We start from the raw sequence: 144,179 nt of genomic DNA, 5'->3' as shown, positions 1-144,179 counted from the left end.
CCCCTGCTCAACGCATCCTAAAGCATCCAAGGAGATGAGTCAAACCTCTTTCTGAATTCCCCGTCTGTTTGTTTACTTCATTTCTCCCCAGTGGAATCCCAAAGCCCCTTACAGGGTTTCCCCTTGACTCCATTTTGTCCTCGCCACAAAGGTGTGAAGTAGGTGAGGCTGAGATGGTGGGACTGGCTCAAGGCCACCCAGCAAACCTCCTGGGCCGAGCGGGGCTTCAAACCTGAGGGCCTTTTCGCACGGGGATCTTTGTTGCAAATTGTTTGCGGAATGAAAAATCGCCATTTAAAATAGTGGAATTCGTCGTTATGCATACCTGCCTTTGTAGTGGAATCAGTTGCGTTTTTTAGCGTTTCCCACAGGCTTCCGGTCTCGGCAGAAATCGCTAGAAAGGAAGCGCTATTGCCAAGCTCGTCCCGCCCCTGGCTGTCAAGCAGCCAATGGGCAGCCGTTAGCATGCTCCCAAACAGCCCCTTTCCCTTTAAGAAAGGTTTAAAAAAAAAAAAAACGACCCATAGCAACGAATCTAGGTAGATTCGTTGCTACGGAGAGACCCATCCAGCTGCCTAATGTGAGCTGTCGTTTGATTGTATGATCGTTTGCACGCTGCCTCGAGTGATAAAAAAAAATTCCCCCCCCCCTCACGGGCCCGATTTTCGGCTGAATTTATGTGTAAAAAATAAAGGGACTTTATTTCAGCAAACGGGCTTTTAAGTGTTTTGTGCTTAGTGACTAAAGGTGAAGGACTGAAGCCAGGGAAGCCTCTAAACAGAAAGAGGCTCGCCGGTGCGTTTATCCCCGCTCGCTCGGAGAAAAAAAAATGGCGATCGCTTCGCCGGAAGTTTGGAGGAGAGAGCCAGGGGGAGGGACTTTGAAGAACCAGCAAAAATGGTAACGCACAGGTCTTTAGCGCTACTGTTGCAGATTGGTTGCAGGAGTGTATCGCTATCCGGAGGGTGAATCCACTTTTCTGGATTCCCCTGAAAGCGCCACAACGAAGCGCTTTTTGTGGGTTGGTTTCAGGATTGTTGCAGATTGTCTAAGACGTCGTGGGTTATGGCAAATTAGTAGCGTTTCCAATTAGCAACCATTGTGCTATTTTGAAGCCGTGCGAAATGGCCCTGGGTTTCCCAGAACCGGCTCTAACCCCACCATCGCACTGGCTCTTGGAATATATCTGTGCTGGATAGGGATGGGCCCAAACTGAACTGCGAAGCAAAAGTCGCCATGGATTTGTGTGGTGGTTTGTGAACTTTTGTTTGCGGCTTGTGGAGAGGGGCTTGTGAGGGTCTACACCATCATGAACTTCTTCAGCCGTTCGTGTTGATTTGTGGAGGGAGCAGAAAGGAGGGGTTTAAAAGAGCTCCTGGTCCCCTTAAACCCCTCCTTTCTGCTCTATGCCAAACCCACAAAAACAGCTGAGCGACGGGGAGGCGTTTCAGCTGTTTTGTGCAGTCCCTTCAGATGGGGCTGGAGAAGGGAGCTCAATTCAGTCTCCCCAGCTGGCAGGAAGGAAGGAAGGGGTGAATGGCCTCCCAGAGGGCAAACTGCAAAAAGCCACAGACAGCAGAAGTGGAGTGCCCCCCAAGGGCACCATCTTCCCTGGCCGGCAGAAAGGAGGGGATGCAGTGCCTCCCAGGGGCATCTCCCCTTCTAGGGAGCCCTTCACCCCGTCCTTTCTGCCGGCCAGGGAAAGTCAGTGGGGCCGTGAAATGTCGTTTCAAGGCTGTCATTAGTGCTTGGCTTAGGATCCAAATGCTGAATTTTGCCCACGGGAAAAGGGATTTTTTCCTCAGACCACAGAAGTGGAAAAAATAATGTCAGGTGCCTAAACTTAGCCCCCCTTCCTATTTCTTTTTTTGGGGGGGGGGAAGGAACCTGGAGTAAATGAATTAACAGGTGAAACCTTTCCAAGGCTAGGAAACAGTCAGGAGTGAAATGAAGGAGGAAACCAATCAGCTAGCTTGTGAACGGGGCGTGTGGTGTTCACAGAGCCAGAGTTATGCACGAACTAAATAATGGTTTCAGGTTATGAGGACCCCCTGAATACACCCCCCCACACACACCCACCCACACCCACACACACACACACGTTACCCATCTTACTTGTGGAGCCAGGCATGCTTTAAGGATTTAAGGGCCCATTAAAGCGCTGTTAAAGGGCCTGCTTTAAAGGCCCGTAGCACCAGCACCAGCAGAGCACAACTGGCTCTGTTGTTTATGTGGCATAGCAGAGCACCCTTCATAGAATCCTAGAGTTGGAAGGGACCTCCTGGGTCATCTAGTCCAACCCCCTGCTCAGGCAGTGGCCTTCGTTTGCAGGGGCTCTGAGCTGGCTGGGACCCCCAGGGTCATCTAGTCCAACCCCTCTGCTGCCCAGTTTGCAGTCAGGAGGAGAAATGCAGGCCTCCCTCGTCCCCCGAGCGAAGTTCTGGAGGGCGTCACCCCAAGGGCCAGACATGACTCGGTGCTTGCACAGGGGATACCTTTTCCTTTAAGGGGGTGGTCAGAAGGGAATTAGGGTCTGGGCACGGAACTGGGGTCACCATGGGTGGGCAGGGAGTTGTGAGTTTCCTGCGTTCTGCAGGGGGTTGGACTAGATGACCCTGGAGGGACCTCCCAACTCCGTGGTCCTACCATCCCTGAAGCGCTGTGATTTTCAGCCGTTTCTGTGTCCCACTCTGCCTTTTTAGCCTTCCAAGAGCTTAACTAGATGACCCTGGAGGATCCTTCCCACTCCAGGATTCTACGATTCTTCAGCCAAGAAGGCCAAAAACCACACTCTATACGTCAGGTTAAACAATTTATACACCCTCTTCCTCCTAAACCCCCTTCCCCGGGATGCAGCCCGTAAATCTCCAGGGATTTCCCTGAAAATTGACAAGGCCTAGAAGAAAACACAAAGATGCTTTATAATAAGAACAAAACTTTATAATAAAATAGAACTATTTACAAAATTTACAAGTGGCCAAGAGCCGCCGGAGGCCCCTCCGCAGCCGGCGGCGTAGCCCCACCCAGCACCCCTGGGCCGCTTGCGGGGCAGCCCAGGCAATGCGGGGTGGGGCTGGTGGAGGGCCGGCTGCAGAGGGCTCCGGGCTCAGAATGATTTGCTCTATTTCTTCTTCCTCTTCCTCTTCTTCTCCTCCTCCTCCTCTTCTTCCTCCTCCTCCTCCTCTTCTTCTTCCTCCTCCTCTTCTTCTTCCTTCTTCCTCCTCCTCCTGTCCAAGCTCCTCGGAGGGGGCCACATGGGCAGGACGGGGGTCTGGGGGCTGAGCTGGACTTACCACAAATGTTATTCCACTAGATGACCCAGTGGATCTGTCTCCAGAGGCCCAGCTGGAGACGAACCCACTGGGAGTGGATCCGCGCTCCAGCGATAAGTCACTATCCTGTTGGAAAGGAGAGAAGAAAAAAAGCGTTAGACATTGTCCCTCTGACCCGTCAACCCCACTGTGCCCCTGGGGTCCGCCCAACATAAACCCCCTGGAAAACTTACCACACTCCAAAGTTCTTCATTTTCAATGTCTTCTAGCACCTGCAGGAAGAAATGGGGATGGGTGAATTTCCTGCCTGGGGGCAGCCTGAGGGCAAGATGCCAGGGAGGGAGGACAGGCACGGCTTCCCCTCCCCTCCCCTCCGCTGCCCTGCCTGCCCAGCCCCTTCCTGGCACCAAACGGCCCTTTCTATTCCCCCCTCCCCCCACCCCTCTCTACTATAGGCATAAAGGTCCTACTTACGAGATTCGCCTCCATCTTGACCAGTTTCCTGCCATGAAATGACGGTTGGGCCCTGGGCGCCCCATGGAAAGCCCCGTCCTGAGCCCGCATCACAATGGGTCCTGGAGCTTTCCTCTGCCGGAGAATCCGTCCCTCGGGGGGGGGGTCGCTCTGGTGACCCCAGAAGAGAAGGTGGGGGCCGAGTCAGGAAGGGACCCCAACAGCTTCGGAATTCAATGCCAGGACTCAAATGTAATGTTGGTGCCCCAGTTAAAGAAGGCCAATCAAGTCTTGGGCTGTATCTACAGAGGCATCTCATCAGAATCGCAACAGGTCATGGTCCCCCTGCATGTCGCATTGGGCAGACCCTCCTGGAGTCCTGGTGCAGTTCCGGAGGCCTCCCTTCAACAAGGATGTGGTCAAAACTGAGAAGGTGCAGAAGACAGAGATGAGGAAAAGCTGAGGGGAATCAGAGTCTAGTAGCACCTTTAAGTGCAAACTTAAATGGACTCCATGGACTCCAGGGAATGGTAGAGGACAGGAAGGCCTGGAGGATCATTGTCCATGGGGTCGCGATGGGTCGGACACGACTTCGCACATAACAACAACAACAACAAAGCACCTTTAAGACCAGCAAAGATTTATTCAAGGCGTGAGCTTTCGAGTGCAAGCACTCTTCCTCAGACTGTTTCGAGTGCTTGCACTCGAAAGCTCACACCTTTAATAAATCTTTGTTGGTCTTATAGCTGCTACTGGACTCTGGTTTTGTTGTGCTACATCAGACCAACACGGCTACCCATTTGAATCTGGACTTGGGAACGTTCAGCCTGGAGAAGAGGAGGTTGAGAGGGGACATGATAGCCCTCTTTAAGTAGTTGAAAGGTTGTCACTTAGAGGAGGGCAGGGAAAGGTTCCTGTTGGCAGCAGAGGAGAGGACCTGCAGGAATGGGTCCCAACCCTATTTCCATCTAGATATCAGGGTGGGTGGGTGGAATCCACAGTCAGAGTAGTTCAACAGTGGACTGGGCTGTCTAAGGAGGTGGTGAGCTCCCCCTCACTGGGGGTCTGGAAGCAGAGGCCGGACACTTATCCTGGATGCTTTAGGCTGGTCCTACATTCAAGCAGGGGGTTGGACTAGATGGCCTGGATGGCCCCTTGCAGCCTTGCATGTCCAGTGAAGGCACTGCCATCAGGAACTAGTTTGAGATGTCGATTCACCTGAACTAGGTGGGCATCACTATGCTCGAAATCCATGCTCCTCCCACGTCTTTTCCTGAGCCATACGTGTTCGTATCTTTATTTAGAAGGGGGTTCCTTTTTCTTTTCTTTTTTTAAGTATGAAATCAAATAGGTCAAAAGCTTCTCATCAGGATTAATAGAGGAGGGGTGTTTGAATTGTTAGAAGCAGGAAGTACAACTTTCGCTCGAGAGCTGACAAAAATACATCCTTTGGTTTCTCATTAGAAGGTCTGCATGACGTGTCCTCGGTCTTTGATTCTGATGTCTCCGTCAGACCGACCTCATTCTGACTGAGCTGTGATAATCTTTTAGAGTTCTTTCATCCCCCGTGAAAGGCAGCAGCGACTGGTCGAGCCTTCTGCTCTGTACAGGGATGGAAAGCACAGAGTGCCGTTCCCCGAAGAAGAAGCAGAAGAAGAAGAAGAAGAAGAAGAAGAAGAGGGTTTTTCCTCAGTGGGGACCCCGAGTGGCTTGCAACATTGTCTCTCCCATTTTATCCTCACAAGTTTGTGCTGAGGCCTGGGCTGGGGGTTCAAAACTGGGTCTCCTGGGTGACCGAGGGGCGTGAGGGGTGTCCATGGACAGTGCAGGACAAATTAGAATATTAATGGGATCATTTACAAATCTTGGGGGTGTTCAGGGTTGTGGTCAGTTCCGTATGGTTTTGCACGCCCCAGTTTGCAGCCTGCTAGGTGACCTTGGGCTAGTTACAGTCCTGTTAGAGCTGTTCTCACAGAGCAGTCCCATCAGAGCTCTCCCAACCTCACGTTCCTCAGAGGGTGTCTGTTGTGGGGAGAGGTGAAAAACCAACTCTGTTTCTTAATGTGTATGGCCGGACGCCCTTCTCTTCCTGAAGTTGCTTTTGTTCACCGTATTTTAAATGAATATGAATTGCACAAGCCGTCTTTGGACATTTTGCCAATAAGGAAGTGAAAGCCACATATTGGACTGACCGGGGTGTGGGGGAGATGCAAAGAAGGTTGATTATTAATTGCTAATGTTAAAAGCCATAACTTTGTAAAAGTAAAAGTTCTCGAAAAGGGTAGGGTAAACTCCAAGGGACAGAAAGGCATGCCAGAGATCATATGATTCCATCAGTATGAAAGATAAATTGCATATGTACGCAGGCAGGATTTGAACCCGGGTCATGCAGGAAAGGAAACGGAAAAAAACCCGCTTGGTTTTCCCGTTTGAAATTAGGCTTCCGTTACCATGTTACCATTGTAGAAAAGAAAAATATAATCAGGATAAAACTGTAGATAACAGCATAGGAGACTCCTGAGTAGTGAAACAGGGGAAGGCTTAATGGCTTGGGAAGCATCCTCCTTTCTCTTCTAATCCAATTTATTTTACACAGAAGCAGATAGACAAAGATCATAGAATAATAGAATCATAGAATCATAGAGTTGGAAGTACCCATAGAGGCCATCTAGTCCAACCCCCTGCTCAACGCATGATCAGCCCTAAGCATCCTAAAGCATCCAAGAAAAGTGTGTATCCAACCTTTGCTTGAAGACTGCCAGTGAGGGGGAGCTCACCACCTCCTTAGGCAGCCTATTCCACTGCTGAACTACTCTGACTATGAAAAAGTTTTTCCTGATCTCTAGCCTATATCGTTGTACTTGAAGTTTAAACCCATTACTGCGTGTCCTCTCCCCTGCAGCCAATGGGAACAGCATCCTGCCCTCCTCCAAGTGACAACCTTTCAAATACTTAAAGAGGGCTATCTTGTCCCCTCTCAACCTCCTTTTCTCCAGGCTGGACATTCCCAAGTCCCTCAACCCATCTTCATAGGGCTTGGTCCCTGTGTCTTCCTTCCTGCCATCTTTTTTTGGCCTTTAGCATGGCTGTTAGTAAGTGCATGTGATTCCTGGCAGACTTTGGGAAAGAAACCTGTAGCTTATTTCCACTTGATCATAATGGGAACATTCATTTGTCCTTTGGTATTAACTTTAATAGTCAAGACACTGGTGGGCAGTCCCTCAGCTTTTAACATAAAATTTTGGCCTTGGTTGCTTGGAACCTGCAGCCTTCAAGTCATTGCCACAGCTAATCAATTAGTACAGCCGGCTTACTGCCTTTAGGGCTGTCAGAATAGGCACAGGAGGATGATCGGCATGATCTAGGCCAGGGGTAGTCAAACGGCGGCCCTCCAGATGCCCATGGACTACAAGCGAATGCTGGCAGGGGCTCCTGGGAATTGTAGTCCATGGACATCTGGAGGGCCGCAGTTTGACTACCCCTGGCCCAGACAGTCCACCAGAATGCAGAAGACAGCGAAGGAGGGCAGACTTCACAGAACGCAGAAGAAGAGCCCGGCTTCAGGCTCGCTGTCAAACTAGACGGGGCCCAGCTGGGGCTGCTTTAAGGGAGGAAGATCGATTCCCCTGGTGCAGCCCATTGACCCCTTAGGCAAGGCAGAAACAGCTCCTCAGCAGGGGTGCAATCTATGCGAAAGCCCTCCCATCGGTCTGATCCCCTGCTCCTGACCCTCCCTCCCTACAGCAAAGCTCTGCCAGTTGAATCCCCGTTCTTTGACTCCAGCTTGGGGCTCCTGGATAACAACTCTGGTAAACGGACTGGTTTTGATTCCTGGCTCGGCTTTACTGGTATCTTGACCCCTGCTGGCTCCTTTGACTCTCTCTTTTCAGCCCTTCCTTGGATTTTGGTTTCCTCAGCAAGTGTTAAGACCCGGACTGGACTCTGACTCTTGTTTTCATAAATATATTTTGTGGTTAATCGCAATGTTTAAACACCTGGTGGAATCTCAGAGAAAAATGGCTAAGTCCCATGGAACATGATGTAGCTTGCTGTATGTATGTATGTACGTATGTATGTATGTATGTATGATTTATATCCCACCACTCCTAGCAAGCTGTCTCGCAGTGGGTCACACTAACCCTCCCCCAATAAAACATACAATATTATCCCATTAAAACACCCCTTTAAAAAAAACCCTATTGTGGCGACAGTCCCAAATCCCACAGAGAGGGTCAACTCGTGGGTCTACCAGATTCTAGATATTTCTTTCTTCTCTGCCTGGGGGTTTTCAGATCTTCCTAGGCTGGCCTCAACCGTAGACCTGGCGCAAGAGCGCCATCTTACAGGCCCAGCAGAATGCTGAAAACTCCTGCAGGGCCCTCATCTCATCTGGGAGCTCATTCCACCAGGTCGGGGTCAGGACCGGAAAAGCCCCAGCCCTGGTCGAGGCCCAGAATCACCAGCAGGTTACTACCCACAGAGTGCAAAGCCCTGCGGGGGGCATAGGGCAGTAGGCGGTCCCTCAGATATGGGGGTCCCAGACCACGAAGGGCCTTAAAGTTAAAAACCAAAGCCTTGAACCAGATCTGGGCTGCAACTGTTAGCCAATGCAGCTGTCTCAGAACTAGCTGAATACGGGCCCTCCAAGATGTTCCAGTGAGGACCTTCGCAGCCACGTTCTGCACCATTTGCAGTTTCCGGGTCAGGGACAAGGGCAGGCCTGCATAAAGCAAGTTACAGAAGTCAATTCTGGAAGTGACTGTCACGTGGATCACTGTGGTCAGGTGCTCAGGAGACAGGTAGGGCACTGGTAGCCTTGCCTGGCAAAGGTGTTCAAAAGCTTGGAGGGCTAATTTAGTGACCTGGTCCTCCATGGATAGTGAGGCATCAAGAGCCACTACCAAATGCCTACGGTGGTGTGCTGTGGTCAGTTGTGTCCCGGCTAGGGTGGGCAAATGCACCTCCTGACCTGCTTCCTTCCTACCCAACCACAGGACCTCCATCTTTGAGTTTCAGGCAACTCTGCTCTAGCCACATCCAGCTATGCTTCCAAAAATCTGGTGAATGGATATGGGGGGATCCCGGCCAGCCGTCCATGAGGAGATAGAGCTGGGTGGCCAGCCCAAAACTCCATACCAGTTGGGCCTGAGGGCGCATAAAGATGTTGAACAAAGTGGGGAAGAGCACCACCCCCTGTGGGAACCCACAAGGGAGTCAACGAGGGCGTGATAACGCACGACCCACTTTCACTCTCTGGGCCCGGTTTTGGAGAAAGGAGCACAGTCACTGAAGGGCTGTACCCCAAATCCCTGCCCTAGCAAGGTGGTGCGTCAACAGCTCATGATCAACCACATCAAATGTGGCTGACAGATTCTCACATTAGGAGGATAGTTGAACTGCCCCGATCCAGTTGGTGACAAAAATCATCCAACAGAGTGACCAACTCTGTCTCCATCCTGTGGCCAGCACAGAAGCCCAACTGGTATGGATTGAGCGCCAAAGTTTCCTCCAAAGATGCCATGAGCTGGTCCACAGCAGTCCTTTCAACCACCTTACCCAGAGACGCCAAATGCAAGGTTGTGAGTGTCCTGCATGGTGCAGGGGGTTGGACTAGATGACCCAGGAGGTCCCTTCCAATTCTGTTATTCTATGATTCTATGAAGTGGGTATCCTTTTAATACACATCCTGTTTGAATCCTGTTTCTGCACATTTCTTCTTTCTGTAATGTTTTCCTTCAAATTGTAAACTCTGCATGCTAATCAGAAAAACCTTTTCTTTTTTGTGTCACTGGTTGATCTCTGCTTATTGGTCAGTTTCAGACGGGGATTGCCTTTTGAAATTGTAAGGAGACATTCTTGAAGCTTCTTTCACTTCTGGCAATCCAGCTTGAAAAGTTCATGTTTACAAGAAATGGCTATACCATGTTTAAAAAAAAAAGTAAACTGAATTGGCATGGCCAAAAGGAAAAGATATAAACACCTACAGGTAGGTTTGAAACCACAGCATTCTGATGTTAATGCAAGCATTTTAGTAATACAGCCTAGATTGGAGTTTAAAGCATATAAACAGCATACAGATATTCCCTGATGGGTTTAAAAAATCCCCCCAAAACAGCAATGCAATGCCTCACTAGAATCATAAAACAAACAAACCCAGGAATCTGAGTGTACCGAGTTCCTTTACTTAAAAAAAAATGACAATAAGGGAGGAGATTGGGGGCGGGGGGAGACGGCAGCCCTTTTCAACACAAACATACATGCCCTACTATGTGATGCACAGGTTGGGAAAAGGAAGGGGGAAGAGGATCCAATATGAACAGCCTGTCTATACTGACACTGATGCTGAACCCTGATTCTTGCTAAACTTAAAGGGGGCTTAGAAAAAAATGAAATGTTTAAGCAGTACTGGAGTTTCGAAAAGACAAAAGTGGGAAAACCTTGTAATAAGATGGCAACCCAGAAATGAAAAAAGCTTTCTCTTTCCTTACAATTTCACAAGGAGCCCCCACCTGAAAGTGACCAATGAGCAGAGACTGGACCACAATGTCTGTGGGGCAGGCATGGAGGGGGAGAAAATCCGATGGAATTGTTCTGCGTGTGAATTTCCTTTGCCTTGGGAACCAAGAAAGGGGGGAAATGGGGCAATACAACTTTTAAAAAACCTAGGGCATGCAGCAAATGGAAAACAAATGGAGCCCTGAAGGGAATTAAATCCGTGCAGAAGCAAAAGGAAAGCCTAGCCAACTGGTGTTGACGTGCAGAAGGAAAGAATACACCCAAGAGAAATGCATGGTAAAAGCAGAGGGAAACACCAGTTCATAAAAGGTCTTGACCTCTTGCTAGAGCTTCTATAAATCGTAAGCCAGCTTCATGCTCTCTTTAAGTGTTTGAAAGGTTGTCCCTTGGAGGAGAGCAGGGAGTGGTTCCTGTTGGCAGCAGAGGAGAGGACCTGCAGTAATGGCTTTACACAATGTGTGGATGGGCATTGGCAATCAGGACAAAACTTTTCACAGAGCACTTCAGTAGTGGAATCTGCCCGCTAAGGAGGTGGGGAGCTCCCCCTCACTGGCGATCCTCAAGCACTGGCTGAACAGATATTTATTCTGGATGCTGTCACCAATCCCCGGGCCGCAGAATGGTACCGGGCCGTGAAACCCTTGGTACCGGGCCACGGGAGGGGAGGAAGGTGCCTCCCTCTCCCCCACACACACACACAGTGCGGCACTCGCTGCGCCAGGAGCGATCGGCCGACGAAGCGGCTGATTCGCTGAAGCCCAGGGGCCAGGGACGATCAATAAGTTGATGCCTGCAGAGCCCAAGGCCCTACAGGGCAGAAGATGGTCTCTCAGGTATGGGGTCCCAGACCGGGACGGGCCTTTAAGGTCAACGCCAAGACCTTGAACCTAATCCGGGCCCCAACTGGCAACCAATGCAGCTGCCTCAGCACAGGCTGGCTATGGGCCCTCTATGGTGTTCTTGTGAGGATCCTAGCAGCTGCATTATGCACCAGCTGCAATTTCTGGGTCAGAGACAAGGGCAGGCCCATGTAAAGCAAGTGACAGAAATCAGTTCTGGAGGTGACTGTCACATGGATCACCATGGCTAGATGTTCAGGGCACAGGCAGGGCACTAGAGAGCCGGTTTTGTGTAGTGTTAGGAGTGCCAACTTCTAATCTGGCAAGCCGGGTTTGATTCTGCACTCCCCCACATACAGCCAGCTGGGTGACCTTGGGCTCCCCACGGCACTGATAATGCTGTTCTGACTGAGCAGTGATATCAGGGCTCTCTCAGCCTCACCCACCTCATAGGGTGTCTGCTGTAGGAAGAGGAAAGGGAAGGCAACTGTAAGCCGCTTTGAGAATCCTTCGGGTAGAGAAAAGCGGCATATAAAAACTAACCTTTTCTTCTTCTTCTTCTTCTTCTTCTTCTTCTTCTTCTTCTTCTTCTTCTTCTTCTTCTTCTTCTTCTTCTTCTTCTTCTTCTTCTTCTTCTTCTTCTTCTTCTTCATGCCAGGACTGGTCAGTGGGGAAAGGAAACCAGGCTGACAAAGAACACAGTGGTTAGAGACAATCAAAATGGACACTGGCCAGAACATTCACAGCTAAAAGAAGCAGTGCAAGATCTGAAATCATGGCAGTAGTTGTGCCATGGGGTTGCCAAGAGTCGGACTCGACTGAATGGCTCACAACAACAACAACAACAACAACAACCACAGCAACAGCAACAACAACAGATTCTGATTTCAGCCCAAGGTTCTCCTAGCCCAGCATCTTGTGCCCTGGCCAAATGTTTCCAGGACTTCCAGGACTGCTCAGAAATATTCGGGCTCAGAGCAAGTGTCCTGTTGAGTTTGCATGATCAGTAGTTATGTTCCCCGTGAATTGGACTTACAGCTTTTGGAAGCCCTCTAACCTTAGCTGTGTTTTGAGGCAGTGAATCCTGTCAATTAATTATATGCTGTATGAAGTACTTTCTTTGACGATCCTGAATCTATAACAGAAGTGCACATGCCTGTCCTTTACCAACCTTTTTCTATACTAAAAGGCCTGACCTCAAAAACTTATGTCTTTCTTTGATCATTTTGAAACAAAATCAGAGTCCAGTGGCACCTTTCAGACCAACAAAGATTTGATCCTTTTGGTTAGCCTTTTCTGCACCTTTTCCAGGTCCGTATCCTTTCTGAGATTGGGAGACCAGAACTGTGCACAATATTCCAAAATGTACACAGAAGAGCACAGAAATGGTTATGCATTGTTTTTGAGGGGGGAGGGCATGGGACGAGGAGGAGAAAAGATGTTTTTTTATACCCTGCTTTCCACTACCCAAAAGAGTCTCAAAGCAGCTTACACTCGCCTTCTCTTCCTCTCCTCACAACAGCATTCTGTGAGGTAGGTGCAGCTGAGAGAGCTCTGAGAGAACTGGCCCAAGGTGTCTGTCTGTGGAGGAGGAGTGGGGAATCAAACCCAGCTCTCCAGATTAGAGGTCAGTGCTTTTAACCACCACACCTGCAATGCCTCTTATACGATACCAGAGAAGGCCCTGCCTTAGTTGTAACTACAATTATTGTTACGTTGTTCTAGGAGGGAAGAACTGGCGAAGAGAAAGACCCATGCATTTCCTTAACTGGCAGGCCAGATACAGCCTCCCGATCAGATTAGGCAGAAATTGCACCTATAGAGTTGGGTGGACCCAACCATTCAAGAAGCCATGCTCTAGCCCAGGGGTAGTCAAACTGCGGCCCTCCAGAGGTCCATGGACTACAATTCCCAGGAGCCCTTGCCAGCGAACGGTGTGGAAGTCATCAAGTCAGACTTGCAGGCAAAGTGGGAGGGCAAATTCACATATGGCATGATTAAAATGGTGAGCCGATTCCAGAGATAAATGGGGAAATCATGGTAATTTTGAGGAAAAAATACCTCCATCAAGTTCCTAATAAACAGATCTGTTATAAACAAGAAATCTCTTTATTGAAGAAAACGGCGAACAGAAGCAAGCATTTTCCTTGCTGAAACTGATAAGCTATACTACAAAAATGCTTTTGTACTGCTCTCGTAACCTCTCCCCCCCATTTCAAATCTTGGCATGTTCTTAAACATGTCGGGCTCTAAGTTTCCTAGACTCAGATTCCCAGGCAAAGCATGTGATAACTCCCAGATGCTACAGGCATTCCCAAGAGCACCGATCAGTCCAGCAAAATCAGTCTGGCAAAGTCAGAACAATAAAACACCTGCCAGCAGAGGAGTGGTGAAAAACCCATTACACAATTAGGACACAGGTAAACAACAGGTTGAGCCTCTTGTGGCGCAGAGTGGTAAGGCAGCAGACATGCAGTCTGAAGCTCTGCCCATGAGTCTGGGAGTTCAATCCCAGCAGCCGGCTCAAGGTTAACTCAGCCTTCCATCCTTCCGAGGTCGGTAAAATGAGGACCCAGCTTGCTGGGGGTAAACGGTAATGACTGGGGAAGGCACTGGCAAACCACCCCGTACTGAGTCTGCCATGAAAACGCTGGAGGGGTCACCCCAAGGGTCAGACATGACTCAGTGCTTGCACAGGGGATACCTTTACCTTTACCTTAAACAACAGGTTAAACAAACATCACTGAGCCAAAGCATAAAAACGTGGAACAGGTCAAAATTCATGAAACTGGTCAAGATCAAGGAAGCAGGTCCCCAAGGTCTTGATACTCCTCTTCCAAATGGGTAGATTTGATACTGTTGGGTGATGGCTTGTCCTTTCTTGTGTCTCACTGGAAGGTGAAAAAATCAAGAAGTCAAGGAACAATCCTTCCTGTTCAAACCCCAAACTCTGGAACTATTTATCAAGGAAGGCCTCCACTAGCCCTTTCAACAGGAGCGAGAGGGAAAGATTTTTGGTCGGCTTGCTAGAATAGTAGCAGGGCAGTGGCTTGTGAAGGATTTCTCGCGAAATCTTGCAGATGCCGAAAGAAAATTGCAACATACAAGTATTTTGTTCCATTTATATTGGCGTCCGCCATTTTCAACTTCAAGGGAAGCGGAAAATAAATAGACATTTTAAAGAGACTTGAAGGAAGGCCTTTCCTTACACAGGTTGCGTCGGGCTGGACAGGTAATCCATTGGACCTGACGGCAGAGGAAGAGACTGTGCGGGGGGAAAAGAAAGGCAGAGGAAAGAGGAAACAGCTGAGCTCAACCTTTTGCCAGCACGAGTTTGGAGGGCGAACGCTGGAGGACCATAGTGTGAACACCCATTTCCCCCCCTTAAAAAGTAGACCCATTGAACTTACGGGAGATGGACAAGATGGGTGCGGGACCCTTGTCTGAAATGCCCTGGCTGTGAGGGGAAGTGGGCACGTTATGCAATTAAACATTGTGCTAATCTTGCAGAGGAGCTTGGGGAAAGCGCGGAGGACTGCAACTTCTCTCTTCAATCTATCTCTTTCTCCCACCTTAAAGGCCCTTCCCAGCCTCTAACAGGCACAAAGCCGGCTTGCCCAATGTCTGCAGGTCGTGTTGTTTATCACCTCAGGTGAGAGAATTTCTCTTCAGCCCACCGTTGTCTGGCCCTGCGGGGTCCCGCTGAAGAAAGCTGAGGGGGACACAAAAGGGCTCCTTGTTATCTCTTCAGCAATATGCTGGAACTGTTAGGCTGTGCAGTGTAGCAAGGCCTCTTTCCAAATCATAGAATCAAAGAGTTGGAAGGAGCCATAGAGGCCATCTAGTCCAACCCCCTGCTCAACGTAGGTTCATAGAATCATAGAGTTGGAAGGGGCCATAGAGGCCATCTAGTCCAACCCCCTGCTCAATGCAGGATCATAGAATCATAGAATCATAGAGTTGGAAGGGCCCATAGAGGCCATCTAGTCCAACCCCCTGCTCAACGCATCCTAAAGCATCCAAGGAGATGAGTCAAACCTCTTTCTGAATTCCCCGTCTGTTTGTTTACTTCATTTCTCCCCAGTGGAATCCCAAAGCCCCTTACAGGGTTTCCCCTTGACTCCATTTTGTCCTCGCCACAAAGGTGTGAAGTAGGTGAGGCTGAGATGGTGGGACTGGCTCAAGGCCACCCAGCAAACCTCCGGGGCCGAGCGGGGCTTCAAACCTGAGGGCCTTTTCGCACGGGGATCTTTGTTGCAAATTGTTTGCGGAATGAAAAATCGCCATTTAAAATAGTGGAATTCGTCGTTATGCATACCTGCCTTTGTAGTGGAATCAGTTGCGTTTTTTAGCGTTTCCCACAGGCTTCCGGTCTCGGCAGAAATCGCTAGAAAGGAAGCGCTATTGCCAAGCTCGTCCCGCCCCTGGCTGTCAAGCAGCCAATGGGCAGCCGTTAGCATGCTCCCAAACAGCCCCTTTCCCTTTAAGAAAGGTTTAAAAAAAAAAAAAACGACCCATAGCAACGAATCTAGGTAGATTCGTTGCTACGGAGAGACCCATCCAGCTGCCTAATGTGAGCTGTCGTTTGATTGTATGATCGTTTGCACGCTGCCTCGAGTGATAAAAAAAAATCCCCCCCCCCTCTCACGGGCCCGATTTTCGGCTGAATTTATGTGTAAAAAATAAAGGGACTTTATTTCAGCAAACGGGCTTTTAAGTGTTTTGTGCTTAGTGACTAAAGGTGAAGGACTGAAGCCAGGGAAGCCTCTAAACAGAAAGAGGCTCGCCGGTGCGTTTATCCCCGCTCGCTCGGAGAAAAAAAAATGGCGATCGCTTCGCCGGAAGTTTGGAGGAGAGAGCCAGGGGGAGGGACTTTGAAGAACCAGCAAAAATGGTAACGCACAGGTCTTTAGCGCTACTGTTGCAGATTGGTTGCAGGAGTGTATCGCTATCCGGAGGGTGAATCCACTTTTCTGGATTCCCCTGAAAGCGCCACAACGAAGTGCTTTTTGTGGGTTGGTTTCAGGATTGTTGCAGATTGTCTAAGACGTCGTGGGTTATGGCAAATTAGTAGCGTTTCCAATTAGCAACCATTGTGCTATTTTGAAGCCGTGCGAAATGGCCCTGGGTTTCCCAGAACCGGCTCTAACCCCACCATCGCACTGGCTCTTGGAATATATCTGTGCTGGATAGGGATGGGCCCAAACTGAACTGCGAAGCAAAAGTCGCCATGGATTTGTGTGGTGGTTTGTGAACTTTTGTTTGCGGCTTGTGGAGAGGGGCTTGTGAGGGTCTACACCATCATGAACTTCTTCAGCCGTTCGTGTTGATTTGTGGAGGGAGCAGAAAGGAGGGGTTTAAAAGAGCTCCTGGTCCCCTTAAACCCCTCCTTTCTGCTCTATGCCAAACCCACAAAAACAGCTGAGCGACGGGGAGGCGTTTCAGCTGTTTTGTGCAGTCCCTTCAGATGGGGCTGGAGAAGGGAGCTCAATTCAGTCTCCCCAGCTGGCAGGAAGGAAGGAAGGGGTGAATGGCCTCCCAGAGGGCAAACTGCAAAAAGCCACAGACAGCAGAAGTGGAGTGCCCCCCAAGGGCACCATCTTCCCTGGCCGGCAGAAAGGAGGGGATGCAGTGCCTCCCAGGGGCATCTCCCCTTCTAGGGAGCCCTTCACCCCGTCCTTTCTGCCGGCCAGGGAAAGTCAGTGGGGCCGTGAAATGTCGTTTCAAGGCTGTCATTAGTGCTTGGCTTAGGATCCAAATGCTGAATTTTGCCCACGGGAAAAGGGATTTTTTCCTCAGACCACAGAAGTGGAAAAAATAATGTCAGGTGCCTAAACTTAGCCCCCCTTCCTATTTCTTTTTTTTTGGGGGGGGGAAGGAACCTGGAGTAAATGAATTAACAGGTGAAACCTTTCCAAGGCTAGGAAACAGTCAGGAGTGAAATGAAGGAGGAAACCAATCAGCTAGCTTGTGAACGGGGCGTGTGGTGTTCACAGAGCCAGAGTTATGCACGAACTAAATAATGGTTTCAGGTTATGAGGACCCCCTGAATACACCCCCCCACACACACCCACCCACACCCACACACACACACACGTTACCCATCTTACTTGTGGAGCCAGGCATGCTTTAAGGATTTAAGGGCCCATTAAAGCGCTGTTAAAGGGCCTGCTTTAAAGGCCCGTAGCACCAGCACCAGCAGAGCACAACTGGCTCTGTTGTTTATGTGGCATAGCAGAGCACCCTTCATAGAATCCTAGAGTTGGAAGGGACCTCCTGGGTCATCTAGTCCAACCCCCTGCTCAGGCAGTGGCCTTCGTTTGCAGGGGCTCTGAGCTGGCTGGGACCCCCAGGGTCATCTAGTCCAACCCCTCTGCTGCCCAGTTTGCAGTCAGGAGGAGAAATGCAGGCCTCCCTCGTCCCCCGAGCGAAGTTCTGGAGGGCGTCACCCCAAGGGCCAGACATGACTCGGTGCTTGCACAGGGGATACCTTTACTTTTAAGGGGGTGGTCAGAAGGGAATTAGGGTCTGGGCACGGAATTGGGGTCACCATGGGTGGGCAGGGAGTTGTGAGTTTCCTGCGTTCTGCAGGGGGTTGGACTAGATGACCCTGGAGGGACCTCCCAACTCCGTGGTCCTACCATCCCTGAAGCGCTGTGATTTTCAGCCGTTTCTGTGTCCCACTCTGCCTTTTTAGCCTTCCAAGAGCTTAACTAGATGACCCTGGAGGATCCTTCCCACTCCAGGATTCTACGATTCTTCAGCCAAGAAGGCCAAAAACCACACTCTATACGTCAGGTTAAACAATTTATACACCCTCTTCCTCCTAAACCCCCTTCCCCGGGATGCAGCCCGTAAATCTCCAGGGATTTCCCTGAAAATTGACAAGGCCTAGAAGAAAACACAAAGATGCTTTATAATAAGAACAAAACTTTATAATAAAATAGAACTATTTACAAAATTTACAAGTGGCCAAGAGCCGCCGGAGGCCCCTCCGCAGCCGGCGGCGTAGCCCCACCCAGCACCCCTGGGCCGCTTGCGGGGCAGCCCAGGCAATGCGGGGTGGGGCTGGTGGAGGGCCGGCTGCAGAGGGCTCCGGGCTCAGAATGATTTGCTCTATTTCTTCTTCCTCTTCCTCTTCTTCTCCTCCTCCTCCTCTTCTTCCTCCTCCTCCTCCTCTTCTTCTTCCTCCTCCTCTTCTTCTTCCTTCTTCCTCCTCCTCCTGTCCAAGCTCCTCGGAGGGGGCCACATGGGCAGGACGGGGGTCTGGGGGCTGAGCTGGACTTACCACAAATGTTATTCCACTAGATGACCCAGTGGATCTGTCTCCAGAGGCCCAGCTGGAGACGAACCCACTGGGAGTGGATCCGCGCTCCAGCGATAAGTCACTATCCTGTTGGAAAGGAGAGAAGAAAAAAAGCGTTAGACATTGTCCCTCTGACCCGTCAACCCCACTGTGCCCCTGGGGTCCGCCCAACATAAACCCCCTGGAAAACTTACCACACTCCAAAGTTCTTCATTTTCAATGTCTTCTAGCACCTGCAGGAAGAAATGGGGATGGGTGAATTTCCTGCCTGGGGGCAGCCTGAGGGCAAGATGCCAGGGAGGGAGGACAGGCACGGCTTCCCCTCCCCTCCCCTCCGCTGCCCTGCCTGCCCAGCCCCTTCCTGGCACCAAACGGCCCTTTCTATTCCCCCCTCCCCCCACCCCTCTCTACTATAGGCATAAAGGTCCTACTTACGAGATTCGCCTCCATCTTTTTTTTTTTTTTTTATAATGATTTTTTTTATTTTCATAAAGATAGAAATATAATCATCATTTGAGAATATACGACCCCACATTGACTCCACAGTGATATAAACTTTTGCCCAAAACTCTAAGAGCCATGAGTCTAAGAGCCATCCACATTTCCACTACATTAAAAAAAGGCCTGTTTAGATATACAAAAGAAAAGTTATTATTAATCAACTTACTTGTGAGATCGTAGACCTCACATTAACTGCTTGATACAATCTAAGAGCTATCCTAGCAGATATTTCTAGGTTTGAGTTAGATGCTTAACATTAGACATTTCTTATAGCACAGTATGAGTTTTGGCCCTGTATCAATACCCTGATGAAGGGAGAGGAAAGTAGGGCTTTGCCTTAAAGATGTACAAAGAAAAAAAATTACAAAAGGATTTCATAATTTCTCCTTATCCTTAATACAGATACATCTACAGACCATTTATACTTGACCCATTCTAAGAGCCATCCTGACAGGTATAAGTTGAGAGCTTTGCATTTTCTACAGATCAATATGAGCTTTGGCCCTATAACAATACACCAATAAAAAAAAGTAATAATAAGGGGGGAAAGCCCCATTTTATATTTCCAACGCTAACGATTATATTACCTATATGCCTACTAAGAAAAAGAAACAAGAGAGAAAAAAGGCACTGCTTCCCCTTTTTCATAAAAATAGCAATGTAGGATACAGTATATGTTGTTAATACAGAGAATAATAAGATTTCCAGGTTTAGATTAAATGCTTAACATTAAACATAGAACAATATAAGCTTTCAGTCTTCTATAGCTTCTCCTTATCCTTGGTTCTGATACATCTACAAAACAATTTATGCTTGACCCATTCTAAGAACCATCCTGACAGATATATTTTCAGATTTAAGTTGAAAGCTTAACATTAAACATTTTCTACAAGTCAGTGTAGGCTTTAGTCCTAGGACAATACCCTAATAGAAGAAAGAAAAAATAAGGGGGGGGAACCCCATTTTACATTTTCAGCACTAATGATTATATTACCTATATGCCTACAAAAGAAAAGAGACAAAAAAAAACAAGAGAGAAAGAGACACTGCTTCCCCTTTTTCATAAAAATGGAAATATAGAATACAGTATAACATTAAACATAAAACAATATGAGCTTTCGGTCTTCTTAAGGGGGTCTCATCTCGAGGCTTGCTACATCTTGTCGTTCCCGTAAAATTATATTCTGTCCCATTGGCCTTTGGCGTAGAAAGTGCAGTTGTACTCTTTCCCGCAGAATATGCATCGATAAATCTTGAGGCCGTTGCACCTCCTGGACTCCAGTATCAATACAATTTTCCCCCCAGAGAGATCCTTTAAATCGGTTACTTTCACTGCAGATCCATATTTCTTTTGATTGATTTTTGTACACTATTGCTTTGAGATGGCTGTATGTCTTTTTAAAAAGGGTGTCCTTATCTGGGCTGCAGAACTCCGGCATCCCATTTTCCGTCTCCAGAATTTCAGATTTCTCTTCTACTGTTGGTTTTCCACCTTGTTTAGAGCTGTCATCAGCCACTGTTATTGATCCATTATTCCTGTTAAAGACGTCTTCCTTGGCATCTTGGATCTCCTTGAAGATATGAATTTCAGATTTCCGTGGGGATCCCCTCTCATGATGGGGAGAAATAGATTTGCACTGCCTGTCTTGAATTTCAGATTTCTCTTCTGCTGTTGGTTTTCCACCTTGTTTAAAGCTGTCATCAGTCACTGTTATTGATCCATCATTCCTATTGAAGACTTCTTCTTTGCCATCTTGGATCTCCTTGGAGATATTTTTGATCAATCCATCTAAAAATACTTTGTAATCTTGGGTTTGTATCTCTATTAGATGAGCCAATCTTTTTAACATAGACATGATTTTGACTTTAAAAAAAACGGCCCCAAACAATTTTACAAGTGGCCAGTAGAGGTCCTCTGTTTTATCCTCTAATGTTCCGGCACAGGCATGTGACGTATTGAAGGCAGAGATTCTCGTGCTGGCACAGAGTTCTCGTGAGATTTTCCCATTCACAGCTTATCTTATCTTCGAAAACCAAAACAATTACAATAAGCGCTTTTGCCAATTAATTCGAGTTGATTTGAGTCCTTCTTCTGCTTGGTTAGGAGAATTAGCCTGCCTCTTAACGAGGTGGCTTCGGGCAGAGCAGAGTAAGAGGAGGGGGGAAACAAAGGGCTTTGATGCAGGAAAAGAGACGGAGAAAAAAAAAAAAAAAAGCGAGAGATACTTGCAGTAAATGATGTTTTGGAACTCAGCCGATGTCCTCCCCTCAGTTCAAAGCGTTCATTTGTGGTAAATCATCATGTAGGGTTGAAGCAGATACTTTAAGATTAAAGAAAGAAAAGAAAGTCCGAGGTAGAAAATGGCAGTCGTCCTCTGGACCTGGAACGCTGACAGCCTATAATCCAGGGAGATATACTCCCTAAAGGATTGGAGACGGCCCCAAGAACTTCCTGGGTAGAAAGGTGAGGTGGGGTTTGCGTACCCCTCCTCTTTTCTGCCAATTGCTTGCACAATTGACCCCTGTCAGGCTTCAGAGATAGCAGAGCAGATGCCCTGCCACCCTCTCAGGACGACATCTTTAGCCACACCCCCGAGATTCGCCTCCATCTTGACCAGTTTCCTGCCATGAAATGACGGTTGGGCCCTGGGCGCCCCATGGAAAGCCCCGTCCTGAGCCCGCATCACAATGGGTCCTGGAGCTTTCCTCTGCCGGAGAATCCGTCCCTCGGGGGGGGGGTCGCTCTGGTGACCCCAGAAGAGAAGGTGGGGGCCGAGTCAGGAAGGGACCCCAACAGCTTCGGAATTCAATGCCAGGACTCAAATGTAATGTTGGTGCCCCAGTTAAAGAAGGCCAATCAAGTCTTGGGCTGTATCTACAGAGGCATCTCATCAGAATCGCAACAGGTCATGGTCCCCCTGCATGTCGCATTGGGCAGACCCTCCTGGAGTCCTGGTGCAGTTCCGGAGGCCTCCCTTCAACAAGGATGTGGTCAAAACTGAGAAGGTGCAGAAGACAGAGATGAGGAAAAGCTGAGGGGAATCAGAGTCTAGTAGCACCTTTAAGTGCAAACTTAAATGGACTCCATGGACTCCAGGGAATGGTAGAGGACAGGAAGGCCTGGAGGATCATTGTCCATGGGGTCGCGATGGGTCGGACACGACTTCGCACATAACAACAACAACAACAAAGCACCTTTAAGACCAGCAAAGATTTATTCAAGGCGTGAGCTTTCGGGTGCAAGTACTCTTCCTCAGATTGTTGAAAGGTTGTCACTTGGAGGAGGGCAGGAAAAGGTTCCTGTTGGCAGCAGAGGAGAGGGCCTGCAGGAATGGGTCCCAACCCTATTTCCATCTAGATATCAGGGTGGGTGGGTGGGTGGAATCCACAGTCAGAGTAGTTCAACAGTGGACTGGGCTGCCTAAGGAGGTGGTGAGCTCCCCCTCACTGGTGGTCTGGAAGCAGAGGCCGGACACTTATCCTGGATGCTTTAGGCTGATCCTACATTCAAGCAGGGGGTTGGACTACATGGCCTGGATGGCCCCTTGCAGCCTTGCATGTCCAGTGAAGGCACTGCCATCAGGAACTTTTTTGAGATGTCGATTCACCTGAACTAGGTGGGCATCACTATGCTCGAAATCCATGCACCTCCCACGTCTTTTCCTGACCCATACGTGTTCGTATCATTCCCCGTGAAAGGCAGCAGCGACTGGTCGAGCCTTCTGCTCAGTACAAGGCTGGAAAGCACAGTGTGCCGTTCCCCGAAGAAGAAGAAGAAGAAGAGTTGGTTCTTCCAACGCCTGGCAGGCTACTGTTTTGACCTGAGCCGCCATAGTCAGCGAGGCATCCAAGATCACACCCAAATTCCTGGCTTGGGGCACAATGGTAAGTTGCATCCCAGCCAAGGGAGTTTTCTGCCACACTTGCTCTAGACATCTCACTTCCCTTTTCCTCTCCTGGAGCTCCCCGAAATACCAAGGAACACGTTTGAGTGTAGGGCAGAGAGGACATCTAGGGGTGATCTCGTCTATGGCAGCCGACAGGTGGGACTGCCAGCCCTCCACCAGTGCGGTCAACAAGTCACCAGGAGGCATCGGACCTGCAGAGAATTCTGGAAACCAATTGGATCCGTGAGTCTTTGTGGGCGAGCTAAAATCTGCCCCTCACCCAAACAGCAAAGGGGTAGTATGCCACAGGGCATAGTGGTCTGACCACGGTACGGCTGATGCCGCTTCCAGACCCACCTCTATCCCAGCACCAAAGATCAAATCGAGTGTGTGGCCGGCCTGATCGGTGGACCCATCAACAAATTGCGAGAGCCCCAGTGTCCCCATGGATGACACCAGGTCCGAATCAAGTCCTGGGGATGGTGCGTCCTCATGGACACTGAAGTCCCCCAAGACTAAAAGGCTGGGGTACTGCAAGGCCCAGGTGGCCACCACCTCCAGCAGGTTCAGCAGGGCATATGGTGGAGCATTGGGTGGGTGATACGCCAGCCTGATGGCCAAGTTCTCAACCAAGTCCCAACCAATGCTGACACACTCCACTCCACTGATGGCCGGCACCATAGGAGAAGGCCTCCTGGACTACGATGGTCACCCCTCCTCCCTGGCATGGATCCGAGACTGGTGCAGGACCGAGAACCCAGGCGGCGCCAGGTACGTTGCAGTGTTTTGTTTCACAGTGGCACATTCATGGATTATACTGGCCATGATTTGCATTAAGGCGCCTGTGCAGACTTGGAATTTTTTAGCACGGAGGAATTTGAATCGCAAAAGAACGGCATGGCCTAAATGCCTCAGCGCCTTTGGGAGCACAGCAGTTAGTCGCTTCTGACCACTGGCCGGGAACGGGAATGTAACAACTCTGATCCGACTCCCTGTGAAAGTCACAGGGCGTGCCCGTCTGCTGAATTGTGTGTCCTTTGTGTGTATGTGTGTGCGTGTGGAGGGTTGAAGATTAGTCACCACCGTCCTGACTGGGGCACATGAATTAACCAGCAATCGCGCTCAAACAAACACCGCAAAATGCTTCAGGGAGATTAAGGACAGCCAGGAAGAGGGAAGAAGAAATCTGCAAGGAGAGGGAGAACTGAGGGTTGTGTTTGGCAGAACTCCAGCCAACTTCAGTCCTGGGCTCCCTGGCTCTCTTTCAGGATCAGGAGACCGGCCAGGAATCGAGTGTCCCCGTGCCGTGTGCCTTCGGGAGACGCTCACGCAGAATGGGTTCCTGGGAGTGGGAGACGCTTAAGTGTCAGCACCTGCTGTTCTGCTAGCAACAGGACACCACCTGCGCCCTGCCCCTCACCTGTGCCAGCCCCGTCCTGGGAAAGGAACGGCCGCCGGAGGGCTCAGGATGCTTTCAGCTGCGCTTTTGTGGTCTCTTCAACGTTTCAGGCAGGGCCGTATCCACCTGTTCTCCGTCTCGTAAGACTCAGGGCCATTTCGCACGGCTTCAAAATAGCACAATGGTTGCTATTTGGAAACGCTACTAATTTGCCATAACCCACAACGTCGTAGACAATCTGCAACAATCCTGAAACCGACCCGCAAAAAGCGCTTCGTTGTATGATTGTATGATCGTTTGCACGCTGCCTCGAGTGATAAAAAAAAAATCCCCCCCCCCTCTCACGGGCCCGATTTTCGGCTGAATTTATTTGTAAAAAATAAAGGGACTTTATTTCAGCAAACGGGCTTTTCAGTGGTTTGTGCTTAGTGACTAAAGGTGAAGGACTGAAGCCAGGGAAGCCTCTAAACAGAAAGAGGCTCGCTGGTGCGTTTATCCCCGCTCGCTCGGAGAAAAAAAAATGCCGATCGCTTCGCCGGAAGTTTGGAGGAGAGAGCCAGGGGGAGGGACTTTGAAGAACCAGCAACAATGGTAACGCACAGGTCTTTAGCGCTACTGTTGCAGATTGGTTGCAGGAGTGTATCGCTATCCGGAGGGTGAATCCACTTTTCTGGATTCCCCTGAAAGCGCTACAACGAAGTGCTTTTTGCGGGTCGGTTTCAGGATTGTTGCAGATTGTCTACGACGTCGTGGGTTATGGCAAATTAGTAGCGTTTCCAAATAGCAACCATTGTGCTATTTTGAAGCCGTGCGAAATGGCCCTAAGTTTTGTCTTTTAAAGTCCTAATTGGCTTGGGGCCAGGGTCTCTGAACGACTGTCTTCTTCCAGGCTTTCCTGACCAGGATTAAGATTGCAGGGAGAGGCCCTCTGACTATCCCAAAAACCAAAGCTCGCCTTTTGTATACAGGAGAGAGGGCTTTTTCAGTGGCAGCCCCAGTATTATGGAACAACCTCAAGAAGGAGGTTCACCTGGCCACCTGTCAGCCTTCAGGAGACAGTGAAAGGCACATTTAGGACTGCATTTGATTTGGTTTTTACTTATTAGCAGCCTTAACTGGAGTTTTTAATGTGTGACCATTTACGTGTTTTTATAACTCTTTTATTTATATTTTGTTTTTTTTTAATATTGTAATTATATTGTAAGGTGCCTTAAGATCTGCAAGGGAGAAACTAATAAAATGTTTAAAATAAATTAATAATGGACGTGTACGTGTTAAAAAAGTAGCGTTTTAAAGAAATGGAAATTTAGTGGCTCCTTAAAAATCGATAAAGAATTCTCGTTAAGGCGTTTGGGTGTCAGAGCTCAGTTCAGCAGATAAAGAAAAGTCTTATTTAGCCCCAGGAGTGGTAATTTGGAGCAGAAGTCATCATTCTGAGAGTGGTGAGGTTTTATGTAGGTAGGATGCCCACAGGTGTTAGGTCTGACAGTGGTGCTCATGCTGTTGTGGAGTGGTTGAAGTGAAGGTGGTTGATTTCTGCTTGTGTGTGTATATAGACTCTGGTGCAGTTGGCAGAAAGAGAACAAACTGTCAAATTAGGCTTAATGTCCCGCAGGTGGTGACAGTAAAAACATAGTTGTGGAGACCAGACCATGAGACTGACCTGCCAGTTCCCCTGTTGTGTTGCCTTAAGCACAGCAATAAAATTTACTTGAATGGCTTGTTTGTTTATGCATATGCAGAGCGACTGTTAACAATCGAAGATTCCAGTTACTGTGGACGTGTGAGCCTAGTAAAACTGCAAGATTAATTCCCTGCAGCAAGACTGACAAGTAAATTGCTATGGCTAATGCAATAATCGCTTGAGGGGGTAAATTTTAAGTAGATGATGAAACCTGGCATCTTTATTCAGTTTGTCACTTAAGCAGAACAGGTCTTATGGAAGAAACTGTGGCAGTAATATTATATTTTGCTTCTCTCCCTGGTTCTTACTCATTGTACCATTCCATAAGACTATAATACTACTCGTTAGCTCTTTGCTCAAGCGTTGCCCCAACGTTACGTGTAGAAGTTTGCTGTTCCTGTTTATTTATTTTATTCATTTAATGATTTATGCCCTGCCCTTTGGGGACCCAAAGCAGCATATATTGTTCTCTTAATCATACAATCATAGAGTTGGATTCAGGATTATCTAGTCTCCAGGATTATCTAGTCTAACCCCCTGCACAATGCAGGAACTCACAACTATCTGCTCACCGACAGTGACCCCAATTTCATGCCCACCACCACCAAATATCTCCAGAATCCAGCCTAGCCTGGAGGAAATTCACCCACCATCCCACAGTGGCAATCAGCACTTCCCTGGGTATGCCAGGAAGGACCACAAGAGACAAACACTGGCACATCCCTTCCTGCCCACTCACAATCTGCCTAAGTTCATAAAATCAGCCTTTCTGTCAGATGACTCTCTAGCCTCCACTTAGAAACTTCCCAGGAAGGAGAACCCACCACCTCCCAAGGAAGCCTGGCTCTGCTTTCTGAGAAGGCAAAGCCTTGAAGAAACACCCCATCTGACCTTTGGGACCACAGGTTGACTACCCCTGCAGGAGAGCTTTCTCCCCTCCCTCAAGCCTTTCTGAGGCCTTTCCTGCTGGATCCCCCAGTTGGGGGAAATTCCAGTAGGGCTGCTGCTCAGGTTTTCCCCATACTTTTTCTGCCCTCCCTCCACAGATTGTAGGACGCAGGCCTTTAGATCAGCCTGGGCCACCTCCAACCTAAGATCATGTTGGCTTTTCTGTGGCTCGGAGGACCTGGCCAAGCGGTAGCTGTGACTGATCTTGCCCACAAGGATGCTAGAAATTTGGACATCAGGAATCTTTGAGCTGAAATGTTCTCTTCCTCCCCCGCCCCCCATGTCAGGCTTGGGTTTGGGAGCAGAGGAGCTCCTTTCAATCATAGTATCAATTGCAACAATCTCTGATAAAGAGGAAGGGGGCAAATCAGAAGATTCCTGGAGTGATTCTAGGACTTTCCAGCCAGAACATTTCCAGAAATTAGAAAAGGCGTGTTTTTTCCTTCACTTAACTTCCAGTTGGGTACAGCAGAAAAACCTAGATGATCGTCTTCAGCCAATTTTAATGCTAGAGGTTTTAGGACACCGTCCTCGGTGTGTCCATTCTGATTATGGGCTGAAGGCAGAATGTGCAGTTCCAGGCAACAGCGGTTTCTTGAAGGCATGAGAAAAAAACGTCTTCAGGTCCCTCCGCTAGAAGCTCCGGTAGTTGTCTTACATTCAGAAGCAGAGTTGCCTATGGATGTGAACAACAACGTTTAAGGATTCAGTGGATAACAACAACAACAACAACAACAACAATAATGAGACAGGGAATCCCATGAAAGCAGCCTTGCTGACAATCTGAGCCCCTGCCTTGCTCCTAAATTTCCCCAGGGCCATCATGGTTTGGGCTGACAACGTCCTTCAGGAGCCAGACATGGACACTTTGATGCTTAAGAGATCAATCCTAAAGTTTGGAAGGGGTGCAGAATTTGCTGCGGAGGCATCCTAAGAGACCATGCAGTTCGATGCCGTAGCACAGGCCATCAATACCGTGGTTAGAAGAAACCTATGGCTAAAGCACTGACAGGAAGATTGTCTGTTTCAGATTTATCTGTGTTAAATGACCCTCCCCCCACCAAGGGAGCAAAATTATTTTAGGAGCGCCTGCACCTTTGGCTACATGTCCAGATTCTATCCTGACAAACAGGATAGGAGCCAACGAAAGAAAGACCAAAACGCAAGCAGTTTTCCCACATCTGATGTAGTCTATGACCAACCAATGGGTACTCTCCATTACCCGGAAGGGACATAGGACAGAATTTCCTCCCCCACACCAGAGCCAGTTTAAGGATTTGCAGGGTCCTAGCAGAGCACTAAAAGAGCCTCTTGTGGCACAGAGTGTTAAGGCAGCAGACATGCAGTCTGAAGCTCTGCCCATGAGGCTGGGAGTTCAATCCCAGCAGCCGGCTCAAGGTTGACTCAGCCTTCCCTCCTTCCGAGGTCGGTAAAATGAGTACCCAGCAAGCTGGGGGGTAAACAGTCATGACTGGGGAAGGCACTGGCAAACCACCCCGTATTGAGTCTGCCATGAAAATGCTGGAGGGCGTCACCCCAAGGGTCAGACATGACTCGGTGCTTGCACAGGGGATACCTTTACCTTTACCTTAGCAGAGCACAACTGCAACAGGAGCATCCAGACTGGGGGTGGAGGTCTCCCCCCCCAGTGGAAAGAGGTTTCACTTCCAGTCTCCTTGAAGAGCTCCATCAGCCAAGCTCACTTTTTCCAAAGGCCCTTGTGAAGAGGGCATTAGAAGGAGCCAAGGGGGGGGGGCTCTGCCTCGACTGCTGCGGCCTCATTTGTGGTCCCGTGCAGGAGGGGGGAGGCAGGGGAGCCAATATGAAAGCAGCAGTGGGGGTGAGGCAGCATTGGACGAGAAAGGGACCAGGACTGGATGGAAGAGAAGGAAGCAAGTGTGTGTGTGCAATAATGCATTGATTTGTAGTTCACTACAAATTGTGAGCCGCTGCGAGCCGGTCTCCGAGAGTGGCGGTCATACAAATTGAATAAATACGTAATAATAATTATTAATAATAATGGTCTTGCTTGCCGGGTCTCTTGGCTCCACCTTCTTAGGACTGCACCTGCACAATGCAGCCACCTCCTTTACTGTAAGCAAGGGGCCCACAGCACATGCTAAATATGCTACGTAGATAAACCAACTCTGGCCCCACACACCCCCTTCTGTGTCTCCCCACTTCCCAAGGCAGAATAGAGACACTTTCTTCTCTGTGCACATCTAGTGTGTGTGTGGGGGGGGCCTTTAGAACAGCATTTCCCTTTGATTTATTCCATGCTACTTGTAATCCCAGTAAGATCCAGGGACTAGCAAACAATCCTAAATCAAAAAGAACTAAAGTGCAAAGTGCAGATTCTGTTTTGAATCAGTTCACTGCATTCTACAGTGTGTTCAGCAGGATGATCACATACTCCTTAGGTCTTTGAGATACTTACCTGTATATTCCACCTTCCAGACACTTCTCGTTTTGATTTTCAGGGCCAGCTTTTCCAGTAGAAGGCTGTGAGAATCTCCAAGGGTGTTTACCAAGGTCCTGTAAGTCACAATAGCCTACCTACAATAACCTGGAATCGTCCTGGACGATGTGTTCCACAGAGCCAAGGAGGTGAGCTGGGACATCAAGTCCCCTGTGCAGTCTTTTAGGCACACAGCTGCCTGGTCAGTGTGCTTTACCTTTACCTTTACCTTAAGCAACAGGTTAAACAGACATCACTGAGCCAAAGCATAAAAACGTGGAACAGGTCAAAATTCATGAAACTGGTCAAGATCAAGGAAGCAGGTACCCAAGGTCTTGATACTCCTCTTCCAAATGTGTAGATTTGATACTGTTGGGTGATGGCTTGTCCTTTCTTGTGTCTCACTGGAAGGTGAAATATCAAGAAGTCAAGGAACAATCCTTCCTGTTCAAACCCCAAACTCTGGAACTATTTATCAAGGAAGGCCCTTGCTAGCCCTTTCAACAGGAGCGAGAGGGAAAGATTTTTGGCCGGCTTGCTAAAATAGTAGCAGGGCAGTGGCTTGTGAAGGATTTCTCGCGAAATCTTGCAGATGCCGAAAGAAAATTGCAACATACAAGTATTTTGTTCCATTTATGTCGGCGTCCGCCATTTTCAACTTCAAGGGAAGCGGAAAATAAATAGACATTTCAAAGAGACTTGAAGGAAGGCCTTTCCTTACACAGGTTGCGTCGGGCTGGAAAGGTAATCCATTGGACCTGACGGCAGAGGAAGAGACTGTGCGGGGGGAAAAGAAAGGCAGAGGAAAGAGGAAACAGCTGAGCTCAACCTTTTGCCAGCACGAGTTTGGAGGGCGAACACTGGAGGACCATACTGTGAACACCTATTTCCCCCCCTTAAAAAGTAGACCCATCGAACTTACGGGAGATGGACAAGATGGGTGCGGGACCCTTGTCTGAAATGCCTTGGCTGTGAGGGGACGTGGGGCACGTTATGGAATTAAACATTGTCCTAATCTTGCAGAGGAGCTTGGGGAAAGCGGGGAGGGCTGCAACATCTCTCTTCAATTCATCTCTTTCTCCCACCTTGAAGGCCCTTCCCAGCCTCTAACAGGCACAAAGCCGGCTTGCCCAATGTCTGCAGGTCGTGTTGTTTATCGCCTCAGGTGAGAGAATTTCTCTTCAGCCCACCGTTGTCTGGCCCTGCGGGGTCCCGCTGCAGAAAGCTGAGGGGGTCACAAAAGGGCTCCTTGTTATCTCTTCAACAATACGCTGGAACTGTTCGGCTCTGCAGTGTAGCAAGGCCTCTTTTCCAAATCATAGAATCATAGAGTTGGAAGGGCCCATAGAGGCCATCTAGTCCAACCCCCTGCTCAACGCAGGATCAGCCCTAAGCATCCTAAAGCATCCAAGAAAAGTGTGTATCCAACGTTTGCTTGAAGACTGCCAGGGAGGGAGAGCTCACCACCTCCTTAGGCAGCCTATTCCACTGCTGAACTACTCTGACTGTGACAACTTTTTTCCTTATCTCTAGCCTATATCGTTGTACTTGAAGTTTAAACCCATTACTGCGTGTCCTCTCCTCTGCAGCCAGCAGAAACAGCATCCTGCCCTCCTCCAAGTGACAACCTTTCAAATACTTAAAGATGGCTATCATGTCCCCTCTCAACCTCCTTTTCTCCAGGCTGGACATTCCCAAGTCCCTCAACCTATCTTCATAGGGCTTGGTCCCTTGGCCCCAGATCATCCTCGTCGCTCTCCTCTGTACCCTTTCATTTTATCTATCCCAGCTGCTATAATGGTCCCCATCTCTGGGATTATAAAGTGGAGAAGGTTTCGGTTCGTCTGTCTGTCGATTTAGACGTTCCGCAGAGATCATAGAATGATAGAATCATGGAGTTGGAAGGGGCCATACAGGCCATCTAGTCATAGAATCATAGAGTTGGAAGGGGCCACAGAGGCCATCTAGTCCAACCCCCTGCTCAACGCAGGATCAGCCCTAAGCATCCTAAAGCATCCAAGGAGATGAGTCAAACCTCTTTCTGAATTCCCCGTCTGTTTGTTTACTTCATTTCTCCCCAGTGGAATCCCAAAGCCCCTTACAGGGTTTCCCATTGACTCCATTTTGTCCTCGCCACAAAGCTGTGAAGTAGGTGAGGCTGAGATGGTGGGACTGGCCCAAGGCCACCCAGCAAACCTCCGGGGCCGAGCGGGGCTTCAAACCTGGGTTTCCCAGAACCGGCTCTAACCCCACCATCGCACTGGCTCTTGGAATATATCTGTGCTGGATAGGGATGGGCCCAAACTGAACTGCGAAACAAAAGTCGCCATGGATTTGTGTGGTGGTTTGTGAACTTTTGTTTGCGGCTTGTGGAGAGAGGCTTGTGAGGGTCTACCACCATCATGAACTTCTTCAGCCGTTCGTGTTGATTTGTGGAGGGAGCAGAAAGGAGGGGTTTAAAGAGCTCCTGGTCCCCTTGAACCCCTCCTTTCCGTTCTATGCCAAACCCACAAAAACAGCTGAGCGATGGGGAGGCGTTGCAGCTGTTTTGTGCAGTCCCTTCAGATGGGGCTGGAGAAGGGAGCTCAATTTCGTCTCCCCAGCTGGCAGGAAGGAAGGAAGGGGTGAATGGCCTCCCAGAGGGCAAACTGCAAAAAGCCACAGACAGCAGAAGTGGAGTGCCCCCCAAGGGCACCATCTTCCCTGGCCGGCAGAAAGGAGGGGATGCAGTGCCTCCCAGGGGCATCTCCCCTTCTAGGGAGCCCTTCACCCCGTCCTTTCTGCCGGCCAGGGAAAGTCAGTGGGGCCGTGAAATGTCGTTTCAAGGCTGTCATTAGTGCTTGGCTTAGGATCCAAATGCTGAATTCTGCCCATGGGAAAAGGGATTTTTTCCTTAGACCACAGAAGTGGCAAAAATAATGTCAGGTGCCTAAACTTAGCCCCCCTTCCTATTTCTTTTTTTTTTGGGTGGGGAGGAACCTGGAGTAAATGAATTAACAGGTGAAACCTTTCCAAGGCTAGGAAAGAGTCAGGAGTGAAAGGAAGGAGGAAACCAAACAGCTAGTTTGTGAACGGGGCGTGTGATGTTCACAGAGCCATAGTTATGCACGAACTAAATAATGGTTTCAGGTTATGAGGACCCCCTGAATACAACCCCCCCCCCACACACACACACATACACGTTACCCATCTTACTTGTGGAGCCAGGCATGATTTAAGGACTTAAAGGCCCATTAAAGGGCTGTTAAAGGGCCTGCTTTAAAGGCCCGTAGCACCAGCACCAGCAGAGCACAACTGGCTCTGTTGTTTATGCGGCATAGCAGAGCACCCTTCATGGAATCCTAGAGTTGGAAGGGACCTCCTGGGTCATCTAGTCCAACCCCTGTACCATGCAGGACACTCACATCCCTCTCGCTCATCCCCTGTCACCTGCCACCCCCCTGAACCTTCACCGAATTGACCTCTCGGTCAGATGGAGGGATAGTTTGGAACTCTGGAAGCATCTGAGACCCTCACTTGGCAGAAAATATTTACTGGCATTCTCCTGAACTCTAAACAAAACAAAAAAAAGCAATGTTGTTTTTGAATTGGAGTATGCTCAGGGACTGCCATCCTCTCTGAGGACTGTAATTCCAGTTCCAGAGCATCAGTGTCTCTCCCAGGGAACCTTTCCCATGTGTCAGCTGCAGTTCAGAGGCCGCCCTCCTGCCTCCGCTGACACCAGCCGCTCTGAGCTGCCCACAGCCCACCCACCCCTGCCTTCAGCTTTGTCCTTGGGGTGGGGCTGGGTGGGGGCTCTGGCATTCTCTTCAAGGGTTTTCTTGTGGGGGAGGCTGTTTCTTTGGGGGTGGGTTACCTTGTCGCTTGGCAGGCCATGGTGGAGGCCGTCAAATGCAGCATATGCTGCCACTAGAGCACCCCCTCCCCTTTCCTCCTGCGGTGCTTTGCGCCAGTGTGCTTGAATGTAGGGAAATGGATAATAAAAAGTTAGCCGGGACCTGATTAGGGGTGGAGGGAAACTCGTGTTCTGCAGCTCCTGGGAGTCCGTAGATTTATCTGCCCCCGTTACAAAAGTGATTCTCTGGGATTCTTCTCGGAGCTGAAGCCAGGCTTCCCGGCAGGGCTGAGGCGAACGGGGAGAATAATCTTGCTGCATTTTGACACAACAGGCGTTAGGTTTGTGGATTTTCTGTGTGTGTGTGTCTTACATTCTCCAACGGGTCTTCACCTTAGCGTGTAGGGCTCGTTTCCCCATTTTCTGTTTAGGAACTAGAAACCTTCACCAGAAGTGGAAAGTAAGATTTTACTTTCCCAGGAACATACACGACGAAAGCAACAAATTAATTAGAAGTCTGTTTTGCCCTGGGTGCTCCCCTTTGGGTTATCTGACACTGTTTTCAGCAGGATCACAAGCGGATCCGCCAGATCCTACGAACCCTTTTGTATAGAACACTTATCAATGCAGCTCCGCCTCCAGTGAATAATAGAACAGTCTATTCCAGATGCCAGGGAAATTCCCAGCTTTTCTGTTACAACCCAGACATCAAACCCCAAAGGTGATGGCTTGAGATACGCCAAACTCCTCCATGGGGAACCCTTGTTAACAGAACTGTAATGGAAGACCTGGGCAGAGTCTGCACACGTAGGATAATGCACTTTCAAGCTGCTTTGGCAGCTGGATTTTCCTATGCGGAACAGGAAAATCTACTCCTAAAGTGCATTGAAAGTGCATTGTGTGTTGTGTGCAGACTCTACCCTGGATGCCCCTGCTTCTATCCCATTCAATGCCTGCGTGGCTGAGAACTGGAATGGAGGCGGCTGGACATGGGGACCATTGATACACAGAGAGGAAATTGCACATGGCCCATACCAAAGACAACAGCACAAAGAAACTTTATAAGAACCAAACAAACATTTATTGATAACTATGTACAAGTGGTTATTTACTATTAACAAACAACAAACTATTTACATAAAATACAAAAACGTGCCCGGAGTCTGCGAATGCCCCTCCGCAGCCGGCGGCGTAGCCCCACCCAGCACCCCTGGGCCGCTTGCGGGGCGGCCCAGGCAATGCGGGGCGGGGCTGGAGGAGGGCCGGCTGCAGAGGGCTCCGGGCTCAGAATGATTTCCTCTATTGCTTCTTCCTCTTCCTCTTCTTTCTCCTCCTCCTCCTCTTCCTTCTCCTCCTCCTCCTCTTCTTCTTCCTCCTCCTCCTGTCCAAGCTCCTCGGACTGTGCCTGCGGGCAAAAGAGAGGGGCACCAATCAGCCTGTGATAAAGGCCAGAGAGGGGGATTCAGGGAGGGGGCCTCACGGGCAGGACGGGGGTCTGGGGGCTGAGCTGGACTTACCACAAATGTTATTCCACTAGATGACCCAGTGGATCCGTCTCCAGAGGCCCAGCTGGAGACGAACCCACTGGGAGTGGATCCGCGCTCCAGCGATAAGTCACTATCCTGTTGGAAAGGAGAGAAGAAAAAAAGCGTTAGACATTGTCCCTCTGACCCGTCAACCCCACTGTGCCCCTGGGGTCCGCCCAACATAAACCCCCTGGAAAACTTACCACACTCCAAATGTCTTCTAGCACCTGCAGGAAGAAATGGGGATTGGTGAATTTCCTGCCTGGGGGCAGCCTAAGGGCAAGATGCCAGGGAGGGAGGACAGGCACGGCTTCCCCTCCCCTCCCCTCCGCTGCCCTGCCTGCCCAGCCCCTTCCTGGCACCAAACGGCCCTTTCTATTCCCCCCTCCCCCCACCCCTCTCAACTATAAGCATAAATTTAAGGTCCTACTTACAAGATCGGCTGCCATCTTGATAATCTTGGCATCAAATGACGGTTGGGCCCTGGGCGCCCAATGGAAAGCCCCGTTCTGAGCCCGCATCACAATGGGTCCTGGAGCTTTCCTCTGCCGGAGAATCCGTCCCTCGGGGGGGGGGGGGGGTCGCTCTGGTGACCCCAGAAGAGAAGGTGGGGGCCGAGTCAGGAAGGGACGCCAACAGCTTCGGAATTCAATGCCAGGACTCAAATGTAATGTTGGTGCCCCAGTTAAAGAAGGCCAATCAAGTCTTGGGCTGTATCTACAGAGGCATCTCATCAGAATCGCAACAGGTCATGGTCCCCCTGCATGTCGCATTGGGCAGACCCTCCTGGAGTCCTGGTGCAGTTCCGGAGGCCTCCCTTCAACAAGGATGTGGTCAAACCTGAGAAGGTGCAGAAGACAGAGATGAGGAAAAGCTGAGGGGAATCAGAGTCTAGTAGCACCTTTAAGACCAGCAAAGATTTATTCAAGGCGTGAGCTTTCGAGTGCAAGCACTCTTCCTCAGACTATTTCGAGTGCTTGCACTCGAAAGCTCACACCTTTAATAAATCTTTGCTGGTCTTATAGCTGCTACAGGACTCTGGTTTTGTTGTGCTACATCAGACCAACACGGCTACCCATTTGAATCTGGACTTGGGAACGTTCAGCCTGGAGAAGAGGAGGTTGAGAGGGGACATGATAGCCCTCTTTAAGTAGTTGAAAGGTTGTCACTTAGAGGAGGGCAGGGAAAGGTTCCTGTTGGCAGCAGAGGAGAGGACCTGCAGGAATGGGTCCCAACCCTATTTCCATCTAGATATCAGGGTGGGTGGGTGGAGTCCACAGTCAGAGTAGTTCAACAGTGGACTGGGCTGCCTAAGGAGGTGGTGAGATCCCCCTCACTGGTGGTCTGGAAGCAGAGGCCGGACACTTATCCTGGATGCTTTAGGCTGAACCTACATTCAAGCAGGGGGTTGGACTACATGGCCTGGATGGCCCCTTGCAGCCTGGCATGTCCAGTGAAGGCACTGCCATCAGGAACTAGTTTGAGATGTCGATTCACCTGAACCAGGTGGGCATCACTATGCTCGAAATCCATGCTCCTCCCACGTCTTTTCCTGAGCCATACGTGTTCGTATCTTTATTTAGAAGGGGGTTCCTTTTTCTTTTCTTTTTTTAAGTAGGAAATCAAATAGGTCAAAAGCTTCTCATCAGGATTAATAGAGGAGGGGCGTTTGAATTGTTAGAAGCAGGAAGTACAACTTTCGCTCGAGAGCTGACAAAAATACGTCCTTTGGTTTCTCATTAGAAGGTCTGCATGACGTGTCCTCCGTCTTTGATTTTGATGTCTCCGTCAGACCGACCTCACTCTGACTGAGCTGTGATAATCTTTTAGAGTTCTTTCATCCCCCGTGAAAGGCAGCAGCGACTGGTCGAGCCTTCTGCTCTGTACAGGGCTGGAAAGCACAGAGTGCCGTTCCCCGAAGAAGAAGCAGAAGAAGAAGAAGAAGAAGAAGAGGGTTTTTCCTCAGTGGGGACCCCGAGTGGCTTGCAACATTGTCTCCCCCATTTTATCCTCACAAGTTTGTGCTGAGGCCTGGGCTGGGGATTCAAAACTGGGTCTCCTGGGTGACCGAGGGGCGTGAGGGGTGTCCATGGACAGTGCAGGACAAATTAGAATATTAATGGGATCATTTACAAATCTTGGGGGTGTTCAGGGTTGTGGTCAGTTCCGTATGGTTTTGCACGCCCCAGTTTGCAGCCTGCTAGGTGACCTTGGGCTAGTTACAGTCCTGTTAGAGCTGTTCTCACAGAGCAGTCCCATTAGAGCTCTCTCAGCCTCCCCTCCCTCACAGGGTGTCTGTTGTGGGGAGAGGAAAGGGAAGGTGACTGTGAGCCGCTTTGAGGCTCCTTTGGGTAGTGAAAAGCGGGGTAGAAAAACCAACTCTGCTTCTTAATGTGTATGGCCGGACGCCCTTCTCTTCCTGAACTTGCTTTTGTTCACCGTATTTTAAATAAATATGAATTGCACAAGCCATCTTTGGACATTTTGCCAATAAGGAAGTGAAAGCCACATATTGGACTGACCGGGGTGTGGGGGAGATGCAAAGAAGGTTGATTATTAATTGCTAATGTTAAAAGCCATAACTTTGTAAAAGTAAAAGTTCTCGAAAAGGGTAGGGTGAAATCCAAGGGACAGAAAGGCATGCCAGAGATCATATGGTTCCATCAGTATGAAAGATAAATTGCATATGTACGCAGGCAGGATTTGAACCCGGGTCATGCAGGAAAGGAAAAGGAGAAAACCCGCTTTGTTTTGCTGTTTGAAACTAGACTTCCGTTACCATGTTACCATTGTAGAAAAGAAAAATATAATTAGGATAAAAATGTAGATAACAGCATAGGAGACCCCTGAGTAGTGAAACAGGGGAAGGCTTAATGGCTTGGGAATCATCCTCCTTTCTCTTCTTCTCCAATTTACTTTACACAGAAGCAGATACACAAAGATCATAGAATCATAGAATCATAGAGTTGGAAGGTGCCATAGAGGCCATCTAGTCCAACCCCCTGCTCAACGCAGGATCAGCCCTAAGCATCCTAAAGCATCCAAGAAAAGTGTCTCCAACCTTTGCTTGAAGACTGCCAGTGAGGGGGAGCTCACCACCTCCTTAGGCAGCCTATTCCACTGCTGAACTACTCTGACTGTGAAAACTTTTTCCTGATCTCTAGCCTATATAGTTGTACTTGTAGTTTAAACCCATTACTGCGTGTCCTCTCCTCTGCAGCCAGCAGAAACAGCATCCTGCCCTCCTCCAAGTGACAACCTTTCAAATACTTAAAGAGGGCTATCATGTCCCCTCTCACCCTCCTTTTCTCCAGGCTGGACATTCCCAAGTCCCTCAACCCATCTTCATAGGGCTTGGTCCCTGTGTCTTCCTTCCTGCCATCCTTTTTTGGCCTTTAGCATGGCTGTTAGTAAGTGCATGTGATTCCTGGCAGACTTTGGGAAAGTAACCTGCAGCATATTTCCAGTTGATCATAATGGGAACATTCATTTGTCCTTTGGTATTAACTTTAATAGGCAAGACACTGGTGGGCAGTCCCTCAGCTTTTAACATAATTTTGGACTTGGTTGCTTGGAACCTGTGGCTAATTGATCAGGTGCAGCTGATCAATTAGCACAGCCAGGCTTACTGCCTTTAGGGCTGTCAGAATAGGCACAGGAGGATGATCGGCATGATCTAGGCCAGGGGTAGTCAAACTGCGGCCCTCCAGATGCCCATGGACTACAATTCGAATGCTGGCAGGGTCTCATGGGAATTGTAGTCCATGGACATCTGGAGGGCCGCAGTTTGACTACCCCTGGCCCAGACAGTCCACCAGAATGCAGAAGACAGCGAAGGAGGGCAGACTTCACAGAACGCAGAAGAAGGGCCCGGCTTCAGGCTCGCTGTCAAACTAGACGGGGCCCAGCTGGGGCTGCTTTAAGGGAGGAAGATCGATTCCCCTGGTGCAGCCCATTGACCCCTTAGGCAAGGCAGAAACAGCTCCTCAGCATGGGTGCAATCTATGCGAAAGCCCTCCCATCGGTCTGATCCCCTGCTCCTGACCCTCCCTCCCTACAGCAAAGCTCTGCCAGTTGAATCCCCGTTTTTGGACTCCAGCTTGCAGCTCCTGGATAACAACTCTGGTAAACGGACTGGTTTTGATTCCTGGCTCGGCTTTACTGGTATCTTGACCCCTGCTGGCTCCTTTGACTCTCTCTTTTCAGCCCTTCCTTGGAATTTGGTTTCCTCAGCAAGCGTTAAGACCCGGACTGGACTGACTCTTGTTTTCATAAATATATTTTGTGGAATTGGTTAATCACAAGGTTTAAATACCTGGTGGAATCTCAGAGAAAAATGGCTAAGTCCCATGGAACATGATGTAGCTTGCTGTATGTATGTATGTATGTATGTATGTATGTATGTATGTATGTATGTATGTGTATGTATGTATCTATGTATGTATGATTTATATCCCACCACTCCTAGCAAGCTGGCTCGCAGTGGGTCACACTAACCCTCCCCCAATAAAACATACAATATTATCCCATTAAAACACCCCTTTAAAAAAACCCCTATTGTGGCGACAGTCCCAAATCCCACAGAGAGGGTCAACTCGTGGGTCTACCAAATTCTGGATATTTCTTTCTTCTCTGCCAGGGGGTTTTCAGATCTTCCTGGGCTGGCCTCAACCGTAGACCTGGCGCAAGAGCGCCATCTTACAGGCCCAGCAGAATGCTGAAAACTCCTGCAGGGCCCTCATCTCATCTGGGAGCTCATTCCACCAGGTCGGGGTCAGGACCGGAAAAGCCCCGGCCCTGGTCGAGGCCCAGAATCACCAGCAGGTTCCTACCCACAGAGTGCATAGCCCTGCGGGGGGCATAGGGCAACAGGCGGTCCCTCAGATATGGGGGTCCCAGACCACGAAGGGCCTTAAAGTAAAAAACCAAAGCCTGGAACCAGATCTGGGCTGCAACTGTTAGCCAATGCAGCTGTCTCAGAACTAGCTGAATACGGGCCCTCCAAGATGTTCCAGTGAGAACCTTCGCAGCCACATTCTGCACCATTTGCAGTTTCCGGGTCAGGGACAAGGGCAGGCCTGCATAAAGCAAGTTACAGAAGTCAATTCTGGAAGTGACTGTCACGTGGATCACTCTGGTCAGGTGCTCAGGAGACAGGTAGGGCACTGGTAGCCTTGCCTGGCAAAGGTGTTAAAAAGCCTGGAGGACTAACTTAGTGACCTGGTCCTCCATGGATAGTGAGGCATCAAGAGCCACTCCCAAACGCCTAGGCTGGTGTGCTGTGGTCAGTTGTGTCCCGGCTAGGGTGGGCCAATGCACCTCCTGACCTGCTTCCTTCCTACCCAACCACAGGACCTCCATCTTTGAGGGGTTGAGTTTCAGGCGACTCCGCTCTAGCCACATCCAGCTACGCTTCCAAAAATCTGGTGAATGGATATGGGGGGGGGGGGATCCCGGCCATCCATCCATGAGGAGATAGAGCTGGGTGGCCAGCCCCAAACTCCATACCAGTTGGGCGCATGAAGATGAGGGCGCATGAAGATGTTGAACAAAGTGGGGAAGAGCACCACCCCCTGTGGGACCCCACAAGGGAGTCGACGAGGGCCTGATAACTCACGCCCCACTTTCACTCTCTGGGCCCGGTTTTGGAGAAAGGAGCACAGTCACTGAAGGGCTGTACCCCAAATCCCTGCCCTAGCAAGGTGGTGCGTCAACAGCTCATGATCAACCACATCAAATGTGGCTGACAGATTCTCACATTACGAGGATAGCTGAACTGCCCCGATCCAGTTGGTGACAAAAATCATCCAACAGAGTGACCAGCTCTGTCTCCATCCCGTGGCCAGCACAGAAGCCCAACTGGGCCAAAGTTTCCTCCAAAGATGCCATGAGCTGGTCCACAGCAGCCCTTTCAACCACCTTACCCAGAAACGCCAAGTGCAAGGTTGTGAGTGTCCTGCATGGTGCAGGGGGCTGGACTAGATGACCCAGGAGATCCTTTCCAATTCTGTTATTCTATGATTCTATGAAGTGGGTATCCTTTTAATACACATCCTGTTTAATACACAAATGGAGCCCTGAACGGAATTAAATCTGTGCAGAAGCAAAAGGAAAGCCTAGCCAACTGGTGTTGACGTGCAGAAGGAAAGAATACACCCAAGAGAAATGCACGGTAAAAGCAGAGGGAAACACCAGTTCATGAAAGGTCTTGACTTCTTGCTAGAGCTTCTATAAATCTTAAGCCAGCTTCATGCTCTCTTTAAGTGTTTGAAAGGTTGTCCCTTTCAAAGAGCAGGGAGGAGAGCAGGGAGCGGTTCCTGTTGGCAGCAGAGGAGAGGACTCACAGTAATGGGTTTGCACGATGTGTGGATGGGCATTGGCTAGCTATCAGGACAAAACTTTTCTCAGAGCACTTCAGTAGTGGAATCTGCCGGCTAAGGAGGTGGGGAGCTCCCCCTCACTGGCGATCCTCAAGCACTGGCTGAACAGATATTTATTCTGGATGCTGTCACCAATCCCCGGTCTGCGGAATGGTACCGGGCCGTGAAACCCTTGGTACCGGGCCACTGGAGGGGAGGGAGGAGCCTCCCTCTCCCCCCCACACACACACAGTGCGGCACTCGCTGCGCCAGGAGCGATCGGCCGACGAAGCGGCTGATTGGCTGAAGCCCAGGGGCCAGGGACGATCAATAAGTTGATGCCTGCAGAGCCCAAGGCCCTACAGGGCAGAAGATGGTCTCTCAGGTATGGGGGTCCCAGACCGTGAGGGGCCTTTAAGGTCAACGCCAAGACCTTGAACCTAATCCGGGCCCCAACTGGCAACCAATGCAGCTGCCGCACATCAGGCTGGCTATGGGCCCTCTATGGTGTTCTTGTGAGGATCCTAGCAGCTGCATTATGCACCAGCTGCAATTTCTGGGTCAGAGACAAGGGCAGGCCGTGTAAAGCAAGTGACAGAAATCAGTTCTGGAGGTGACTGTCACGTGGATCTCCATGGCTAGATGTTCAGGGCACAGGTACGGCACTAGAGAGCCGGTTTGGTGTAGTGTTAGGAGTGCCAACTTCTAATCTGGCAAGCCGGGTTCGATTCCCCGCTCCCCCACATGCAGCCAGCTGGGTGACCTTGGGCTCCCCACGGCACTGATAATGCTGTTCTGACTGAGCAGTGATATCAGGGCTCTCTCAGCCTCACCTACCTCATAGGGTGTCTGTTGTGGGGAGAGGAAAGGGAAGGCGACTGTAAGCCGCTTTGAGAATCCTTCGGGTAGAGAAAAGCGGCATATAAAAACTAACTTCTTCTTCTTCTTCTTCTTCTTCTTCTTCTTCTTCTTCTTCTTCTTCTTCTTCTTCTTCTTCTTCTTCATGCCAGGACTGGTCAGTGGGGAAAGGAAACCAGGCCGACAAAGAACACAGTGGTTAGAGACAATCAAAATGGACACTGGCCAGAACATTCACCACTGAAAGAAGCAGTGCAAGATCTGAAGTCCTGGCAGTAGTTGTCCCATGGGGTCGCCAAGAGTTGGACTTGACTGAATGGCTCACAACAACAACAACAACAACAAGAGATTCTGATTTCAGCCCAGCATCTTGTGCCCTGGCCAAATGTTTCCAGGACTTCCAGGACTGCTCAGAAATATTCGGGCTCAGAGCAAGTGTCCTGTTGAGCTTGCATGATCAGTAGTTATGTTCCCCGTGAATTGGACTTACAGCTTTTTGAAGCCCTCTAACCTTAGCTGTGTTTTGAGGCAGTGAATCCTGTCAATTAATTATATGCTGTATGAAGTACTTTGACGATCCTGAATCTATAACAGAAGTGCACATGCCTGTCCTTTACCAACCTTTTTCTATAATAAAAGGCCTCACCTCAAACGCTTATGTCTTTCTTTGATCGTTTTGAAACAAAATCAGAGTCCAGTGGCACCTTTCAGGCCAACAAAGATTTGATCCTTTTGGTTAGCCTTTTCTGCACCTTTTCCAGGTCCGTATCCTTTCTGACATTGGAAGACCAGAACTGTGCACAATATTCCAAAATGTACACAGAAGAGCACAGGAATGGTTATGCGTTGTTTTTGAGGGGGGAGGGCATGGGACGAGGAGGGGAAAAGATGTTTTTTTATACCCTGCTTTCCACTACCCAAAAGAGTCTCAAAGCAGCTTACAATCGCCTTCTCTTCCTCTCCTCAGAACAGCATTCTGTGAGGTAGGTGCAGCTGAGAGAGCTCTGAGAGAACTGGCCCAAGGTGTCTGTCTGTGGAGGAGGAGTGGGGAATCAAACCCAGCTCTCCAGATTAGAGGTCACTGCTTTTAACCACCACACCTGCAATGCCTCTTATACGATAACAGAGAAGGCCCTGCCTTAGTTGTAACTACAATTATTGTTACGTTGTTCTAGGAGGGAAGAACTGGCGAAGAGAAAGACCCATGCATTTCCTTAACTGGCAGCCCAGATACAGCCTGCCGATCAGATTAGGCAGAAATTGCACCTATAGAGTTGGGTGGACCCAACCATTCAAGTAGCCATGCTCTAGCCCAGGGGTAGTCAAACTGCGGCCCTCCAGAGGTCCATGGACTACAATTCCCATGAGCCCCTGCCAGTGAACGGTGTGGAAGTAATCAAGTCAGACTTGCAGGCAAAGTGGGAGGGCAAATTCACATACGGCATGATTAAAATGGTGAGCCGATTCCAGAGATAAATGGGGGAAATCAGCAATTTGGATTTGTTTGTGTTCCCTTGAGATTGAATTGCATGGGAAGCATCCCGAGTTCAATAAATATCTCCATGTTTAAAGAATAATGGGAAACTAGAGACTCACTTCCCAAGAGCAGTTAGCTGAGACCTCGCCCTTCTGCCCCCTGCTGGTCCTCTCAAGCATGGAAGCCTCTTAGGGCATCAACTTCTTCAAAGTCAAGCATTTGGCTCTACAGTCCGATGGGCAGTAGGTTCAGGATTGACAAAAGGAAATACTACTTTACGCAGGGAGTGATTAAAATGTAGAACTGGCTGCCAGAGGGTACAGAGACGGCTGCAGGAATAACCATCTTTAAAGGGGATTTGATACATTTATGGAGGATAAGTCTGCCACGGTGACTGAGGGGAACATAAGGACAAAAGAAAGTCCGCATACAAGAAAACAGGGTTGCACTTACCTGTAACTGTTGTTCATCGAGTGGTCTTCTGTGCAGTCACACATGGGGGGGGGTTCTGCGGAATCGCAGGCCTGCCACGGAGAGGAACTCGCAAGCTTTTATACATATAAAATTCTAGAAGCTCCCAAGAGTGCTCACCCCTCCCCTACAGAGGGTGACTTTCCTGCCCAAAGTCACATGATGTGGGAGGGGTTAGCACTCTCCCCTCAGTTCTCCTTCCTGCCGCCGGAACAGGCAAGTCAATCCATTATCAGCGGCCCACAGCGGGGAAGGAGGGAGGGTTGTGTGACTGCACAGAAGACCACTCGATGAACAACAGTTACAGGTAAGTGCAACCCTGTTTTCATCTTCGTGGCTTCTGTGCAGTCCCACATGGGAGACTAGCAAGATCACGCACCCTGGAGGTGGGTGTGGGCTTACATAGCAGAAAATGGATTGAATCCACTCTACCCACAGAACCTCTCTCCAGGAGTTGACATCTATAACATAGTGGTGGACAAATGTGGATCATTGATCAGGTCACTCCACTGCGGATGTCTATTAGAGGCAATCCAGGCAAGAAGACTGCAGAAAAAAACTCTGAGCACATGTAATTCAGAGAGATACCAATAGGGCCATCTACTTCAGGCAAAGCTTGTCAGTTTATGGAAACATCATTCAACATGATAATATCTGTACTGAGGCCCGTCTACACATTCATGGATCAGTAAGGCAAGTAAGGATTTCTACATTGCCTGGATCAGCCCATTCCATTATTTATTTGTTTGGTTTTTTTAAAGGTAGGGCCCTGGGAACATATCCCATACACAGAGCCCTCTCTGCTTCAGAACCAGGTGTCAAGTCAGGAGTAACTTAGAAATCACTTGGGGAAGAAAAACCATGTTCGGTTTTAATACTACTCATCTCGATGAAATCTTAGAGAAGAGAGGGCCATCAGATAAGGTAGACGTTTCCTCCAACCTTCAGCCCGAATCCACGGCCATCCAAAAAGGATGTACTGTAATACATAAATCTGTCAATCAATGAATCAAAGAAAAGGGCAGATTCACAAATGCACTTTTAATGGGTGAGTTGCTAACATCTTGCTATCCTGATCTGGAAACATTTCCATCTACACCAACAGAACAAGTAGAGGAGGGTGTGTGGTTTACCACCTGCGCCCTCAAGACCCTAAATATTAACCACCAGCCAGGAATAGCAGACGAACTATCAGTTGGAATTGCCTGACCACTAGGTGATGGTGGAGGTCTCTATGCAGGAATTCTGGTTCTGTCAGACAGGCAATGAACCTGTATGCTTGCAGTAGGAAACACACTCCACTTGGTCTACAGGTTGCTTCAGAAATGCAGTGTACACTGTCCAGTTAGAACTTTCAAATACCATATCTAGAAACCCTGCAAGGGAAGAAGAAGGTTAATGAAGAATGGAAAGGTTTCCCCAGTGGGTTGTGAACCCGCTGATACCCCAGAGCACAACCTGCATTGATTCCAGCAGCAAATGAGTACCCTGTACTGCTTCTTGCAGCAAAAAAGGAACTATGTTTGGAGTGTCCATTATTGACACTCATATGTGACCGCAATCATTGCTTAATCTTCCCTATATCAATCCAATTCAGTATATGTGCTGAGGCTAGCACCAAAGCACACTGAGGTTTCCCATCATGTAGATGACAGAGACATGTTGTACAGAACCTGAGCACTGTAACATAATCTCAGGTATCCTGTTTCCACCATAGTAATTCATATAGGTTTATGCCATGGAGTCATCTGTAGGCAAACAGGACCTGCTGTTCTTGAATCCTGCACAACAAAGAATCAAAGACACATTAATAGCTCTGAATTTTGAGTCTTAATAATAGTCTAAATTGATGTTCTGACCCGGTACTCAGACAATAATAGTAGAACGCTTTCCACAGTAATATAACAAGGCATCTGTGAGGATTTCAAAGTCACAGTATCAAGGTATCCTCTACTAGAGATTCAATGTGATGAGTGTAAGATTATGATCTTAAAGATCCTGCTTCAAATCCCCACTCTGCCATGGAAATTTGCAGAGTGACTCTTTCTCAACGTATCCTACCTCACAGGGTCACTGTGAGGAGAAAGTGGAAGATCACTATATCAGAGCCCTCAGGAGAGTCAAGGAAATAGTGAGTTTCAACCAAAGGTGTTCCTTAAAGATTCTACTTTTTGGTTTTTGTTTTGTCTGTTTTTTTTCCCTCACCCCCCCCCCCACCAGGGGGTGGAAATCTGTTTTCCAGAGGGATAGCCTCAGTAGTCCTTTCAATGGAAAAACATTGTGGAATAGATCCATAAATGCCACATTTCAATAGGGAATGAGCACAGATGATGCAGACCCACAACCTGGACAGTATGCCCAAGGCTCACTGAAGACTGGATTCAAAATACAAAAGGGAACCTGCCTGACCATCCAGTCACTGAAATAGGGATACACATAGCAACTATATAGCCTGATGTGAGCCACTATAGTTGCAATATAAATTGGGAATAACCAAGTTGCAGACACTAGACCAAAAAGCAGCACATTATAAACATAATAAAAAGCATTATGTAGAAATGCAGGAATGGATGTAAGAAGCCAGTGCCCTTAAGAGTGATTATGGCAGACCATAAGCTTCTTGACCAATGAGGGAGACTCTTGTTCATGACATATGAACTCCTCCATCTCTCTGTACTTAGTATATCACCCAACATACAGGATAGCTGTTTCACCTACACTCTTTAGGACTATTATATACATAAAGGTAAAGGTATCCCCTGTGCAAGCACCGAGTCATGTCTGACCCCTGGGGTGATGCCCTCCAGTGTTCCCCCAGCAGACAACACAGGGTGGTTTGCCACTCCCTTCCCCAGTCATTACTGTTTTACCGCACAGCAAGCTGGGTACTCATTTTACCAACCTCGGAAGGATGGATACACACACTATATATATATATATCAGCATCTATATATATCTATTTACATTTATACACAAATACACAGGTATACAGCAACACTGTCTCTAAGGATGGCTGCCACTTCATCGATCAGGAATGGTGGATGCCAAACGGAGGCTACACCAAGTGCTCTGCATCATAAATATACAAATACAAAAACAAGATTATTATTATCATCACTGTTTCCCAAACATGGGAACAATAGGATAAGTTTCCAGAAAATATACAAAGGACCCCCAATGCTGGGGCTGCAGATTCCCTGGGGATTAATTAGAATTTCCATTCGTAGCATCCCCTTACCCTCTATTTTGAGGGGTGCACAGCTGCATTTGAGTGGGCGGGATTGGTTGGTAGATCTGATCAGGATAAAAGAAGATCCTGACTATGGGAACCTGCATGCTTACCATTGCCAATATTTTGGCTGTCAATATGAATTTCTTTATGTGCTCAAGCATCTCATATGTCTGAGCACTAAATGTTTACCATCAAAAGGAAAAACCCCCAGGTTTAGACCTTATTCAGGGAACCACGGGGAATGATTAGCCAAGAATGATGATGCATTACAATATAGGCTGGCATTACCGTATTGTGGCTTTTTGCCCCCTTTCCTGAAGCATTCAATTGCCAGTCTCCACATTTGAGTTGTACTGCCACTATGCCAGTGGATCCCCTATGCATCATAAAATATATTTTCCTTCCCTCAGTTTCAAAAAGCGGGGAGGGAGGAAGGTGACAAACAGATCTAATCATTGCTGGTTGTACATCCAAATGATGGAGGTGGCTCTAATTTAAAACAATCCAAAATAAGAACAGCCTTTCCTCCTGAGTCTAAACATCCTGTTTTTCTGCTAATGCAGGTGTGAATGCAAGTTTACTCAGGGCCTCTGTAGACAGAAGGCTATAATACCCTTGCTTTTATAAAAATCAGTTCTGAGATGATCTCAGATCCTTTGCCAGCAACTGTGTCAAAGATTCACTTGTGGTGGCAGCAGGTAATGGCATCTATATAGCCTAGGACCACATGTCCAATCTCTTTCCCAATCTTTCCTGGGTGTTGGGAAGGTGGGCAGAGCTTACTTGCAGAGCTGACGCTCAAAGTTGGGGACAGGGGGAGAGCACCATTGCCTGTCCCTTGGATTTCCCCACAGTCTGTGGTGACATTTGGCAGTGATGCTCAGTGGCACTGCTGGGCAACGATGATTGGTGCTGATGCTTGGCAGCAGCGCTTGGTGGCAATACTATGGAGGCAAGCATGCTCAGGGTCTCATTGTCAGAGAGCTGACAAACTGGTGAGTTGTGTGTCAACACAGCACCCCTTGGCACCAAATTATGACATTTATCATCACATGGAGTCATGACTTACGTGATCAAGGACTCTCAGTGCCAGGCAGCCCTTGGGAATCAGCCAGCAGCAGCAGATCTTGACATCAAGGAAATGGTGCCTGCTGGCATCAAGGAGACAAATCGCCTCTAAATGCGAACGATAAACAGGCCGATGCCGAACTTCTTCTGTCTCCTTCATCGGTGGGCTACGAGAGGCCCTAGAGAGGGCAGATTCCTCCTTCGATTAGGCACCACCGGAACTGGCACTGAGCTCACCTGCAGTGGCTGCTGGCCATAAATCAGCCACTGGGGCTCTCTCTCCTTCATCAGTGGGCTAGATGTGGCCCTAGACAGGGCAGATTCCTCCTTCGATTAGGCACCACTGGGACTGGCCCTGAGCACACCGACAGTGGCTGCTGGCCATAAATCCGCCGCTGGGGCTCTCCTTCTCCAGTGGGCAAGATGTGGCCCTAGACAGGGCAGATTCCTCCTTCGATTAGGCACCACTGGGACTGGCACTGAGCACACCGACAGTGGCTGCTGGCCATAAATCAGCCGCTGGGGCTCTCCTTCTCCAGTGGGCAAGATGTGGCCCTAGACAGGGCAGATTCCTCCTTCGATTAGGCACCACTGGGACTGGCACTGAGCACACCGACAGTGGCTGCTGGCCATAAATCAGCCGCTGGGGCTCTCCTTCTCCAGTGGGCAAGATGTGGCCCTAGACAGGGCAGATTCCTCCTTCGATTAGGCACCACTGGGACTGGCACTGAGCACACCGACAGTGGCTGCTGGCCATAAATCAGCCGCTGGGGCTCTCCTTCTCCAGTGGGCAAGATGTGGCCCTAGACAGGGCAGATTCCTCCTTCGATTAGGCACCACTGGGACTGGCACTGAGCACACCGACAGTGGCTGCTGGCCATAAATCAGCCGCTGGGGCTCTCCTTCTCCAGTGGGCAAGATGTGGCCCTAGACAGGGCAGATTCCTCCTTCGATTAGGCACCACCGGAACTGGCACTGAGCACACCGACAGTGGCTGCTGGCCATAAATCAGCTGCTGGGGCTCTCTCTCCTTCATCAGTGGGCTAGATGTGGCCCTAGAGAGGGCAGATTCCTCCTCCAATTAAGCACCACTGAGACTGGCCCTGAGCACACCGACAGTGGCTGCTGGCCATAAATCAGCCGCTGGGGCTCTCCTTCTCCAGTGGGCAAGATGTGGCCCTAGACAGGGCAGATTCCTCCTTCGATTAGGCACCACTGGGACTGGCACTGAGCACACCGACAGTGGCTGCTGGCCATAAATCAGCCGCTGGGGCTCTCCTTCTCCAGTGGGCAAGATGTGGCCCTAGACAGGGCAGATTCCTCCTTCGATTAGGCACCACTGGGACTGGCACTGAGCACACCGACAGTGGCTGCTGGCCATAAATCAGCCGCTGGGGCTCTCCTTCTCCAGTGGGCAAGATGTGGCCCTAGACAGGGCAGATTCCTCCTTCGATTAGGCACCACTGGGACTGGCCCTGAGCACACCGACAGTGGCTGCTAGCCATAAATCAGCCGCTGGGGCTCTCCTTCTTCAGTGGGCAAGATGTGGCCCTAGACAGGGCAGATTCCTCCTTCGATTAGGCACCACTGGGACTGGCACTGAGCACACCGACAGTGGCTGCTGGCCATAAATCAGCCACTGGGGCTCTCCTTCTCCAGTGGGCAAGATGTGGCCCTAGACAGGGCAGATTCCTCCTTCGATTAGGCACCACTGGGACTGGCACTGAGCACACCGACAGTGGCTGCTGGCCATAAATCAGCCGCTGGGGCTCTCCTTCTCCAGTGGGCAAGATGTGGCCCTAGACAGGGCAGATTCCTCCTTCGATTAGGCACCACTGGGACTGGCCCTGAGCACACCGACAGTGGCTGCTGGCCATAAATCAGCCGCTGGGGCTCTCCTTCACCAGTGGGCAAGATGTGGCCCTAGACAGGGCAGATTCCTCCTTCGATTAGGCACCACTGGGACTGGCTCTGAGCACACCGACAGTGGCTACTGGCCATAAATCAGCCGCTGGGGCTCTCCTTCTCCAGTGGGCAAGATGTGGCCCTAGACAGGGCAGATTCCTCCTTCGATTAGGCACCACTGGGACTGGCCCTGAGCACACTGACAGTGGCTGCTAGCCATAAATCAGCCGATGGGGCTCTCCTTCTCCAGTGGGCAAGATGTGGCCCTAGACAGGGCAGATTCCTCCTTCGATTAGGCACCACTGGGACTGGCACTGAGCACACCGACAGTGGCTGCTGGCCATAAATCAGCCACTGGGGCTCTCCTTCTCCAGTGGGCAAGATGTGGCCCTAGACAGGGCAGATTCCTCCTTCGATTAGGCACCACTGGGACTGGCACTGAGCACACCGACAGTGGCTGCTGGCCATAAATCAGCCGCTGGGGCTCTCCTTCTCCAGTGGGCAAGATGTGGCCCTAGACAGGGCAGATTCCTCCTTCGATTAGGCACCACTGGGACTGGCACTGAGCACACCGACAGTGGCTGCTAGCCATAAATCAGCCGCTGGGGCTCTCCTTCTCCAGTGGGCAAGATGTGGCCCTAGACAGGGCAGATTCCTCCTTCGATTAGGCACCACCGGAACTGGCACTGAGCACACCGACAGTGGCTGCTGGCCATAAATCAGCCGCCGGCGCTCTCTCTCCTTCATCAGTGGGCTAGATGTGGCCCTAGAGAGGGCAGATTCCTCCTCCAATTAAGCACCACTGAGACTGGCCCTGAGCACACCGACAGTGGCTGCTGGCCATAAATCAGCCGCTAGGGCTCTCCTTCACCAGTGGGCAAGATGTGGCCCTAGACAGGGCAGATTCCTCCTTCGATTAGGCACCACTGGGACTGGCCCTGAGCACACCTGAGGTGGCTGCTGGCCATAAATCAGCCGCCGGCGCTCTCTCTCCTCGCAGGTCTGAGGCGCTGAGGCCGTTTCTCAGAGAGCTTCCAGACAAACTGCTCTTCCTCCCCTCGATTTCTGGGGTGGTTTGGCAGCAAGGCTGAGGCATTGTCTTCTGTCAGAACAGAGGTGAAGGACTCAGCTTTTCATTTGGGGCTATTTCACCCCCCTTTATTCTCTCTCTTTCTCTCTCTCTCTTTTTTAAAATATTTATTTATTTTAATTACTTATTTAAACAAGGCCACAAATATTTAAAACAGTGGCCCATAATATAGGAATTCTGAGTCATTCGCCTTCCTTCTGAATCTGAGGTGAAATTTCTCTTCAGCTTGCTGAACAGTCCTCTCTCAGAGGCGGCAGAAAAAGAACTGAGGGGAGAGTGCTAACCCCTCCCACATCATGTGACTTTGGGCGGGAAAGTGACCCTCTGTAGGGGAGGGGGGAGCACTCTTGGGAGCTTCTGGAATTTTATATGTATAAAAGCTTGCGAGTTCCTCTCCGTGGCAGGCCTGCGATTCCGCAGAACCCATGTGGGACTGCACAGAAGCCACGAAGATGAAAAAAAACCTCTTACTGTCTTTTGAAGTGATCCTTAAAGAGTCTAGGAGTCAGAAAAGGGCCAGAGACACTGGATGCCTACTGACATGACATCACAAAGACCTCATCTGTGTTTAATTGAGAAGAAAAAAACCTCTTACTGTCTTTTGAGGCGATCCTTAAACAGTATAGGAGTCAGAAAAGGGCCAGAGACACTGGATGCCTACTGACATGACATCACAAAGACCTCATCTGTGTTTAATTGAGAAGAAAAAAACCTCTTACTGTCTTTTGAGGCGATCCTTAAACAGTCTAGGAATCAGAAAAGGGCCAGAGACACTGGATGCCTACTGACATGACATCACAAGGACCTCATCTGTGTTTAATTGAGAAGAAAAACCTCTTACTGTCTTTTGAAGCAATCCTTAAACAGTCTAGGAGTCAGAAAAGGGCCAGAGACACTGGATGCCTACTGACATGACATCACAAAGACCTCATCTGTGTTTAATTGAGAAAAAAAACCTCTTACTGTCTTTTGAAGCGATCCTTAAACAGTCTAGGAGTCAGAAAAGGGCCAGAGACACTGCATGCCTACTGACATGACATCACAAAGACCTCATCTGTGTTTAATTGAGAAAAAAAACCTCTTACTGTCTTTTGAAGCGATCCTTAAACAGTCTAGGAGTCAGAAAAGGGCCAGAGACACTGCATGCCTACTGACATGACATCACAAAGACCTCATCTGTGTTTAATTGAGAAAAAAAACCTCTTACTGCCTTTTGAAGCGATCCTTAAACAGTCTAGGAGTCAGAAAAGGGCCAGAGACACTGGATGCCTACTGACATGACATCACAAAGACCTCATCTGTGTTTAATTGAGAAAAAAAACCTCTTACTGTCTTTTGAAGCGATCCTTAAACAGTCTAGGAGTCAGAAAAGGGCCAGAGACACTGCATGCCTACTGACATGACATCACAAAGACCTCATCTGTGTTTAATTGAGAAAAAAACCTCTTACTGTCTTTTGAAGCGATCCTTAAACAGTCTAGGACTCAGAAAAGGGCCAGAGACACTGCATGCCTACTGAGATGACATCACAAAGACCTCATCTGTGTTTAATTGAGAAAAAAAACCTCTTACTGTCTTTTGAAGCGATCCTTAAACAGTCTAGGACTCAGAAAAGGGCCAGAGACACTGCATGCCTACTGACATGACATCACAAAGACCTCATCTGTGTTTAATTGAGAAAAAAAACCTCTTACTGTCTTTTGAAGCGATCCTTAAACAGTCTAGGAGTCAGAAAAGGGCCAGAGACACTGGATGCCTACTGACATGACATCACAAAGACCTCATCTGTGTTTAATTGAGAAAAAAAACCTCTTACTGTCTTTTGAAGCGATCCTTAAACAGTCTAGGAGTCAGAAAAGGGCCAGAGACACTGGATGCCTACTGACATGACATCACAAAGACCTCATCTGTGTTTAATTGAGAAAAAAACCTCTTACTGTCTTTTGAAGCGATCCTTAAACAGTCTAGGAGTCAGAAAAGGGCCAGAGACACTGGATGCCTACTGACATGACATCACAAAGACCTCATCTGTGTTTAATTGAGAAAAAAAACCTCTTACTGTCTTTTGAAGCGATCCTTAAACAGTCTAGGAGTCAGAAAAGGGCCAGAGACACTGGATGCCTACTGACATGACATCACAAAGACCTCATCTGTGTTTAATTGAGAAAAAAAACCTCTTACTGTCTTTTGAAGCGATCCTTAAACAGTCTAGGAGTCAGAAAAGGGCCAGAGACACTGGATGCCTACTGACATGACATCACAAAGACCTCATCAGTGTTTAATTGAGAAAAAAACCTCTTACTGTCTTTTGAAGCGATCCTTAAACAGTCTAGGAGTCAGAAAAGGGCCAGAGACACTGGATGCCTACTGACATGACATCACAAAGACCTCATCTGTGTTTAATTGAGAAAAAAAACCTCTTACTGTCTTTTGAAGCGATCCTTAAACAGTCTAGGAGTCAGAAAAGGGCCAGAGACACTGGATGCCTACTGACATGACATCACAAAGACCTCATCTGTGTTTAATTGAGAAAAAAACCTCTTACTGTCTTTTGAAGCGATCCTTAAACAGTCTAGGAGTCAGAAAAGGGCCAGAGACACTGGATGCCTACTGACATGACATCACAAAGACCTCATCTGTGTTTAATTGAGAAAAAAACCTCTTACTGTCTTTTGAAGCCATCCTTAAACAGTCTAGGAGTCAGAAAAGGGCCAGAGACACTGGATGCCTACTGACATGACATCACAAAGACCTCATCTGTGTTTAATTGAGAAAAAAAACCTCTTACTGTCTTTTGAAGCGATCCTTAAACAGTCTAGGAGTCAGAAAAGGGCCAGAGACACTGGATGCCTACTGACATGACATCACAAAGACCTCATCTGTGTTTAATTGAGAAAAAAAACCTCTTACTGTCTTTTTTTTTTTTATATATAATGATTTTTTTTATTTTCATAAAGATAGAAATATAATCATCATTTGAGAATATACGACCCCACATTGACTCCACAGTAATATAAACTTTTGCCCAAAACTCTAAGAGCCATGAGTCTAAGAGCCGTCCACATTTCCACTACATTTAAAAAAAAAAAAAAGGCCTGTTTAGATATACAAAAGAAAAGTTATTATTAGTCAACTTATTTGAGAGACCGTAGACCTCACATTAACTGCTTGATACAGTCTAAGAGCTATCCTAGCAGATATTTCTAGGTTTGAGTTAGATGCTTAACATTAAACATTTCTTATAGCACAATATGAGTTTTGGCCCTGTATCAATACCCTGATGAAAGGAGAGGAAAGTAGGGCTTTGCCTTAAAGATGTACAAAGAAAAAAAATTACAAAAGGATTTCATAATTTCTCCTTATCCTTAATACAGATACATCTACAAACCATTTATACTTGACCCATTCTAAGAGCCATCCTGACAGGTATAAGTTGAGAGCTTTGCATTTTCTACAGATCAATATGGGCTTTGGCCCTATAACAATACACCAATAAAAAAAAATAATAAGGGGGGAAAGCCCCATTTTATATTTCTAACGCTAACGATTATATTACCTATATGCCTACTAAGAAAAAGAAACAAGAGAGAAAAAAGGCACTGCTTCCCCTTTTTCATAAAAATAGCAATGTAGAATACAATATATGTTGTTAATACAGAGAATAATAAGATTTTCAGGTTTAGATTAAATGCTTAGCATTAAACATAAAACAATATAAGCTTTCAGTCTTCTATAGCTTCTCCTTATCCTTGGTTCTGATACATCTACAAAACAATTTATGCTTGACCCATTCTAAGAACCATCCTAACAGATATATTTTCAGATTTAAGTTGAAAGCTTAACATTAAACATTTTCTACAAGTCAGTGTAGGCTTTAGTCCTAGGACAATACACTAATAGAAGAAAGAAAAAATAAGAGGGGAGAACCCCATTTTACATTTTCAGCACTAATGATTATATTACCTATATGCCTACAAAAGAAAAGAGACAAAAAAACAAGAGAGAAAGAGACACTGCTTCCCCTTTTTCATAAAAATGGAAATATAGAATACAGTATAACATTAAACATAAAACAATATGAGCTTTCGGTCTTCTTAAGGGGGTCTCATCTCGAGGCTTGCTACATCTTGTCGTTCCCGTAAAATTATATTCTGTCCCATTGGCCTTTGGCGTAGAAAGTGCAGTTGTACTCTTTCCCGCAGAATATGCATCGATAAATCTTGAGGCCGTTGCACCTCCTGGACTCCAGTATCAATACAATTTTTTCCCCAGAGAGATCCTTTAAATCGGTTACTTTCACTGCAGATCCATATTTCTTTTGATTGATTTTTGTACACTGTTGCTTTGAGATGGCTGTATGTCTTTTTAAAAAGGGTGTCCTTATCTGGGCTGCAGAACTCCGGCATCCCATTTTCCGTCTCCAGAATTTCAGATTTCTCTTCTACTGTTGGTTTTCCACCTTGTTTAGAGCTGTCATCAGCCACTGTTATTGATCCATTATTCCTGTTAAAGACGTCTTCCTTGGCTTCTTGGATCTCCTTGAAGATATGAATTTCAGATTTCTCTTCTGCTGTTGGTTTTCCACCTTGTTTAAAGCTGTCATCAGTCACTGTTATTAATCCATCATTCCTATTGAAGACTTCTTCCTTGCCATCTTGGATCTCCTTGGAGATATTTTTGATCAATCCATCTAAGAATACTTTGTAATCTTGGGTTTGTATCTCTATTAGATGAGCCAATCTTTTTAACATAGACATGATTTTGACTTTAAAAAAAAACGGCCTCTTACTGTCTTTTGAAGCGATCCTTAAACAGTCTAGGAGTCAGAAAAGGGCCAGAGACACTGGATGCCTACTGACATGACATCACAAAGACCTCATCTGTGTTTAGTTGAGAAGAAAAAAACCTCTTACTGTCTTTTGAGGCGATCCTTAGACAGTCTAGGAGTCAGAAAAGGGCCAGAGACACTGGATGCCTACTGACATGACATCACAAAGACCTCACCTGTGTTTAGTTGAGAAGAAAAAAACCTCTTACTGTCTTTTGAGGCGATCCTTAAACAGTCTAGGAGTCAGAAAAGGGCCAGAGACACTGGATGCCTACTGACATGACATCACAAAGACCTCATCTGTGTTTAATTGAGAAAAAAAACCTCTTACTGTCTTTTGAAGCGATCCTTAAACAGACTAGGAGTCAGAAAAGGGCCAGAGACAGTGGATGCCTACTGACATGACATCACAAAGACCTCATCTGTGTTTAATTGAGAAAAAAACCTCTTACTCTCTTTTGAAGCGATCCTTAAACAGTCTAGGAGTCAGAAAAGGGCCAGAGACACTGGATGCCTACTGATATGACATCACAAAGACCTCACCTGTGTTTAGTTGAGAAGAAAAAAACCTCTTACTGTCTTTTGAGGCGATCCTTAAACAGTCTAGGAGTCAGAAAAGGGCCAGAGACACTGGATGCCTACTGACATGACATCACAAAGACCTCACCTGTGTTTAGTTGAGAAGAAAAAAACCTCTTACTGTCTTTTGAGGCGATCCTTAAACAGTCTAGGAGTCAGAAAAGGGCCAGAGACACTGGATGCCTACTGACATGACATCACAAAGACCTCATCTGTGTTTAATTGAGAAAAAAAACCTCTTACTGTCTTTTGAAGCGATCCTTAAACAGTCTAGGAGTCAGAAAAGGGCCAGAGACAGTGGATGCCTACTGACATGACATCACAAAGACCTCATCTGTGTTTAATTGAGAAAAAAACCTCTTACTCTCTTTTGAAGCGATCCTTAAACAGTCTAGGAGTCAGAAAAGGGCCAGAGACACTGGATGCCTACTGACATGACATCACAAAGACCTCACCTGTGTTTAGTTGACAAGAAAAAAACCTCTTACTCTCTTTTGAAGCGATCCTTAAACAGTCTAGGAGTCAGAAAAGGGCCAGAGACACTGGATGCCTACTGATATGACATCACAAAGACCTCATCTGTGTTTAATTGAGAAGAAAAAAACCTCTTACTGTCTTTTGAGGCGATCCTTAAACAGTCTAGGAGTCAGAAAAGGGCCAGAGACACTGGATGCCTACTGACATGACATCACAAAGACCTCACCTGTGTTTAATTGAGAAGAAAAAAACCTCTTACTGCCTTTTGGGGCGATCTTTAAAGAGACTAAAAGTCAGAAAAGGGCCAGAGACACTGGATACCTACTGAAATGACATCACAAAGACCTCATCTGAGTTTAATTGAGAAGAAAAAAACCTCTTACTGCCTTTTGGGGTGATCTTTAAATAGACTAAAAGTCAGAAAAGGGCCATAGACACTGGATACCTACTGACATGACATCACAAGGACCTCATCTGTGTTTAATTGAGAAGAAAAACCTCTTACTGTCTTTTGAAGCGATCCTTAAACAGTCTAGGAGTCAGAAAAGGGCCAGAGACACTGGATGACTACTGACATGACATCACAAAGACCTCATCTGTGTTTAATTGAGAAGAAAAACCTCTTAATGTATTTTGAAGCGATCCTTAAACAGTCTAGGAGTCAGAAAAGGGCCAGAGACACTGGATGCCTACTGACATGACATCACAAAGACCTCATCTGTGTTTAATTGAGAAAAAAAAACGTCTTACTGTTTTTTGGGACGATCTTTAATCAGACTAAAAGTCAGAAAAGGGCCAGAAACACTGGATACCTACTGACATGACATCACAAGGACCTCATCTGTGTTTAATTGAGAAGAAAAACCTCATACTGTCTTTTGAAGCGATCCTTAAACAGTCTAGGAGTCAGAAAAGGGCCAGAGACACTGGATGACTACTGACATGACATCACAAAGACCTCATCTGTGTTTAATTGAGAAGAAAAACCACTTACTGTCTTTTGAAGCGATCCTTAAACAGTCTAGGAGTCAGAAAAGGGCCAGAGACACTGGATGCCTACTGATATGACATCACAAAGACCTCATCTGTGTTTAATTGAGAAGAAAAAAACCTCTTACTGTCTTTTGAGGCGATCCTTAAACAGTCTAGGAGTCAGAAAAGGGCCAGAGACACTGGATACCTACTGACATGACATCACAAATACCTCATCTGTGTTTAATTGAGAAGAAAAAAACCTCTTACTGCCTTTTGGGGTGATCTTTAAATAGACTAAAAGTCAGAAAAGGGCCAGAGACACTGGATACCTACTGACATGACATCACAAGGACCTCATCTGTGTTTAATTGAGAAGAAAAACCTCATACTGTCTTTTGAAGCGATCCTTAAACAGTCTAGGAGTCAGAAAAGGGCCAGAGACACTGGATGACTACTGACATGACATCACAAAGACCTCATCTGTGTTTAATTGAGAAGAAAAACCTCTTAATGTCTTTTGAAGCGATCCTTAAACAGTCTAGGAGTCAGAAAAGGGCCAGAGACACTGGATGCCTACTGACATGACATCACAAAGACCTCATCTGTGTTTAATTGAGAAAAAAAACCCTCTTACTGTTTTTTGGGACGATCTTTAATCAGACTAAAAGTCAGAAAAGGGCCAGAAACACTGGATACCTACTGACATGACATCACAAGGACCTCATCTGTGTTTAATTGAGAAGAAAAACCTCATACTGTCTTTTGAAGCGATCCTTAAACAGTCTAGGAGTCAGAAAAGGGCCAGAGACACTGGATGACTACTGACATGACATCACAAAGACCTCATCTGTGTTTAATTGAGAAGAAAAACCACTTACTGTCTTTTGAAGCGATCCTTAAACAGTCTAGGAGTCAGAAAAGGGCCAGAGACACTGGATGCCTACTGATATGACATCACAAAGACCTCATCTGTGTTTAATTGAGAAGAAAAAAACCTCTTACTGTCTTTTGAGGCGATCCTTAAACAGTCTAGGAGTCAGAAAAGGGCCAGAGACACTGGATACCTACTGACATGACATCACAAATACCTCATCTGTGTTTAATTGAGAAGAAAAACCTCTTAATGTATTTTGAAGCGATCCTTAAACAGTCTAGGAGTCAGAAAAGGGCCAGAGACACTGGATGCCTACTGACATGACATCACAAAGACCTCATCTGTGTTTAATTGAGAAAAAAAAACCTCTTACTGTTTTTTGGGACGATCTTTAATCAGACTAAAAGTCAGAAAAGGGCCAGAAACACTGGATACCTACTGACATGACATCACAAGGACCTCATCTGTGTTTAATTGAGAAGAAAAACCTCATACTGTCTTTTGAAGAGATCCTTAAACAGTCTAGGAGTCAGAAAAGGGCCAGAGACACTGGATGACTACTGACATGACATCACAAAGACCTCATCTGTGTTTAATTGAGAAGAAAAACCACTTACTGTCTTTTGAAGCGATCCTTAAACAGTCTAGGAGTCAGAAAAGGGCCAGAGACACTGGATGCCTACTGATATGACATCACAAAGACCTCATCTGTGTTTAATTGAGAAGAAAAAAACCTCTTACTGTCTTTTAAGGCGATCCTTAAACAGTCTAGCAGTCAGAAAAGGGCCAGAGACACTGGATACCTACTGACATGACATCACAAATACCTCATCTGTGTTTAATTGAGAAGAAAAAAACCTCTTACTGCCTTTTGGGGTGATCTTTAAATAGACTAAAAGTCAGAAAAGGGCCAGAGACACTGGATACCTACTGACATGACATCACAAGGACCTCATCTGTGTTTAATTGAGAAGAAAAACCTCATACTGTCTTTTGAAGCGATCCTTAAACAGTCTAGGAGTCAGAAAAGGGCCAGAGACACTGGATGACTACTGACATGACATCACAAAGACCTCATCTGTGTTTAATTGAGAAGAAAAACCTCTTACTGTCTTTTGAAGCGATCCTTAAACAGTCTAGGAGTCAGAAAAGGGCCAGAGACACTGGATGCCTACTGACATGACATCACAAAGACCTCATCTGTGTTTAATTGAGAAAAAAAAACCTCTTACTGTCTTTTGGGGCGATCTTTAAACAGACTAAAAGTCAGAAAAGGGCCAGAAACACTGGATACCTACTGACATGACATCACAAGGACCTCATCTGTGTTTAATTGAGAAGAAAAACCTCATACTGTCTTTTGAAGCGATCCTTAAACAGTCTAGGTGTCAGAAATGGGCCAGAGACACTGGATGACTACTGACATGACATCACAAAGACCTCATCTGTGTTTAATTGAGAAGAAAAAAACCTCTTACTGCCTTTTGGGACGATCTTTAATCAGACTAAAAGTCAGAAAAGGGCCAGAAACACTGGATACCTACTGACATGACATCACAAGGACCTCATCTGTGTTTAATTGAGAAGAAAAACCTCATACTGTCTTTTGAAGAGATCCTTAAACAGTCTAGGAGTCAGAAAAGGGCCAGAGACACTGGATGACTACTGACATGACATCACAAAGACCTCATCTGTGTTTAATTGAGAAGAAAAACCACTTACTGTCTTTTGAAGCGATCCTTAAACAGTCTAGGAGTCAGAAAAGGGCCAGAGACACTGGATGCCTACTGATATGACATCACAAAGACCTCATCTGTGTTTAATTGAGAAGAAAAAAACCTCTTACTGTCTTTTGAGGCGATCCTTAAACAGTCTAGGAGTCAGAAAAGGGCCAGAGACACTGGATACCTACTGACATGACATCACAAATACCTCATCTGTGTTTAATTGAGAAGAAAAAAACCTCTTACTGCCTTTTGGGGTGATCTTTAAATAGACTAAAAGTCAGAAAAGGGCCAGAGACACTGGATACCTACTGACATGACATCACAAGGACCTCATCTGTGTTTAATTGAGAAGAAAAACCTCATACTGTCTTTTGAAGCGATCCTTAAACAGTCTAGGAGTCAGAAAAGGGCCAGAGACACTGGATGACTACTGACATGACATCACAAAGACCTCATCTGTGTTTAATTGAGAAGAAAAACCTCTTAATGTCTTTTGAAGCGATCCTTAAACAGTCTAGGAGTCAGAAAAGGGCCAGAGACACTGGATGCCTACTGACATGACATCACAAAGACCTCATCTGTGTTTAATTGAGAAAAAAAACCCTCTTACTGTTTTTTGGGACGATCTTTAATCAGACTAAAAGTCAGAAAAGGGCCAGAAACACTGGATACCTACTGACATGACATCACAAGGACCTCATCTGTGTTTAATTGAGAAGAAAAACCTCATACTGTCTTTTGAAGCGATCCTTAAACAGTCTAGGAGTCAGAAAAGGGCCAGAGACACTGGATGACTACTGACATGACATCACAAAGACCTCATCTGTGTTTAATTGAGAAGAAAAACCACTTACTGTCTTTTGAAGCGATCCTTAAACAGTCTAGGAGTCAGAAAAGGGCCAGAGACACTGGATGCCTACTGATATGACATCACAAAGACCTCATCTGTGTTTAATTGAGAAGAAAAAAACCTCTTACTGTCTTTTGAGGCGATCCTTAAACAGTCTAGGAGTCAGAAAAGGGCCAGAGACACTGGATACCTACTGACATGACATCACAAATACCTCATCTGTGTTTAATTGAGAAGAAAAACCTCTTAATGTATTTTGAAGCGATCCTTAAACAGTCTAGGAGTCAGAAAAGGGCCAGAGACACTGGATGCCTACTGACATGACATCACAAAGACCTCATCTGTGTTTAATTGAGAAAAAAAAACCTCTTACTGTTTTTTGGGACGATCTTTAATCAGACTAAAAGTCAGAAAAGGGCCAGAAACACTGGATACCTACTGACATGACATCACAAGGACCTCATCTGTGTTTAATTGAGAAGAAAAACCTCATACTGTCTTTTGAAGAGATCCTTAAACAGTCTAGGAGTCAGAAAAGGGCCAGAGACACTGGATGACTACTGACATGACATCACAAAGACCTCATCTGTGTTTAATTGAGAAGAAAAACCACTTACTGTCTTTTGAAGCGATCCTTAAACAGTCTAGGAGTCAGAAAAGGGCCAGAGACACTGGATGCCTACTGATATGACATCACAAAGACCTCATCTGTGTTTAATTGAGAAGAAAAAAACCTCTTACTGTCTTTTAAGGCGATCCTTAAACAGTCTAGCAGTCAGAAAAGGGCCAGAGACACTGGATACCTACTGACATGACATCACAAATACCTCATCTGTGTTTAATTGAGAAGAAAAAAACCTCTTACTGCCTTTTGGGGTGATCTTTAAATAGACTAAAAGTCAGAAAAGGGCCAGAGACACTGGATACCTACTGACATGACATCACAAGGACCTCATCTGTGTTTAATTGAGAAGAAAAACCTCATACTGTCTTTTGAAGCGATCCTTAAACAGTCTAGGAGTCAGAAAAGGGCCAGAGACACTGGATGACTACTGACATGACATCACAAAGACCTCATCTGTGTTTAATTGAGAAGAAAAACCTCTTACTGTCTTTTGAAGCGATCCTTAAACAGTCTAGGAGTCAGAAAAGGGCCAGAGACACTGGATGCCTACTGACATGACATCACAAAGACCTCATCTGTGTTTAATTGAGAAAAAAAAACCTCTTACTGTCTTTTGGGGCGATCTTTAAACAGACTAAAAGTCAGAAAAGGGCCAGAAACACTGGATACCTACTGACATGACATCACAAGGACCTCATCTGTGTTTAATTGAGAAGAAAAACCTCATACTGTCTTTTGAAGCGATCCTTAAACAGTCTAGGTGTCAGAAATGGGCCAGAGACACTGGATGACTACTGACATGACATCACAAAGACCTCATCTGTGTTTAATTGAGAAGAAAAAAACCTCTTACTGCCTTTTGGGACGATCTTTAATCAGACTAAAAGTCAGAAAAGGGCCAAAAACACTGGATACCTACTGACATGACATCACAAGGACCTCATCTGTGTTTAATTGAGAAGAAAAACCTCATACTGTCTTTTGAAGAGATCCTTAAACAGTCTAGGAGTCAGAAAAGGGCCAGAGACACTGGATGACTACTGACATGACATCACAAAGACCTCATCTGTGTTTAATTGAGAAGAAAAACCACTTACTGTCTTTTGAAGCGATCCTTAAACAGTCTAGGAGTCAGAAAAGGGCCAGAGACACTGGATGCCTACTGATATGACATCACAAAGACCTCATCTGTGTTTAATTGAGAAGAAAAAAACCTCTTACTGTCTTTTAAGGCGATCCTTAAACAGTCTAGGAGTCAGAAAAGGGCCAGAGACACTGGATACCTACTGACATGACATCACAAATACCTCATCTGTGTTTAATTGAGAAGAAAAAAACCTCTTACTGCCTTTTGGGGTGATCTTTAAATAGACTAAAAGTCAGAAAAGGGCCAGAGACACTGGATACCTACTGACATGACATCACAAGGACCTCATCTGTGTTTAATTGAGAAGAAAAACCTCATACTGTCTTTTGAAGCGATCCTTAAACAGTCTAGGAGTCAGAAAAGGGCCAGAGACACTGGATGACTACTGACATGACATCACAAAGACCTCATCTGTGTTTAATTGAGAAGAAAAACCTCTTACTGTCTTTTGAAGCGATCCTTAAACAGTCTAGGAGTCAGAAAAGGGCCAGAGACACTGGATGCCTACTGACATGACATCACAAAGACCTCATCTGTGTTTAATTGAGAAAAAAAAACCTCTTACTGTCTTTTGGGGCGATCTTTAAACAGACTAAAAGTCAGAAAAGGGCCAGAAACACTGGATACCTACTGACATGACATCACAAGGACCTCATCTGTGTTTAATTGAGAAGAAAAACCTCATACTGTCTTTTGAAGCGATCCTTAAACAGTCTAGGAGTCAGAAATGGGCCAGAGACACTGGATGACTACTGACATGACATCACAAAGACCTCATCTGTGTTTAATTGAGAAGAAAAAAACCTCTTACTGCCTTTTGGGGTGATGTTTAAATAGACTAAAAGTCAGAAAAGGGCCAGAGACACTGGATACCTACTGACATGACATCACAAGGACCTCATCTGTGTTTAATTGAGAAGAAAAACCTCATACTGTCTTTTGAAGCGATCCTTAAACAGTCTAGGAGTCTGAAAAGGGCCAGAGACACTGGATGCCTAATGACATCACAAAGACCTCATCTGTGTTTAAATGAGAAAAAAAAACCTCTTACTGTCTTTTGGGGCGATCTTTAAACAGACTAAAAGTCAGAAAAGGGCCAGAAACACTGGATACCTACTGACATGACATCACAAGGACCTCATCTGTGTTTAATTGAGAAGAAAAAAACCTCTTACTGCCTTTTGGGGCGATCTTTAAACAGACTAAAAGTCAGAAAAGGGCCAGAGACACTGGATACCTACTGACATGACATCACAAAGACCTCATCTGTGTTTAATTGAGAAGAAAAAAACCTCTTACTGCCTTTTGGGGCGATCTTTAAACAGACTAAAAGTCAGAAAAGGGCCAGAGAAACTAGATACCTACTGACATGACATCACAAAGACCTCATCTGTGTTTAATTGAGAAGAAAAAAACCTCTTACTGCTTTTTGGGGCGATCTTTAAATAGACTAAAAGTCAGAAAAGGGCCAGAGACACTGGATACCTACTGACATGACATCACAAAGACCTCATCTGTGTTTAATTGAGAAGAAAAAAACCTCTTACTGCCTTTTGGGGCGATCTTTAAACAGACTAAAAGTCAGAAAAGGGCCAGAGACACTGGATACCTACTGACATGACATCACAAGGACCTCATCTGTGTTTAATTGAGAAGAAAAACCTCATACTGTCTTTTGAAGCGAACCTTAAACAGTCTAGGAGTCAGAAAAGGGCCAGAGACACTGGATGACTACTGACATGACATCACAAAGACCTCATCTGTGTTTAATTGAGAAGAAAAACCTCTTACTGTCTTTTGAAGCGATCCTTAAACAGTCTAGGAGTCAGAAAAGGGCCAGAGACGCTGGATGCCTACTGAAATGACATCACAAAGACCTCATCTGTGTTTAATTGAGAAAAAAAACCTCTTACTGTCTTTTGAAGCGATCCTTAAACAGTCTAGGAGTCAGAAAAGGGCCAGAGACAGTGGATGCCTACTGACATGACATCACAAAGACCTCATCTGTGTTTAATTGAGAAAAAAACCTCTTACTCTCTTTTGAAGCCATCCTTAAACAGTCTAAGAGTCAGCAAAGGGCCAGAGACACTTGATGCCTACTGATATGACATCACAAAGACCTCATCTGTGTTTAATTGAGAAGAAAAAAACCTCTTACTGTCTTTTGAGGCGATCCTTAAACAGTCTAGGAGTCAGAAAAGGGCCAGAGACACTGGATGACTACTGACATGACATCACAAAGACCTCACCTGTGTTTAATTGAGAAGAAAAAAACCTCTTACTGCCTTTTGGGGCGATCTTTAAACAGACTAAAAGTCAGAAAAGGGCCAGAGACACTGGATACCTACTGACATGATATCACAAGGACCTCATCTGTGTTTAATTGAGAAGAAAAAACTCATACTGTCTTTTGAAGCGATCCTTAAACAGTCTAGGAGTCAGAAAAGGGCCAGAGACACTGGATGACTACTGACATGACATCACAAAGACCTCATCTGTGTTTAATTGAGAAGAAAAACCTCTTACTGTCTTTTGAAGCGATCCTTAAACAGTCTAGGAGTCAGAAAAGGGCCAGAGACACTGGATGCCTACTGACATGACATCACAAAGACCTCATCTGTGTTTAATTGAGAAAAAAAAACCTCTTACTGTCTTTTGGGGCGATCTTTAAACAGACTAAAAGTCAGAAAAGGGCCAGAAACACTGGATACCTACTGACATGACATCACAAGGACCTCATCTGTGTTTAATTGAGAAGAAATACTGTCTTTTGAAGCGATCCTTAAACTGTCTAGGAATCAGAAAAGGGCCAGAAACACTGGATACCTACTGACATGACATCACAAAGACCTCATCTGTGTTTAATTGAGAAGAAAAAAACCTCTTACTGCCTTTTGGGGTGATGTTTAAATAGACTAAAAGTCAGAAAAGGGCCAGAGACACTGGATACCTACTGACATGACATCACCAGGACCTCATCTGTGTTTAATTGAGAAGAAAAACCTCATACTGTCTTTTGAAGCGATCCTTAAACAGTCTAGGAGTCAGAAAAGGGCCAGAGACACTGGATGCCTACTGACATTACGTCACAAAGACCTCATCTGTGTTTAATTGAGAAAAAAAAACCTCTTACTGTCTTTTGGGGCGATCTTTAAACAGACTAAAAGACAGAAAAGGGCCAGAAACACTGGATACCTACTGACATGACATCACAAGGACCTCATCTGTGTTTAATTGAGAAGAAAAACCTCATACTGTCTTTTGAAGCGATCCTTAAACAGTCTAGGAGTCAGAAAAGGGCCAGAGACACTGGATGACTACTGACATGACATCACAAAGACCTCATCTGTGTTTAATTGAGAAGAAAAACCTCTTACTGTCTTTTGAAGCGATCCTTAAACAGTCTAGGAGTCAGAAAAGGGCAAGAGACGCTGGATGCCTACTGACATGACATCACAAAGACCTCATCTGTGTTTAATTGAGAAAAAAAACCTCTTACTGTCTTTTGAAGCGATCCTTAAACAGTCTAGGAGTCAGAAAAGGGCCAGAGACGCTGGATGCCTACTGACATGACATCACAAAGACCTCATCTGTGTTTAATTGAGAAAAAAAACCTCTTACAGCCTTTTGGGGTGATGTTTAAATAGACTAAAAGTCAGAAAAGGGCCAGAGACACTGGATAGCTACTGACATGACATCACAAGGACCTCATCTGTGTTTAATTGAGAAGAAAAACCTCATACTGTCTTTTGAAGCGATCCTTAAACAGTCTAGGAGTCAGAAAAGGGCCAGAGACACTGGATGCCTACTGACATGACGTCACAAAGACCTCATCTGTGTTTAATTGAGAAAAAAAAACCTCTTACTGTCTTTTGGGGCGATCTTTAAACAGACTAAAAGAGAGAAAAGGGCCAGAAACACTGGATACCTACTGACATGACATCACAAGGACCTCATCTGTGTTTAATTGAGAAGAAAAACCTCATACTGTCTTTTGAAGCGATCCTTAAACAGTCTAGGAGTCAGAAAAGGGCCAGAGACGCTGGATGACTACTGACATGACATCACAAAGACCTCATCTGTGTTTAATTGAGAAGAAAAACCTCTTACTGTCTTTTGAAGCGATCCTTAAACAGTCTAGGAGTCAGAAAAGGGCCAGAGACACTGGATGCCTACTGACATGACATCACAAAGACCTCACCTGTGTTTAATTGAGAAGAAAAAAACCTCTTACTGCCTTTTGGGGCGATCTTTAAACAGACTAAAAGTCAGAAAAGGGCCAGAGACACTGGATACCTACTGACATGATATCACAAGGACCTCATCTTTGTTTAATTGAGAAGAAAAACCTCATACTGTCTTTTGAAGCGATCCTTAAACAGTCTAGGAGTCAGAAAAGGGCCAGAGACACTGGATGACTACTGACATGACATCACAAAGACCTCATCTGTGTTTAATTGAGAAAAAAAACCTCTTACTGTCTTTTGAAGCGATCCTTAAACAGTCTAGGAGTCAGAAAAGGGCCAGAGACACTGGATGCCTACTGATATGACATCACAAAGACCTCATCTGTGTTTAATTGAGAAGAAAAAAACCTCTTACTGTCTTTGAGGCGATCCTTAAACACTCTAGGAGTCAGAAAAGGGCCAGAGACACTGGATGCCTACTGACATGACATCACAAAGACCTCACCTGTGTTTAATTGAGTAGAAAAAAACCTCTTACTGCCTTTTGGGGCGATCTTTAAACAGACTAAAAGTCAGAAAAGGGCCAGAGACACTGGATACCTACTGACATGATATCACAAGGACCTCATCTGTGTTTAATTGAGAAGAAAAACCTCATACTGTCTTTTGAAGCGATCCTTAAACAGTCTAGGAGTCAGAAAAGGGCCAGAGACACTGGATGCCTACTGACATGACATCAGAAAGACCTCATCTGTGTTTAATTGAGAAAAAAACCTCTTACTGTCTTTTGGGGCGATCTTTAAACAGACTAAAAGTCAGAAAAGGGCCAGAGACACTGGATACCTACTGACATGACATCACAAGGACCTCATCTGTGTTTAATTGAGAAGAAAAACCTCATACTGTCTTTTGAAGCGATCCTTAAGCAGTCTAGGAGTCAGAAAAGGGCCAGAGCCACTAGATGACTACTGACATGACATCACAAAGACCTCATCTGTGTTTAATTGAGAAGAAAAACCTCTTACTGTCTTTTGAAGCGATCCTTAAACACTCTAGGAGTCAGAAAAGGGCCAGAGACGCTGGATGCCTACTGACATGACATCACAAAGACCTCATCTGTGTTTAATTGAGAAAAAAACCTCTTACTGTCTTTTGAAGCGATCCTTAAACAGTCTAGGAGTCAGAAAAGGGCCAGAGACACTGGATGCCTACTGACATGACATCACAAAGACCTCACCTGTGTTTAATTGAGAAGAAAAAAACCTCTTACTGCCTTTTGGGGCGATCTTTAAACAGACTAAAAGTCAGAAAAGGGCCAGAGACACTGGATACCTACTGACATGATATCACAAGGACCTCATCTGTGTTTAATTGAGAAGAAAAACCTCATACTGTCTTTTGAAGCGATCCTTAAACAGTCTAGGAGTCAGAAAAGGGCCAGAGACACTGGATGACTACTGACATGACATCACAAAGACCTCATCTGTGTTTAATTGAGAAGAAAAACCTCTTACTGTCTTTTGAAGCGATCCTTAAACAGTCTAGGAGTCAGAAAAGGGCCAGAGACACTGGATGCCTACTGACATGACATCAGAAAGACCTCATCTGTGTTTAATTGAGAAAAAAACCTCTTACTGTCTTTTGGGGCGATCTTTAAACAGACTAAAAGTCAGAAAAGGGCCAGAGACACTGGATACCTACTGACATGACATCACAAGGACCTCATCTGTGTTTAATTGAGAAGAAAAACCTCATACTGTCTTTTGAAGCGATCCTTAAGCAGTCTAGGAGTCAGAAAAGGGCCAGAGCCACTAGATGACTACTGACATGACATCACAAAGACCTCATCTGTGTTTAATTGAGAAGAAAAACCTCTTACTGTCTTTTGAAGCGATCCTTAAACACTCTAGGAGTCAGAAAAGGGCCAGAGACGCTGGATGCCTACTGACATGACATCACAAAGACCTCATCTGTGTTTAATTGAGAAAAAAACCTCTTACTGTCTTTTGAAGCGATCCTTAAACAGTCTAGGAGTCAGAAAAGGGCCAGAGACACTGGATGATTACTGACATGACATCACAAAGACCTCATCTGTGTTTAATTGAGAAGAAAAAAACCTCTTACTGTCTTGTGAGGCGATCAATAAACAGTCTAGGAGTCAGAAAAGGGCCAGAGACACTGGATGCCTACTGACATGACATCACAAAGACCTCACCTGTGTTTAATTGAGAAGAAAAAAACCTCTTACTGCCTTTTGGGGCGATCTTTAAACAGACTAAAAGTCAGAAAAGGGCCAGAGACACTGGATACCTACTGACATGATATCACAAGGACCTCATCTGTGTTTAATTGAGAAGAAAAACCTCATACTGTCTTTTGAAGCGATCCTTAAACAGTCTAGGAGTCAGAAAAGGGCCAGAGACACTGGATGACTACTGACATGACATCACAAAGACCTGATCTGTGTTTAATTGAGAAGAAAAACCTCTTACTGTCTTTTGAAGCGATCCTTAAACAGTCTAGGAGTCAGAAAAGGGCCAGAGACACTGGATGCCTACTGACATGACATCACAAAGACCTCATCTGTGTTTAATTGAGAAAAAAAAACCTCTTACTGTCTTTTGGGGCGATCTTTAAACAGACTAAAAGTCAGAAAAGGGCCAGAAACACTGGATACCTACTGACATGACATCACAAGGACCTCATCTGTGTTTAATTGAGAAGAAAAACCTCATACTGTCTTTTGAAGCGATCCTTAAACTGTCTAGGAATCAGAAAAGGGCCAGAGACACTGGATGACTACTGACATGACATCACAAAGACCTCATCTGTGTTTAATTGAGAAGAAAAAAACCTCTTACTGCCTTTTGGGGTGATGTTTAAATAGACTAAAAGTCAGAAAAGGGCCAGAGACACTGGATACCTACTGACATGACATCACAAGGACCTCATCTGTGTTTAATTGAGAAGAAAAACCTCATACTGTCTTTTGAAGCGATCCTTAAACAGTCTAGGAGTCAGAAAAGGGCCAGAGACACTGGATGCCTACTGACATGACATCACAAAGACCTCATCTGTGTTTAATTGAGAAAAAAAAACCTCTTACTGTCTTTTGGGGCGATCTTTAAACAGACTAAAAGACAGAAAAGGGCCAGAAACACTGGATACCTACTGACATGACATCACAAGGACCTCATCTGTGTTTAATTGAGAAGAAAAACCTCATACTGTCTTTTGAAGCGATCCTTAAACAGTCTAGGAGTCAGAAAAGGGCCAGAGACACTGGATGACTACTGACATGACATCACAAAGACCTCATCTGTGTTTAATTGAGAAGAAAAACCTCTTACTGTCTTTTGAAGCGATCCTTAAACAGTCTAGGAGTCAGAAAAGGGCCAGAGACGCTGGATGCCTACTGACATGACATGACAAAGACCTCATCTGTGTTTAATTGAGAAAAAAAACCTCTTACTGTCTTTTGAAGCGATCCTTAAACAGTCTAGGAGTCAGAAAAGGGCCAGAGACACTGGATGACTACTGACATGACATCACAAAGACCTCATCTGTGTTTAATTGAGAAAAAAAACCTCTTACTGCCTTTTGGGGTGATGTTTAAATAGACTAAAAGTCAGAAAAGGGCCAGAGACACTGGATACCTACTGACATGACATCACAAGGACCTCATCTGTGTTTAATTGAGAAGAAAAACCTCATACTGTCTTTTGAAGCGAAACTTAAACAGTCTAGGAGTCAGAAAAGGGCCAGAGACACTGGATGCCTACTGACATGACGTCACAAAGACCTCATCTGTGTTTAATTGAGAAAAAAAAACCTCTTACTGTCTTTTGGGGCGATCTTTAAACAGACTAAAAGACAGAAAAGGGCCAGAAACACTGGATACCTACTGACATGACATCACAAGGACCTCATCTGTGTTTAATTGAGAAGAAAAACCTCATACTGTTTTTGAAGCGATCCTTAAACAGTCTAGGAGTCAGAAAAGGGCCAGAGACACTGGATGACTACTGACATGACATCACAAAGACCTCATCTGTGTTTAATTGAGAAGAAAAACCTCTTACTGTCTTTTGAAGCGATCCTTAAACAGTCTAGGAGTCAGAAAAGGGCCAGAGACGCTGGATGCCTACTGACATGACATCACAAAGACCTCATCTGTGTTTAATTGAGAAAAAAAACCTCTTACTGTCTTTTGAAGCGATCCTTAAACAGTCTAGGAGTCAGAAAAGGGCCAGAGACACTGGATGACTACTGACATGACATCACAAAGACCTCATCTGTGTTTAATTGAGAAGAAAAAAACCTCTTACTGTCTTGTGAGGCTATCCTTAAACAGTCTAGGAGTCAGAAAAGGGCCAGAGACACTGGATGCCTACTGACATGACATCACAAAGACCTCACCTGTGTTTAATTGAGAAGAAAAAAACCTCTTACTGCCTTTTGGGGCGATCTTTAAACAGACTAAAAGTCAGAAAAGGGCCAGAGACACTGGATACCTACTGACATGACATGACAAAGACCTCATCTGTGTTTAATTGAGAAAAAAAACCTCTTACTGTCTTTTGAAGCGATCCTTAAACAGTCTAGGAGTCAGAAAAGGGCCAGAGACGCTGGATGCCTACTGACATGACATGACAAAGACCTCATCTGTGTTTAATTGAGAAAAAAAACCTCTTACTGTCTTTTGAAGCGATCCTTAAACAGTCTAGGAGTCAGAAAAGGGCCAGAGACACTGGATGACTACTGACATGACATCACAAAGACCTCATCTGTGTTTAATTGAGAAAAAAAACCTCTTACTGCCTTTTGGGGTGATGTTTAAATAGACTAAAAGTCAGAAAAGGGCCAGAGACACTGGATACCTACTGACATGACATCACAAGGACCTCATCTGTGTTTAATTGAGAAGAAAAACCTCATACTGTCTTTTGAAGTGAAACTTAAACAGTCTAGGAGTCAGAAAAGGGCCAGAGACACTGGATGCCTACTGACATGACGTCACAAAGACCTCATCTGTGTTTAATTGAGAAAAAAAAACCTCTTACTGTCTTTTGGGGCGATCTTTAAACAGACTAAAAGACAGAAAAGGGCCAGAAACACTGGATACCTACTGACATGATATCACAAGGACCTCATCTGTGTTTAATTGAGAAGAAAAACCTCATACTGTCTTTTGAAGCGATCCTTAAACAGTCTAGGAGTCAGAAAAGGGCCAGAGACACTGGATGCCTACTGACATGACATCAGAAAGACCTCATCTGTGTTTAATTGAGAAAAAAACCTCTTACTGTCTTTTGGGGCGATCTTTAAACAGACTAAAAGTCAGAAAAGGGCCAGAGACACTGGATACCTACTGACATGACATCACAAGGACCTCATCTGTGTTTAATTGAGAAGAAAAACCTCATACTGTCTTTTGAAGCGATCCTTAAGCAGTCTAGGAGTCAGAAAAGGGCCAGAGCCACTAGATGACTACTGACATGACATCACAAAGACCTCATCTGTGTTTAATTGAGAAGAAAAACCTCTTACTGTCTTTTGAAGCGATCCTTAAACACTCTAGGAGTCAGAAAAGGGCCAGAGACGCTGGATGCCTACTGACATGACATCACAAAGACCTCATCTGTGTTTAATTGAGAAAAAAACCTCTTACTGTCTTTTGAAGCGATCCTTAAACAGTCTAGGAGTCAGAAAAGGGCCAGAGACACTGGATGCCTACTGACATGACATCACAAAGACCTCACCTGTGTTTAATTGAGAAGAAAAAAACCTCTTACTGCCTTTTGGGGCGATCTTTAAACAGACTAAAAGTCAGAAAAGGGCCAGAGACACTGGATACCTACTGACATGATATCACAAGGACCTCATCTGTGTTTAATTGAGAAGAAAAACCTCATACTGTCTTTTGAAGCGATCCTTAAACAGTCTAGGAGTCAGAAAAGGGCCAGAGACACTGGATGACTACTGACATGACATCACAAAGACCTCATCTGTGTTTAATTGAGAAGAAAAACCTCTTACTGTCTTTTGAAGCGATCCTTAAACAGTCTAGGAGTCAGAAAAGGGCCAGAGACACTGGATGCCTACTGACATGACATCAGAAAGACCTCATCTGTGTTTAATTGAGAAAAAAACCTCTTACTGTCTTTTGGGGCGATCTTTAAACAGACTAAAAGTCAGAAAAGGGCCAGAGACACTGGATACCTACTGACATGACATCACAAGGACCTCATCTGTGTTTAATTGAGAAGAAAAACCTCATACTGTCTTTTGAAGCGATCCTTAAGCAGTCTAGGAGTCAGAAAAGGGCCAGAGCCACTAGATGACTACTGACATGACATCACAAAGACCTCATCTGTGTTTAATTGAGAAGAAAAACCTCTTACTGTCTTTTGAAGCGATCCTTAAACACTCTAGGAGTCAGAAAAGGGCCAGAGACGCTGGATGCCTACTGACATGACATCACAAAGACCTCATCTGTGTTTAATTGAGAAAAAAACCTCTTACTGTCTTTTGAAGCGATCCTTAAACAGTCTAGGAGTCAGAAAAGGGCCAGAGACACTGGATGATTACTGACATGACATCACAAAGACCTCATCTGTGTTTAATTGAGAAGAAAAAAACCTCTTACTGTCTTGTGAGGCGATCAATAAACAGTCTAGGAGTCAGAAAAGGGCCAGAGACACTGGATGCCTACTGACATGACATCACAAAGACCTCACCTGTGTTTAATTGAGAAGAAAAAAACCTCTTACTGCCTTTTGGGGCGATCTTTAAACAGACTAAAAGTCAGAAAAGGGCCAGAGACACTGGATACCTACTGACATGATATCACAAGGACCTCATCTGTGTTTAATTGAGAAGAAAAACCTCATACTGTCTTTTGAAGCGATCCTTAAACAGTCTAGGAGTCAGAAAAGGGCCAGAGACACTGGATGACTACTGACATGACATCACAAAGACCTCATCTGTGTTTAATTGAGAAGAAAAACCTCTTACTGTCTTTTGAAGCGATCCTTAAACAGTCTAGGAGTCAGAAAAGGGCCAGAGACACTGGATGCCTACTGACATGACATCACAAAGACCTCATCTGTGTTTAATTGAGAAAAAAAAACCTCTTACTGTCTTTTGGGGCGATCTTTAAACAGACTAAAAGTCAGAAAAGGGCCAGAAACACTGGATACCTACTGACATGACATCACAAGGACCTCATCTGTGTTTAATTGAGAAGAAAAACTTCATACTGTCTTTTGAAGCGATCCTTAAACTGTCTAGGAATCAGAAAAGGGCCAGAGACACTGGATGACTACTGACATGACATCACAAAGACCTCATCTGTGTTTAATTGAGAAGAAAAAAACCTCTTACTGCCTTTTGGGGTGATGTTTAAATAGACTAAAAGTCAGAAAAGGGCCAGAGACACTGGATACCTACTGACATGACATCACAAGGACCTCATCTGTGTTTAATTGAGAAGAAAAACCTCATACTGTCTTTTGAAGCGATCCTTAAACAGTCTAGGAGTCAGAAAAGGGCCAGAGACACTGGATGCCTACTGACATGACGTCACAAAGACCTCATCTGTGTTTAATTGAGAAAAAAAAACCTCTTACTGTCTTTTGGGGCGATCTTTAAACAGACTAAAAGACAGAAAAGGGCCAGAAACACTGGATACCTACTGACATGACATCACAAGGACCTCATCTGTGTTTAATTGAGAAGAAAAACCTCATACTGTCTTTTGAAGCGATCCTTAAACAGTCTAGGAGTCAGAAAAGGGCCAGAGACACTGGATGACTACTGACATGACATCACAAAGACCTCATCTGTGTTTAATTGAGAAGAAAAACCTCTTACTGTCTTTTGAAGCGATCCTTAAACAGTCTAGGAGTCAGAAAAGGGCCAGAGACGCTGGATGCCTACTGACATGACATGACAAAGACCTCATCTGTGTTTAATTGAGAAAAAAAACCTCTTACTGTCTTTTGAAGCGATCCTTAAACAGTCTAGGAGTCAGAAAAGGGCCAGAGACACTGGATGACTACTGACATGACATCACAAAGACCTCATCTGTGTTTAATTGAGAAAAAAAACCTCTTACTGCCTTTTGGGGTGATGTTTAAATAGACTAAAAGTCAGAAAAGGGCCAGAGACACTGGATACCTACTGACATGACATCACAAGGACCTCATCTGTGTTTAATTGAGAAGAAAAACCTCATACTGTCTTTTGAAGCGAAACTTAAACAGTCTAGGAGTCAGAAAAGGGCCAGAGACACTGGATGCCTACTGACATGACGTCACAAAGACCTCATCTGTGTTTAATTGAGAAAAAAAAACCTCTTACTGTCTTTTGGGGCGATCTTTAAACAGACTAAAAGACAGAAAAGGGCCAGAAACACTGGATACCTACTGACATGACATCACAAGGACCTCATCTGTGTTTAATTGAGAAGAAAAACCTCATACTGTCTTTTGAAGCGATCCTTAAACAGTCTAGGAGTCAGAAAAGGGCCAGAGACACTGGATGACTACTGACATGACATCACAAAGACCTCATCTGTGTTTAATTGAGAAGAAAAACCTCTTACTGTCTTTTGAAGCGATCCTTAAACAGTCTAGGAGTCAGAAAAGGGCCAGAGACGCTGGATGCCTACTGACATGACATCACAAAGACCTCATCTGTGTTTAATTGAGAAAAAAAACCTCTTACTGTCTTTTGAAGCGATCCTTAAACAGTCTAGGAGTCAGAAAAGGGCCAGAGACACTGGATGACTACTGACATGACATCACAAAGACCTCATCTGTGTTTAATTGAGAAGAAAAAAACCTCTTACTGTCTTGTGAGGCGATCCTTAAACAGTCTAGGAGTCAGAAAAGGGCCAGAGACACTGGATGCCTACTGACATGACATCACAAAGACCTCACCTGTGTTTAATTGAGAAGAAAAAAACCTCTTACTGCCTTTTGGGGCGATCTTTAAACAGACTAAAAGTCAGAAAAGGGCCAGAGACACTGGATACCTACTGACATGACATGACAAAGACCTCATCTGTGTTTAATTGAGAAAAAAAACATCTTACTGTCTTTTGAAGCGATCCTTAAACAGTCTAGGAGTCAGAAAAGGGCCAGAGACGCTGGATGCCTACTGACATGACATGACAAAGACCTCATCTGTGTTTAATTGAGAAAAAAAACCTCTTACTGTCTTTTGAAGCGATCCTTAAACAGTCTAGGAGTCAGAAAAGGGCCAGAGACACTGGATGACTACTGACATGACATCACAAAGACCTCATCTGTGTTTAATTGAGAAAAAAAACCTCTTACTGCCTTTTGGGGTGATGTTTAAATAGACTAAAAGTCAGAAAAGGGCCAGAGACACTGGATACCTACTGACATGACATCACAAGGACCTCATCTGTGTTTAATTGAGAAGAAAAACCTCATACTGTCTTTTGAAGTGAAACTTAAACAGTCTAGGAGTCAGAAAAGGGCCAGAGACACTGGATGCCTACTGACATGACGTCACAAAGACCTCATCTGTGTTTAATTGAGAAAAAAAAAACTCTTACTGTCTTTTGGGGCGATCTTTAAACAGACTAAAAGACAGAAAAGGGCCAGAAACACTGGATACCTACTGACATGACATCACAAGGACCTCATCTGTGTTTAATTGAGAAGAAAAACCTCATACTGTCTTTTGAAGCGATCCTTAAACAGTCTAGGAGTCAGAAAAGGGCCAGAGACACTGGATGACTACTGACATGACATCACAAAGACCTCATCTGTGTTTAATTGAGAAGAAAAACCTCTTACTGTCTTTTGAAGCGATCCTTAAACAGTCTAGGAGTCAGAAAAGGGCCAGAGACGCTGGATGCCTACTGACATGACATCACAAAGACCTCATCTGTGTTTAATTGAGAAAAAAAACCTCTTACTGTCTTTTGAAGCGATCCTTAAACAGTCTAGGAGTCAGAAAAGGGCCAGAGACACTGGATGACTACTGACATGACATCACAAAGACCTCATCTGTGTTTAATTGAGAAGAAAAAAACCTCTTACTGTCTTGTGAGGCGATCCTTAAACAGTCTAGGAGTCAGAAAAGGGCCAGAGACACTGGATGCCTACTGACATGACATCACAAAGACCTCACCTGTGTTTAATTGAGAAGAAAAAAACCTCTTACTGCCTTTTGGGGCGATCTTTAAACAGACTAAAAGTCAGAAAAGGGCCAGAGACACTGGATACCTACTGACATGATATCACAAGGACCTCATCTGTGTTTAATTGAGAAGAAAAACCTCATACTGTCTTTTGAAGCGATCCTTAAACAGTCTAGGAGTCAGAAAAGGGCCAGAGACACTGGATGACTACTGACATGACATCACAAAGACCTCATCTGTGTTTAATTGAGAAGAAAAACCTCTTACTGTCTTTTGAAGCGATCCTTAAACAGTCTAGGAGTCAGAAAAGGGCCAGAGACACTGGATGCCTACTGACATGACATCACAAAGACCTCATCTGTGTTTAATTGAGAAAAAAAAACCTCTTACTGTCTTTTGGGGCGATCTTTAAACAGACTAAAAGTCAGAAAAGGGCCAGAAACACTGGATACCTACTGACATGACATCACAAGGACCTCATCTGTGTTTAATTGAGAAGAAAAACCTCATACTGTCTTTTGAAGCGATCCTTAAACTGTCTAGGAATCAGAAAAGGGCCAGAGACACTGGATGCCTACTGAAATGACATCACAAAGACCTCATCTGTGTTTAATTGAGAAGAAAAAAACCTCTTACTGCCTTTTGGGGTGATGTTTAAATAGACTAAAAGTCAGAAAAGGGCCAGAGACACTGGATACCTACTGACATGACATCACAAGGACCTCATCTGTGTTTAATTGAGAAGAAAAACCTCATACTGTCTTTTGAAGCGATCCTTAAACAGTCTAGGAGTCAGAAAAGGGCCAGAGACACTGGATGCCTACTGACATGACGTCACAAAGACCTCATCTGTGTTTAATTGAGAAAAAAAAACCTCTTACTGTCTTTTGGGGCGATCTTTAAACAGACTAAAAGACAGAAAAGGGCCAGAAACACTGGATACCTACTGACATGACATCACAAGGACCTCATCTGTGTTTAATTGAGAAGAAAAACCTCATACTGTCTTTTGAAGCGATCCTTAAACAGTCTAGGAGTCAGAAAAGGGCCAGAGACACTGGATGACTACTGACATGACATCACAAAGACCTCACCTGTGTTTAATTGAGAAGAAAAAAACCTCTTACTGCCTTTTGGGGCGATCTTTAAACAGACTAAAAGTCAGAAAAGGGCCAGAGACACTGGATGCCTACTGACATGATATCACAAGGACCTCATCTGTGTTTAATTGAGAAGAAAAACCTCATACTGTCTTTTGAAGCGATCCTTAAACAGTCTAGGAGTCAGAAAAGGGCCAGAGACACTGGATGACTACTGACATGACATCACAAAGACCTCATCTGTGTTTAATTGAGAAGAAAAACCTCTTACTGTCTTTTGAAGCGATCCTTAAACAGTCTAGGAGTCAGAAAAGGGCCAGAGACACTGGATGCCTACTGACATGACATCACAAAGACCTCATCTGTGTTTAATTGAGAAAAAAAAACCTCTTACTGTCTTTTGGGGCGATCTTTAAACAGACTAAAAGTCAGAAAAGGGCCAGAAACACTGGATACCTACTGACATGACATCACAAGGACCTCATCTGTGTTTAATTGAGAAGAAAAACCTCATACTGTCTTTTGAAGCGATCCTTAAACTGTCTAGGAATCAGAAAAGGGCCAGAGACACTGGATGACTACTGACATGACATCACAAAGACCTCATCTGTGTTTAATTGAGAAGAAAAAAACCTCTTACTGCCTTTTGGGGTGATGTTTAAATAGACTAAAAGTCAGAAAAGGGCCAGAGACACTGGATACCTACTGACATGACATCACAAGGACCTCATCTGTGTTTAATTGAGAAGAAAAACCTCATACTGTCTTTTGAAGCGATCCTTAAAAAGTCTAGGAGTCAGAAAAGGGCGAGAGACACTGGATGTCTACTGACATGACATCACAAAGACCTCATCTGGGTTTAATTGAGAAGAAAAACCTCTTACTGTCTTTTGAAGCGATCCTTAAACAGTCTAGGAGTCAGAAAAGGGCCAGAGACGCTGGATGCCTACTGACATGACATCACAAAGACCTCATCTGTGTTTAATTGAGAAAAAAAACCTCTTACTGTCTTTTGAAGCGATCCTTAAACAGTCTAGGAGTCAGAAAAGGGCCAGAGACACTGGATGACTACTGACATGACATCACAAAGACCTCATCTGTGTTTAATTGAGAAGAAAAAAACCTCTTACTGTCTTGTGAGGCGATCCTTAAACAGTCTAGGAGTCAGAAAAGGGCCAGAGACACTGGATGCCTACTGACATGACATCACAAAGACCTCACCTGTGTTTAATTGAGAAGAAAAAAACCTCTTACTGCCTTTTGGGGCGATCTTTAAACAGACTAAAAGTCAGAAAAGGGCCAGAGACACTGGATACCTACTGACATGATATCACAAGGACCTCATCTGTGTTTAATTGAGAAGAAAAACCTCATACTGTCTTTTGAAGCGATCCTTAAACAGTCTAGGAGTCAGAAAAGGGCCAGAGACACTGGATGACTACTGACATGACATCACAAAGACCTCATCTGTGTTTAATTGAGAAGAAAAACCTCTTACTGTCTTTTGAAGCGATCCTTAAACAGTCTAGGAGTCAGAAAAGGGCCAGAGACACTGGATGCCTACTGACATGACATCACAAAGACCTCATCTGTGTTTAATTGAGAAAAAAAAACCTCTTACTGTCTTTTGGGGCGATCTTTAAACAGACTAAAAGTCAGAAAAGGGCCAGAAACACTGGATACCTACTGACATGACATCACAAGGACCTCATCTGTGTTTAATTGAGAAGAAAAACCTCATACTGTCTTTTGAAGCGATCCTTAAACTGTCTAGGAATCAGAAAAGGGCCAGAGACACTGGATGCCTACTGAAATGACATCACAAAGACCTCATCTGTGTTTAATTGAGAAGAAAAAAACCTCTTACTGCCTTTTGGGGTGATGTTTAAATAGACTAAAAGTCAGAAAAGGGCCAGAGACACTGGATACCTACTGACATGACATCACAAGGACCTCATCTGTGTTTAATTGAGAAGAAAAACCTCATACTGTCTTTTGAAGCGATCCTTAAACAGTCTAGGAGTCAGAAAAGGGCCAGAGACACTGGATGCCTACTGACATGACGTCACAAAGACCTCATCTGTGTTTAATTGAGAAAAAAAAACCTCTTACTGTCTTTTGGGGCGATCTTTAAACAGACTAAAAGACAGAAAAGGGCCAGAAACACTGGATACCTACTGACATGACATCACAAGGACCTCATCTGTGTTTAATTGAGAAGAAAAACCTCATACTGTCTTTTGAAGCGATCCTTAAACAGTCTAGGAGTCAGAAAAGGGCCAGAGACACTGGATGACTACTGACATGACATCACAAAGACCTCACCTGTGTTCAATTGAGAAGAAAAAAACCTCTTACTGCCTTTTGGGGCGATCTTTAAACAGACTAAAAGTCAGAAAAGGGCCAGAGACACTGGATGCCTACTGACATGATATCACAAGGACCTCATCTGTGTTTAATTGAGAAGAAAAACCTCATACTGTCTTTTGAAGCGATCCTTAAACAGTCTAGGAGTCAGAAAAGGGCCAGAGACACTGGATGACTACTGACATGACATCACAAAGACCTCATCTGTGTTTAATTGAGAAGAAAAACCTCTTACTGTCTTTTGAAGCGATCCTTAAACAGTCTAGGAGTCAGAAAAGGGCCAGAGACACTGGATGCCTACTGACATGACATCACAAAGACCTCATCTGTGTTTAATTGAGAAAAAAAAACCTCTTACTGTCTTTTGGGGCGATCTTTAAACAGACTAAAAGTCAGAAAAGGGCCAGAAACACTGGATACCTACTGACATGACATCACAAGGACCTCATCTGTGTTTAATTGAGAAGAAAAACCTCATACTGTCTTTTGAAGTGATCCTTAAACTGTCTAGGAATCAGAAAAGGGCCAGAGACACTGGATGACTACTGACATGACATCACAAAGACCTCATCTGTGTTTAATTGAGAAGAAAAAAACCTCTTACTGCCTTTTGGGGTGATGTTTAAATAGACTAAAAGTCAGAAAAGGGCCAGAGACACTGGATACCTACTGACATGACATCACAAGGACCTCATCTGTGTTTAATTGAGAAGAAAAACCTCATACTGTCTTTTGAAGCGATCCTTAAAAAGTCTAGGACTCATAAAAGGGCCAGAGACACTGGATGCCTACTGACATGACGTCACAAAGACCTCATCTGTGTTTAATTGAGAAAAAAAAGCTCTTACAGTCTTTTGGGGCGATCTTTGAACAGACTAAAAGACAGAAAAGGGCCAGAAACACTGGATACCTACTGACATGACATCACAAGGACCTCATCTGTGTTTAATTGAGAAGAAAAACCTCATACTGTCTTTTGAAGCGATCCTTAAACAGTCTAGGAGTCAGAAAAGGGCCAGAGACACTGGATGACTACTGACATGACATCACAAAGACCTCATCTGTGTTTAATTGAGAAGAAAAACCTCTTACTGTCTTTTGAAGCGATCCTTAAACAGTCTAGGAGTCAGAAAAGGGCCAGAGACGCTGGATGCCTACTGACATGACATCACAAAGACCTCATCTGTGTTTAATTGAGAAAAAAAACCTCTTACTGTCTTTTGAAGCGATCCTTAAACAGTCTAGGAGTCAGAAAAGGGCCAGAGACGCTGGATGCCTACTGACATGACATCACAAAGACCTCATCTGTGTTTAATTGAGAAAAAAAACCTCTTACTGCCTTTTGGGGTGATGTTTAAATAGACTAAAAGTCAGAAAAGGGCCAGAGACACTGGATACCTACTGACATGACATCACAAGGACCTCATCTGTGTTTAATTGAGAAGAAAAACCTCATACTGTCTTTTGAAGCGAAACTTAAACAGTCTAGGAGTCAGAAAAGGGCCAGAGACACTGGATGCCTACTGACATGACGTCACAAAGACCTCATCTGTGTTTAATTGAGAAAAAAAAACCTCTTACTGTCTTTTGGGGCGATCTTTAAACAGACTAAAAGACAGAAAAGGGCCAGAAACACTGGATACCTACTGACATGACATCACAAGGACCTCATCTGTGTTTAATTGAGAAGAAAAACCTCATACTGTCTTTTGAAGCGATCCTTAAACAGTCTAGGAGTCAGAAAAGGGCCAGAGACACTGGATGACTACTGACATGACATCACAAAGACCTCATCTGTGTTTAATTGAGAAGAAAAACCTCTTACTGTCTTTTGAAGCGATCCTTAAACAGTCTAGGAGTCAGAAAAGGGCCAGAGACACTGGATGACTACTGACATGACATCACAAAGACCTCATCTGTGTTTAATTGAGAAGAAAAAAACCTCTTACTGTCTTGTGAGGCGATCCTTAAACAGTCTAGGAGTCAGAAAAGGGCCAGAGACACTGGATGACTACTGACATGACATCACAAAGACCACACCTGTGTTTAATTGAGAAGAAAAAAACCTCTTACTGCCTTTTGGGGCGATCTTTAAACAGACTAAAAGTCAGAAAAGGGCCAGAGACACTGGATACCTACTGACATGACATCACAAGGACCTCATCTGTGTTTAATTGAGAAGAAAAACCTCATACTGTCTTTTGAAGCGATCCTTAAACAGTCTAGGAGTCAGAAAAGGGCCAGAGACACTGGATGACTACTGACATGACATCACAAAGACCTCATCTGTGTTTAATTGAGAAGAAAAACCTCTTACTGTCTTTTGAAGCGATCCTTAAACAGTCTAGGAGTCAGAAAAGGGCCAGAAACACTGGATGCCTACTGACATGACATCACAAAGACCTCATCTGTGTTTAATTGAGAAAAAAAAACCTCTTACTGCCTTTTGGGGCGATCTTTAAACAGACTAAAAGTCAGAAAAGGGCCAGAGACACTGGATGCCTACTGACATGATATCACAAGGACCTCATCTGTGTTTAATTGAGAAGAAAAACCTCATACTGTCTTTTGAAGCGATCCTTAAACAGTCTAGGAGTCAGAAAAGGGCCAGAGACACTGGATGACTACTGACATGACATCACAAAGACCTCATCTGTGTTTAATTGAGAAGAAAAACCTCTTACTGTCTTTTGAAGCGATCCTTAAACAGTCTAGGAGTCAGAAAAGGGCCAGAGACACTGGATGCCTACTGACATGACATCACAAAGACCTCATCTGTGTTTAATTGAGAAAAAAAAACCTCTTACTGTCTTTTGGGGCGATCTTTAAACAGACTAAAAGTCAGAAAAGGGCCAGAAACACTGGATACCTACTGACATGACATCACAAGGACCTCATCTGTGTTTAATTGAGAAGAAAAACCTCATACTGTCTTTTGAAGTGATCCTTAAACTGTCTAGGAATCAGAAAAGGGCCAGAGACACTGGATGACTACTGACATGACATCACAAAGACCTCATCTGTGTTTAATTGAGAAGAAAAAAACCTCTTACTGCCTTTTGGGGTGATGTTTAAATAGACTAAAAGTCAGAAAAGGGCCAGAGACACTGGATACCTACTGACATGACATCACAAGGACCTCATCTGTGTTTAATTGAGAAGAAAAACCTCATACTGTCTTTTGAAGCGATCCTTAAAAAGTCTAGGACTCATAAAAGGGCCAGAGACACTGGATGCCTACTGACATGACGTCACAAAGACCTCATCTGTGTTTAATTGAGAAAAAAAAGCTCTTACAGTCTTTTGGGGCGATCTTTGAACAGACTAAAAGACAGAAAAGGGCCAGAAACACTGGATACCTACTGACATGACATCACAAGGACCTCATCTGTGTTTAATTGAGAAGAAAAACCTCATACTGTCTTTTGAAGCGATCCTTAAACAGTCTAGGAGTCAGAAAAGGGCCAGAGACACTGGATGACTACTGACATGACATCACAAAGACCTCATCTGTGTTTAATTGAGAAGAAAAACCTCTTACTGTCTTTTGAAGCGATCCTTAAACAGTCTAGGAGTCAGAAAAGGGCCAGAGACGCTGGATGCCTACTGACATGACATCACAAAGACCTCATCTGTGTTTAATTGAGAAAAAAAACCTCTTACTGTCTTTTGAAGCGATCCTTAAACAGTCTAGGAGTCAGAAAAGGGCCAGAGACGCTGGATGCCTACTGACATGACATCACAAAGACCTCATCTGTGTTTAATTGAGAAAAAAAACCTCTTACTGCCTTTTGGGGTGATGTTTAAATAGACTAAAAGTCAGAAAAGGGCCAGAGACACTGGATACCTACTGACATGACATCACAAGGACCTCATCTGTGTTTAATTGAGAAGAAAAACCTCATACTGTCTTTTGAAGCGAAACTTAAACAGTCTAGGAGTCAGAAAAGGGCCAGAGACACTGGATGCCTACTGACATGACGTCACAAAGACCTCATCTGTGTTTAATTGAGAAAAAAAAACCTCTTACTGTCTTTTGGGGCGATCTTTAAACAGACTAAAAGACAGAAAAGGGCCAGAAACACTGGATACCTACTGACATGACATCACAAGGACCTCATCTGTGTTTAATTGAGAAGAAAAACCTCATACTGTCTTTTGAAGCGATCCTTAAACAGTCTAGGAGTCAGAAAAGGGCCAGAGACACTGGATGACTACTGACATGACATCACAAAGACCTCATCTGTGTTTAATTGAGAAGAAAAACCTCTTACTGTCTTTTGAAGCGATCCTTAAACAGTCTAGGAGTCAGAAAAGGGCCAGAGACACTGGATGACTACTGACATGACATCACAAAGACCTCATCTGTGTTTAATTGAGAAGAAAAAAACCTCTTACTGTCTTGTGAGGCGATCCTTAAACAGTCTAGGAGTCAGAAAAGGGCCAGAGACACTGGATGACTACTGACATGACATCACAAAGACCACACCTGTGTTTAATTGAGAAGAAAAAAACCTCTTACTGCCTTTTGGGGCGATCTTTAAACAGACTAAAAGTCAGAAAAGGGCCAGAGACACTGGATACCTACTGACATGACATCACAAGGACCTCATCTGTGTTTAATTGAGAAGAAAAACCTCATACTGTCTTTTGAAGCGATCCTTAAACAGTCTAGGAGTCAGAAAAGGGCCAGAGACACTGGATGACTACTGACATGACATCACAAAGACCTCATCTGTGTTTAATTGAGAAGAAAAACCTCTTACTGTCTTTTGAAGCGATCCTTAAACAGTCTAGGAGTCAGAAAAGGGCCAGAAACACTGGATGCCTACTGACATGACATCACAAAGACCTCATCTGTGTTTAATTGAGAAAAAAAAACCTCTTACTGTCTTTTGGGGCGATCTTTAAACAGACTAAAAGACAGAAAAGGGCCAGAAACACTGGATACCTACTGACATGACATCACAAGGACCTCATCTGTGTTTAATTGAGAAGAAAAACCTCATACTGTCTTTTGAAGCGATCCTTAAACAGTCTAGGAGTCAGAAAAGGGCCAGAGACACTGGATGACTACTGACATGACATCACAAAGACCTCACCTGTGTTTAATTGAGAAGAAAAAAACCTCTTACTGCCTTTTGGGGCGATCTTTAAACAGACTAAAAGTCAGAAAAGGGCCAGAGACACTGGATACCTACTGACATGATATCACAAGGACCTCATCTGTGTTTAATTGAGAAGAAAAACCTCATACTGTCTTTTGAAGCGATCCTTAAACAGTCTAGGAGTCAGAAAAGGGCCAGAGACACTGGATGACTACTGACATGACATCACAAAGACCTCATCTGTGTTTAATTGAGAAGAAAAACCTCTTACTGTCTTTTGAAGCGATCCTTAAACAGTCTAGGAGTCAGAAAAGGGCCAGAGACACTGGATGCCTACTGACATGACATCACAAAGACCTCATCTGTGTTTAATTGAGAAAAAAAAACCTCTTACTGTCTTTTGGGGCGATCTTTAAACAGACTAAAAGTCAGAAAAGGGCCAGAAACACTGGATACCTACTGACATGACATCACAAGGACCTCATCTGTGTTTAATTGAGAAGAAAAACCTCATACTGTCTTTTGAAGCGATCCTTAAACTGTCTAGGAATCAGAAAAGGGCCAGAGACACTGGATGACTACTGACATGACATCACAAAGACCTCATCTGTGTTTAATTGAGAAGAAAAAAACCTCTTACTGCCTTTTGGGGTGATGTTTAAATAGACTAAAAGTCAGAAAAGGGCCAGAGACACTGGATACCTACTGACATGACATCACAAGGACCTCATCTGTGTTTAATTGAGAAGAAAAACCTCATACTGTCTTTTGAAGCGATCCTTAAAAAGTCTAGGAGTCAGAAAAGGGCCAGAGACACTGGATGCCTACTGACATGACGTCACAAAGACCTCATCTGTGTTTAATTGAGAAAAAAAACCTCTTACTGTCTTTTGGGGCGATCTTTAAACAGACTAAAAGACAGAAAAGGGCCAGAAACACTGGATACCTACTGACATGACATCACAAGGACCTCATCTGTGTTTAATTGAGAAGAAAAACCTCATACTGTCTTTTGAAGCGATCCTTAAACAGTCTAGGAGTCAGAAAAGGGCCAGAGACACTGGATGACTACTGACATGACATCACAAAGACCTCATCTGTGTTTAATTGAGAAGAAAAACCTCTTACTGTCTTTTGAAGCGATCCTTAAACAGTCTAGGAGTCAGAAAAGGGCCAGAGACGCTGGATGCCTACTGACATGACATCACAAAGACCTCATCTGTGTTTAATTGAGAAAAAAAACCTCTTACTGTCTTTTGAAGCGATCCTTAAACAGTCTAGGAGTCAGAAAAGGGCCAGAGACGCTGGATGCCTACTGACATGACATCACAAAGACCTCATCTGTGTTTAATTGAGAAAAAAAACCTCTTACTGCCTTTTGGGGTGATGTTTAAATAGACTAAAAGTCAGAAAAGGGCCAGAGACACTGGATACCTACTGACATGACATCACAAGGACCTCATCTGTGTTTAATTGAGAAGAAAAACCTCATACTGTCTTTTGAAGCGAAACTTAAACAGTCTAGGAGTCAGAAAAGGGCCAGAGACACTGGATGCCTACTGACATGACGTCCCAAAGACCTCATCTATGTTTTAATTGAGAAAAAAAAACCTCTTACTGTCTTTTGGGGCGATCTTTAAACAGACTAAAAGACAGAAAAGGGCCAGAAACACTGGATACCTACTGACATGACATCACAAGGACCTCATCTGTGTTTAATTGAGAAGAAAAACCTCATACTGTCTTTTGAAGCGATCCTTAAACAGTCTAGGAGTCAGAAAAGGGCCAGAGACACTGGATGACTACTGACATGACATCACAAAGACCTCATCTGTGTTTAATTGAGAAGAAAAACCTCTTACTGTCTTTTGAAGCGATCCTTAAACAGTCTAGGAGTCAGAAAAGGGCCAGAGACGCTGGATGCCTACTGACATGACATCACAAAGACCTCATCTGTGTTTAATTGAGAAAAAAAACCTCTTACTGTCTTTTGAAGCGATCCTTAAACAGTCTAGGAGTCAGAAAAGGGCCAGAGACACTGGATGACTACTGACATGACATCACAAAGACCTCATCTGTGTTTAATTGAGAAGAAAAAAACCTCTTACTGTCTTGTGAGGCGATCCTTAAACAGTCTAGGAGTCAGAAAAGGGCCAGAGACACTGGATGCCTACTGACATGACATCACAAAGACCTCACCTGTGTTTAATTGAGAAGAAAAAAACCTCTTACTGCCTTTTGGGGCGATCTTTAAACAGACTAAAAGTCAGAAAAGGGCCAGAGACACTGGATACCTACTGACATGATATCACAAGGACCTCATCTGTTTTTAATTGAGAAGAAAAACCTCATACTGTCTTTTGAAGCGATCCTTAAACAGTCTAGGAGTCAGAAAAGGGCCAGAGACACTGGATGACTACTGACATGACATCACAAAGACCTCATCTGTGTTTAATTGAGAAGAAAAACCTCTTACTGTCTTTTGAAGCGATCCTTAAACTGTCTAGGAGTCAGAAAAGGGCCAGAAACACTGGATGCCTACTGACATGACATCACAAAGACCTCATCTGTGTTTAATTGAGAAAAAAAAACCTCTTACTGTCTTTTGGGGTGATCTTTAAACAGACTAAAAGTCAGAAAAGGGCCAGAAACACTGGATACCTACTGACATGACATCACAAGGACCTCATCTGTGTTTAATTGAGAAGAAAAACCACATACTGTCTTTTGAAGCGATCCTTAAACTGTCTAGGAATCAGAAAAGGGCCAGAGACACTGGATGCCTACTGACATGACATCACAAAGACCTCATCTGTGTTTAATTGAGAAGAAAAAAACCTCTTACTGCCTTTTGGGGTGATGTTTAAATAGACTTCAAGTCAGAAAAGGGCCAGAGACACTGGATACCTACTGACATGACATCACAAGGACCTCATCTGTGTTTAATTGAGAAGAAAAACCTCATACTGTCTTTTGAAGCGATCCTTAAACAGTCTAGGAGTCAGAAAAGGGCCAGAGACACTGGATGCCTACTGACATGACGTCACAAAGACCTCATCTGTGTTTAATTGAGAAAAAAAAACCTCTTACTGTCTTTTGGGGCGATCTTTAAACAGACTAAAAGACAGAAAAGGGCCAGAAACACTGGATACCTACTGACATGACATCACAAGGACCTCATCTGTGTTTAATTGAGAAGAAAAACCTCATACTGTCTTTTGAAGCGATCCTTAAACAGTCTAGGAGTCAGAAAAGGGCCAGAGACACTGGATGACTACTGACATGACATCACAAAGACCTCACCTGTGTTTAATTGAGAAGAAAAAAACCTCTTACTGCCTTTTGGGGCGATCTTTAAACAGACTAAAAGTCAGAAAAGGGCCAGAGACACTGGATACCTACTGACATGATATCACAAGGACCTCATCTGTGTTTAATTGAGAAGAAAAACCTCATACTGTCTTTTGAAGCGATCCTTAAACAGTCTAGGAGTCAGAAAAGGGCCAGAGACACTGGATGACTACTGACATGACATCACAAAGACCTCATCTGTGTTTAATTGAGAAGAAAAACCTCTTACTGTCTTTTGAAGCGATCCTTAAACAGTCTAGGAGTCAGAAAAGGGCCAGAGACACTGGATGCCTACTGACATGACATCACAAAGACCTCATCTGTGTTTAATTGAGAAAAAAAAACCTCTTACTGTCTTTTGGGGCGATCTTTAAACAGACTAAAAGTCAGAAAAGGGCCAGAAACACTGGATACCTACTGACATGACATCACAAGGACCTCATCTGTGTTTAATTGAGAAGAAAAACCTCATACTGTCTTTTGAAGCGATCCTTAAACTGTCTAGGAATCAGAAAAGGGCCAGAGACACTGGATGACTACTGACATGACATCACAAAGACCTCATCTGTGTTTAATTGAGAAGAAAAAAACCTCTTACTGCCTTTTGGGGTGATGTTTAAATAGACTAAAAGTCAGAAAAGGGCCAGAGACACTGGATACCTACTGACATGACATCACAAGGACCTCATCTGTGTTTAATTGAGAAGAAAAACCTCATACTGTCTTTTGAAGCGATCCTTAAAAAGTCTAGGAGTCAGAAAAGGGCCAGAGACACTGGATGCCTACTGACATGACGTCACAAAGACCTCATCTGTGTTTAATTGAGAAAAAAAACCTCTTACTGTCTTTTGGGGCGATCTTTAAACAGACTAAAAGACAGAAAAGGGCCAGAAACACTGGATACCTACTGACATGACATCACAAGGACCTCATCTGTGTTTAATTTTAATGTGTTTAATTACTGAGCCTTCGGGGAGGGCGGTATATAAATCTAAATAAATAAAAAAATAAAATAAATAAATAATTGAGAAGAAAAACCTCATACTGTCTTTTGAAGCGATCCTTAAACAGTCTAGGAGTCAGAAAAGGGCCAGAGACACTGGATGCCTACTGACATGACATCACAAAGACCTCATCTGTGTTTAATTGAGAAGAAAAAAACCTCTTACTGCCTTTTGGGGTGATGTTTAAATAGACTTCAAGTCAGAAAAGGGCCAGAGACACTGGATACCTACTGACATGACATCACAAGGACCTCATCTGTGTTTAATTGAGAAGAAAAACCTCATACTGTCTTTTGAAGCGATCCTTAAACAGTCTAGGAGTCAGAAAAGGGCCAGAGACACTGGATGCCTACTGACATGACGTCACAAAGACCTCATCTGTGTTTAATTGAGAAAAAAAAACCTCTTACTGTCTTTTGGGGCGATCTTTAAACAGACTAAAAGACAGAAAAGGGCCAGAAACACTGGATACCTACTGACATGACATCACAAGGACCTCATCTGTGTTTAATTGAGAAGAAAAACCTCATACTGTCTTTTGAAGCGATCCTTAAACAGTCTAGGAGTCAGAAAAGGGCCAGAGACACTGGATGACTACTGACATGACATCACAAAGACCTCACCTGTGTTTAATTGAGAAGAAAAAAACCTCTTACTGCCTTTTGGGGCGATCTTTAAACAGACTAAAAGTCAGAAAAGGGCCAGAGACACTGGATACCTACTGACATGATATCACAAGGACCTCATCTGTGTTTAATTGAGAAGAAAAACCTCATACTGTCTTTTGAAGCGATCCTTAAACAGTCTAGGAGTCAGAAAAGGGCCAGAGACACTGGATGACTACTGACATGACATCACAAAGACCTCATCTGTGTTTAATTGAGAAGAAAAACCTCTTACTGTCTTTTGAAGCGATCCTTAAACAGTCTAGGAGTCAGAAAAGGGCCAGAGACACTGGATGCCTACTGACATGACATCACAAAGACCTCATCTGTGTTTAATTGAGAAAAAAAAACCTCTTACTGTCTTTTGGGGCGATCTTTAAACAGACTAAAAGTCAGAAAAGGGCCAGAAACACTGGATACCTACTGACATGACATCACAAGGACCTCATCTGTGTTTAATTGAGAAGAAAAACCTCATACTGTCTTTTGAAGCGATCCTTAAACTGTCTAGGAATCAGAAAAGGGCCAGAGACACTGGATGACTACTGACATGACGTCACAAAGACCTCATCTGTGTTTAATTGAGAAGAAAAAAACCTCTTACTGCCTTTTGGGGTGATGTTTAAATAGACTAAAAGTCAGAAAAGGGCCAGAGACACTGGATACCTACTGACATGACATCACAAGGACCTCATCTGTGTTTAATTGAGAAGAAAAACCTCATACTGTCTTTTGAAGCGATCCTTAAAAAGTCTAGGAGTCAGAAAAGGGCCAGAGACACTGGATGCCTACTGACATGACGTCACAAAGACCTCATCTGTGTTTAATTGAGAAAAAAAACCTCTTACTGTCTTTTGGGGCGATCTTTAAACAGACTAAAAGACAGAAAAGGGCCAGAAACACTGGATACCTACTGACATGACATCACAAGGACCTCATCTGTGTTTAATTGAGAAGAAAAACCTCATACTGTCTTTTGAAGCGATCCTTAAACAGTCTAGGAGTCAGAAAAGGGCCAGAGACACTGGATGACTACTGACATGACATCACAAAGACCTCATCTGTGTTTAATTGAGAAGAAAAACCTCTTACTGTCTTTTGAAGCGATCCTTAAACAGTCTAGGAGTCAGAAAAGGGCCAGAGACGCTGGATGCCTACTGACATGACATCACAAAGACCTCATCTGTGTTTAATTGAGAAAAAAAACCTCTTACTGTCTTTTGAAGCGATCCTTAAACAGTCTAGGAGTCAGAAAAGGGCCAGAGACGCTGGATGCCTACTGACATGACATCACAAAGACCTCATCTGTGTTTAATTGAGAAAAAAAACCTCTTACTGCCTTTTGGGGTGATGTTTAAATAGACTAAAAGTCAGAAAAGGGCCAGAGACACTGGATACCTACTGACATGACATCACAAGGACCTCATCTGTGTTTAATTGAGAAGAAAAACCTCATACTGTCTTTTGAAGCGAAACTTAAACAGTCTAGGAGTCAGAAAAGGGCCAGAGACACTGGATGCCTACTGACATGACGTCCCAAAGACCTCATCTATGTTTTAATTGAGAAAAAAAAACCTCTTACTGTCTTTTGGGGCGATCTTTAAACAGACTAAAAGACAGAAAAGGGCCAGAAACACTGGATACCTACTGACATGACATCACAAGGACCTCATCTGTGTTTAATTGAGAAGAAAAACCTCATACTGTCTTTTGAAGCGATCCTTAAACAGTCTAGGAGTCAGAAAAGGGCCAGAGACACTGGATGACTACTGACATGACATCACAAAGACCTCATCTGTGTTTAATTGAGAAGAAAAACCTCTTACTGTCTTTTGAAGCGATCCTTAAACAGTCTAGGAGTCAGAAAAGGGCCAGAGACGCTGGATGCCTACTGACATGACATCACAAAGACCTCATCTGTGTTTAATTGAGAAAAAAAACCTCTTACTGTCTTTTGAAGCGATCCTTAAACAGTCTAGGAGTCAGAAAAGGGCCAGAGACACTGGATGACTACTGACATGACATCACAAAGACCTCATCTGTGTTTAATTGAGAAGAAAAAAACCTCTTACTGTCTTGTGAGGCGATCCTTAAACAGTCTAGGAGTCAGAAAAGGGCCAGAGACACTGGATGCCTACTGACATGACATCACAAAGACCTCACCTGTGTTTAATTGAGAAGAAAAAAACCTCTTACTGCCTTTTGGGGCGATCTTTAAACAGACTAAAAGTCAGAAAAGGGCCAGAGACACTGGATACCTACTGACATGATATCACAAGGACCTCATCTGTGTTTAATTGAGAAGAAAAACCTCATACTGTCTTTTGAAGCGATCCTTAAACAGTCTAGGAGTCAGAAAAGGGCCAGAGACACTGGATGACTACTGACATGACATCACAAAGACCTCATCTGTGTTTAATTGAGAAGAAAAACCTCTTACTGTCTTTTGAAGCGATCCTTAAACAGTCTAGGAGTCAGAAAAGGGCCAGAAACACTGGATGCCTACTGACATGACATCACAAAGACCTCATCTGTGTTTAATTGAGAAAAAAAAACCTCTTACTGTCTTTTGGGGCGATCTTTAAACAGACTAAAAGTCAGAAAAGGGCCAGAAACACTGGATACCTACTGACATGACATCACAAGGACCTCATCTGTGTTTAATTGAGAAGAAAAACCACATACTGTCTTTTGAAGCGATCCTTAAACTGTCTAGGAATCAGAAAAGGGCCAGAGACACTGGATGCCTACTGACATGACATCACAAAGACCTCATCTGTGTTTAATTGAGAAGAAAAACCTCTTACTGTCTTTTGAAGCGATCCTTAAACAGTCTAGGAGTCAGAAAAGGGCCAGAGACGCTGGATGCCTACTGACATGACATCACAAAGACCTCATCTGTGTTTAATTGAGAAAAAAAACCTCTTACTGTCTTTTGAAGCGATCCTTAAACAGTCTAGGAGTCAGAAAAGGGCCAGAGACACTGGATGACTACTGACATGACATCACAAAGACCTCATCTGTGTTTAATTGAGAAGAAAAAAACCTCTTACTGTCTTGTGAGGCGATCCTTAAACAGTCTAGGAGTCAGAAAAGGGCCAGAGACACTGGATACCTACTGACATGATATCACAAGGACCTCATCTGTTTTTAATTGAGAAGAAAAACCTCATACTGTCTTTTGAAGCGATCCTTAAACAGTCTAGGAGTCAGAAAAGGGCCAGAGACACTGGATGACTACTGACATGACATCACAAAGACCTCATCTGTGTTTAATTGAGAAGAAAAACCTCTTACTGTCTTTTGAAGCGATCCTTAAACAGTCTAGGAGTCAGAAAAGGGCCAGAAACACTGGATGCCTACTGACATGACATCACAAAGACCTCATCTGTGTTTAATTGAGAAAAAAAAACCTCTTACTGTCTTTTGGGGTGATCTTTAAACAGACTAAAAGTCAGAAAAGGGCCAGAAACACTGGATACCTACTGACATGACATCACAAGGACCTCATCTGTGTTTAATTGAGAAGAAAAACCACATACTGTCTTTTGAAGCGATCCTTAAACTGTCTAGGAATCAGAAAAGGGCCAGAGACACTGGATGCCTACTGACATGACATCACAAAGACCTCATCTGTGTTTAATTGAGAAGAAAAAAACCTCTTACTGCCTTTTGGGGTGATGTTTAAATAGACTTCAAGTCAGAAAAGGGCCAGAGACACTGGATACCTACTGACATGACATCACAAGGACCTCATCTGTGTTTAATTGAGAAGAAAAACCTCATACTGTCTTTTGAAGCGATCCTTAAACAGTCTAGGAGTCAGAAAAGGGCCAGAGACACTGGATGCCTACTGACATGACGTCACAAAGACCTCATCTGTGTTTAATTGAGAAAAAAAAACCTCTTACTGTCTTTTGGGGCGATCTTTAAACAGACTAAAAGACAGAAAAGGGCCAGAAACACTGGATACCTACTGACATGACATCACAAGGACCTCATCTGTGTTTAATTGAGAAGAAAAACCTCATACTGTCTTTTGAAGCGATCCTTAAACAGTCTAGGAGTCAGAAAAGGGCCAGAGACACTGGATGACTACTGACATGACATCACAAAGACCTCACCTGTGTTTAATTGAGAAGAAAAAAACCTCTTACTGCCTTTTGGGGCGATCTTTAAACAGACTAAAAGTCAGAAAAGGGCCAGAGACACTGGATACCTACTGACATGATATCACAAGGACCTCATCTGTGTTTAATTGAGAAGAAAAACCTCATACTGTCTTTTGAAGCGATCCTTAAACAGTCTAGGAGTCAGAAAAGGGCCAGAGACACTGGATGACTACTGACATGACATCACAAAGACCTCATCTGTGTTTAATTGAGAAGAAAAACCTCTTACTGTCTTTTGAAGCGATCCTTAAACAGTCTAGGAGTCAGAAAAGGGCCAGAGACACTGGATGCCTACTGACATGACATCACAAAGACCTCATCTGTGTTTAATTGAGAAAAAAAAACCTCTTACTGTCTTTTGGGGCGATCTTTAAACAGACTAAAAGTCAGAAAAGGGCCAGAAACACTGGATACCTACTGACATGACATCACAAGGACCTCATCTGTGTTTAATTGAGAAGAAAAACCTCATACTGTCTTTTGAAGCGATCCTTAAACTGTCTAGGAATCAGAAAAGGGCCAGAGACACTGGATGACTACTGACATGACATCACAAAGACCTCATCTGTGTTTAATTGAGAAGAAAAAAACCTCTTACTGCCTTTTGGGGTGATGTTTAAATAGACTAAAAGTCAGAAAAGGGCCAGAGACACTGGATACCTACTGACATGACATCACAAGGACCTCATCTGTGTTTAATTGAGAAGAAAAACCTCATACTGTCTTTTGAAGCGATCCTTAAAAAGTCTAGGAGTCAGAAAAGGGCCAGAGACACTGGATGCCTACTGACATGACGTCACAAAGACCTCATCTGTGTTTAATTGAGAAAAAAAACCTCTTACTGTCTTTTGGGGCGATCTTTAAACAGACTAAAAGACAGAAAAGGGCCAGAAACACTGGATACCTACTGACATGACATCACAAGGACCTCATCTGTGTTTAATTGAGAAGAAAAACCTCATACTGTCTTTTGAAGCGATCCTTAAACAGTCTAGGAGTCAGAAAAGGGCCAGAGACACTGGATGCCTACTGACATGACATCACAAAGACCTCATCTGTGTTTAATTGAGAAGAAAAAAACCTCTTACTGCCTTTTGGGGTGATGTTTAAATAGACTTCAAGTCAGAAAAGGGCCAGAGACACTGGATACCTACTGACATGACATCACAAGGACCTCATCTGTGTTTAATTGAGAAGAAAAACCTCATACTGTCTTTTGAAGCGATCCTTAAACAGTCTAGGAGTCAGAAAAGGGCCAGAGACACTGGATGCCTACTGACATGACGTCACAAAGACCTCATCTGTGTTTAATTGAGAAAAAAAAACCTCTTACTGTCTTTTGGGGCGATCTTTAAACAGACTAAAAGACAGAAAAGGGCCAGAAACACTGGATACCTACTGACATGACATCACAAGGACCTCATCTGTGTTTAATTGAGAAGAAAAACCTCATACTGTCTTTTGAAGCGATCCTTAAACAGTCTAGGAGTCAGAAAAGGGCCAGAGACACTGGATGACTACTGACATGACATCACAAAGACCTCACCTGTGTTTAATTGAGAAGAAAAAAACCTCTTACTGCCTTTTGGGGCGATCTTTAAACAGACTAAAAGTCAGAAAAGGGCCAGAGACACTGGATACCTACTGACATGATATCACAAGGACCTCATCTGTGTTTAATTGAGAAGAAAAACCTCATACTGTCTTTTGAAGCGATCCTTAAACAGTCTAGGAGTCAGAAAAGGGCCAGAGACACTGGATGACTACTGACATGACATCACAAAGACCTCATCTGTGTTTAATTGAGAAGAAAAACCTCTTACTGTCTTTTGAAGCGATCCTTAAACAGTCTAGGAGTCAGAAAAGGGCCAGAGACACTGGATGCCTACTGACATGACATCACAAAGACCTCATCTGTGTTTAATTGAGAAAAAAAAACCTCTTACTGTCTTTTGGGGCGATCTTTAAACAGACTAAAAGTCAGAAAAGGGCCAGAAACACTGGATACCTACTGACATGACATCACAAGGACCTCATCTGTGTTTAATTGAGAAGAAAAACCTCATACTGTCTTTTGAAGCGATCCTTAAACTGTCTAGGAATCAGAAAAGGGCCAGAGACACTGGATGACTACTGACATGACATCACAAAGACCTCATCTGTGTTTAATTGAGAAGAAAAAAACCTCTTACTGCCTTTTGGGGTGATGTTTAAATAGACTAAAAGTCAGAAAAGGGCCAGAGACACTGGATACCTACTGACATGACATCACAAGGACCTCATCTGTGTTTAATTGAGAAGAAAAACCTCATACTGTCTTTTGAAGCGATCCTTAAAAAGTCTAGGAGTCAGAAAAGGGCCAGAGACACTGGATGCCTACTGACATGACGTCACAAAGACCTCATCTGTGTTTAATTGAGAAAAAAAACCTCTTACTGTCTTTTGGGGCGATCTTTAAACAGACTAAAAGACAGAAAAGGGCCAGAAACACTGGATACCTACTGACATGACATCACAAGGACCTCATCTGTGTTTAATTGAGAAGAAAAACCTCATACTGTCTTTTGAAGCGATCCTTAAACAGTCTAGGAGTCAGAAAAGGGCCAGAGACACTGGATGACTACTGACATGACATCACAAAGACCTCATCTGTGTTTAATTGAGAAGAAAAACCTCTTACTGTCTTTTGAAGCGATCCTTAAACAGTCTAGGAGTCAGAAAAGGGCCAGAGACGCTGGATGCCTACTGACATGACATCACAAAGACCTCATCTGTGTTTAATTGAGAAAAAAAACCTCTTACTGTCTTTTGAAGCGATCCTTAAACAGTCTAGGAGTCAGAAAAGGGCCAGAGACGCTGGATGCCTACTGACATGACATCACAAAGACCTCATCTGTGTTTAATTGAGAAAAAAAACCTCTTACTGCCTTTTGGGGTGATGTTTAAATAGACTAAAAGTCAGAAAAGGGCCAGAGACACTGGATACCTACTGACATGACATCACAAGGACCTCATCTGTGTTTAATTGAGAAGAAAAACCTCATACTGTCTTTTGAAGCGAAACTTAAACAGTCTAGGAGTCAGAAAAGGGCCAGAGACACTGGATGCCTACTGACATGACGTCCCAAAGACCTCATCTATGTTTTAATTGAGAAAAAAAAACCTCTTACTGTCTTTTGGGGCGATCTTTAAACAGACTAAAAGACAGAAAAGGGCCAGAAACACTGGATACCTACTGACATGACATCACAAGGACCTCATCTGTGTTTAATTGAGAAGAAAAACCTCATACTGTCTTTTGAAGCGATCCTTAAACAGTCTAGGAGTCAGAAAAGGGCCAGAGACACTGGATGACTACTGACATGACATCACAAAGACCTCATCTGTGTTTAATTGAGAAGAAAAACCTCTTACTGTCTTTTGAAGCGATCCTTAAACAGTCTAGGAGTCAGAAAAGGGCCAGAGACGCTGGATGCCTACTGACATGACATCACAAAGACCTCATCTGTGTTTAATTGAGAAAAAAAACCTCTTACTGTCTTTTGAAGCGATCCTTAAACAGTCTAGGAGTCAGAAAAGGGCCAGAGACACTGGATGACTACTGACATGACATCACAAAGACCTCATCTGTGTTTAATTGAGAAGAAAAAAACCTCTTACTGTCTTGTGAGGCGATCCTTAAACAGTCTAGGAGTCAGAAAAGGGCCAGAGACACTGGATGCCTACTGACATGACATCACAAAGACCTCACCTGTGTTTAATTGAGAAGAAAAAAACCTCTTACTGCCTTTTGGGGCGATCTTTAAACAGACTAAAAGTCAGAAAAGGGCCAGAGACACTGGATACCTACTGACATGATATCACAAGGACCTCATCTGTGTTTAATTGAGAAGAAAAACCTCATACTGTCTTTTGAAGCGATCCTTAAACAGTCTAGGAGTCAGAAAAGGGCCAGAGACACTGGATGACTACTGACATGACATCACAAAGACCTCATCTGTGTTTAATTGAGAAGAAAAACCTCTTACTGTCTTTTGAAGCGATCCTTAAACAGTCTAGGAGTCAGAAAAGGGCCAGAAACACTGGATGCCTACTGACATGACATCACAAAGACCTCATCTGTGTTTAATTGAGAAAAAAAAACCTCTTACTGTCTTTTGGGGCGATCTTTAAACAGACTAAAAGTCAGAAAAGGGCCAGAAACACTGGATACCTACTGACATGACATCACAAGGACCTCATCTGTGTTTAATTGAGAAGAAAAACCACATACTGTCTTTTGAAGCGATCCTTAAACTGTCTAGGAATCAGAAAAGGGCCAGAGACACTGGATGCCTACTGACATGACATCACAAAGACCTCATCTGTGTTTAATTGAGAAGAAAAAAACCTCTTACTGCCTTTTGGGGTGATGTTTAAATAGACTTCAAGTCAGAAAAGGGCCAGAGACACTGGATACCTACTGACATGACATCACAAGGACCTCATCTGTGTTTAATTGAGAAGAAAAACCTCATACTGTCTTTTGAAGCGATCCTTAAACAGTCTAGGAGTCAGAAAAGGGCCAGAGACACTGGATGACTACTGACATGACATCACAAAGACCTCATCTGTGTTTAATTGAGAAGAAAAACCTCTTACTGTCTTTTGAAGCGATCCTTAAACAGTCTAGGAGTCAGAAAAGGGCCAGAGACACTGGATGCCTACTGACATGACATCACAAAGACCTCATCTGTGTTTAATTGAGAAAAAAAAACCTCTTACTGTCTTTTGGGGCGATCTTTAAACAGACTAAAAGTCAGAAAAGGGCCAGAAACACTGGATACCTACTGACATGACATCACAAGGACCTCATCTGTGTTTAATTGAGAAGAAAAACCTCATACTGTCTTTTGAAGCGATCCTTAAACTGTCTAGGAATCAGAAAAGGGCCAGAGACACTGGATGACTACTGACATGACATCACAAAGACCTCATCTGTGTTTAATTGAGAAGAAAAAAACCTCTTACTGCCTTTTGGGGTGATGTTTAAGTAGACTAAAAGTCAGAAAAGGGCCAGAGACACTGGATACCTACTGACATGACATCACAAGGACCTCATCTGTGTTTAATTGAGAAGAAAAACCTCATACTGTCTTTTGAAGCGATCCTTAAACAGTCTAGGAGTCAGAAAAGGGCCAGAGACACTGGATGCCTACTGACATGACGTCACAAAGACCTCATCTGTGTTTAATTGAGAAAAAAAAACCTCTTACTGTCTTTTGGTGCGATCTTTAAACAGACTAAAAGACAGAAAAGGGCCAGAAACACTGGATACCTACTGACATGACATCACAAGGACCTCATCTGTGTTTAATTGAGAAGAAAAACCTCATACTGTCTTTTGAAGCGATCCTTAAACAGTCTAGGAGTCAGAAAAGGGCCAGAGACACTGGATGACTACTGACATGACATCACAAAGACCTCATCTGTGTTTAATTGAGAAGAAAAACCTCTTACTGTCTTTTGAAGCGATCCTTAAACAGTCTAGGAGTCAGAAAAGGGCCAGAGACGCTGGATGCCTACTGACATGACATCACAAAGACCTCATCTGTGTTTAATTGAGAAAAAAAACCTCTTACTGTCTTTTGAAGCGATCCTTAAACAGTCTAGGAGTCAGAAAAGGGCCAGAGACGCTGGATGCCTACTGACATGACATCACAAAGACCTCATCTGTGTTTAATTGAGAAAAAAAACCTCTTACTGCCTTTTGGGGTGATGTTTAAATAGACTAAAAGTCAGAAAAGGGCCAGAGACACTGGATACCTACTGACATGACATCACAAGGACCTCATCTGTGTTTAATTGAGAAGAAAAACCTCATACTGTCTTTTGAAGCGAAACTTAAACAGTCTAGGAGTCAGAAAAGGGCCAGAGACACTGGATGCCTACTGACATGACGTCACAAAGACCTCATCTGTGTTTAATTGAGAAAAAAAAACCTCTTACTGTCTTTTGGGGCGATCTTTAAACAGACTAAAAGACAGAAAAGGGCCAGAAACACTGGATACCTACTGACATGACATCACAAGGACCTCATCTGTGTTTAATTGAGAAGAAAAACCTCATACTGTCTTTTGAAGCGATCCTTAAACAGTCTAGGAGTCAGAAAAGGGCCAGAGACACTGGATGACTACTGACATGACATCACAAAGACCTCATCTGTGTTTAATTGAGAAGAAAAACCTCTTACTGTCTTTTGAAGCGATCCTTAAACAGTCTAGGAGTCAGAAAAGGGCCAGAGACGCTGGATGCCTACTGACATGACATCACAAAGACCTCATCTGTGTTTAATTGAGAAAAAAAACCTCTTACTGTCTTTTGAAGCGATCCTTAAACAGTCTAGGAGTCAGAAAAGGGCCAGAGACACTGGATGACTACTGACATGACATCACAAAGACCTCATCTGTGTTTAATTGAGAAGAAAAAAACCTCTTACTGTCTTGTGAGGCGATCCTTAAACAGTCTAGGAGTCAGAAAAGGGCCAGAGACACTGGATGCCTACTGACATGACATCACAAAGACCTCACCTGTGTTTAATTGAGAAGAAAAAAACCTCTTACTGCCTTTTGGGGCGATCTTTAAACAGACTAAAAGTCAGAAAAGGGCCAGAGACACTGGATACCTACTGACATGATATCACAAGGACCTCATCTGTGTTTAATTGAGAAGAAAAACCTCATACTGTCTTTTGAAGCGATCCTTAAACAGTCTAGGAGTCAGAAAAGGGCCAGAGACACTGGATGACTACTGACATGACATCACAAAGACCTCATCTGTGTTTAATTGAGAAGAAAAACCTCTTACTGTCTTTTGAAGCGATCCTTAAACAGTCTAGGAGTCAGAAAAGGGCCAGAGACACTGGATGCCTACTGACATGACATCACAAAGACCTCATCTGTGTTTAATTGAGAAAAAAAAAACCTCTTACTGTCTTTTGGGGCGATCTTTAAACAGACTAAAAGTCAGAAAAGGGCCAGAAACACTGGATACCTACTGACATGACATCACAAGGACCTCATCTGTGTTTAATTGAGAAGAAAAACCTCATACTGTCTTTTGAAGCGATCCTTAAACTGTCTAGGAATCAGAAAAGGGCCAGAGACACTGGATGCCTACTGACATGACATCACAAAGACCTCATCTGTGTTTAATTGAGAAGAAAAAAACCTCTTACTGCCTTTTGGGGTGATGTTTAAATAGACTAAAAGTCAGAAAAGGGCCAGAGACACTGGATACCTACTGACATGACATCACAAGGACCTCATCTGTGTTTAATTGAGAAGAAAAACCTCATACTGTCTTTTGAAGCGATCCTTAAACAGTCTAGTAGTCAGAAAAGGGCCAGAGACACTGGATGCCTACTGACATGACGTCACAAAGACCTCATCTGTGTTTAATTGAGAAAAAAAAACCTCTTACTGTCTTTTGGGGCGATCTTTAAACAGACTAAAAGACAGAAAAGGGCCAGAAACACTGGATACCTACTGACATGACATCACAAGGACCTCATCTGTGTTTAATTGAGAAGAAAAACCTCATACTGTCTTTTGAAGCGATCCTTAAACAGTCTAGGAGTCAGAAAAGGGCCAGAGACACTGGATGACTACTGACATGACATCACAAAGACCTCATCTGTGTTTAATTGAGAAGAAAAACCTCTTACTGTCTTTTGAAGCGATCTTTAAACTGTCTAGGAGTCAGAAAAGGGCCAGAGACGCTGGATGCCTACTGACATGACATCACAAAGACCTCATCTGTGTTTAATTGAGAAAAAAAACCTCTTACTGTCTTTTGAAGCGATCCTTAAACAGTCTAGGAGTCAGAAAAGGGCCAGAGACACTGGATGCCTACTGATATGACATCACAAAGACCTCATCTGTGTTTAATTGAGAAGAAAAAAACCTCTTACTGTCTTTGAGGCGATCCTTAAACAGTCTAGGAGTCAGAAAAGGGCCAGAGACACTGGATACTTAATGACATGACATCACAAAGACCTCACCGGTGTTTAATTGAGAAGAAAAAAACCTCTTACTGCCTTTTGGGGCGATCTTTAAACAGACTAAAAGTCAGAAAAGGGCCAGAGACACTGGATACCTACTGACATGACATCACAAAGACCTCACCTGTGTTTAATTGAGAAGAAAAAAACCTCTTACTGCCTTTTGGGGCGATCTTTAAACAGACTAAAAGTCAGAAAAGGGCCAGAGACACTGGATACCTACTGACATGACATCACAAGGACCTCATCTGTGTTTAATTGAGAAGAAAAACCTCATACTGTCTTTTGAAGCGATCCTTAAACAGTCTAGGAGTCAGAAAAGGGCCAGAGACACTGGATGACTACTGACATGACATCACAAAGACCTCACCTGTGTTTAATTGAGAAGAAAAACCACTTACTGTCTTTTGAAGCGATCCTTAAACAGTCTAGGAGTCAGAAAAGGGCCAGAGACACTGGATGCCTACTGATATGACATCACAAAGACCTCATCTGTGTTTAAATGAGAAGAAAAAAACCTCTTACTGCCTTTTGGGGTGATGTTTAAATAGACTAAAAGTCAGAAAAGGGCCAGAGACACTGGATACCTACTGACATGACATCACAAGGACCTCATCTGTGTTTAATTGAGAAGAAAAACCTCATACTGTCTTTTGAAGCGATCCTTAAACAGTCTAGGAGTCAGAAAAGGGCCAGAGACACTGGATGCCTACTGACATGACGTCACAAAGACCTCATCTGTGTTTAATTGAGAAAAAAAAACCTCTTACTGTCTTTTGGGGCGATCTTTAAACAGACTAAAAGACAGAAAAGGGCCAGAAACACTGGATACCTACTGACATGACATCACAAGGACCTCATCTGTGTTTAATTGAGAAGAAAAACCTCATACTGTCTTTTGAAGCGATCCTTAAACAGTCTAGGAGTCAGAAAAGGGCCAGAGACACTGGATGACTACTGACATGACATCACAAAGACCTCACCTGTGTTTAATTGAGAAGAAAAAAACCTCTTACTGCCTTTTGGGGCGATCTTTAAACAGACTAAAAGTCAGAAAAGGGCCAGAGACACTGGATACCTACTGACATGATATCACAAGGACCTCATCTGTGTTTAATTGAGAAGAAAAACCTCATACTGTCTTTTGAAGCGATCCTTAAACAGTCTAGGAGTCAGAAAAGGGCCAGAGACACTGGATGACTACTGACATGACATCACAAAGACCTCATCTGTGTTTAATTGAGAAGAAAAACCTCTTACTGTCTTTTGAAGCGATCCTTAAACAGTCTAGGAGTCAGAAAAGGGCCAGAGACACTGGATGCCTACTGACATGACATCACAAAGACCTCATCTGTGTTTAATTGAGAAAAAAAAACCTCTTACTGTCTTTTGGGGCGATCTTTAAACAGACTAAAAGTCAGAAAAGGGCCAGAAACACTGGATACCTACTGACATGACATCACAAGGACCTCATCTGTGTTTAATTGAGAAGAAAAACCTCATACTGTCTTTTGAAGCGATCCTTAAACTGTCTAGGAATCAGAAAAGGGCCAGAGACACTGGATGACTACTGACATGACATCACAAAGACCTCATCTGTGTTTAATTGAGAAGAAAAAAACCTCTTACTGCCTTTTGGGGTGATGTTTAAATAGACTAAAAGTCAGAAAAGGGCCAGAGACACTGGATACCTACTGACATGACATCACAAGGACCTCATCTGTGTTTAATTGAGAAGAAAAACCTCATACTGTCTTTTGAAGCGATCCTTAAACAGTCTAGGAGTCAGAAAAGGGCCAGAGACACTGGATGCCTACTGACATGACGTCACAAAGACCTCATCTGTGTTTAATTGAGAAAAAAAAACCTCTTACTGTCTTTTGGGGCGATCTTTAAACAGACTAAAAGACAGAAAAGGGCCAGAAACACTGGATACCTACTGACATGACATCACAAGGACCTCATCTGTGTTTAATTGAGAAGAAAAACCTCATACTGTCTTTTGAAGCGATCCTTAAACAGTCTAGGAGTCAGAAAAGGGCCAGAGACACTGGATGACTACTGACATGACATCACAAAGACCTCATCTGTGTTTAATTGAGAAGAAAAACCTCTTACTGTCTTTTGAAGCGATCCTTAAACAGTCTAGGAGTCAGAAAAGGGCCAGAGACGCTGGATGCCTACTGACATGACATCACAAAGACCTCATCTGTGTTTAATTGAGAAAAAAAACCTCTTACTGCCTTTTGGGGTGATGTTTAAATAGACTAAAAGTCAGAAAAGGGCCAGAGACACTGGATACCTACTGACATGACATCACAAGGACCTCATCTGTGTTTAATTGAGAAGAAAAACCTCATACTGTCTTTTGAAGCGAAACTTAAACAGTCTAGGAGTCAGAAAAGGGCCAGAGACACTGGATGCCTACTGACATGACGTCACAAAGACCTCATCTGTGTTTAATTGAGAAAAAAAAACCTCTTACTGTCTTTTGGGGCGATCTTTAAACAGACTAAAAGACAGAAAAGGGCCAGAAACACTGGATACCTACTGACATGACATCACAAGGACCTCATCTGTGTTTAATTGAGAAGAAAAACCTCATACTGTCTTTTGAAGCGATCCTTAAACAGTCTAGGAGTCAGAAAAGGGCCAGAGACACTGGATGACTACTGACATGACATCACAAAGACCTCACCTGTGTTTAATTGAGAAGAAAAAAACCTCTTACTGCCTTTTGGGGCGATCTTTAAACAGACTAAAAGTCAGAAAAGGGCCAGAGACACTGGATACCTACTGACATGATATCACAAGGACCTCATCTGTGTTTAATTGAGAAGAAAAACCTCATACTGTCTTTTGAAGCGATCCTTAAACAGTCTAGGAGTCAGAAAAGGGCCAGAGACACTGGATGACTACTGACATGACATCACAAAGACCTCATCTGTGTTTAATTGAGAAGAAAAACCTCATACTGTCTTTTGAAGCGAAACTTAAACAGTCTAGGAGTCAGAAAAGGGCCAGAGACACTGGATGCCTACTGACATGACGTCACAAAGACCTCATCTGTGTTTAATTGAGAAGAAAAACCTCTTACTGTCTTTTGAAGCGATCCTTAAACAGTCTAGGAGTCAGAAAAGGGCCAGAGACGCTGGATGCCTACTGACATGACATCACAAAGACCTCATCTGTGTTTAATTGAGAAAAAAAACCTCTTACTGCCTTTTGGGGTGATGTTTAAATAGACTAAAAGTCAGAAAAGGGCCAGAGACACTGGATACCTACTGACATGACATCACAAGGACCTCATCTGTGTTTAATTGAGAAGAAAAACCTCATACTGTCTTTTGAAGCGAAACTTAAACAGTCTAGGAGTCAGAAAAGGGCCAGAGACACTGGATGCCTACTGACATGACGTCACAAAGACCTCATCTGTGTTTAATTGAGAAAAAAAAACCTCTTACTGTCTTTTGGGGCGATCTTTAAACAGACTAAAAGACAGAAAAGGGCCAGAAACACTGGATACCTACTGACATGACATCACAAGGACCTCATCTGTGTTTAATTGAGAAGAAAAACCTCATACTGTCTTTTGAAGCGATCCTTAAACAGTCTAGGAGTCAGAAAAGGGCCAGAGACACTGGATGACTACTGACATGACATCACAAAGACCTCACCTGTGTTTAATTGAGAAGAAAAAAACCTCTTACTGCCTTTTGGGGCGATCTTTAAACAGACTAAAAGTCAGAAAAGGGCCAGAGACACTGGATACCTACTGACATGATATCACAAGGACCTCATCTGTGTTTAATTGAGAAGAAAAACCTCATACTGTCTTTTGAAGCGATCCTTAAACAGTCTAGGAGTCAGAAAAGGGCCAGAGACACTGGATGACTACTGACATGACATCACAAAGACCTCATCTGTGTTTAATTGAGAAGAAAAACCTCATACTGTCTTTTGAAGCGAAACTTAAACAGTCTAGGAGTCAGAAAAGGGCCAGAGACACTGGATGCCTACTGACATGACATCACAAAGACCTCATCTGTGTTTAATTGAGAAGAAAAACCTCATACTGTCTTTTGAAGCGAAACTTAAACAGTCTAGGAGTCAGAAAAGGGCCAGAGACACTGGATGCCTACTGACATGACGTCACAAAGACCTCATCTGTGTTTAATTGAGAAAAAAAAACCTCTTACTGTCTTTTGGGGCGATCTTTAAACAGACTAAAAGACAGAAAAGGGCCAGAAACACTGGATACCTACTGACATGACATCACAAGGACCTCATCTGTGTTTAATTGAGAAGAAAAACCTCATACTGTCTTTTGAAGCGATCCTTAAACAGTCTAGGAGTCAGAAAAGGGCCAGAGACACTGGATGACTACTGACATGACATCACAAAGACCTCACCTGTGTTTAATTGAGAAGAAAAAAACCTCTTACTGCCTTTTGGGGCGATCTTTAAACAGACTAAAAGTCAGAAAAGGGCCAGAGACACTGGATACCTACTGACATGATATCACAAGGACCTCATCTGTGTTTAATTGAGAAGAAAAACCTCATACTGTCTTTTGAAGCGATCCTTAAACAGTCTAGGAGTCAGAAAAGGGCCAGAGACACTGGATACCTACTGACATGACATCACAAGGACCTCATCTGTGTTTAATTGAGAAGAAAAACCTCATACTGTCTTTTGAAGCGAAACTTAAACAGTCTAGGAGTCAGAAAAGGGCCAGAGACACTGGATGCCTACTGACATGACGTCACAAAGACCTCATCTGTGTTTAATTGAGAAAAAAAAACCTCTTACTGTCTTTTGGGGCGATCTTTAAACAGACTAAAAGACAGAAAAGGGCCAGAAACACTGGATACCTACTGACATGACATCACAAGGACCTCATCTGTGTTTAATTGAGAAGAAAAACCTCATACTGTCTTTTGAAGCGATCCTTAAACAGTCTAGGAGTCAGAAAAGGGCCAGAGACACTGGATGACTACTGACATGACATCACAAAGACCTCACCTGTGTTTAATTGAGAAGAAAAAAACCTCTTACTGCCTTTTGGGGCGATCTTTAAACAGACTAAAAGTCAGAAAAGGGCCAGAGACACTGGATACCTACTGACATGATATCACAAGGACCTCATCTGTGTTTAATTGAGAAGAAAAACCTCATACTGTCTTTTGAAGCGATCCTTAAACAGTCTAGGAGTCAGAAAAGGGCCAGAGACACTGGATGACTACTGACATGACATCACAAAGACCTCATCTGTGTTTAATTGAGAAGAAAAACCTCTTACTGTCTTTTGAAGCGATCCTTAAACAGTCTAGGAGTCAGAAAAGGGCCAGAGACACTGGATGCCTACTGACATGACATCACAAAGACCTCATCTGTGTTTAATTGAGAAAAAAAAACCTCTTACTGTCTTTTGGGGCGATCTTTAAACAGACTAAAAGTCAGAAAAGGGCCAGAAACACTGGATACCTACTGACATGACATCACAAGGACCTCATCTGTGTTTAATTGAGAAGAAAAACCTCATACTGTCTTTTGAAGCGATCCTTAAACTGTCTAGGAATCAGAAAAGGGCCAGAGACACTGGATGACTACTGACATGACATCACAAAGACCTCATCTGTGTTTAATTGAGAAGAAAAAAACCTCTTACTGCCTTTTGGGGTGATGTTTAAATAGACTAAAAGTCAGAAAAGGGCCAGAGACACTGGATACCTACTGACATGACATCACAAGGACCTCATCTGTGTTTAATTGAGAAGAAAAACCTCATACTGTCTTTTGAAGCGATCCTTAAACAGTCTAGGAGTCAGAAAAGGGCCAGAGACACTGGATGCCTACTGACATGACGTCACAAAGACCTCATCTGTGTTTAATTGAGAAAAAAAAACCTCTTACTGTCTTTTGGGGCGATCTTTAAACAAACTAAAAGACAGAAAAGGGCCAGAAACACTGGATACCTACTGACATGACATCACAAGGACCTCATCTGTGTTTAATTGAGAAGAAAAACCTCATACTGTCTTTTGAAGCGATCCTTAAACAGTCTAGGAGTCAGAAAAGGGCCAGAGACACTGGATGACTACTGACATGACATCACAAAGACCTCATCTGTGTTTAATTGAGAAGAAAAACCTCTTACTGTCTTTTGAAGCGATCCTTAAACAGTCTAGGAGTCAGAAAAGGGCCAGAGACGCTGGATGCCTACGGACATGACATCACAAAGACCTCATCTGTGTTTAATTGAGAAAAAAAACCTCTTACTGCCTTTTGGGGTGATGTTTAAATAGACTAAAAGTCAGAAAAGGGCCACAGACACTGGATACCTACTGACATGACATCACAAGGACCTCATCTGTGTTTAATTGAGAAGAAAAACCTCATACTGTCTTTTGAAGCGAAACTTAAACAGTCTAGGAGTCAGAAAAGGGCCAGAGACACTGGATGACTACTGACATATCACAAAGACCTCATCTGTGTTTAATTGAGAAGAAAAACCTCTTACTGTCTTTTGAAGCGATCCTTAAACAGTCTAGGAGTCAGAAAAGGGCCAGAGACGCTGGATGCCTACTGACATGACATCACAAAGACCTCATCTGTGTTTAATTGAGAAAAAAAACCTCTTACTGTCTTTTGAAGCGATCCTTAAACAGTCTAGGAGTCAGAAAAGGGCCAGAGACACTGGATGACTACTGACATGACATCACAAAGACCTCATCTGTGTTTAATTGAGAAGAAAAAAACCTCTTACTGTCTTGTGAGGCGATCCTTAAACAGTCTAGGAGTCAGAAAAGGGCCAGAGACACTGGATGCCTACTGACATGACATCACAAAGACCTCACCTGTGTTTAATTGAGAAGAAAAAAACCTCTTACTGCCTTTTGGGGCGATCTTTAAACAGACTAAAAGTCAGAAAAGGGCCAGAGACACTGGATACCTACTGACATGATATCACAAGGACCTCATCTGTGTTTAATTGAGAAGAAAAACCTCATACTGTCTTTTGAAGCGATCCTTAAACAGTCTAGGAGTCAGAAAAGGGCCAGAGACACTGGATGACTACTGACATGACATCACAAAGACCTCATCTGTGTTTAATTGAGAAGAAAAACCTCATACTGTCTTTTGAAGCGATCCTTAAACAGTCTAGGAGTCAGAAAAGGGCCAGAGACACTGGATGCCTACTGACATGACATCACAAAGACCTCATCTGTGTTTAATTGAGAAGAAAAAAACCTCTTACTGCCTTTTGGGGTGATGTTTAAATAGACTAAAAGTCAGAAAAGGGCCAGAGACACTGGATACCTACTGACATGACATCACAAGGACCTCATCTGTGTTTAATTGAGAAGAAAAACCTCATACTGTCTTTTGAAGCGATCCTTAAACAGTCTAGGAGTCAGAAAAGGGCCAGAGACACTGGATGACTACTGACATGACATCACAAAGACCTCATCTGTGTTTAATTGAGAAAAAAAAACCTCTTACTGTCTTTTGGGGCGATCTTTAAACAGACTAAAAGACAGAAAAGGGCCAGAAACACTGGATACCTACTGACATGACATCACAAGGACCTCATCTGTGTTTAATTGAGAAGAAAAACCTCATACTGTCTTTTGAAGCGATCCTTAAACAGTCTAGGAGTCAGAAAAGGGCCAGAGACACTGGATGACTACTGACATGACATCACAAAGACCTCATCTGTGTTTAATTGAGAAGAAAAACCTCTTACTGTCTTTTGAAGCGATCCTTAAACAGTCTAGGAGTCAGAAAAGGGCCAGAGACGCTGGATGCCTACTGACATGACATCACAAAGACCTCATCTGTGTTTAATTGAGAAGAAAAACCTCATACTGTCTTTTGAAGCGATCCTTAAACTGTCTAGGAATCAGAAAAGGGCCAGAGACACTGGATGACTACTGACATGACATCACAAAGACCTCATCTGTGTTTAATTGAGAAGAAAAAAACCTCTTACTGCCTTTTGGGGTGATGTTTAAATAGACTAAAAGTCAGAAAAGGGCCAGAGACACTGGATACCTACTGACATGACATCACAAGGACCTCATCTGTGTTTAATTGAGAAGAAAAACCTCATACTGTCTTTTGAAGCGATCCTTAAACAGTCTAGGAGTCAGAAAAGGGCCAGAGACACTGGATGCCTACTGACATGACGTCACAAAGACCTCATCTGTGTTTAATTGAGAAAAAAAAACCTCTTACTGTCTTTTGGGGCGATCTTTAAACAGACTAAAAGACAGAAAAGGGCCAGAAACACTGGATACCTACTGACATGACATCACAAGGACCTCATCTGTGTTTAATTGAGAAGAAAAACCTCATACTGTCTTTTGAAGCGATCCTTAAACAGTCTAGGAGTCAGAAAAGGGCCAGAGACACTGGATGACTACTGACATGACATCACAAAGACCTCATCTGTGTTTAATTGAGAAGAAAAACCTCTTACTGTCTTTTGAAGCGATCCTTAAACAGTCTAGGAGTCAGAAAAGGGCCAGAGACGCTGGATGCCTACAGACATGACATCACAAAGACCTCATCTGTGTTTAATTGAGAAAAAAAACCTCTTACTGCCTTTTGGGGTGATGTTTAAATAGACTAAAAGTCAGAAAAGGGCCAGAGACACTGGATACCTACTGACATGACATCACAAGGACCTCATCTGTGTTTAATTGAGAAGAAAAACCTCATACTGTCTTTTGAAGCGAAACTTAAACAGTCTAGGAGTCAGAAAAGGGCCAGAGACACTGGATGCCTACTGACATGACGTCACAAAGACCTCATCTGTGTTTAATTGAGAAAAAAAAACCTCTTACTGTCTTTTGGGGCGATCTTTAAACAGACTAAAAGACAGAAAAGGGCCAGAAACACTGGATACCTACTGACATGACATCACAAGGACCTCATCTGTGTTTAATTGAGAAGAAAAACCTCATACTGTCTTTTGAAGCGATCCTTAAACAGTCTAGGAGTCAGAAAAGGGCCAGAGACACTGGATGACTACTGACATGACATCACAAAGACCTCATCTGTGTTTAATTGAGAAGAAAAACCTCTTACTGTCTTTTGAAGCGATCCTTAAACAGTCTAGGAGTCAGAAAAGGGCCAGAGACGCTGGATGCCTACTGACATGACATCACAAAGACCTCATCTGTGTTTAATTGAGAAAAAAAACCTCTTACTGTCTTTTGAAGCGATCCTTAAACAGTCTAGGAGTCAGAAAAGGGCCAGAGACACTGGATGACTACTGACATGACATCACAAAGACCTCATCTGTGTTTAATTGAGAAGAAAAAAACCTCTTACTGTCTTGTGAGGCGATCCTTAAACAGTCTAGGAGTCAGAAAAGGGCCAGAGACACTGGATGCCTACTGACATGACATCACAAAGACCTCACCTGTGTTTAATTGAGAAGAAAAAAACCTCTTACTGCCTTTTGGGGTGATCTTTAAACAGACTAAAAGTCAGAAAAGGGCCAGAGACACTGGATACCTACTGACATGATATCACAAGGACCTCATCTGTGTTTAATTGAGAAGAAAAACCTCATACTGTCTTTTGAAGCGATCCTTAAACAGTCTAGGAGTCAGAAAAGGGCCAGAGACACTGGATGACTACTGACATGACATCACAAAGACCTCATCTGTGTTTAATTGAGAAGAAAAACCTCATACTGTCTTTTGAAGCGATCCTTAAACTGTCTAGGAATCAGAAAAGGGCCAGAGACACTGGATGCCTACTGACATGACATCACAAAGACCTCATCTGTGTTTAATTGAGAAGAAAAAAACCTCTTACTGCCTTTTGGGGTGATGTTTAAATAGACTAAAAGTCAGAAAAGGGCCAGAGACACTGGATACCTACTGACATGACATCACAAGGACCTCATCTGTGTTTAATTGAGAAGAAAAACCTCATACTGTCTTTTGAAGCGATCCTTAAACAGTCTAGGAGTCAGAAAAGGGCCAGAGACACTGGATGACTACTGACATGACGTCACAAAGACCTCATCTGTGTTTAATTGAGAAAAAAAAACCTCTTACTGTCTTTTGGGGCGATCTTTAAACAGACTAAAAGACAGAAAAGGGCCAGAAACACTGGATACCTACTGACATGACATCACAAGGACCTCATCTGTGTTTAATTGAGAAGAAAAACCTCATACTGTCTTTTGAAGCGATCCTTAAACAGTCTAGGAGTCAGAAAAGGGCCAGAGACACTGGATGACTACTGACATGACATCACAAAGACCTCATCTGTGTTTAATTGAGAAGAAAAACCTCTTACTGTCTTTTGAAGCGATCCTTAAACAGTCTAGGAGTCAGAAAAGGGCCAGAGACGCTGGATGCCTACTGACATGACATCACAAAGACCTCATCTGTGTTTAATTGAGAAAAAAAACCTCTTACTGTCTTTTGAAGCGATCCTTAAACAGTCTAGGAGTCAGAAAAGGGCCAGAGACACTGGATGCCTACTGATATGACATCACAAAGACCTCATCTGTGTTTAATTGAGAAGAAAAAAACCTCTTACTGTCTTTGAGGCGATCCTTAAACAGTCTAGGAGTCAGAAAAGGGCCAGAGACACTGGATGCCTACTGACATGACATCACAAAGACCTCACCGGTGTTTAATTGAGAAGAAAAAAACCTCTTACTGCCTTTTGGGGCGATCTTTAAACAGACTAAAAGTCAGAAAAGGGCCAGAGACACTGGATACCTACTGACATGACATCACAAAGACCTCACCTGTGTTTAATTGAGAAGAAAAAAACCTCTTACTGCCTTTTGGGGCGATCTTTAAACAGACTAAAAGTCAGAAAAGGGCCAGAGACACTGGATACCTACTGACATGACATCACAAGGACCTCATCTGTGTTTAATTGAGAAGAAAAACCTCATACTGTCTTTTGAAGCGATCCTTAAACAGTCTAGGAGTCAGAAAAGGGCCAGAGACACTGGATGACTACTGACATGACATCACAAAGACCTCACCTGTGTTTAATTGAGAAGAAAAACCACTTACTGTCTTTTGAAGCGATCCTTAAACAGTCTAGGAGTCAGAAAAGGGCCAGAGACACTGGATGCCTACTGATATGACATCACAAAGACCTCATCTGTGTTTAATTGAGAAGAAAAAAACCTCTTACTGTCTTTTGAGGCGATCCTTAAACAGTCTAGGAGTCAGAAAATAGCCAGAGACACTGGATACCTACTGACATGACATCACAAAGACCTCATCTGTGTTTAATTGAGAAGAAAAAAACCTCTTACTGCCTTTTGGGGTGATCTTTAAATAGACTAAAAGTCAGAAAAGGGCCAGAGACACTGGATACCTACTGACATGACATCACAAGGACCTCATCTGTGTTTAATTGAGAAGAAAAACCTCATACTGTCTTTTGAAGCGATCCTTAAACAGTCTAGGAGTCAGAAAAGGGCCAGAGACACTGGATGACTACTGACATGACATCACAAAGACCTCATCTGGGTTTAATTGAGAAGAAAAACCTCTTACTGTCTTTTGAAGCGATCCTTAAACAGTCTAGGAGTCAGAAAAGGGCCAGAGACACTGGATGCCTACTGACATAACATCACAAAGACCTCATCTGTGTTTAATTGAGAAAAAAAAACCTCTTACTGTCTTTTGGGGCGATCTTTAAACAGACTAAAAGTCAGAAAAGGGCCAGAAATACTGGATACCTAATGACATGACATCACAAGGACCTCATCTGTGTTTAATTGAGAAGAAAAACCTCATACTGTCTTTTGAAGCTATCCTTAAACAGTCTAGGAGTCAGAAAAGGGCCAGAGACACTGGATGACTACTGACATGACATCACAAAGACCTCATCTGTGTTTAATTGAGAAGAAAAAAACCTCTTACTGCCTTTTGGGGTGATGTTTAAATAGACTAAAAGTCAGAAAAGGGCCAGAGACACTGGATACCTACTGACATGACATCACAAGGACCTCATCTGTGTTTAATTGAGAAGAAAAACCTCATACTGTCTTATGAAGCGATCCTTAAACAGTCTAGGAGTCAGAAAAGGGCCAGAGACACTGGATGACTACTGACATGACATCACAAAGACCTCATCGGTGTTTAATTGAGAAGAAAAACCTCTTACTGTCTTTTGAAGCGATCCTTAAACAGTCTAGGAGTCAGAAAAGGGCCAGAGACGCTGGATGCCTACTGACATGACATCACAAAGACCTCATCTGTGTTTAATTGAGAAAAAAAACCTCTTACTGCCTTTTGGGGTGATGTTTAAATAGACTAAAAGTCAGAAAAGGGCCAGAGACACTGGATACCTACTGACATGACATCACAAGGACCTCATCTGTGTTTAATTGAGAAGAAAAACCTCATACTGTCTTTTGAAGCGAAACTTAAACAGTCTAGGAGTCAGAAAAGGGCCAGAGACACTGGATGCCTACTGACATGATGTCACAAAGACCTCATCTGTGTTTAATTGAGAAAAAAAAACCTCTTACTGTCTTTTGGGGCGATCTTTAAACAGACTAAAAGAGAGAAAAGGGCCAGAAACACTGGATACCTACTGACATGACATCACAAGGACCTCATCTGTGTTTAATTGAGAAGAAAAACCTCATACTGTCTTTTGAAGCGATCCTTAAACAGTCTAGGAGTCAGAAAAGGGCCAGAGACACTGGATGACTACTGACATGACATCACAAAGACCTCATCTGTGTTTAATTGAGAAGAAAAACCTCTTACTGTCTTTTGAAGCGATCCTTAAACAGTCTAGGAGTCAGAAAAGGGCCAGAGACGCTGGATGCCTACTGACATGACATCACAAAGACCTCATCTGTGTTTAATTGAGAAAAAAAACCTCTTACTGTCTTTTGAAGCGATCCTTAAACAGTCTAGGAGTCAGAAAAGGGCCAGAGACACTGGATGCCTACTGATATGACATCACAAAGACCTCATCTGTGTTTAATTGAGAAGAAAAAAACCTCTTACTGTCTTTGAGGCGATCCTTAAACAGTCTAGGAGTCAGAAAAGGGCCAGAGACACTGGATGCCTACTGACATGACATCACAAAGACCTCACCTGTGTTTAATTGAGAAGAAAAAAACCTCTTACTGCCTTTTGGGGCGATCTTTAAACAGACTAAAAGTCAGAAAAGGGCCAGAGACACTGGATACCTACTGACATGATATCACAAGGACCTCATCTGTGTTTAATTGAGAAGAAAAACCTCATACTGTCTTTTGAAGCGATCCTTAAACAGTCTAGGAGTCAGAAAAGGGCCAGAGACACTGGATGACTACTGACATGACATCACAAAGACGTCATCTGTGTTTAATTGAGAAGAAAAACCTCTTACTGTCTTTTGAAGCGATCCTTAAACAGTCTAGGAGTCAGAAAAGGGCCAGAGACACTGGATGCCTACTGACATGACATCACAAAGACCTCATCTGTGTTTAATTGAGAAAAAAAAACCTCTTACTGTCTTTTGGGGCGATCTTTAAACAGACTAAAAGTCAGAAAAGGGCCAGAAACACTGGATACCTACTGACATGACATCACAAGGACCTCATCTGTGTTTAATTGAGAAGAAAAACCTCATACTGTCTTTTGAAGCGATCCTTAAACTGTCTAGGAATCAGAAAAGGGCCAGAGACACTGGATGACTACTGACATGACATCACAAAGACCTCATCTGTGTTTAATTGAGAAGAAAAACCTCATACTGTCTTTTGAAGCGATCCTTAAACAGTCTAGGAGTCAGAAAAGGGCCAGAGACACTGGATGCCTACTGACATGACATCACAAAGACCTCACCTGTGTTTAATTGAGAAGAAAAAAACCTCTTACTGCCTTTTGGGGCGATCTTTAAACAGACTAAAAGTCAGAAAAGGGCCAGAGACACTGGATACCTACTGACATGATATCACAAGGACCTCATCTGTGTTTAATTGAGAAGAAAAACCTCATACTGTCTTTTGAAGCGATCCTTAAACAGTCTAGGAGTCAGAAAAGGGCCAGAGACACTGGATGACTACTGACATGACATCACAAAGACCTCATCTGTGTTTAATTGAGAAGAAAAACCTCTTACTGTCTTTTGAAGCGATCCTTAAACAGTCTAGGAGTCAGAAAAGGGCCAGAGACACTGGATGCCTACTGACATGAAACCACAAAGACCTCATCTGTGTTTAATTGAGAAAAAAAACCTCTTACTGTCTTTTGAAGCGATCCTTAAACAGTCTAGGAGTCAGAAAAGGGCCAGAGACACTGGATGCCTACTGATATGACATCACAAAGACCTCATCTGTGTTTAATTGAGAAGAAAAAAACCTCTTACTGTCTTTGAGGCGATCCTTAAACAGTCTAGGAGTCAGAAAAGGGCCAGAGACACTGGATGCCTACTGACATGACATCACAAAGACCTCACCGTTGTTTAATTGAGAAGAAAAAAACCTCTTACTGCCTTTTGGGGCGATCTTTAAACAGACTAAAAGTCAGAAAAGGGCCAGAGACACTGGATACCTACTGACATGACATCACAAAGACCTCACCTGTGTTTAATTGAGAAGAAAAAAACCTCTTACTGCCTTTTGGGGCGATCTTTAAACAGACTAAAAGTCAGAAAAGGGCCAGAGACACTGGATACCTACTGACATGACATCACAAGGACCTCATCTGTGTTTAATTGCGAAGAAAAACCTCATACTGTCTTTTGAAGCGATCCTTAAACAGTCTAGGAGTCAGAAAAGGGCCAGAGACACTGGATGACTACTGACATGACATCACAAAGACCTCACCTGTGTTTAATTGAGAAGAAAAACCACTTACTGTCTTTTGAAGCGATCCTTAAACAGTCTAGGAGTCAGAAAAGGGCCAGAGACACTGGATGCCTACTGATATGACATCACAAAGACCTCATCTGTGTTTAATTGAGAAGAAAAAAACCTCTTACTGTCTTTTGAGGCGATCCTTAAACAGTCTAGGAGTCAGAAAATAGCCAGAGACACTGGATACCTACTGACATGACATCACAAAGACCTCATCTGTGTTTAATTGAGAAGAAAAAAACCTCTTACTGCCTTTTGGGGTGATCTTTAAATAGACTAAAAGTCAGAAAAGGGCCAGAGACACTGGATACCTACTGACATGACATCACAAAGACCTCATCTGTGTTTAATTGAGAAGAAAAAAACCTCTTACTGTCTTTTGGGGCGATCTTTAAACAGACTAAAAGTCAGAAAAGGGCCAGAAATACTGGATACCTAATGACATGACATCACAAGGACCTCATCTGTGTTTAATTGAGAAGAAAAACCTCATACTGTCTTTTGAAGCTATCCTTAAACAGTCTAGGAGTCAGAAAAGGGCCAGAGACACTGGATGACTACTGACATGACATCACAAAGACCTCATCTGTGTTTAATTGAGAAGAAAAAAACCTCTTACTGCCTTTTGGGGTGATGTTTAAATAGACTAAAAGTCAGAAAAGGGCCAGAGACACTGGATACCTACTGACATGACATCACAAGGACCTCATCTGTGTTTAATTGAGAAGAAAAACCTCATACTGTCTTTTGAAGCGATCCTTAAACAGTCTAGGAGTCAGAAAAGGGCCAGAGACACTGGATGCCTACTGACATGACATCACAAAGACCTCATCTGTGTTTAATTGAGAAAAAAAAACCTCTTACTGTCTTTTGGGGCGATCTTTAAACAGACTAAAAGTCAGAAAAGGGCCAGAAACACTGGATACCTACTGACATGACATCACAAGGACCTCATCTGTGTTTAATTGAGAAGAAAAACCTCATACTGTCTTTTGAAGCGATCCTTAAACAGTCTAGGAGTCAGAAAAGGGCCAGAGACACTGGATGACTACTGATATGACATCACAAAGACCTCATCTGTGTTTAATTGAGAAGAAAAACGTCTTACTGTCTTTTGAAGCGATCCTTAAACAGTCTAGGAGTCAGAAAACGGCCAGAGACACTGGATGCCTACTGACATGACATCACAAAGACCTCATCTGTGTTTAATTGAGAAAAAAACCTCTTACTCTCTTTTGAAGCGATCCTTAAACAGTCTAGGAGTCAGAAAAGGGCCAGAGACACTGGATGCCTACTGACATGACATCACAAAGACCTCATCTGTGTTTAATTGAGAAGAAAAAAACCTCTTACTGTCTTTTGAGGCGATCCTTAAACAGTCTAGGAGTCAGAAAAGGGCCAGAGACACTGGATGACTACTGACATGACATCACAAAGACCTCATCTGTGTTTAATTGAGAAGAAAAACCTCTTACTGTCTTTTGGGGCGATCTTTAAACAGACTAAAAGTCAGAAAAGGGCCAGAGACACTGGATACCTACTGACATGACATCACAAGGACCTCATCTGTGTTTAATTGAGAAGAAAAACCTCATACTGTCTTTTGAAGCGATCCTTAAACAGTCTAGGAGTCAGAAAAGGGCCAGAGCCACTAGATGACTACTGACATGACATCACAAAGACCTCATCTGTGTTTAATTGAGAAGAAAAACCTCTTACTGTCTTTTGAAGCGATCCTTAAACACTCTAGGAGTCAGAAAAGGGCCAGAGACGCTGGATGCCTACTGACATGACATCACAAAGACCTCATCTGTGTTTAATTGAGAAAAAAAACCTCTTACTGTCTTTTGAAGCGATCCTTAAACAGTCTAGGAGTCAGAAAAGGGCCAGAGACACTGGATGCCTACTGATATGACATCACAAAGACCTCATCTGTGTTTAATTGAGAAGAAAAAAACCTCTTACTGTCTTTGAGGCGATCCTTAAACAGTCTAGGAGTCAGAAAAGGGCCAGAGACACTGGATGCCTACTGACATGACATCACAAAGACCTCACCGGTGTTTAATTGAGAAGAAAAAAACCTCTTACTGCCTTTTGGGGCGATCTTTAAACAGACTAAAAGTCAGAAAAGGGCCAGAGACACTGGATACCTACTGACATGACATCACAAAGACCTCACCTGTGTTTAATTGAGAAGAAAAAAACCTCTTACTGCCTTTTGGGGCGATCTTTAAACAGACTAAAAGTCAGAAAAGGGCCAGAGACACTGGATACCTACTGACATGACATCACAAGGACCTCATCTGTGTTTAATTGAGAAGAAAAACCTCATACTGTCTTTTGAAGCGATCCTTAAACAGTCTAGGAGTCAGAAAAGGGCCAGAGACACTGGATGACTACTGACATGACATCACAAAGACCTCACCTGTGTTTAATTGAGAAGAAAAACCACTTACTGTCTTTTGAAGCGATCCTTAAACAGTCTAGGAGTCAGAAAAGGGCCAGAGACACTGGATGCCTACTGATATGACATCACAAAGACCTCATCTGTGTTTAATTGAGAAGAAAAAAACCTCTTACTGTCTTTTGAGGCGATCCTTAAACAGTCTAGGAGTCAGAAAATAGCCAGAGACACTGGATACCTACTGACATGACATCACAAAGACCTCATCTGTGTTTAATTGAGAAGAAAAAAACCTCTTACTGCCTTTTGGGGTGATCTTTAAATAGACTAAAAGTCAGAAAAGGGCCAGAGACACTGGATACCTACTGACATGACATCACAAGGACCTCATCTGTGTTTAATTGAGAAGAAAAACCTCATACTGTCTTTTGAAGCGATCCTTAAACAGTCTAGGAGTCAGAAAAGGGCCAGAGACACTGGATGACTACTGACATGACATCACAAAGACCTCATCTGGGTTTAATTGAGAAGAAAAACCTCTTACTGTCTTTTGAAGCGATCCTTAAACAGTCTAGGAGTCAGAAAAGGGCCAGAGACACTGGATGACTACTGACATGACATCACAAAGACCTCATCTGTGTTTAATTGAGAAGAAAAAAACCTCTTACTGCCTTTTGGGGTGATGTTTAAATAGACTAAAAGTCAGAAAAGGGCCAGAGACACTGGATACCTACTGACATGACATCACAAGGACCTCATCTGTGTTTAATTGAGAAGAAAAACCTCATACTGTCTTATGAAGCGATCCTTAAACAGTCTAGGAGTCAGAAAAGGGCCAGAGACACTGGATGACTACTGACATGACATCACAAAGACCTCATCGGTGTTTAATTGAGAAGAAAAACCTCTTACTGTCTTTTGAAGCGATCCTTAAACAGTCTAGGAGTCAGAAAAGGGCCAGAGACGCTGGATGCCTACTGACATGACATCACAAAGACCTCATCTGTGTTTAATTGAGAAAAAAAACCTCTTACTGCCTTTTGGGGTGATGTTTAAATAGACTAAAAGTCAGAAAAGGGCCAGAGACACTGGATACCTACTGACATGACATCACAAGGACCTCATCTGTGTTTAATTGAGAAGAAAAACCTCATACTGTCTTTTGAAGCGAAACTTAAACAGTCTAGGAGTCAGAAAAGGGCCAGAGACACTGGATGCCTACTGACATGATGTCACAAAGACCTCATCTGTGTTTAATTGAGAAAAAAAAACCTCTTACTGTCTTTTGGGGCGATCTTTAAACAGACTAAAAGAGAGAAAAGGGCCAGAAACACTGGATACCTACTGACATGACATCACAAGGACCTCATCTGTGTTTAATTGAGAAGAAAAACCTCATACTGTCTTTTGAAGCGATCCTTAAACAGTCTAGGAGGCAGAAAAGGGCCAGAGACACTGGATGACTACTGACATGACATCACAAAGACCTCATCTGTGTTTAATTGAGAAGAAAAACCTCTTACTGTCTTTTGAAGCGATCCTTAAACAGTCTAGGAGTCAGAAAAGGGCCAGAGACGCTGGATGCCTACTGACATGACATCACAAAGACCTCATCTGTGTTTAATTGAGAAAAAAAACCTCTTACTGTCTTTTGAAGCGATCCTTAAACAGTCTAGGAGTCAGAAAAGGGCCAGAGACACTGGATGCCTACTGATATGACATCACAAAGACCTCATCTGTGTTTAATTGAGAAGAAAAAAACCTCTTACTGTCTTTGAGGCGATCCTTAAACAGTCTAGGAGTCAGAAAAGGGCCAGAGACACTGGATGCCTACTGACATGACATCACAAAGACCTCACCTGTGTTTAATTGAGAAGAAAAAAACCTCTTACTGCCTTTTGGGGCGATCTTTAAACAGACTAAAAGTCAGAAAAGGGCCAGAGACACTGGATACCTACTGACATGATATCACAAGGACCTCATCTGTGTTTAATTCAGAAGAAAAACCTCATACTGTCTTTTGAAGCGATCCTTAAACAGTCTAGGAGTCAGAAAAGGGCCAGAGACACTGGATGACTACTGACATGACATCACAAAGACGTCATCTGTGTTTAATTGAGAAGAAAAACCTCTTACTGTCTTTTGAAGCGATCCTTAAACAGTCTAGGAGTCAGAAAAGGGCCAGAGACACTGGATGCCTACTGACATGACATCACAAAGACCTCATCTGTGTTTAATTGAGAAAAAAAAACCTCTTACTGTCTTTTGGGGCGATCTTTAAACAGACTAAAAGTCAGAAAAGGGCCAGAAACACTGGATACCTACTGACATGACATCACAAGGACCTCATCTGTGTTTAATTGAGAAGAAAAACCTCATACTGTCTTTTGAAGCGATCCTTAAACTGTCTAGGAATCAGAAAAGGGCCAGAGACACTGGATGACTACTGACATGACATCACAAAGACCTCATCTGTGTTTAATTGAGAAGAAAAACCTCATACTGTCTTTTGAAGCGATCCTTAAACAGTCTAGGAGTCAGAAAAGGGCCAGAGACACTGGATGCCTACTGACATGACATCACAAAGACCTCACCTGTGTTTAATTGAGAAGAAAAAAACCTCTTACTGCCTTTTGGGGCGATCTTTAAACAGACTAAAAGTCAGAAAAGGGCCAGAGACACTGGATACCTACTGACATGATATCACAAGGACCTCATCTGTGTTTAATTGAGAAGAAAAACCTCATACTGTCTTTTGAAGCGATCCTTAAACAGTCTAGGAGTCAGAAAAGGGCCAGAGACACTGGATGACTACTGACATGACATCACAAAGACCTCATCTGTGTTTAATTGCGAAGAAAAACCTCATACTGTCTTTTGAAGCGATCCTTAAACAGTCTAGGAGTCAGAAAAGGGCCAGAGACACTGGATGACTACTGACATGACATCACAAAGACCTCACCTGTGTTTAATTGAGAAGAAAAACCACTTACTGTCTTTTGAAGCGATCCTTAAACAGTCTAGGAGTCAGAAAAGGGCCAGAGACACTGGATGCCTACTGATATGACATCACAAAGACCTCATCTGTGTTTAATTGAGAAGAAAAAAACCTCTTACTGTCTTTTGAGGCGATCCTTAAACAGTCTAGGAGTCAGAAAATAGCCAGAGACACTGGATACCTACTGACATGACATCACAAAGACCTCATCTGTGTTTAATTGAGAAGAAAAAAACCTCTTACTGCCTTTTGGGGTGATCTTTAAATAGACTAAAAGTCAGAAAAGGGCCAGAGACACTGGATACCTACTGACATGACATCACAAGGACCTCATCTGTGTTTAATTGAGAAGAAAAACCTCATACTGTCTTTTGAAGCGATCCTTAAACAGTCTAGGAGTCAGAAAAGGGCCAGAGACACTGGATGACTACTGACATGACATCACAAAGACCTCATCTGTGTTTAATTGAGAAGAAAAACCTCTTACTGTCTTTTGAAGCGATCCTTAAACAGTCTAGGAGTCAGAAAAGGGCCAGAGACACTGGATGCCTACTGACATAACATCAAAAAGACCTCATCTGTGTTTAATTGAGAAAAAAAAACCTCTTACTGTCTTTTGGGGCGATCTTTAAACAGACTAAAAGTCAGAAAAGGGCCAGAAATACTGGATACCTAATGACATGACATCACAAGGACCTCATCTGTGTTTAATTGAGAAGAAAAACCTCATACTGTCTTTTGAAGCTATCCTTAAACAGTCTAGGAGTCAGAAAAGGGCCAGAGACACTGGATGACTACTGACATGACATCACAAAGACCTCATCTGTGTTTAATTGAGAAGAAAAAAACCTCTTACTGCCTTTTGGGGTGATGTTTAAATAGACTAAAAGTCAGAAAAGGGCCAGAGACACTGGATACCTACTGACATGACATCACAAGGACCTCATCTGTGTTTAATTGAGAAGAAAAACCTCATACTGTCTTTTGAAGCGATCCTTAAACAGTCTAGGAGTCAGAAAAGGGCCAGAGACACTGGATGCCTACTGACATGACATCACAAAGACCTCATCTGTGTTTAATTGAGAAAAAAAAACCTCTTACTGTCTTTTGGGGCGATCTTTAAACAGACTAAAAGTCAGAAAAGGGCCAGAAACACTGGATACCTACTGACATGACATCACAAGGACCTCATCTGTGTTTAATTGAGAAAAAAACCTCTTACTCTCTTTTGAAGCGATCCTTAAACAGTCTAGGAGTCAGAAAAGGGCCAGAGACACTGGATGCCTACTGACATGACATCACAAAGACCTCATCTGTGTTTAATTGAGAAGAAAAAAACCTCTTACTGTCTTTTGAGGCGATCCTTAAACAGTCTAGGAGTCAGAAAAGGGCCAGAGACACTGGATGACTACTGACATGACATCACAAAGACCTCATCTGTGTTTAATTGAGAAGAAAAACCTCTTACTGTCTTTTGGGGCGATCTTTAAACAGACTAAAAGTCAGAAAAGGGCCAGAGACACTGGATACCTACTGACATGACATCACAAGGACCTCATCTGTGTTTAATTGAGAAGAAAAACCTCATACTGTCTTTTGAAGCGATCCTTAAACAGTCTAGGAGTCAGAAAAGGGCCAGAGCCACTAGATGACTACTGACATGACATCACAAAGACCTCATCTGTGTTTAATTGAGAAGAAAAACCTCTTACTGTCTTTTGAAGCGATCCTTAAACAGTCTAGGAGTCAGAAAAGGGCCAGAGACGCTGGATGCCTACTGACATGACATCACAAAGACCTCATCTGTGTTTAATTGAGAAAAAAAACCTCTTACTCTCTTTTGAAGCGATCCTTAAACAGTCTAGGAGTCAGAAAAGGGCCAGAGACACTGGATGCCTACTGATATGACATCACAAAGACCTCATCTGTGTTTAATTGAGAAGAAAAAAACCTCTTACTGTCTTTGAGGCGATCCTTAAACAGTCTAGGAGTCAGAAAAGGGCCAGAGACACTGGATGCCTACTGACATGACATCACAAAGACCTCACCGGTGTTTAATTGAGAAGAAAAAAACCTCTTACTGCCTTTTGGGGCGATCTTTAAACAGACTAAAAGTCAGAAAAGGGCCAGAGACACTGGATACCTACTGACATGACATCACAAAGACCTCACCTGTGTTTAATTGAGAAGAAAAAAACCTCTTACTGCCTTTTGGGGCGATCTTTAAACAGACTAAAAGTCAGAAAAGGGCCAGAGACACTGGATACCTACTGACATGACATCACAAGGACCTCATCTGTGTTTAATTGAGAAGAAAAACCTCATACTGTCTTTTGAAGCGATCCTTAAACAGTCTAGGAGTCAGAAAAGGGCCAGAGACACTGGATGACTACTGACATGACATCACAAAGACCTCACCTGTGTTTAATTGAGAAGAAAAACCACTTACTGTCTTTTGAAGCGATCCTTAAACAGTCTAGGAGTCAGAAAAGGGCCAGAGACACTGGATGCCTACTGATATGACATCACAAAGACCTCATCTGTGTTTAATTGAGAAGAAAAAAACCTCTTACTGTCTTTTGAGGCGATCCTTAAACAGTCTAGGAGTCAGAAAATAGCCAGAGACACTGGATACCTACTGACATGACATCACAAAGACCTCATCTGTGTTTAATTGAGAAGAAAAAAACCTCTTACTGCCTTTTGGGGTGATCTTTAAATAGACTAAAAGTCAAGAAAAGGGCCAGAGACACTGGATACCTACTGACATGACATCACAAGGACCTCATCTGTGTTTAATTGAGAAGAAAAACCTCATACTGTCTTTTGAAGCGATCCTTAAACAGTCTAGGAGTCAGAAAAGGGCCAGAGACACTGGATGACTACTGACATGACATCACAAAGACCTCATCTGGGTTTAATTGAGAAGAAAAACCTCTTACTGTCTTTTGAAGCGATCCTTAAACAGTCTAGGAGTCAGAAAAGGGCCAGAGACACTGGATGCCTACTGACATAACATCACAAAGACCTCATCTGTGTTTAATTGAGAAAAAAAAACCTCTTACTGTCTTTTGGGGCGATCTTTAAACAGACTAAAAGTCAGAAAAGGGCCAGAAATACTGGATACCTAATGACATGACATCACAAGGACCTCATCTGTGTTTAATTGAGAAGAAAAACCTCATACTGTCTTTTGAAGCTATCCTTAAACAGTCTAGGAGTCAGAAAAGGGCCAGAGACACTGGATGACTACTGACATGACATCACAAAGACCTCATCTGTGTTTAATTGAGAAGAAAAAAACCTCTTACTGCCTTTTGGGGTGATGTTTAAATAGACTAAAAGTCAGAAAAGGGCCAGAGACACTGGATACCTACTGACATGACATCACAAGGACCTCATCTGTGTTTAATTGAGAAGAAAAACCTCATACTGTCTTATGAAGCGATCCTTAAACAGTCTAGGAGTCAGAAAAGGGCCAGAGACACTGGATGACTACTGACATGACATCACAAAGACCTCATCGGTGTTTAATTGAGAAGAAAAACCTCTTACTGTCTTTTGAAGCGATCCTTAAACAGTCTAGGAGTCAGAAAAGGGCCAGAGACGCTGGATGCCTACTGACATGACATCACAAAGACCTCATCTGTGTTTAATTGAGAAAAAAAACCTCTTACTGCCTTTTGGGGTGATGTTTAAATAGACTAAAAGTCAGAAAAGGGCCAGAGACACTGGATACCTACTGACATGACATCACAAGGACCTCATCTGTGTTTAATTGAGAAGAAAAACCTCATACTGTCTTTTGAAGCGAAACTTAAACAGTCTAGGAGTCAGAAAAGGGCCAGAGACACTGGATGCCTACTGACATGATGTCACAAAGACCTCATCTGTGTTTAATTGAGAAAAAAAAACCTCTTACTGTCTTTTGGGGCGATCTTTAAACAGACTAAAAGAGAGAAAAGGGCCAGAAACACTGGATACCTACTGACATGACATCACAAGGACCTCATCTGTGTTTAATTGAGAAGAAAAACCTCATACTGTCTTTTGAAGCGATCCTTAAACAGTCTAGGAGGCAGAAAAGGGCCAGAGACACTGGATGACTACTGACATGACATCACAAAGACCTCATCTGTGTTTAATTGAGAAGAAAAACCTCTTACTGTCTTTTGAAGCGATCCTTAAACAGTCTAGGAGTCAGAAAAGGGCCAGAGACGCTGGATGCCTACTGACATGACATCACAAAGACCTCATCTGTGTTTAATTGAGAAAAAAAACCTCTTACTGTCTTTTGAAGCGATCCTTAAACAGTCTAGGAGTCAGAAAAGGGCCAGAGACACTGGATGCCTACTGATATGACATCACAAAGACCTCATCTGTGTTTAATTGAGAAGAAAAAAACCTCTTACTGTCTTTGAGGCGATCCTTAAACAGTCTAGGAGTCAGAAAAGGGCCAGAGACACTGGATGCCTACTGACATGACATCACAAAGACCTCACCTGTGTTTAATTGAGAAGAAAAAAACCTCTTACTGCCTTTTGGGGCGATCTTTAAACAGACTAAAAGTCAGAAAAGGGCCAGAGACACTGGATACCTACTGACATGATATCACAAGGACCTCATCTGTGTTTAATTGAGAAGAAAAACCTCATACTGTCTTTTGAAGCGATCCTTAAACAGTCTAGGAGTCAGAAAAGGGCCAGAGACACTGGATGACTACTGACATGACATCACAAAGACCTCATCTGTGTTTAATTGAGAAGAAAAACCTCTTACTGCCTTTTGGGGTGATGTTTAAATAGACTAAAAGTCAGAAAAGGGCCAGAGACACTGGATACCTACTGACATGACATCACAAGGACCTCATCTGTGTTTAATTGAGAAGAAAAACCTCATACTGTCTTATGAAGCGATCCTTAAACAGTCTAGGAGTCAGAAAAGGGCCAGAGACACTGGATGACTACTGACATGACATCACAAAGACCTCATCGGTGTTTAATTGAGAAGAAAAACCTCTTACTGTCTTTTGAAGCGATCCTTAAACAGTCTAGGAGTCAGAAAAGGGCCAGAGACGCTGGATGCCTACTGACATGACATCACAAAGACCTCATCTGTGTTTAATTGAGAAAAAAAACCTCTTACTGCCTTTTGGGGTGATGTTTAAATAGACTAAAAGTCAGAAAAGGGCCAGAGACACTGGATACCTACTGACATGACATCACAAGGACCTCATCTGTGTTTAATTGAGAAGAAAAACCTCATACTGTCTTTTGAAGCGAAACTTAAACAGTCTAGGAGTCAGAAAAGGGCCAGAGACACTGGATGCCTACTGACATGATGTCACAAAGACCTCATCTGTGTTTAATTGAGAAAAAAAAACCTCTTACTGTCTTTTGGGGCGATCTTTAAACAGACTAAAAGAGAGAAAAGGGCCAGAAACACTGGATACCTACTGACATGACATCACAAGGACCTCATCTGTGTTTAATTGAGAAGAAAAACCTCATACTGTCTTTTGAAGCGATCCTTAAACAGTCTAGGAGTCAGAAAAGGGCCAGAGACACTGGATGACTACTGACATGACATCACAAAGACCTCATCTGTGTTTAATTGAGAAGAAAAACCTCTTACTGTCTTTTGAAGCGATCCTTAAACAGTCTAGGAGTCAGAAAAGGGCCAGAGACGCTGGATGCCTACTGACATGACATCACAAAGACCTCATCTGTGTTTAATTGAGAAAAAAAACCTCTTACTGTCTTTTGAAGCGATCCTTAAACAGTCTAGGAGTCAGAAAAGGGCCAGAGACACTGGATGCCTACTGATATGACATCACAAAGACCTCATCTGTGTTTAATTGAGAAGAAAAAAACCTCTTACTGTCTTTGAGGCGATCCTTAAACAGTCTAGGAGTCAGAAAAGGGCCAGAGACACTGGATGCCTACTGACATGACATCACAAAGACCTCACCTGTGTTTAATTGAGAAGAAAAAAACCTCTTACTGCCTTTTGGGGCGATCTTTAAACAGACTAAAAGTCAGAAAAGGGCCAGAGACACTGGATACCTACTGACATGATATCACAAGGACCTCATCTGTGTTTAATTGAGAAGAAAAACCTCATACTGTCTTTTGAAGCGATCCTTAAACAGTCTAGGAGTCAGAAAAGGGCCAGAGACACTGGATGACTACTGACATGACATCACAAAGACCTCATCTGTGTTTAATTGAGAAGAAAAACCTCTTACTGTCTTTTGAAGCGATCCTTAAACAGTCTAGGAGTCAGAAAAGGGCCAGAGACACTGGATGCCTACTGACATGACATCACAAAGACCTCATCTGTGTTTAATTGAGAAAAAAAAACCTCTTACTGTCTTTTGGGGCGATCTTTAAACAGACTAAAAGTCAGAAAAGGGCCAGAAACACTGGATACCTACTGACATGACATCACAAGGACCTCATCTGTGTTTAATTGAGAAGAAAAACCTCATACTGTCTTTTGAAGCGATCCTTAAACTGTCTAGGAATCAGAAAAGGGCCAGAGACACTGGATGACTACTGACATGACATCACAAAGACCTCATCTGTGTTTAATTGAGAAGAAAAACCTCATACTGTCTTTTGAAGCGATCCTTAAACAGTCTAGGAGTCAGAAAAGGGCCAGAGACACTGGATGCCTACTGACATAACATCACAAAGACCTCATCTGTGTTTAATTGAGAAAAAAAAACCTCTTACTGTCTTTTGGGGCGATCTTTAAACAGACTAAAAGTCAGAAAAGGGCCAGAAATACTGGATACCTAATGACATGACATCACAAGGACCTCATCTGTGTTTAATTGAGAAGAAAAACCTCATACTGTCTTTTGAAGCTATCCTTAAACAGTCTAGGAGTCAGAAAAGGGCCAGAGACACTGGATGACTACTGACATGACATCACAAAGACCTCATCTGTGTTTAATTGAGAAGAAAAAAACCTCTTACTGCCTTTTGGGGTGATGTTTAAATAGACTAAAAGTCAGAAAAGGGCCAGAGACACTGGATACCTACTGACATGACATCACAAGGACCTCATCTGTGTTTAATTGAGAAGAAAAACCTCATACTGTCTTATGAAGCGATCCTTAAACAGTCTAGGAGTCAGAAAAGGGCCAGAGACACTGGATGACTACTGACATGACATCACAAAGACCTCATCGGTGTTTAATTGAGAAGAAAAACCTCTTACTGTCTTTTGAAGCGATCCTTAAACAGTCTAGGAGTCAGAAAAGGGCCAGAGACGCTGGATGCCTACTGACATGACATCACAAAGACCTCATCTGTGTTTAATTGAGAAAAAAAACCTCTTACTGCCTTTTGGGGTGATGTTTAAATAGACTAAAAGTCAGAAAAGGGCCAGAGACACTGGATACCTACTGACATGACATCACAAGGACCTCATCTGTGTTTAATTGAGAAGAAAAACCTCATACTGTCTTTTGAAGCGAAACTTAAACAGTCTAGGAGTCAGAAAAGGGCCAGAGACACTGGATGCCTACTGACATGATGTCACAAAGACCTCATCTGTGTTTAATTGAGAAAAAAAAACCTCTTACTGTCTTTTGGGGCGATCTTTAAACAGACTAAAAGAGAGAAAAGGGCCAGAAACACTGGATACCTACTGACATGACATCACAAGGACCTCATCTGTGTTTAATTGAGAAGAAAAACCTCATACTGTCTTTTGAAGCGATCCTTAAACAGTCTAGGAGTCAGAAAAGGGCCAGAGACACTGGATGACTACTGACATGACATCACAAAGACCTCATCTGTGTTTAATTGAGAAGAAAAACCTCTTACTGTCTTTTGAAGCGATCCTTAAACAGTCTAGGAGTCAGAAAAGGGCCAGAGACGCTGGATGCCTACTGACATGACATCACAAAGACCTCATCTGTGTTTAATTGAGAAAAAAAACCTCTTACTGTCTTTTGAAGCGATCCTTAAACAGTCTAGGAGTCAGAAAAGGGCCAGAGACACTGGATGCCTACTGATATGACATCACAAAGACCTCATCTGTGTTTAATTGAGAAGAAAAAAACCTCTTACTGTCTTTGAGGCGATCCTTAAACAGTCTAGGAGTCAGAAAAGGGCCAGAGACACTGGATGCCTACTGACATGACATCACAAAGACCTCACCTGTGTTTAATTGAGAAGAAAAAAACCTCTTACTGCCTTTTGGGGCGATCTTTAAACAGACTAAAAGTCAGAAAAGGGCCAGAGACACTGGATACCTACTGACATGATATCACAAGGACCTCATCTGTGTTTAATTGAGAAGAAAAACCTCATACTGTCTTTTGAAGCGATCCTTAAACAGTCTAGGAGTCAGAAAAGGGCCAGAGACACTGGATGACTACTGACATGACATCACAAAGACCTCATCTGTGTTTAATTGAGAAGAAAAACCTCTTACTGCCTTTTGGGGTGATGTTTAAATAGACTAAAAGTCAGAAAAGGGCCAGAGACACTGGATACCTACTGACATGACATCACAAGGACCTCATCTGTGTTTAATTGAGAAGAAAAACCTCATACTGTCTTATGAAGCGATCCTTAAACAGTCTAGGAGTCAGAAAAGGGCCAGAGACACTGGATGACTACTGACATGACATCACAAAGACCTCATCGGTGTTTAATTGAGAAGAAAAACCTCTTACTGTCTTTTGAAGCGATCCTTAAACAGTCTAGGAGTCAGAAAAGGGCCAGAGACGCTGGATGCCTACTGACATGACATCACAAAGACCTCATCTGTGTTTAATTGAGAAAAAAAACCTCTTACTGCCTTTTGGGGTGATGTTTAAATAGACTAAAAGTCAGAAAAGGGCCAGAGACACTGGATACCTACTGACATGACATCACAAGGACCTCATCTGTGTTTAATTGAGAAGAAAAACCTCATACTGTCTTTTGAAGCGAAACTTAAACAGTCTAGGAGTCAGAAAAGGGCCAGAGACACTGGATGCCTACTGACATGATGTCACAAAGACCTCATCTGTGTTTAATTGAGAAAAAAAAACCTCTTACTGTCTTTTGGGGCGATCTTTAAACAGACTAAAAGAGAGAAAAGGGCCAGAAACACTGGATACCTACTGACATGACATCACAAGGACCTCATCTGTGTTTAATTGAGAAGAAAAACCTCATACTGTCTTTTGAAGCGATCCTTAAACAGTCTAGGAGTCAGAAAAGGGCCAGAGACACTGGATGACTACTGACATGACATCACAAAGACCTCATCTGTGTTTAATTGAGAAGAAAAACCTCTTACTGTCTTTTGAAGCGATCCTTAAACAGTCTAGGAGTCAGAAAAGGGCCAGAGACGCTGGATGCCTACTGACATGACATCACAAAGACCTCATCTGTGTTTAATTGAGAAAAAAAACCTCTTACTGTCTTTTGAAGCGATCCTTAAACAGTCTAGGAGTCAGAAAAGGGCCAGAGACACTGGATGCCTACTGATATGACATCACAAAGACCTCATCTGTGTTTAATTGAGAAGAAAAAAACCTCTTACTGTCTTTGAGGCGATCCTTAAACAGTCTAGGAGTCAGAAAAGGGCCAGAGACACTGGATGCCTACTGACATGACATCACAAAGACCTCACCTGTGTTTAATTGAGAAGAAAAAAACCTCTTACTGCCTTTTGGGGCGATCTTTAAACAGACTAAAAGTCAGAAAAGGGCCAGAGACACTGGATACCTACTGACATGATATCACAAGGACCTCATCTGTGTTTAATTGAGAAGAAAAACCTCATACTGTCTTTTGAAGCGATCCTTAAACAGTCTAGGAGTCAGAAAAGGGCCAGAGACACTGGATGACTACTGACATGACATCACAAAGACCTCATCTGTGTTTAATTGAGAAGAAAAACCTCTTACTGTCTTTTGAAGCGATCCTTAAACAGTCTAGGAGTCAGAAAAGGGCCAGAGACACTGGATGCCTACTGACATGACATCACAAAGACCTCATCTGTGTTTAATTGAGAAAAAAAAACCTCTTACTGTCTTTTGGGGCGATCTTTAAACAGACTAAAAGTCAGAAAAGGGCCAGAAACACTGGATACCTACTGACATGACATCACAAGGACCTCATCTGTGTTTAATTGAGAAGAAAAACCTCATACTGTCTTTTGAAGCGATCCTTAAACTGTCTAGGAATCAGAAAAGGGCCAGAGACACTGGATGACTACTGACATGACATCACAAAGACCTCATCTGTGTTTAATTGAGAAGAAAAACCTCATACTGTCTTTTGAAGCGATCCTTAAACAGTCTAGGAGTCAGAAAAGGGCCAGAGACACTGGATGCCTACTGACATGACATCACAAAGACCTCACCTGTGTTTAATTGAGAAGAAAAAAACCTCTTACTGCCTTTTGGGGCGATCTTTAAACAGACTAAAAGTCAGAAAAGGGCCAGAGACACTGGATACCTACTGACATGATATCACAAGGACCTCATCTGTGTTTAATTGAGAAGAAAAACCTCATACTGTCTTTTGAAGCGATCCTTAAACAGTCTAGGAGTCAGAAAAGGGCCAGAGACACTGGATGACTACTGACATGACATCACAAAGACCTCATCTGTGTTTAATTGAGAAGAAAAACCTCTTACTGTCTTTTGAAGCGATCCTTAAACAGTCTAGGAGTCAGAAAAGGGCCAGAGACACTGGATGCCTACTGACATGACACCACAAAGACCTCATCTGTGTTTAATTGAGAAAAAAAACCTCTTACTGTCTTTTGAAGCGATCCTTAAACAGTCTAGGAGTCAGAAAAGGGCCAGAGACACTGGATGCCTACTGATATGACATCACAAAGACCTCATCTGTGTTTAATTGAGAAGAAAAAAACCTCTTACTGTCTTTGAGGCGATCCTTAAACAGTCTAGGAGTCAGAAAAGGGCCAGAGACACTGGATGCCTACTGACATGACATCACAAAGACCTCACCGTTGTTTAATTGAGAAGAAAAAAACCTCTTACTGCCTTTTGGGGCGATCTTTAAACAGACTAAAAGTCAGAAAAGGGCCAGAGACACTGGATACCTACTGACATGACATCACAAAGACCTCACCTGTGTTTAATTGAGAAGAAAAATACCTCTTACTGCCTTTTGGGGCGATCTTTAAACAGACTAAAAGTCAGAAAAGGGCCAGAGACACTGGATACCTACTGACATGACATCACAAGGACCTCATCTGTGTTTAATTGAGAAGAAAAACCTCATACTGTCTTTTGAAGCGATCCTTAAACAGTCTAGGAGTCAGAAAAGGGCCAGAGACACTGGATGACTACTGACATGACATCACAAAGACCTCACCTGTGTTTAATTGAGAAGAAAAACCACTTACTGTCTTTTGAAGCGATCCTTAAACAGTCTAGGAGTCAGAAAAGGGCCAGAGACACTGGATGCCTACTGATATGACATCACAAAGACCTCATCTGTGTTTAATTGAGAAGAAAAAAACCTCTTACTGTCTTTTGAGGCGATCCTTAAACAGTCTAGGAGTCAGAAAATAGCCAGAGACACTGGATACCTACTGACATGACATCACAAAGACCTCATCTGTGTTTAATTGAGAAGAAAAAAACCTCTTACTGCCTTTTGGGGTGATCTTTAAATAGACTAAAAGTCAGAAAAGGGCCAGAGACACTGGATACCTACTGACATGACATCACAAGGACCTCATCTGTGTTTAATTGAGAAGAAAAACCTCATACTGTCTTTTGAAGCGATCCTTAAACAGTCTAGGAGTCAGAAAAGGGCCAGAGACACTGGATGACTACTGACATGACATCACAAAGACCTCATCTGTGTTTAATTGAGAAGAAAAACCTCTTACTGTCTTTTGAAGCGATCCTTAAACAGTCTAGGAGTCAGAAAAGGGCCAGAGACACTGGATGCCTACTGACATAACATCAAAAAGACCTCATCTGTGTTTAATTGAGAAAAAAAAACCTCTTACTGTCTTTTGGGGCGATCTTTAAACAGACTAAAAGTCAGAAAAGGGCCAGAAATACTGGATACCTAATGACATGACATCACAAGGACCTCATCTGTGTTTAATTGAGAAGAAAAACCTCATACTGTCTTTTGAAGCTATCCTTAAACAGTCTAGGAGTCAGAAAAGGGCCAGAGACACTGGATGACTACTGACATTACATCACAAAGACCTCATCTGTGTTTAATTGAGAAGAAAAAAACCTCTTACTGCCTTTTGGGGTGATGTTTAAATAGACTAAAAGTCAGAAAAGGGCCAGAGACACTGGATACCTACTGACATGACATCACAAGGACCTCATCTGTGTTTAATTGAGAAGAAAAACCTCATACTGTCTTTTGAAGCGATCCTTAAACAGTCTAGGAGTCAGAAAAGGGCCAGAGACACTGGATGCCTACTGACATGACATCACAAAGACCTCATCTGTGTTTAATTGAGAAAAAAAAACCTCTTACTGTCTTTTGGGGCGATCTTTAAACAGACTAAAAGTCAGAAAAGGGCCAGAAACACTGGATACCTACTGACATGACATCACAAGGACCTCATCTGTGTTTAATTGAGAAGAAAAACCTCATACTGTCTTTTGAAGCGATCCTTAAACAGTCTAGGAGTCAGAAAAGGGCCAGAGACACTGGATGACTACTGACATGACATCACAAAGACCTCATCTGTGTTTAATTGAGAAGAAAAACGTCTTACTGTCTTTTGAAGCGATCCTTAAACAGTCTAGGAGTCAGAAAACGGCCAGAGACACTGGATGCCTACTGACATGACATCACAAAGACCTCATCTGTGTTTAATTGAGAAAAAAACCTCTTACTCTCTTTTGAAGCGATCCTTAAACAGTCTAGGAGTCAGAAAAGGGCCAGAGACACTGGATGCCTACTGACATGACATCACAAAGACCTCATCTGTGTTTAATTGAGAAGAAAAAAACCTCTTACTGTCTTTTGAGGCGATCCTTAAACAGTCTAGGAGTCAGAAAAGGGCCAGAGACACTGGATGCCTACTGACATGACATCACAAAGACCTCATCTGTGTTTAATTGAGAAGAAAAAAACCTCTTACTGTCTTTTGAGGCGATCCTTAAACAGTCTAGGAGTCAGAAAATAGCCAGAGACACTGGATACCTACTGACATGACATCACAAAGACCTCATCTGTGTTTAATTGAGAAGAAAAAAACCTCTTACTGCCTTTTGGGGTGATCTTTAAATAGACTAAAAGTCAGAAAAGGGCCAGAGACACTGGATGACTACTGACATGACATCACAAAGACCTCATCTGTGTTTAATTGAGAAGAAAAACCTCTTACTGTCTTTTGAAGCGATCCTTAAACAGTCTAGGAGTCAGAAAAGGGCCAGAGACACTGGATGCCTACTGACATGACATCACAAAGACCTCATCTGTGTTTAATTGAGAAAAAAACCTCTTACTCTCTTTTGAAGCGATCCTTAAACAGTCTAGGAGTCAGAAAAGGGCCAGAGACACTGGATGCCTACTGACATGACATCACAAAGACCTCACCTGTATTTAATTGAGAAGAAAAAAACCTCTTACTGCCTTTTGGGGCGATCTTTAAACAGACTAAAAGTCAGAAAAGGGCCAGAGACACTGGATACCTACTGACATGACATCACAAAGACCTCATCTGTGTTTAATTGAGAAGAAAAAAACCTCTTACTGCCTTTTGGGGCGATCTTTAAACAGACTAAAAGTCAGAAAAGGGCCAGAGAAACTGGATACCTACTGACATGACATCACAAAGACCTCATCTGTGTTTAATTGAGAAGAAAAAAACCTCTTACTGCTTTTTGGGGCGATCTTTAAACAGACTAAAAGTCAGAAAAGGGCCAGAGACACTGGATACCTACTGACATGACATCACAAGGACCTCATCTGTGTTTAATTGAGAAGAAAAACCTCATACTGTCTTTTGAAGCGATCCTTAAACAGTCTAGGAGTCAGAAAAGGGCCAGAGACACTGGATGACTACTGACATGACATCACAAAGACCTCATCTGTGTTTAATTGAGAAGAAAAACCTCTTACTGTCTTTTGAAGCGATCCTTAAACAGTCTAGGAGTCAGAAAAGGGCCAGAGACGCTGGATGCCTACTGACATGACATCACAAAGACCTCATCTGTGTTTAATTGAGAAAAAAAACCTCTTACTGTCTTTTGAAGCGATCCTTAAACAGTCTAGGAGTCAGAAAAGGGCCAGAGACAGTGGATGCCTACTGACATGACATCACAAAGACCTCATCTGTGTTTAATTGAGAAAAAAACCTCTTACTCTCTTTTGAAGCCATCCTTAAACAGTCTAAGAGTCAGAAAAGGGCCAGAGACACTTGATGCCTACTGATATGACATCACAAAGACCTCATCTGTGTTTAATTGAGAAGAAAAAAACCTCTTACTGTCTTTTGAGGCGATCCTTAAACAGTCTAGGAGTCAGAAAAGGGCCAGAGACACTGGATGCCTACTGACATGACATCACAAAGACCTCACCGGTGTTTAATTGAGAAGACAAAAACCTCTTACTGCCTTTTGGGGCGATCTTTAAACAGACTAAAAGTCAGAAAAGGGCCAGAGACACTGGATACCTACTGACATGACATCACAAAGACCTCACCTGTGTTTAATTGAGAAGAAAAAAACCTCTTACTGCCTTTTGGGGCGATCTTTAAACAGACTAAAAGTCAGAAAAGGGCCAGAGACACTGGATACCTACTGACATGACATCACAAGGACCTCATCTGTGTTTAATTGAGAAGAAAAACCTCATACTGTCTTTTGAAGCGATCCTTAAACAGTCTAGGAGTCAGAAAAGGGCCAGAGACACTGGATGACTACTGACATGACATCACAAAGACCTCACCTGTGTTTAATTGAGAAGAAAAACCACTTACTGTCTTTTGAAGCGATCCTTAAACAGTCTAGGAGTCAGAAAAGGGCCAGAGACACTGGATGCCTACTGATATGACATCACAAAGACCTCATCTGTGTTTAATTGAGAAGAAAAAAACCTCTTACTGTCTTTTGAGGCGATCCTTAAACAGTCTAGGAGTCAGAAAATAGCCAGAGACACTGGATACCTACTGACATGACATCACAAAGACCTCATCTGTGTTTAATTGAGAAGAAAAAAACCTCTTACTGCCTTTTGGGGTGATCTTTAAATAGACTAAAAGTCAGAAAAGGGCCAGAGACACTGGATACCTACTGACATGACATCACAAGGACCTCATCTGTGTTTAATTGAGAAGAAAAACCTCATACTGTCTTTTGAAGCGATCCTTAAACAGTCTAGGAGTCAGAAAAGGGCCAGAGACACTGGATGACTACTGACATGACATCACAAAGACCTCATCTGTGTTTAATTGAAAAGAAAAACCTCTTACTGTCTTTTGAAGCGATCCTTAAACAGTCTAGGAGTCAGAAAAGGGCCAGAGACACTGGATGCCTACTGACATGACATCACAAAGACCTCATCTGTGTTTAATTGAGAAAAAAAAAACCTCTTACTGTCTTTTGGGGCGATCTTTAAACAGACTAAAAGTCAGAAAAGGGCCAGAAACACTGGATACCTACTGACATGACATCACAAGGACCTCATCTGTGTTTAATTGAGAAGAAAAACCTCATACTGTCTTTTGAAGCGATCCTTAAACAGTCTAGGAGTCAGAAAAGGGCCAGAGACACTGGATGCCTACTGATATGACATCACAAAGACCTCATCTGTGTTTAATTGAGAAAAAAACCTCTTACTCTCTTTTGAAGCGATCCTTAAACAGTCTAGGAGTCAGAAAAGGGCCAGAGACACTGGATGCCTACTGACATGACATCACAAAGACCTCACCTGTGTTTAATTGAGAAGAAAAAAACCTCTTACTGCCTTTTGGGGCGATCTTTAAACAGACTAAAAGTCAGAAAAGGGCCAGAGACACTGGATACCTACTGACATGACATCACAAAGACCTCATCTGTGTTTAATTGAGAAGAAAAAAACCTCTTACTGCCTTTTGGGGCGATCTTTAAACAGACTAAAAGTCAGAAAAGGGCCAGAGAAACTGGATACCTACTGACATGACATCACAAAGACCTCATCTGTGTTTAATTGAGAAGAAAAAAACCTCTTACTGCTTTTTGGGGCGATCTTTAAACAGACTAAAAGTCAGAAAAGGGCCAGAGACACTGGATACCTACTGACATGACATCACAAGGACCTCATCTGTGTTTAATTGAGAAGAAAAACCTCATACTGTCTTTTGAAGCGATCCTTAAACAGTCTAGGAGTCAGAAAAGGGCCAGAGACACTGGATGACTACTGACATGACATCACAAAGACCTCATCTGTGTTTAATTGAGAAGAAAAAAACCTCTTACTGTCTTTGAGGCGATCCTTAAACAGTCTAGGAGTCAGAAAAGGGCCAGAGACACTGGATGCCTACTGACATGACATCACAAAGACCTCACCGTTGTTTAATTGAGAAGAAAAAAACCTCTTACTGCCTTTTGGGGCGATCTTTAAACAGACTAAAAGTCAGAAAAGGGCCAGAGACACTGGATACCTACTGACATGACATCACAAAGACCTCACCTGTGTTTAATTGAGAAGAAAAAAACCTCTTACTGCCTTTTGGGGCGATCTTTAAACAGACTAAAAGTCAGAAAAGGGCCAGAGACACTGGATACCTACTGACATGACATCACAAGGACCTCATCTGTGTTTAATTGAGAAGAAAAACCTCATACTGTCTTTTGAAGCGATCCTTAAACAGTCTAGGAGTCAGAAAAGGGCCAGAGACACTGGATGACTACTGACATGACATCACAAAGACCTCACCTGTGTTTAATTGAGAAGAAAAACCACTTACTGTCTTTTGAAGCGATCCTTAAACAGTCTAGGAGTCAGAAAAGGGCCAGAGACACTGGATGCCTACTGATATGACATCACAAAGACCTCATCTGTGTTTAATTGAGAAGAAAAAAACCTCTTACTGTCTTTTGAGGCGATCCTTAAACAGTCTAGGAGTCAGAAAATAGCCAGAGACACTGGATACCTACTGACATGACATCACAAAGACCTCATCTGTGTTTAATTGAGAAGAAAAAAACCTCTTACTGCCTTTTGGGGTGATCTTTAAATAGACTAAAAGTCAGAAAAGGGCCAGAGACACTGGATACCTACTGACATGACATCACAAGGACCTCATCTGTGTTTAATTGAGAAGAAAAACCTCATACTGTCTTTTGAAGCGATCCTTAAACAGTCTAGGAGTCAGAAAAGGGCCAGAGACACTGGATGACTACTGACATGACATCACAAAGACCTCATCTGTGTTTAATTGAGAAGAAAAACCTCTTACTGTCTTTTGAAGCGATCCTTAAACAGTCTAGGAGTCAGAAAAGGGCCAGAGACACTGGATGCCTACTGACATAACATCAAAAAGACCTCATCTGTGTTTAATTGAGAAAAAAAAACCTCTTACTGTCTTTTGGGGCGATCTTTAAACAGACTAAAAGTCAGAAAAGGGCCAGAAATACTGGATACCTAATGACATGACATCACAAGGACCTCATCTGTGTTTAATTGAGAAGAAAAACCTCATACTGTCTTTTGAAGCTATCCTTAAACAGTCTAGGAGTCAGAAAAGGGCCAGAGACACTGGATGACTACTGACATTACATCACAAAGACCTCATCTGTGTTTAATTGAGAAGAAAAAAACCTCTTACTGCCTTTTGGGGTGATGTTTAAATAGACTAAAAGTCAGAAAAGGGCCAGAGACACTGGATACCTACTGACATGACATCACAAGGACCTCATCTGTGTTTAATTGAGAAGAAAAACCTCATACTGTCTTTTGAAGCGATCCTTAAACAGTCTAGGAGTCAGAAAAGGGCCAGAGACACTGGATGCCTACTGACATGACATCACAAAGACCTCATCTGTGTTTAATTGAGAAAAAAAAACCTCTTACTGTCTTTTGGGGCGATCTTTAAACAGACTAAAAGTCAGAAAAGGGCCAGAAACACTGGATACCTACTGACATGACATCACAAGGACCTCATCTGTGTTTAATTGAGAAGAAAAACCTCATACTGTCTTTTGAAGCGATCCTTAAACAGTCTAGGAGTCAGAAAAGGGCCAGAGACACTGGATGACTACTGACATGACATCACAAAGACCTCATCTGTGTTTAATTGAGAAGAAAAACGTCTTACTGTCTTTTGAAGCGATCCTTAAACAGTCTAGGAGTCAGAAAACGGCCAGAGACACTGGATGCCTACTGACATGACATCACAAAGACCTCATCTGTGTTTAATTGAGAAAAAAACCTCTTACTCTCTTTTGAAGCGATCCTTAAACAGTCTAGGAGTCAGAAAAGGGCCAGAGACACTGGATGCCTACTGACATGACATCACAAAGACCTCATCTGTGTTTAATTGAGAAGAAAAAAACCTCTTACTGTCTTTTGAGGCGATCCTTAAACAGTCTAGGAGTCAGAAAAGGGCCAGAGACACTGGATGCCTACTGACATGACATCACAAAGACCTCATCTGTGTTTAATTGAGAAGAAAAAAACCTCTTACTGTCTTTTGAGGCGATCCTTAAACAGTCTAGGAGTCAGAAAATAGCCAGAGACACTGGATACCTACTGACATGACATCACAAAGACCTCATCTGTGTTTAATTGAGAAGAAAAAAACCTCTTACTGCCTTTTGGGGTGATCTTTAAATAGACTAAAAGTCAGAAAAGGGCCAGAGACACTGGATGACTACTGACATGACATCACAAAGACCTCATCTGTGTTTAATTGAGAAGAAAAACCTCTTACTGTCTTTTGAAGCGATCCTTAAACAGTCTAGGAGTCAGAAAAGGGCCAGAGACACTGGATGCCTACTGACATGACATCACAAAGACCTCATCTGTGTTTAATTGAGAAAAAAACCTCTTACTCTCTTTTGAAGCGATCCTTAAACAGTCTAGGAGTCAGAAAAGGGCCAGAGACACTGGATGCCTACTGACATGACATCACAAAGACCTCACCTGTATTTAATTGAGAAGAAAAAAACCTCTTACTGCCTTTTGGGGCGATCTTTAAACAGACTAAAAGTCAGAAAAGGGCCAGAGACACTGGATACCTACTGACATGACATCACAAAGACCTCATCTGTGTTTAATTGAGAAGAAAAAAACCTCTTACTGCCTTTTGGGGCGATCTTTAAACAGACTAAAAGTCAGAAAAGGGCCAGAGAAACTGGATACCTACTGACATGACATCACAAAGACCTCATCTGTGTTTAATTGAGAAGAAAAAAACCTCTTACTGCTTTTTGGGGCGATCTTTAAACAGACTAAAAGTCAGAAAAGGGCCAGAGACACTGGATACCTACTGACATGACATCACAAGGACCTCATCTGTGTTTAATTGAGAAGAAAAACCTCATACTGTCTTTTGAAGCGATCCTTAAACAGTCTAGGAGTCAGAAAAGGGCCAGAGACACTGGATGACTACTGACATGACATCACAAAGACCTCATCTGTGTTTAATTGAGAAGAAAAACCTCTTACTGTCTTTTGAAGCGATCCTTAAACAGTCTAGGAGTCAGAAAAGGGCCAGAGACGCTGGATGCCTACTGACATGACATCACAAAGACCTCATCTGTGTTTAATTGAGAAAAAAAACCTCTTACTGTCTTTTGAAGCGATCCTTAAACAGTCTAGGAGTCAGAAAAGGGCCAGAGACAGTGGATGCCTACTGACATGACATCACAAAGACCTCATCTGTGTTTAATTGAGAAAAAAACCTCTTACTCTCTTTTGAAGCCATCCTTAAACAGTCTAAGAGTCAGAAAAGGGCCAGAGACACTTGATGCCTACTGATATGACATCACAAAGACCTCATCTGTGTTTAATTGAGAAGAAAAAAACCTCTTACTGTCTTTTGAGGCGATCCTTAAACAGTCTAGGAGTCAGAAAAGGGCCAGAGACAGTGGATGCCTACTGACATGACATCACAAAGACCTCATCTGTGTTTAATTGAGAAAAAAACCTCTTACTCTCTTTTGAAGCCATCCTTAAACAGTCTAAGAGTCAGAAAAGGGCCAGAGACACTGGATGCCTACTGACATGACATCACAAAGACCTCACCGGTGTTTAATTGAGAAGACAAAAACCTCTTACTGCCTTTTGGGGCGATCTTTAAACAGACTAAAAGTCAGAAAAGGGCCAGAGACACTGGATACCTACTGACATGACATCACAAAGACCTCACCTGTGTTTAATTGAGAAGAAAAAAACCTCTTACTGCCTTTTGGGGCGATCTTTAAACAGACTAAAAGTCAGAAAAGGGCCAGAGACACTGGATACCTACTGACATGACATCACAAGGACCTCATCTGTGTTTAATTGAGAAGAAAAACCTCATACTGTCTTTTGAAGCGATCCTTAAACAGTCTAGGAGTCAGAAAAGGGCCAGAGACACTGGATGACTACTGACATGACATCACAAAGACCTCACCTGTG

This window comes from Paroedura picta, chromosome 17 (genome assembly GCF_049243985.1).
Source record: "Paroedura picta isolate Pp20150507F chromosome 17, Ppicta_v3.0, whole genome shotgun sequence".
NCBI lineage: Eukaryota > Metazoa > Chordata > Lepidosauria > Squamata > Gekkonidae > Paroedura > Paroedura picta.
Note: the sequence above shows the minus strand (reverse complement) of the source record.